Source organism: Microcaecilia unicolor, chromosome 2 (genome assembly GCF_901765095.1).
Source record: "Microcaecilia unicolor chromosome 2, aMicUni1.1, whole genome shotgun sequence".
Lineage (NCBI taxonomy): Eukaryota > Metazoa > Chordata > Amphibia > Gymnophiona > Siphonopidae > Microcaecilia > Microcaecilia unicolor.
In genome coordinates this window covers 537,003,919-537,125,814 of record NC_044032.1, presented here as the reverse complement: position 1 = coordinate 537,125,814, position 121,896 = coordinate 537,003,919, and the positions used below count along the sequence as shown (strand labels likewise).

The window sequence follows — 121,896 nt, the reverse complement described above, 5'->3', positions numbered from 1 at the left end:
TCATTGCACTCCACCTCCTACCTATCTTATATGATGTTTTACTTTGAGTGTAATGGATCTACCCACTTCTGTGTGTAGTTCATTTGTATATTATGTGTATACTCCCACAATTATACAGCTGCTTATCTTATCCCACTGTCCAGAAATGCTCTCAGTCACTTCAAATAGTGCAGTGCTGTAAATCAAAAAAATTTTGGGAGTTCACTAAACCAGTTCCCGGTTGTCATCCGTTGTTAAACTCCGTGTTAAACTCATATACATTGCAGGAAAATACTATTCGAAATCATACAATTATATTTACATACACATTTCTTTATTTATTTCTAAACAAATCTTTTGCTTTTCATATCAAAATCACTTTTCTATGCAAAAGCACAGCAAAACTATAACAAAACTATCATGACCATCTAAAACATATCCTCACATTCATCCATTCATTCATTACCCATATATATATCAAATTTAAAAATCTCATCCAGGATTAGGAGTCAGTCCATGATAAAGGCTTTTCTTCTCAATAAATCACCAGTCCATCAGGCAAACCCACATCCAGTTCTAATTTTTAACCACAGAGATCTTCCCAAATTCCTCAATTTTCAACTGGTTTAAAGTCAAACACTCCTTTTCCTCAAAAAGATTGTCCAGCCCGACACAGAGTTTGTGTTTCGCTCAGTTGGCGTCTTCAGGAGCTGTCAGTCATACCTCAAATAATACAAGTATATTTAGCACACCGTAGCTGGAAAGCTCAACCGGTCCAACTACAATCAGAACTCGAAGCATGCGTGGTTTGGGCAAGCCAACATATTCTCTGCGTATTTCCCATTTTACAATGGCAATACATGTATATTAAAAATTACTTCCTCATTGGCTTTTGCGCATCCTCTAAAGCAACCATAAGTTTCATAAAGGCTTGTTTCAGCTATGTCTTAAAACAAGGGATTGAGGGGTGGGATTTGATACACTGCCTTTCTGTGGTTATAATCAAAGCAGTTTAACCATTAGGCTACTCCCATGCATGATGGTCTGTGGGTTACGAAGAGCATAATATTTGTAAGAGAACAAATGTAAGAATAAATCAGTTAAAAACCCTGAATCACAGGCTGATATAAAAGGTTTTCACATGCTTGCACAAGGATTCTTCATCAGAAATTGCTCATATAGTAGCTGAGAAGTGAGAACCTATTCCGAAGTTGGGGTGCAAATACCAAGAATGCTCTAGAGTGTGTGGTGCAGCCTTGCAGACACATCAGACAGAGGGAGCCATAAACAACTTATATAAACAAACCCATGCAGGGTGATCAGAAGAGTGTGGAACTAACATAGATCGCTCTATAGGGGCAGCTGATTTAAAACCATCACTAGAACTTTATACATCAGATGACAATGGGTAGGCACTAAAGTTCCACAACAACAGGTGCGTAATATAGTTAGAACAAGACATGCTCAACAAAGCATTGGCTACAGAATTCTGCACTATATGCTATGCTTTTAGAGTTGACCAGAATCAAATTGGCATAATTAAAACAGGGGTAAAAAACAACAACTTGTAGAATCATTCGAAAACCACTGGGGTCAAGAAAAGGACTTTTACATGTGCTGCTGTAATGTTAAGTGAGAATCTAAAACTACTTAATTTCCTCTATTTTACTTTTGCCTTCTAAATGGAAGGAAAAAATCTTTGGTGGGGGGGAGGGCGAAGGGGAGAGTAGGTTGACCAAAACCAATTTCTTCAGTGCCAGCCAAAACTGAATCTGTAGCTGATAGGCCCGGTCCCCACACAGAAGAAGCCCCCACTCCCTCCTCTCCTCCTCCCATGCATAGAATGAGCCTCCATTCTTCTCTCCCCCTCCCTCATGCGCAGAATGAGCCTCCCTCTTAGACCCACTCCAGGCCTACTGTATATCCCCTGGTGGTCTAGTGGCTAGTTATAGCAGAAGCTATCCCCAGTTGCTCCTGCCCATGTCCTCAGTGCTGCCAAAATAGGTGCTGTAATCTTTAGCGGCAGTCTTCTAAGACTGTTGCTGTAGGTCATGGCATCCATTTTAACATTGCTTCTGCCTATGCTGGATCTAATCTTCAGTCATTCCTGCCAGTGCTGGCTCCAATCTCAAAATGGTTGCTGCGATCTCCAGCGGCAGTGATGCAAGACTGATGCTAGAGATTGAAGCTGCCATTTTGGCAGCAGAGAGGACATGGACAGGAGTGACTGGGGATCGCTTCTGCCCCCAACTAGCCACTAGACCATCAGGGCATGTACAGTAGGCCCAGGGGGGCTAATCCAAGAAAGCAACAGGATAGGCGATCTGCAAACTCCAAGATGGCGGTGAACAGTACATCAGATCTGGAATATTGACTGGAAAACCTTTGTTACTGAAATGAAAACCAAGCAAGCATGAAACTGGCCATATTAAGCCCACACAAGGGCTGCGCCAGGGGCTAGAAAATAACAATAGCATATATAACACAAATAATGTTAGTCAATATAAAAACAATAATAAATTAATAAAAACTACTACTACTACTACTAATAGCATTTATATAGCGCTACCAGATGCACGTAGCACTGTACATTTGACATAGAGAGACAGTCCCTGCTCAAAGAGCTTACAATCTAGGTAACACACAAGCAGACAAGACATTACGGGCAAGGAAATTACAGGGTAAAGAGGAACAGGGGAGGAGGGCAAATGAGTAGCGGTTAGGAGCCAAAGGCAGTAGTGAAAAGGTGAGCTTTCAGCATAGATTTGAAGACAGGTAGAGATGGAGCTAGACGTATGGGTTCGGGAAGACGGTTCCAGGCATAAGGTGCCGCAAGATAAAAGGAACGAAGTCTGGAGTTAGCGGTGGAGGAGAAAGGGGATGACAAGAGAGATTTGTTCAGAGAGCGGAGTTCACGGGGAGGAATGTAGGGAGAGATGAGAGAGGAGAGGTAGTGAGGGGTCATAGAGTGGATGCATTTAAAGGTCAGTAAGAGGAGTTTGAACTGTATACGGAAGCGGACAGGGAGCCAGTGAAGTGACTTGAAGAGTGGGCTGGTGTGGGCATAACGATTCTGGCGGAAAATAAGTCGATCTGCAGAATTCTGGACAGATTGGAGAGGAGAAAGATGATTGAGCGGAAGACCAGTGAGAAGTAAATTGCAATAGTCCAAGCGAGAAGTAACAAGGGTGTGAATAAGGGTTTTGGTGGCATGTTTAGAAAGGAAGGGGCGAATTTTGCTAATGTTGAAGATGAAGAAGCGACAGGTTTTGGCGATTTGTTGAATATGAGCAGAGAAGGAGAGAGAGGAGTCGAAGATGACTCCAAGGTTGCTCAAATAACCAAACTTTTAACAATGACAAACTTTCTTAATGAAAATTCACTTCGTAGATTAAGGGCACAGAGTTCCATAATGATGGGGTAGTAAAAAGAAGGCACTATTATTTATTTATTAGGATTTATTTACCGCCTTTTTGAAGGAATTCACTCAATCAGAAACGACCCAAGTCTAGGGATGACCATCTCTAAGGATGACCAAATTTCAGGATTTGGGCGTCCCTGACTGTATTATCGAAATGAAAGATGGACGTCCATCTTGTTTCGAAAATACGGGTTTCCCCGCCCCTGGATGGGGACATTTTATGAGGATGTCCTCATCAAAACTTGGCAGTCCCTTTCGAAAATGTCCCTCTTTGTATGTAATTTATCTGTTACACCATCTCACCTGTTTTCTATGTCAAGTTATTACTTGAATGTATGGTTAAAAAATTCTACATAAATAAAAAGTTTTAAAAAAATCCAAATGAGAGCAGGTTCATGTTATTCAATTTGGGTCATGTCTTTGATAATCAGATTATACCTATGAATTTGGCAAGTAGTGAACAGGAGAAAGTAAATGTTGATGGGCGTATTAGCTACAAACAACAATTTTGGGGGCCGATGCTCAAAAGTCATCGTTAATAGCTGCATGCATTTATAGCTGTGTAGGACCGCAGAAAAAAAATGCAAAAGGGGATAGATGTATGGTAGACTAAGTCCTGTTCTCAGAGAACTGTGTTCATGAGGAGTTAGCTAAATTAAAAGTAGACAAAGCGATGGGGCCTGATGGGATACATCCAAGGGTGCTCAACAAACTCGAGAAGTTCTGGCGGCTCCGCTGACTGACCTCTTCAATGCTTCCTTAGAGTCTGGAGTAGTCCCGGAGGACTGGATAAGGGCGGATGTGGTTTCTTTGCACAAGAATGGAAGTAAGACAGAGGCTGGGAATTAAAGACCTGTCAGTCTGACCCCGGCGGTAAGTAAATTAATGGAAACACATCTAAAGTGGAGGCAGTGGCGATCCTAGCCGGCATGACACCTGGGGCGGAGCGCCGATGCGCCCCCCCCGGGTGCAGCGTGGCCCCCCTGGTGAAATGACACCCTCACTGGGTGCACGCCGCTGGGGGGGGGGGGGGGTGCCGCGGCACGTGCCTGTCAGCTGAGTTCGCTGACTTCGCTGCAGCTCCCTCTGCCCCGGCCGGAACAGGAAGTAACCTGTTCCGGGGCAGAGGGAGCTGCAGCGAAGTTAGCAAAGTCAGCGAACTCAGCTGACAGGCGCGCGCCGCAGCACCCCCCCGCGGCGTGCACCTGGGGCGGACCGCCCCCACCGCTCCCCCTTGGTACGCCACTGAGTGGAGGATTGTTAGGTGTCTTGAAATGAATGGAATGCAGGACTTGAGGCAGCATGGTTTCACTAGAGGCAGGTCATGTCAGACAAATCTGATTGATTTCTTCGACTGGGTGACCAAACAGTTGGATGTGGGAGGGGCACTAGATGTGATATACTTAGTTTTCAGCAAAGACGTTGACATTGTTCCGCACAGGCGACTCATAAATAAACTGAGTACCCTCGGTATAGGACCTAGAGTAACTGATTGGGTTAAAAATTGTTTGAACAGAAGGAGACAGAGGGTGTTGGTAAATGGAGCTTGCTCTGAAGATAGGGATGCTATCAGTGGAGTGCCGTAGGGATTGGTCCTGGGACCGACTCTTTTTAACATCTTTGTGAGCGATATTGCGGAAGGGCTGTCTGGTTAAGTTTGTCTCTAAGGATGATACCAAACTCTGCAACAGGGTGGACATCCCAGAGGGTGTGGATGACATGAGGAAGGACCTAGCAAAGCTTGAGGAATGGTCAATATTTGGCAACTAAGATTTAATGCTAAAAAATACAGGGTCATGCACTTGGGTCACATGAATCCAAGGGAACGGAGTGGAGTGGCCTAGTGGTTAGGGTGGTGGACTTTGGTCCTGGGGAACTGAGGAACTGAGTTTGATTCCCGGCACAGGCAGCTCCTTGTGACTCTGGGCAAGTCACTTAACCCTCCATTGCCCGCCACATTGAGCCTGCCATGAGTGGGAAAGCGTGGGGTACAAATGTAACAAAAAAAAAAATATAGGGGGTGAAGTGCTTCTGTGTACAAAGGAAGAGTGGGACATGGGGGGGGGGGGGTAATTGTGTCTGATGACCTTAAAGGTAGAAAAACAGGTAGAAGAAGTGACTGTCATAGCCAGAAGGATGCTTAGGTGTATAAGGAGAGGGATGACCAGCAGGAACAAAGAGGTGATAGTGCCCTTGTATAAGTCTCTGGTGAGACCCCATTGAGAGTACTGTGTGCAATTCTGGAGACTGCACCTATGGAAAGATATAAACAGGATGGAGTCAGTTCAGAGAGTGGCTACAAAATTGGTAAGAGGTCTTACAGATAAATCATATAGGGATAGGCTTATGAACCTCAACATGTATACGCTGGAAGAGAGGAGAGAGAGAGGAGATATGATAGAGATGTTTAATTATCTCAGAGGCATTAATGTACAGGAAATGAGCCTTTTTCAAATGAAGGAAAACTCTGGAATGAGGGGGCATATGATAAAGTTAAGAGGAAATAGGCTTAGGAGGAATCTAAGGAAGTATTTGTTCACAGAAAGGGCGGTGGAAGCATGGAATGGCCTCCCGGTGGAGGTTGTGGAGTCGAGGACTGTGTCAGAATTTAAGAAAGCATGGGACAAGCATGTGGGATCCCTTAGGAAAAGGAAGAGTTAGTGGTTACTGAGGATGGGCAGACTGGATGGGCCATTTGGCCTTTATCTGTCATCAGGTTTCTATGAGGAATAGCGATCGATGATCAAAGGAAATCACATGCAAATGAGATATATGGAAAGTGTACATGCAGTTTGGTAGGGAAAGCACCCAGCACATCACAGAATGGTCTTGTGGTAAGTATTGATGGTCTGCACATGCCCAGGCCAGAGGAATGAGAGGCAGAGGAAGGGGGACAAATGATTGCAATATATATGCTCCGTTACACAGGGAAAAAAGCAAAAATAAAATAAAATAAAATACAAAGCAAGACAAAATAAAATGAGAATCTAACTTGAAAAATGGCAACAACTGCTCTTTGGACCCTGCCATAAAGGAGCACGTCATAGATGGACGTCATATGCACAAGTTCATGGGTGATTCTTATTGGTTACTTTTTTTGTTGTTGTCTTTTTCTTTTCTTTTTTAAAGTTACACTACTGTTCCCGGCGGAACACACATGCATATGATACACATGAAATGTGCAGATACTATTAAAAAGCGCAGACCACCGAGAAGGCGCCCTTTCACATGAAATGCCACCTTGGACCTGCTGGAAAGTTTTAAACGTTACAAGTAGGTGATCCCTTCTGTGTATTGGATGGAACGCTCGTTGTAATACTAATTAGCTCGCATGTGCATCTAGGTTTCAGCCACTGCTTTCGCGAATGGTAAAAGCAGCGCCAAAACCCCAAAAGTGGCTAACACTGGTCAAAATGCAATGTTACAAGCCCAGTAAGCTTTGAGCATTGGCCCCTTGGAAAATATTACACTGACACCTCTCTCTCCCCCTCCCCCCCTGCTCTTCCACAATTAGAAAGCTTGCTGTGCTCTCCATTACTCCAAAGAACAGGGAACACAGGGGTACTACAAACCTCAGCTACAGGTTTGGACATCACAGTCCTGGCTTTACTGGCAGGTCACTGTAGTTTCTCACAGCATAAAGGTCTCCATAAGTTCAACTGAGATCTCAGTTCTGCAGGTGCAGAAATATATGTATTGGGGAAGGAGCTGTAAACATTTTTTATTAATTTAAACAGAATCGCGTTGCAAAAGGCATAAACAAATTCAGGTCTTATGACATCACAGAAGTTTTAACAGTTACTGGCTCAGATTGCTTTATTCTTTTGTTCGCCCCAGTTTCTTCTCCCACTCCATATTCTATTCCCTCCAACATAACAGTAGAGTTCTCTTCTTTTTTTTTTTTTTGACACATTTAATGTAACTCAACTATATTATGACATTAGAGAGAACAAGATCTGTGGATGCGCCCTCTGCCTAACTAATGACTTTGCCGGAGCGTGAAATTATACAGTCTACCGGGAGAGGGACTAGCACACTTTCCTTTAAGGTCCCAAACTGCTCTTTAGTTTAACCAGATCTGCACCGCCCGCCACCTTCCCTTTTGCTCGTCGAGAGAAATCAAAGAGCGAGGCCACTTATTATGAGTTATCGAGTAGCTGAGATCCCATCGTAGTCTAGAAACCATACTAAGAGTCAGTTAAACACAGCAAATATGGGAAGAGCTACTGTATAGGTACTGCCCGGGCGCAGCAAGGGTTCTGCCTGCGTTCCACTTCCTCTTCTACCAAAAGTGTGAGAGGGAAATTCCAGACTGCGGAGTTCAAGGATGAAGCCACAGTTAGATGCCTTCAGATTCTAAATCCATCTTACTGTCAGAGGCTTGGTTTCTTATTCTGTCTTGTAAGTATGAAATGAGCACAGTTTTTTTAACGTTTAAAAATTACTTTCCCAGTTTCGCCATGTTTAGTACTATTACTGTTCTGAAATCAGCAGTGTGGTCGATCATGTCTCTCAAAACAAACGTATGTTTTTAAGAATCTTGCGTTAGTACTGTTCAAGTTTTGTGATGATGCTGAGAAAAAAAAAGTTTAATTTTATAGTCTTTTGTTTAAAGGAAGTACTTTTGTTGTTTATAGGGTGCATGAACAGAAAGTAGAAAGAACAATCTCAGCCTTTCTCTTTTTCTGTTTATAATCGCTGGACGAAGCAGGTCACAAGGTAGGAGGGGATGTTTGAGACAGTGTTCACTCTTTTGGTTTTTTTGTGCTTGCATGCAGACTGACTTGAACGTGTGGTGTGCATGCCTGCTTTCGCTCGTTCTCCTACACTTCTCTCCAGTCCCCGGCGTGGTGCAAGAAAGATAGATCGCTTTGACAATTTTGTTTTTAATTCAAGGAACAGGTTGATTTTTGTTGCTATTACTGAAGGTCTCGCGTGAGTCGTATTTAAGTACTCAGCTCAGAAGCTTTGCGTCCTGCACAGAATGACCTTTTTCATCTGCAATGCCTTCCCCAGCTGTCAAGTCGAATCTAGTTGCAAATTTAAATTTTATTTGAAATACCACAAATCATTCAAGGAAATCTAAGGGGTTTACACATTTTTATGAACAGGGAAGGCAGGAGCAGAACAGCAGAACAAACAAAAACAAGGAAGGTTAAATAATAGTATTTAAGGTTACAATTCCAAATAGTTAGGGTTTTGCCACTGATGAGATGCTGTATGGGAAAGGGAAATGGGACTTGATATACAGTTTACATCTACTGTTCGGGAAGGCTAAAGGGGGCGGGGTTAGGGGTGGGGCCAGGGGTGGAGCTTAAATCCATAATTGTCTGATAACACACAGAAAAAAATAAATAAAAATAAAAGTCACAATTAATACCTTTTATTAAATTTAGATATTAGATACGTATCATATGTCAAAGAATAAAGTGGTTGCTCAAAGCATCTACTAACCATAATCGCTCAACTGCAAAACACTATGCACAACTTTGTGCAAAAACACACTCAGAACTTTACTGCAGTGGCGTAGCAAGGGTGGGGCGGTGGGGGCGGTCCGGCCCGGGTGTCATCGGGTGGGGGGGGGGGGGTGCTCCGCTCCCACTGCTCCGCCTTTAAAAAGTTTTTTTTTCGAAGCGCCAGAAAGTGGCAGGCAGCGCGCCTCGCGTCTGCCCTGCTAGTAAAGAAGATCTCGCTGACGTCGTCGTCGTCCTTCCCACACTGAGTCCCGCCCGCCCTCGCGGTAATAGGAAGTTGCCTCAGAGGGGGGCGGGACTCAATGTGGGAAGGGCGACGATGTCAGCGAGATCTTCTTTACTAGCAGGGCAGACGCGAGGCGCACTGCCTGCCACTTTCCGGCGCTTCGAAAAATTTATTTTTAAAGCAGGACAGGGTAGGAGCAACAGGAGAACGGATCTCAGCTGTCGGGGGGGACTCAGAGGGGAGAAGGGGATTGGGGAGGGGTGGGAGTGCTCAGAGGGGTGCTTAAAGGGGATTAGGGAGGGTGGGAGAGCATCAAGGAGGGGAGAAGGGGATTGGGGAGGGGTGGGGGACCTCAGAGGGGTGCTTAAAGGGGATTAGGGAGGGTGGGGGAGCTCAGGGGAGAAGGGGATTGGGAAAGGGTGGAGGAGCTCAGAGGGGTACTTAAAAGGGGTTAGGGAGGGTGGGGGAGCTCAGAGAGGGGAGAAGGGGATTGGGGAAGGGTGGGGGAGTTCAGAGGGGTGCTTAAAGGGGGTTAGGGAGGGTGGGGGAGCTCAGAGAGGGGAGAAGGAGATTGGGGAAGGGTGGGGGAGCTCAGAGAGGGGAGAAGGGGATTGGGGAAGGGTGGGGGACCTCAGAGGGGTGCTTAAAGGGGGTTAGGGAGGGTGGGGAGCTCAGAGAGGGGAGAAGGGGATTGGGGAGGGGTGGGGTGGGGGACCTCAGAGGGGTGCTTAAAGGGGGTTAGGGAGGGTGGGGAGCTCAGAGAGGGGAGAAGGGGATTGGGGAGGGGTGGGGAGCTCAGAGGGGTGCTTAAAGGGGATTAGGGAGGGTGGGAGAGCATCAAGGAGGGGAGAAGGGGATTGGGGAGGGGTGGGGGAGCTCAGAGGGGTGCTTAAAGGGGATTAGGGAGGGTGGGAGAGCATCAAGGAGGGGAGAAGGGGATTGGGGAGGGGTGGGGGAGCTCAGAGGGGTGCTTAAAGGGGATTAGGGAGGGTGGGGGAGCTCAGATGGGTACTCAGAGAGGGGAGAAGGGGATTGGGGGGGAGGGGAGTGCTCAGATGGGAGAAAGGGTCTGAAGCTGGAACTGGGGTCTGACAAGGGGGCAGGAGGGAAAATGGGTCCATGCCTGGGACAGGTGGGAGAATGGGTCTGGGGCTGAAAGGGGAGGATGCAAGGCTTGTGGTGGATGAAGGGGACTGGAACTGGGGGCTGAAAAGAGGGGGCAGAGAGAGAGGGGACAGATCCTGGATGGAAGGGGGGCACGTGAGGGAGGGCAGACCCTGGACGGATGGGAGAGGGAGGGCAGACGGATTGAAGGGGCAGAGAGAAAGGGCAGATGGTGGGTGGAAGGGGAGAGAGAAAGAGGGCAGACTGGGGAAAATGGTGGATGGAAGGGGCAGAGATAGAGGCCAGATGTTGATGGAAGGGGGAGAGAGAGATGGCAGACTGGGGCAGATGGTGCATGGAAGGGGCAGAAGTGGATGGAAGGGAGAGAGGGCAGACAGTGGATGGAAGGGGCAGAGAGAGAGGGCAGATGGTGCATGGAAGGGGCAGAAGTGGATGGAAGGGAGAGAGGGCAGACAGTGGATGGAAGGGGCAGAGAGAGAGGGCAGACACTGGATGGCAGAGAGAGAGCGAAGACAGATGCTGGATAGAAGGAAGACAGTGAAAAGATGAGGAAAGCAGAAACCAGAGACAACGAACTTTAAATATATATTTTTATTTTTTTGCTTTAGGATAAAGTAGTATTGTAGCTGTGTTAATAAATGTTTATAATAGAACATGTAAATAAGGTAATCTTTTTATTGGACTAATTTTAATTCATTTTACTTTCGGAGAACAAAACCCCCTTCCTCAGGTCAGGATAGGCCACTGTAACAGTACTATACTGAATTGACCTAAGGGAGGAGGTTTTGGCCTCTGAAAGCTAAACTTATTAGTCCAATAAAATTATATTATTTGTTTTATTTCTATTTGTTAATTTGTAAAGTGGTAATTGGTATTTGTTAGTTTTTTCAAATTTACATCTGCTGGCTTTATATTTTGCACAGTACTAGAGGACATTTTCGGTTTCTGTGGTGTTGCATTGTATGCAGAGTCTGGCATCGGGGGTTCAGTTTAATTTTTGTCTAAATAGAAAGTTTATGATTACTTATTCTATAGTGGATTAGGGTGTATCTATTTGTGAAAAAGACATGGCTTTTGGTTGGCATTGACTGTGCAGGATCGACGATCTGTACTAATCTGTCTGTTTTTGTTTTATAATAGGTGAATTGATGTTCTAGTGCTCACTGTAGTGTTTAAGATGCTTTCCTTTTCCTTGTGTGACTCGTACAAATTACTGCTTATGGTATGGTAGAATTGATCTATAGGTCCTGAGTGTTTTGTATTCTCGGTATGCCTAGTACTGGATTTCGGGGGGGGGGGGGGTGTTAAAAAATGACCGGCCCCGGGTGTCAACTACCCTAGCTACGCCACTGCTTTACTGTACCAAAAATATTACACTGGGCAGAACCTAATACACCATTAGGGGCTTATAGCCCATTTAGTTATGTTTAAACAAAAGAGATCTGCATTAAAAAAATATTTATTTTTATTTTGACCTATAAAACCACTTGTCCCTGAAACATGCCTAAAAACAGAATAATAATCAATATTGGAGCTATAGGCAGTCAAATCAATCAACAATCATATAAATATAGACTCCTACATAGAAATAAATAGCGTCAAATATATGTTTAATTTATAGGGGAAAAGCCTCAATCCCGGCGTAAGCTCCTTGTGTTGTGAAACAACGTAAGGGAGCACCGCCCGATCATCACTGGCTGAAAAACCCCTATTTAAGTAACCCACTTCTATTCTCCAATTTTAAAGAAATCTCAAATTAATGGTTACTTAGCTCACTGCTGAAAAAATTCTAAGCAGTTAACCGGAACACAGTCATCTGAACCCAATCCACGGCCCGACTCAGCCCAAGTTTCGCCTTCTTCCTCAGGGTCCGCGGGTCAATCAACTGTATCTATTAGAAAATATATATCATATATATCATATATTTGGCGCTTCTTAATATAAACAGTACCACCTCCAACCTTAACTTGATGTTCCTTACTTCAATCGGCTTTTCGCTTTCTTCAATGTGAAATTTTCAAGATGGCGTTGGTATTTATAATGGATGACATCAGATGCGTTGTTTCGAGCTCCACCTAACCTCCTACTGGGCGGGGCTAGCTTACGTTCATCCAATCCTTTATAGATCATGTATGTATAATGGTTGACGTCAGACGGAACTTAATTAAAAGAACTGGTTCCATTCAATTCTCATGTTTAAACCGTCCGGTTGTAGAGAATGTAAACGATAAATCCATCTTTGCTCTTGTTGTAATAAAATTAATTTTCTATCACCTCCTTGTATGTCCCATTTGATTTGTTGTAGAATGACACATTTTAGAGTATCAAAAGTATGATTTAATTCGATGCAATGCATGGCTAAAGGAGCAGTCTTCTTCTGTGTATTGATATTGCTCTTGTGTTCTGTGAGTCTGATAGTAAATTTACGTGATGTTTGTCCCACATAAACTTTCTGGCAAGGGCATATGATGGCATAAACCACCCATTCTGAACTGCAAGTGGTGTTCTGATGAAGGATGTAATGTTTCTTCGTCCTAGGATCTATAAACTCCTTCGTATTAATCATTGTTCCACACATACTGCATTGTCCACAGCTTCTATGTCCCATTAACTAGGAATCTGGTACATAAGGTCTTTTAAGAATAGCTGGTGCCAGAATCTCTTTAAGGGTCCTACCACGACTATACACCAGTCTTAGATTAGTATTTTGTAACTCCGGTAAAGTCTGAATTATATGCCAATTCTTCTTTAATATTTTAGAAACCTGGGTTGCTTCACTTGTGTATTTCAATACACAGGTGACATTGTCTTTTCCCTCATCTGTCTCTTTTTGTCTGGGAAGAAGTAAATACTCGCGATTGTTGTATTTCGCTCTTCTGTACGCATTCTTAATTACATTCATTGGATAGCCTCTCTCGTGTAATCGTTTTCTAAGAATTTTAGATTTCTCTTTAAATTCTGTCTCGCTCGAACATATGCGTCTATAGCGTAAAAACTGAGATATAGGTAAACTGTCTTTCAATTTCTGCGGATGACAGCTACTGTATTCCAAAAATGTGTTTCTATCAGTTGATTTACGAAAAACTGTGGTCTCCAATTTATTGTTATTCTTGGTGATTAATACATCCAAAAATGACATACTATGGAGATCTTGTTCACAAGTAAAGCGCAATGTTGGATGGCAGGTATTCAAATATTCAAGCGCCATTTTCAATTAATGTTCGGTGCCTGTCCAAATGCAGAATACATCGTCTATAAATCTTAACCAAATTTTCATTTTCTTGAACCATATAGACGTGTACACATACTTTTCTTCAAATCTGGCAACAAATAAATTGGCTACCGAGGGGGCGATTGTTACGCCCATGGCTACCCCTGTTTTTTGTTTAAATAACCGTCCCTCAAATTGAAAATAGTTATTTTTCAAGGCTATTTCTGCCAGTTCAGTTATAAATTCTGTAGGAACATGAATCATTTCACGTGTTTCCAGAGACTGAGTTATTACTTCTAAAGCTTCTTCCTGAGGGATGATGGTGTAAAGGCTTACTACATCCATTGTGACTAATCTCCAGTGGTCTTGTATATCTTCCAACATTTGCATCCGACTCAAAAAATCTGTGGTGTCTTTAATATAGGACCTAGTTTCCTGAACAAAGGGGCGTAAAAAGGTGTCTATATATACTACTACTACTACTACTTAACATTTCTAGAGCGCTACTAGGGTTACGCAGCGCTGTACAATTTAACAAAGAGAGACAGTCCCTGCTCAAAGAGCTTACAATCTAATAGACAAGTGAACGGTCGGTCCGATAGGGGCAGTCAAATTGGGGCAGTCTGGATTCACTGAACGGTAAGGGTTAGGTGCCGAACGCAGCATTGAAGAGGTGGGCTTTAAGCAAAGACTTGAAGATGGGCAGGGAGGGGGCTTGGCGTAAGGGTTCAGGAAGGTTGTTCCAAGCATAGGGTGAGGCGAGGCAGAATGAGCGGAGCCTGGAGTTGGCGGTGGTGGAGAAGGGTACTGAGAGGAGGGATTTATCCTGTGAACGGAGGTTACGGGCGGGAACGTAAGGGGAGATGAGGGTAGAGAGGTAGTGAGGGGCAGCAGACTGAGTGCATTTGTAGGTAAGAAGGAGAAGCTTGAATTGAATGCGGTATCTGATCGGAAGCCAGTGAAGTGACCTGAGGAGAGGGGTGATATGAGTATATCGGTTCTGGCGGAATATGAGACGTGCAGCAGAGTTCTGAACAGACTGAAGGGGGGATAGATGGCTAAGTGGGAGGCCGGTGAGGAGTAAGTTGCAGTAGTCCAGGCGAGAGGTAATGAGAGCGTGGACGAGAGTTCGGGTGGTGTGTTCAGAGAGGAAAGGGCGAATTTTGCTGATGTTAAAGAGGAAGAAGCGACAGGTCTTGGCTATCTGCTGGATATGCGCAGAGAAGGAAAGAGAGGAGTCAAAGATGACTCCGAGGTTGCGGGCAGATGAGACGGGGAGGATGAGGGTGTTATCAACTGAGATAGAAAGTGGAGGAAGAGGAGAAGTGGGTTTTGGTGGAAAGACGATAAGCTCGGTCTTGGACATGTTCAGTTTCAGGTGGCGGTTGGACATCCAGGCAGCAATGTCGGATAAGCAGGCCGATACCTTTGCCTGGGTCTCCGCGGTGATGTCTGGTGTGGAGAGATACAGTTGGGTGTCATCAGCATAGAGATGATACTGGAAACCATGAGATGAGATCAGGGAGCCCAGGGAAGAGGTGTAGATTGAGAAGAGAAGGGGTCCAAGGACCGATCCCTGGGGAACACCAACAGATAAGGGGATGGGGGTGGAGGAAGATCCATGAGAGTGAACTTTGAAGGTGCGGTGGGAGAGATAGGAGGAGAACCAGGAGAGGACAGAGCCCTGGAACCCAAATGAGGACAGTGTGGCAAGAAGTAAGTCATGATTGACAGTGTCAAAAGCGGCGGATAGATCCAGGAGGATGAGGATGGAGTAGTGGCCTCTGGATTTGGCAAGGAACATTGATATTGATATATTGATATATATTGATATATTGATATATTGATATATTGATAGTGGCTCTAATATGGAGTTCCGACTGGAGACTATTGGTCTTCCGGGAGGGTTCTGTAGACTTTTGTGAATTTTAGGTAAAGTGTAAAAGACTGGAATGCGAGGGGCTTTTTTATTTAAAAATGCAAATTATTTTTGTGTTATGTAGCTTCGTGCAAAGCCCACCCCAGTTTTCGAAAAGATCTCTTGCTGTAACTTCTCTGTGGGATCCTCTTCTAGTTCTTCATAATCTAATGGGTTGTGAAGTTGTCTTAATGCCTCTGTAATGTAGTCTTGTTTATTCTGCAAAACTACCGCTCCCCCCTTGTCAGCTTTTCTAATTATAATTTCTGTATTATTCCTGAATGCTTCTATCGCTAGTCTTTCTTGTAAAGTGCAATTATAATGTTTTTTATTTTTACTATGTTCCAATTGCTCTAACTCTTTAGTGACTAATTGTTTGAAAATAGTAATAGCTGGTTCAGGGGGGGGGGGGGGGGGGGGTTGGGGGCACCCATTTCGACTTAAGTTTTACCCTGGAGGTTTCTGATCTAGTTTCTTCCCCAGCAAAAAATACTTTGATGTGCAGATTCCTCAAAAATCTTTCTAAATCAACCCGACTTTGAAATGAATCGTGAGTCACTGTTGGTACATAGGTTAGGCCTTTAGCTAGTCTCTTGTTCTACTATAGATAATCTATATCTTGATAAGTTCACTACAACCGATTCCTTCACTGTTGTGATCGTGTGTGGGGTCGATCCATGGGTTCTTGGGGATAACTCCGGTCCTGTCTGTTCCCCCGTTGGGGGCCTCTGCCTCTGCCCCTTCTCCGTCCTCTTTTGCCTCTCCCTTGTCCTAAAAAACGTGATTCACCTCCCGATACACTTGAGTCTGTATCTACTGAATCTGGTCCGCCTTCCTCGAAGGCAGATCTTTGTATATCATGTTCTCTATATAGCCAGGGATAAATCGCTTTATCTACTAAATCCTTCTCGTCTCTATGGAATTTTTTAATTTTTATTCTTTGTATTTCATATCTAAATTGATCCATCTTGATTTTTAATTCATCATGTTGTTTACTGAAAACCTCTGCTGTTTCTCTTTGTTTAAGTAAATGTATTGTGGCTTCTATGTCTGTCTTAATAAACAGAATAATCCAGTTGTGTATCTAAAATGCAAATTCCTACAAATGAGATGACATTAAAATGTGATTCCATGTGCCCCAATGAAAAGTGAGTTTAATTCTACTTCCATTTAATTTCAATATACAGTATTCTATCATCTTTATAACACCAGCTTCCCAAGGCAGAGTACAACAACAGTTAAGATAAACTCAGATAAACTCTCAAGAAACGGAAACAGGATGTATAAGCACAAACTACAGAGTTTATAATCGCTTTTTCTACCAGCTGCAATACCGTGCCTATTAACAGAAACAGCTTTAGCCTTGTTATGATCAACAATCAAGAACAACCTGGATGCAGCAGCTCAAAAGTTTGTTTGTTTTGTTTGGGCTGAAGGCAGTGAGAATGTCACCTGGGGAAACACATTAACCAAATTGGCTTCCTTGTTTACTTACTGGGCTAGAAAGGCTCACTTCCACTGGTCTTGGGAGTCTTGCATCTTTCTCCCTCTTTCTTCTGCTGCCGTCATTTTTACTGCCCTGAAGAGTTCTGCCTCAGCACCGGCGATTCAGAGTCAGTCAGCCTTCTGCCAGTGTCGGGGCTTCTCCTCAGGGGCGTCCTGGACTCTAAGGTAACTTCCTCTTTTCTGCAGAGCTGGGAGGGAGTGAGACATGCCTGAAGAGAATGCCCCGACACTGGCAGAAGGCTGACTCTGAATCGCCGGTGCCAAGGCAGAACTCTTCAGTGCAGTAAAAATTACAACGGAGACGGCGGGCAGCAGAAGAAACACAAGATGGTCAGGGTTGGGCTGGGGAGGCTTAGCCTCCCCAAGCCTCTTATACGGGGTGCCTATGATTCAGGTATTTATTTTGTACCAGGGACAATGGAGGGTTAAGTGACTTGCCCAGAGTCACAAGGAACTGCAGTGGGAATCAAACTCAGTTCCCCAGGATCAAGGTCCACTCCACTGCACTAACCACTAGGCTACACCTTCACTCCATAACTGTTTTGGCCACTACTGGAAATAGGATACTGGGCTAGATAGACCATTGGTCTGACCCAGCATGGCTATTCTTATGTTCTAAAGCAGCAGGCCCAGCACACACCCCTGGGAAACCCCACTATCTACGTTTAAAAGCAACATCAGAAAATACTTTTTCATAGAAAGGGTAATGGATACTTCGAACACTTTTCCAGTGGAGGTGGTTTGGACAAAAACGGTGACACAATTCAAAAAGGCACGGGATAAACAGAGGATTCCTATCTAGCGAGAGGATGGGATCAAAGCAAAATAAATAACAGATGGGTAACCGCATACTAATCAAACATGAGGGAATGCCTAACAGAAATAATAGGATTTAAGGAAGATTCTATTCTGGTGTTATGAGGCAGTCAGTTTTTAGGGTCAGTGTCATAGCACCAAAGCAAGAAGACCCTGTACAGTCTAACCCAGGGGTTCTAAACCCAGTTCAGATGACACATCCAGATAGTCAGGTTTTCAGGTTATCTACAATGAATACATAAGAGTGCCAAGTGGACATAAAAACAATGGCAACAAATCAACTTTTATTAAAATAAAACTTAGTAACAGATGGCAGATAAAGACTGGAAGTCTGCTCAGCAAGATGGCTAGAGTTGTACTGCTGCTTTGTGCAAAACATGCTGCTCATCTCCTCCGTGCCTTTGTTCAGGATTGTACCTGCTGCTCCATGCAGGTTACACCCATCTGTTATTTATTTTGCTTTGATCCCATCCTCTCGCTAGATAGGAATCCTCTGTTTATCCCGCACCATTTTGAATTGTGTCACCGTTTTTGTCCAAACCACCTCCACTGAAAAAGCGTTCCAAGTATCCATTACCCTTTCTATGAAAAAGCACTTTCTGATGTTGCTTTTAAACGTAGATATTGGGGTTTCCCAGGGGTGTGTGCTGGGCCTGCTGCTTTAGAACATAAGAGTAGCCATGCTGGGTCAGACCAATGTTCTATCTAGCCCAGTATCATGTTTCCAGTAGTGGCCAAGCCAGGTCACAAGCACTTGGCAGAAATCCAAACCATGGCAACATTCCATGCTACAAATCCCAGGGCAAGCAGTTGCTTCCCCATGTCTGTCTCAATAGCAGACTATGGACTTTTCCTCCAGGAACTTGTCCAAACCTTTTTCAAACCCAGATATGCTAATCGCTGTTACCACATCCTCCAGCAAAGAGATCCAGAGTTTAACTATTCATTGTTTTAAAGGTATTTCCATGTAACTTCCTCAGGATTTTGTTAACCTCATTCATAACTCCCCTCATACATCTCTTTTCAAGCTGAAGAGCCCTAACCTCTTTAGCCTTAGCATAAACGAGAGGAGTTCCATCCCTTTTATCATTTTGGTCATTCTTCTTTGAACTTTTTCTAAATCCGCTATATCTTTTTTTAAATACGGCAATCAGAACTTGAATGCAATACTCTTGCTGAAGTCGCACAATAGAGTGATACAGAGGTATTATAGTATTTTCGGTCTTATTCACCATTCCTTTCCTAATTATTCCTAGCATCCTGTTTTCTTTTTTGGCTGCCGCCGCACACTGGGCAGAAGATTTCAGCGTATTATCTACAACGATACCTAGATCTTTTTTTTAATGCTGATCCCCCCCCCTAAGGTGGACCCTAGCATCAGATAACTATGATTCAAATTCTTTCCAGTGTGCGTCACCTTGCATTTGTCCACATTAAATTTCATTTCAGTGTCACATTGGCCACCTTCCAATCTTTAGGTACTATGGACAATTTTAACGACAGGTTACATATTACTAACAGCAGATCAGCAATTTCATGCTTTAGTTCTTTGAGTACCCTTGGATGTACTACTCTTTAATTTGTCAGTTTGGCTCAGTACATCTTCCAGGTTCATCGAGATTTCTTTGAGTTCCTCTTCATCATCACCCTTGAAAACCATTTCTGGTACAGGCAGATCTCTTACATCTTCTTCCATAAAGACCGTAGCAAAGAATTAATTCAGTTTCTCTGCTATGGCCTTATTCTCCCTGAGCGCCCCTTTAGCTTCTTTGTGATCTAACAGTCCCATGGATTCCCTCACAGTCTTTCTGCTTCTGATGTATCTGAAAAAGTTGTGACAAGAACAAGAGGTGCTAATCTGCCCACTGAGAAATCAACAGTATAAAAGCAGATCACATATAAACCACAGAAACGAGTGAATAAAAAAGGAGAAGAGGTTTATTAAAACCGTTACCCGACGTGGCCATGTTTCGCCCTCAGGCTGCCTCAGGGGTAAAAGGACTACAAAATGAAAACATACAAATTGAGTCTACAGCATCATTACAAATCAAAACTTTCAAACAATAGCTCAAAAATATAAATCATAATAATTAAAATCATATTAAAACTGTGAAATGGTAAAACAATTAAAAACAGAGAGCTGTAATTTAAAAGAACATTAAATAAAACATTAAATGTAACATCAATCAAAGTTTAAAAAGAATATATACTCACAAACAGGCAACAGGAGAACACAGTGTGATAGTGTGTGTGAAGGCAGAACAAATAAGTCAATGTGATGTTCATTATGACATGCTATTCAATAAGACATATAATTTCATGTGACTTAGGTGTTAAAGTGCTCATATTAAAAATCTGAATTTACAAAAAGTGTTTTTCTACATACCTAAAAGCGGTGAGTAACAGGGTCTACCCCTAATAGCAAAAAATCATATTACCTGAAATGCGGAACATATGCTTGGTGTTGATGAAGTAATGGGTATGTTTACTAAAACCAATAATATCATATGGGTCTTAATCATTTCAAAATTAACATATATTGTAGGTACTTTGATTGGATATACTATAAAATTAACCTTAGATGTGTATTTGGAAAACCACGAATGAATGGATAATTGGTAACGGAGGATTTGTAATATGTTGAATGTTTACTAAAAACTACTACTACTACTTATAATTTCTATAGCGCTACTAGACGTACGCAGTGCTGTACACTTGAACATGAAGAGACAGTCCCTGCTTGACAGAGCTTACAATCTAATTAGGACAAACAGGTCAAACAAGAGATAAGGGAATATTAAGGTGAGGATGATAAAATAAGGGTTCTGAACAAGTGAATAGGGTTAGGAGTTAAAAGCAGCATAAAAAAGGTGGGCTTTTAGCTTAGATTTGAAGACGGCCAGAGATGGAGCTTGACGTACCGGCTCAGGAAGTCTATTCCAGGCATATGGTGCAGCAAGATAAAAGGAACGGAGTCTGGAGAGATGAGAGTGGAGAGGTGCTGAGGAGCTGCAGAGTGAATGCACTTATAGGTCAATAAGAGGAGTTTGAACTATATGTGGAAACGGATAGGAAGCCAGTGAAGTGACTTGAGGACAGGGCTAATATGAACATAACGACCCTGGCGGAATATTAGTCGTGCAGCAGAATTTTGAACAGATTGAAGAGGAGAGAGATGGCTAAGTGGGAGTCCTGTGAGAAGCAAGTTGCAATAGTCTAAGCGAGAGGTGATAAGAGCGTGGATGAGGGTTATAAAAATGACATCATTGTATCAACAAAAGGAGGATCAAAATCACAAAGCACATCTATATATCTATCCTTATGTATTGCAAATTGTCATGTTTATAGTATTTAGAATCAACAACTTAAACTTCTAAACAATGGCGTTCAAATGTGCCGATGACAACATAGTAGTTGGCAACATAGGAGCTTATCAGCGACATGATGCCTTCATGTATTCTTGCACATCTACATTTTATTTATGACGATTAAATGCTATAGTGTTCAGATATCAAGTCTTCATTTACTTAGTCTACTTACGTACCATAACCATATTCATTCATTTAAATAGTACTATTTAAAAACATCCGCATGATGTATACAGTATTTGAAGTTAACAACTTAAACTTTTAAACAATGGTGTTCAAATGTGCCATTGACAACATAGTAGATAGCAACATAAAAGCCTATCAGCGACATGATGCCTTTATGCATTCTTGCACATCTATACTTTCATTTGTGATGATTAAACAATGTTTCTTAAGAACCATGGTATACAAGTATCAAGTTTTCACCTACATAGTCTACTTTGTACCATATCCATATTCATTCATTATACAAAAACATCTCCATAGCGGTTTTTAAAAAAACGTCTACATGAATTACTAAGTGGCAGCGTCTTAAGCATGTCAAGTAACCAGTCTTCACTAACTTAGTCTACTTCGTGCCATAACCATATTCATTCGTTATACCAAATTGTCTAAATAGCGATATTTAAAAACATCCACATGAAGTACTAAGCGGCAGCGTCTTAAGCACGTCACTATTGAATGGCGGCGTTAAAAAGTATATATTTTACAAAATAACCATCTAATTCCTTGAGAAATGAGGTACAAAAGTAACAGCTCTTTACTTTTCCACTTCTCACTACGCTCTGACTCACTCAATTCATTAAACTGACAGCATAGTAACATGCTCTGTGATTGGTCCCTTAAATACATGCACTGTGATTGGTTTTAGGTTCAAAGGTCAATCGATCCAGAAACATTTTAATGACTAAAATTCAATGTAAATAGTTTGGCCATAAATCATATCCGTGCAAAAATGTACAAATCCCCCCAAAATGCATTTTTCATAAAAAATCATTATTGCCTCAAACCACAAGACATTTCCATATATCTGTAGTTACAATCACAATATGCCTCAATATGAGCAAGATGTCATCAAACCTATCCAAGCTTGAGAAAATGTCAAATATATACTAGAATTGGTGTAGTTTCACATACAAAAAATACTTTACAGAAACACAGAGATCACTTTCCTGATTTAGACCATGAAGCTTAACAGTTTTAAACTTAAAAATAAACCTCTGTTCTGCCTGTATAATAGTAATTTATTCACATCTCCACTTCTCCAATGTGAATCAATTCTTAACTACAAATTTTAGTTGTTTGAAATCATGTTTCAATTCGAGCATATGTGCCGCTAATTAATCTGAAATTTTAGATTTGTATCCTTTGTGTTGAGCCATTTATAAAACTCCATCAACTAGATCTTACTACCTGTCCATATCATAAGTATGTCATCAATAAACCTTAGCCATAACACAATATTTCCTTTATATAGATTGTCCTGCAAAAATTTCTTTTCAAAACATGCCATATAGAGGTTAGCTAATGATGGTGCTATCGTCGCACCCATGGCAGTGCCTTTAATAGACACCCTCAAGCTGGCAAAGAAACAAGCTGTGACTCAGTGTTCAGTTAGTGTTTTAAAAGGGAATTCAATTATGGTTTTAAAGCACTAACTGAACACTGGGTCACGGCTTGTTTCTTTGCCAGCAGCAGCACATGACAGAGCACAGGACCAGATCCAACCCGTTTTCTAGATAAGTGACTTTGTTTGAATAAACAGTTAACGTTCATTCAAGACTGATCATTTGAAAATCAAGCTGAATCAAATCAGCCAGTTAGGAAGGTTAGGCAAGTCCAGTGCTATGATAGTATAAGGATTGTTGTGCTTTATGCTGGTACCGTGAAAAATGGTAGTTTGGCACATCAATATACACTGAGCACTGCATATATTAAAAAATAAAAAATAATTTTTTTTGAAATTTTGGTTTAGAGCTGATAAAACAATGTACTGGTGTTAACTGTATAAGTCTTTTGAATTAAAATTTAATGCCAAGAAGTGTAGAGTGATGCACTTGGGGTGCAGAAACCCAAAAGAGAGATACCGAATAGGAGGGGAGAGATTAGTAAGCTCAACTCAGGAGAGAGACCTTGGGGTGTTGGTGTCAGAGGATATGAAGGTGAAGAAACAATGTGACAAGGCGACGGCCATGGCCAGAAGGATGCTAGGCTGCAGAGAGAGGGGTATAACCAGCCATTGGAGCCGACTCTGTGGGTGCTGTGGGTGCTTGAGCACCCCCAAAATTGAGAAAATTCCTTGTATGTGTCCAGGGACGGGTTATTTCCATTGGGCTTAGTACCCCCAATAATTTTGAAAAGTTGGCTTCTATGTAGCCAGCAGAAGAAAGGAGGTGTTGATGCCCCTCTACAAGTCGTTGGTGAGGCCCCACTTGGAGTATTGTGTTCAGTTTTGGAGGCCGTATCTTGCTAAAGATGTAAAAAGACTGGAAGTCATGCAAAGAAAAGCTACAAAAATGCTATGGGATTTGCATTGCAAACCGTACGAGGAGAAACTTGCTGACCTGAACATGTATACTTTGGAGGAAAGGAGAAACAGGGGTGATGTGATACAGACGTTCAAATATTTGAAAGGTATTAATTTGCAAATAAACCTTTTCCGGAGACTAGAAGGTGGTAGAACTAGAGGACATGAATTGAGGTTGAAGGGGGGCAGACTCAGGAGTAATGTCAGGAAGCATTTTTTCACGGAAAGGGTGGTAGATACATGAAATGCCTCCCGTGGGAGGTGGTGAAGATGAAAACGGTAATGAAATTCAAACATGCGTGGGATAAACACAAAGGAATCCTGTTTAGAAGTAATGGATCTACAGAATCTTAGCAGAGATTGGGTAGCAACGCCAGTAATTGGGAAGCAAAACCAGTGCTGGGCAGACTTCTGGCAGACTTCTATGATCTGTGCCCTGATTTTGACTGAATAGATATGGATGGGCCGGAGTGTAAATTTTAAGGGGCTATGACATTAGCATCAGAACTTTTAGTACAAGAACAGTGCTGGGCAGACTTCTATGGTCTATGCCCAGAGAATGGCAAGGACAAATCAAATTCGGGTATACATATAAAGTATTGCATACCATGTAAAATGAATTTATCTTGTTGGGCAGACTAGATGGACTGTTTAGGTCTTTGCCATCATTTACTATGTTACTATTTTACATTTAAATACCTATGTGGCATAAATGCAGAGGAGGTGAATCTCTTTCAATTGAAAGGAAGTTCTGGAATAAGGAGGCATAGGATGAAGGTAACCTGAAGAAATATTTCTTCACAGAAAGGGTGGAAAATTCGTGGAGTGGCCTCCCAGTGGAAGTAGGTGGAGACTAAAACATTATCTGAATTTAAGAGAGCTTGGGACAAGTACATAGGATGTCTAAAGGAGTGATAGGGAGAGTAGATGGCATGGATGGGCAGTCTGGGTAGGCCATATGGTCTTTATCTGTCTAAATGTTTCTATGTTTCTATGAAAGGAGAAGGTTTAGATAGCCAAGAAGTTTTTATTCTGTTGAAAAAAGCCTGTCTGCTGTGTATTTATTTATTGTAGGTATTTAAGGGGGAAGTTATCAATGTTGGCTATCAATATGATGGGTTATTTTACCATTAATTCATTCTATTTGAAATTTTACTAATAATCCAGGTTAAAAGTAATCTTAATGGTGGCCCAGTTTGATAACTTCTCTTCTAAATGTCTCTGTCCTACTGTAGCTTCCCTGTCTCTTCTTTCCTTTAAGTTATACAGGTTTATATCTTTAATTCTGTGCCCATGTGGCTCACGATGTAGTGTTGACCATTTTAACAGCTGCTTTCTGGACTGACTCCATTTTGTTTATATATGTTTGAAGGTGTGGTCTCAAAATGAGGTTTCATCAGAGATTTATATTCCTCTTCCTATGCGACTACCAGCCATGAAATTGAGTAGATTAATTTGACAAGAACTCTCTGGTAAAACTGTTGCCTTGGACCATTGCTTCTGTTGTCTTCCAGAACAACAATACAACAAATTTACTAACCTGCTTACACCTCTCACGCAACACACCTAGACAAGAGCCTGGGGGAATGGAGAGTTGGCTTGCTGTAAAGGTTCTAAGCCATGCACAGGAGTGAAAGGAAGCCCGGCCACTTTCATCTCTGAGCCTCCTTCCCAAGATGGCTGCCATACAGCTGCCTCCTCACAGCTCCATATACATGGCAAAGCCTAGCCAGGAAACCACCACTTCTCATACTGCACTTGATGCAAAATGGGGGAAGGAGGGCAAGGCATTTCCTGGCCATTGTTACCCACTGTCTTCCAATCCTTCCTGACTTTTGCAGCTTTTACTGTTGCTACTCAAGGGCTTGATGCAAAGGTCCAGTGAGGCAGAGCTCACAGGCCAGATGAAAAGGTGTCAGGGTACTGATGTGCCATAGTTTGTCAACACATGTTATAGAGTCAAAGTACAAGTAAAACATATTGCAGAACAGAAAAATCTCTATGGATAGAAATTTGATGATTACACAAGAAGAGTAACTGCCAACCTGACCCATGATAGTATTTTTAGATTGTCTTTTTCTTAGGGCATGAACCAGACTTCTGCTTTTTCATGGTGAAAGCATAAATTAAATGCATGGCTTAAGACTGTGCTGTCCATCTGCCACTTTCTAAGTTAACCACTATATATCTGTACTGCTGACTTGGTGTTTGCACTGTAAAAGTGAGATGGACAAGGCGGAAGAAGGTTGAGGCAGCCAAGAAGCTTTTATTCCAAAACAAGAAGTTCAGTCATCTCTAGCGGGGTCATTTGTGTGAAAGCAAGGTCATGAGTGACCCATAGCAGCAGCAGCAGCAGTGATGAGGAAGGCTGATAGTTGGAATGATTTGGTGTGGAGGCTGGGCACAGCCCAATAGGGGATCAAGTGTGCTGCTGGATACTTAGCAGGTCTTTTACTAAGGCACGCTCACGTTATTAGTGCGCGCTAAACGTTGGAGATGCCCATAGGAATGCATTGGCGTCTCTAATGTTTAGCGTGCGACCAATTTTAGCGCGTGCTAAAAATGTGAGCGCGCCTTAGTAAAAGGGGGTCTCGATGACCTGACCATTAAAATAATCATAGGCCTCAAGCACAGGCGACTTATAGGTGCATAGGACTGCAGGCAAAAATGCCATGCATTATCTGAGTGTTCCTCCACTGCTAGCGTGTAGTCTCCAGTTGTGCCCGTGCAAGTAGGTCATGGGGCATTCTGGGAAGATGGTGAAAAAGGTGCCAGTACTGGCACATATCACCTGAAAAAAAGCCATGAGCTACACTGTTTAGAAACAATTTTAACTTTAAAAAAGGGGGAGCAACAGAAAAACAAGTAAGCAGAGTGGAAGTAAATCAAAAGTTACAACCAGGAAGGCAGAATGCTTGCAGGTAGCAAGGAATTTGCTTAAAAAAACATCCTCAAGGCTCTGAATAAATACAATATACATAAGCTGTCATACAGAAAGGAGGAGGAGTAGCTTAGTGGTTAGTGCAGTGGACTTTGATCCTGGGGAACTGAGTTCAATTCCCACTGCAGCTCCTTGTGACTCTGGGCAAGTCACTTAACCCTCCATTACCCTGGTACAAAATAAGTACCTGAATATATGTAAACTGCTTTCAATGTAGTTGCAAAAACCTCAGAAAGGCTGTATATCAAGTCATATTTCCCTTTCCCTATTTGAGATTCTAGATGGAATGTTGCTATTCCACTAGCAACATTCCATGTAGAAGCCTGCCCTTGCAGATCAGCAACGTGTTCTGTTTCTGTGAGTCTGACACACTGCTGATCTGCAAGGGCAGGCTGCTACATGGACTGTTGCTAGTGGAGGAGTAGCCTAGTGGTTAATGCAGTGGACTTTGATCCTGGGGAACTGAGTTCAATTCCCACTACAGCTCCTTGTGACTCTGGGCAAGTCACTTAACTCTCCATTGCCCCTGGTACAAAATAAGTACCTGAATATATGTAAACCGCTTTGAATGTAGTTGCAAAAACTTCAGAAAGGTGGTATATCAAGTCCCATTTCCCTTTAATAATTGGAGCAAAGGAGGCTAGTAGAAGCATAGAGACATTATTCAGAGAAAAATAGACTTTTTTTTTTAGTACACAAGAAGCTAAACATTTGCTGGAGTCAGTGGGGCCATGGGGGAGGTAAGGGGGGAGGGGGAGATGTCAACCAAAAAATATAGTTTATTTATAGTACAAGTCCAAAAATCCAGACTGCTCGGGGATTGGGTCTGTCTGGATTTTTGGATTTTGTTGATTCTCGGGCATTACTTTTAAAATTCAGATTTATTCATTAACAAATACAGAAACCAGGAAAAACATACTGTAAAAGCTCAAATAAAAAAGTAAGTGTATAAATACTGTATGCTGTACCATTTCCAGCATCTCTCTTCCTCATCCAGTGTCTGTGTGTTTGTGTGCTTCTCTCTCTCTCTCTCTCTCTCTCTCTTCCCCATCCAGCATCTCTCTGCTTCTCTTTTCCCCATCCAGAATATCTCTGTTTCTCTCTTTCCCATCCAGTGTCTCTCTTCCCAAAGGCCACACAAGGACCCCCCCCCCCCCGTGACTACACTTTCCCTCCTCTCTCCCACACTGCCAAGCGTCTCTCCTTCCCCTCCTTTTCAGACGTCTTTGGTGCTGCAGCACCAGCGGCAGCCTTACTCACAGGCTGCCTCTGGCCTACACCCGTGCCTTTCCCTCTGACCCATCTCACCCCTTCTGATGCAACTTGCTGTTTTCAGAGGGGCGGGCGAGACGGGTCAGAGGGAATGGCAAAGTGCAGGCTGGAGGCAGCCTGTGAGTAAAGCTGCCACTGATGCTGCAGCACCGAAGACGTCTGAAAAGGTCTGTACACTAGGGGAGCCGGGGTCAGGGCTGGGAGGGGAGGTTGAGATGCTGGACTGTGCCGGGGCAGGGGGGCAGGAGGGAGGGAGCCTGGATTCTCAGGCGGTTTGGAAAACGCAAATTTAAAGGGTCCGGATTCTCGGGTGGTCCAGATTTACAGCGTCTGGATTTTTGGACTTCTACTGTATAGACTTTTATCAGTTGCCCTATCATTAGCATTAATGCCCAAGATGAGGAACAATGCCATCAGTGGGAGAGATGTAGTTAAGGCTGGGGTGGCTTGCATCCAGTAGGAGAGCATTGAAGTAAAAAGCCTGGAACCTTTTTCACCTGAAGGGAGAAAGATGACAACATTTCCCACAGACGACAACTCCAGCAGATCATCTTCCCTTCCTTGCCAGTGCACGCCTCCCTTTTTTGATGGACCATGCTATTAAAACCAAACAGAGAGAGATGCCCCTGCGTAATTAACAAGTAAGGAAAAACATGATGCAGGGTAAAGAAACAGCAGCACCAGCATACATAATTAAACCTTTAATCATGAAACAAATACTATCAATTAGTATATCCATAAATAATTAGTGTTTGATGTGCTATTTTTTCATGAAATGTGAGTTTACATATTTTAATATACTGGTGAATTTAATCATGTACCCTGCTGGTATTTCTGTTTCCTTCTTTGACTTCATGTTATTTACATAAGAATAGTCATACTGGGTCAGACCAATGGTCCATCATCTTGTTTCCAACAGTGGCCAATCCAGGTCACAAGTACCTGGCAGAAACCCAAATAGTAGCAACATTCCATGCTACCAATCCCAAGGCAAGCAGTGGCTTCCTCATGTCTGTTTCAATAGCAGACTATGGACTTTTCCTCCAGGAAATTGTCCAAATCTTTTTTTTAAGCCCAGACATGCTAACCACTATTACCACATCCTCTGGCAATGAGTTCCAGAGCTTAACTATTCGATGAGTGAAAAAATATTTCCTTCTATTTATTTTATGTTTCAACTATTTTTTATTGACAGTACAGCGTAATGAACATCGCAACAGTTTCAATAATGTATAGCAAGTAACACACAATACATTGCTTTAACCGAGCAACCATTAGTCTTTTTCTAACCAGTTTTCCCACCCCCCTCCACTACCTTCCCCCCACCCCACCCCCTCCTATTTATTTTAAAAGTATTCACTTGTAACTTCATTGAGTGTCCCCCTAGTCTTTGTTCTTTTTGAAATAGTGAAAAACCAATTCAACATGACAATGTCATCAGGAGTGTCAGGGCCAGGCAGTGTCCAAGCAGCAGGCCTAGCACCATCACCTCCACGGGGGAGAAAGATGTCCAGTGACTCCCTCATTCCCCTTCCATCTGATCACACCTAACTTACTCCAGCCATTTCTTTCTCTGAATCCCACCAGTTGATCTGTATTCACCCTCTCAGCCACTCTTATCCCTGCTGCTGCCACTAATCAGATCTAACAGCGGGAGGAAAGCGAAGGACTATAAAATTCAAAGTGTAGCACTCTGAGCAACAGAGGACAACATCACATGAGGATGATATGTAGTCTTCTGTCAATCTGACCTGTCCTCACAACTGTAGGTGAGTGAGAATGGGGCTGGGGGGTGGTGTAGAGGAGGAAATGAGAGAGGACAGGTGAGCGGCAGCAGCATTTTCTCTGGACCCAGATCGGCAGCAAAGCCTATCATCAGGTCAGGCTAAGGCCAGTGGTGGCATTCTTGACACACACACACCCAAATCCATCCATCCACCCACCCATACCCATCAATTCCTCACTCCAAGATTATGATCATCAAACTCATGATCATCATACAACAATTCTATAAAAACACATAATTAGCCATCATACTTTTAAATATTAATCTTGTAGGAAAAAGTAGTCACTGATGGTTCTTTGAGTGTGTGTGGCTGTCAGGACTTACTATTTTGCTCAGACTACAGCTGCTTTTTGCTGCTCCCCCTAGAAGCTTCTACCCTAGGCGACCGCTTAGTCATGTCTAATGATTGGGATGGCCCTGTCAGTACCTGTGTCTCTATCATCACCATGCAATCTTTGCCTCGCTTATAGAATCTGATGACAAATAAACATCATGTAGTCCATTTCGTCTACTCGGTTTCCTTCCTCTTGCAGTGCCATGCATCTGTTCCTTCTCTGTCTGATTCTTTAGCACATACCCAGCTCTGCTGGTTCCTGCCTGAACAGGAAGTTGTATCATAGGGGGTGGGACCAGCAGAGCTGTCAGCGACGTGTAGAGCTCTATGGCCCAACGCATAGTCTTTGTTTATTGATGGCCACTGAATCGGGAAGGTGGCGGGTCAGGCAGAAAGGGGACGGGGAGAGTAATCTCCAGTTTGTATTTCATGCTGCCACCAGATTGGGAAGCAGTGGTCCAAAAAGGGAGGGGAAGTTTGCGGTTGGTTTACAAAGAGGGGCATAATTGAACGAAAACGCCTATCTCCATGGGCGTTTATCTCCGAGAACGGGTCCGTGAAGGGGCGGACCGAACCGTATTTTGGGAAAAAATAGACGCCCATGTTTTATTCAACAATGTGTGAGCTGGGCGTTTTTGTTTTTCAGCGATAATGGAAAATGAAAGCGCCCAGCTCAAAAACGAATAAATCCAAGGCATTTGTTCGTGGGAGGGGCCAGGATTCGTAGTGCACTGGTCCCCCTCACATGCCAGGACATCAACCGGGCACCCTAGGGGGCACTTTTACAAAACCAAACAAAAAGGTAAAAGAGCTCCCAGGTGCATAGCACCCTTCCCTTGTGTGTTGAGCCCCCCAAATCCCCCTCAAAACCCACTGCCCACAAGTCTACACCATTACTATAGCCCTAAGGGGTGAAGGGGGGGCACCTACATGTGGGTACAGTGGGTTTGGGGGGGTTGGACGACTAATAAGCATTAAGCAGCACAATTGTAACAGGTAGGGGGGATGGGCCTGGGTCCACCTGCCTGAAGTCCACTGCACCCCCTAACAACTCCTCCAGTGACCTGCATACTGCTGCCAGGGAGGTGGGTATGACATTTGAGGGTGAAAATAAAAAGTTGAGAAACTTCATTTTTTGTGGTGGGAGGGGGTTAGTGACCACTGGGGGAGTCAGGGGAGGTCATCCCCGATTCCCTCCAGTGGTCATCTGGTCATTTAGGGCACTTTTTGGGGCCTTATTCGTGAAAAAACAGGGTCCAGGAAAAGTGTCCTAAATTCTAGCTAAAAACGCATACTTTTTTCCCATTATCGGTGAAATGCGCCCATCTCTGTTCGGCAGATAACCACGCCCCCAGTTCCGCCTTCGCCACACCTCTGACACGCCCCCATCAACTTTGTCCGCATCCGCGACGGATTACAGTTGAAAACGTCCAAAAATCGGCTTTCGATTATACCGCTTTATTCGTTTTTGTGAGATAAACGTCCATCTCCCGATTTAGGTCGGAACTTGGGCGTTTTTCTCATTCGATTATAAGCAGGAAAGGCTTTTAGCCTCCCCAACCCTCTTATACAGGGTGCCTATGGATAGGAAGTAAGGGGTTGTGGATGAGGGAGACAGGTCTAATGGGGTATGAGTTTGATGGGGGAGATAAGCTAGGAGTGTGTGTTTGGGAGGGGCTTAATTAATTAAATTAAATTTAATTTGGCATTTATGACCTGCTTTACCGACAGGTTCTAAGTGGTTTACATGATGATTGGGGAAAGACATGAGAGTGTTGAAGGGGGTTGCAGGGCCAATTTAGCCTATGGACTAGGTAAGGCACTGGCTCAGGATGCTAGTGATAAAAAGTGCCAAAATCACTATTCCCTCTAGGCCCCACATGGTCTGGCATCCCTCTTGCACCCTCTTGTTTTTCAGTGATAATGGAAAATGAAAGCGCCCAGCTCAAAAACGAATAAATCCAAGGCATTTGTTCATGGGAGGAGCCAGGATTCGTAGTGCACTGGTCTCCCTCACATGCCAGGACACCAACCGGGCACCCTAGGGGGCACTTTTACAAAACCAAACAAAAAGGTAAAAGAGCTCCCAGGTGCATAGCACCCTTCCCTTGTGTGTTGAGCCCCCCAAATCCCCCTCAAAACCCACTGCCCACAAGTCTACACCATTACTATAGCCCTAAGGGGTGAAGGGGGGGCACCTACATGTGGGTACAGTGGGTTTGGGGGGGGGGGGGGGTTGGACGACTAAGCATTAAGCAGCACAATTGTAACAGGTAGGGGGGGATGGGCCTGGGTCCACCTGCCTGAAGTCCACTGCACCCCCTAACAAATGCTCCAGGGACCTGCATACTGCTGCCAGGGAGGTGGGTATGACATTTGAGGGTGAAAATAAAAAGTTGTGAAACATCATTTTTTGTGGTGGGAGGGGGTTAGTGACCACTGGGGGAGTCAGGGGAGGTCATCCCCGATTCCCTCTGGGGGTAATCTGGTCATTTAGGGCACTTTTTGGGGCCTTATTCGCGGAAAAAACAGGGTCCAGGAAAAGTGCCCTAAATTCTAGCTACAAACGCATACTTTTTTTCCATTATCGGCGAAAGGCGTCCATCTCTCCTCGGCCGATAACCACGCCCCAATTCCACCTTCACCACGCCTCCGACACGCCCCTGTCAACTTTGTACGCTTCCGCGATGGAGTGCAGTTGAAAACGTCCAAAATCGGCTTTCCATTATACTGATTTATTTGTTTTTGTGAGATAAACGTCTATCTCCCGATTTGGGTCGAAATCTAGGCGTTTTTCTCTTTCAATTATAAGGTGGATGGTCTTTATCTGCCTGCATTTTGCTGTGTTTCTATTTTTCTGTTATCCCAATGAGCCAAGATGCAGTGTTAAAACAAAAATACAATGAAAAGTCCAATTGTGTGAACAGCTCCTGGCTGGTTAAATGGCACTTAAAACACAAGAATAATCATACTGGGTCAGACCAATGGCCCATCTAGCCCAGTATCCTGCTTCCAGCAGTGGCCAATCCAGGTCACAAGTACCTGGCAGAAACCCAAATAGTATTACCATTCCATGCTACCAATCCCAGGGCAAGCAGTGGCTTCCCCCATGTCCATCTCAATAACATCGGCAATATTCAGCAGGAGATAGCTGGTTATCTCCCATTGAATATTGCCAGTTAACGCTTAGCAGATAGCCGGTTATATTGCATGAAATAACCAGCTATCCGCTAATATTCAGCACATGGCTGGCTAAGTTTGACACCATGAATTAGACTGGTTGATAGCATTACCAGGTCAAATTTTGGCGAAGTCTCCAGAAGCAGCTACCTGTGAAAGGGTCCCTGTCGGGACCTTAGCCAATTTTTTGAAGACGATGAAGTACTACATAATGAGAGTATAACGGGTATAACCAATTGAAGATTGGATGGTGTCATAAGTCCCATATAAAGTGAACTCAGTGTCCAAAGTTAAGTGTACCTTTCAGTTTTGATACACTAGATCTTTGGTAGTCTCTACAGATGAAAATTAAAGTTTGCATTTTTTGGGGGGGGGGGAGCTATGAAACTATTTTGGGAGGTTTTTGATCTATGATTATGTTTTGACCAAGTACAATGCTTAGTGACTACGTTCAACCTTGAACCTCAAAATCATTGACAACAGTCTTTATGTGGTCTTTTCCTCCCTTTTTTGATATGATTTTGTATACTCCTGTATTTTTCCACTAACACACCAGTGCATATTTTGGCTAAGTTTCACAGCCAACTCAGGCCACCGAAATAGCAGGCATATCTTTGGCCAGTTTAAACTTAACTGGCCGGTGCTGAATATCAGCTTGGCCAGTTAAGTTTAAACAAGCCAAAATTAAACCAATGCCAGTCACCGGAAACGGCTCGGCGTTGAATAGCCGGGCTCAGTGCCTACCTCTGAAGGTAGCCCGGCTAACTCCTGCGTTCTGAATATCAGGTCCACAATTTAATAATTAGCTACTAATTGGTATTAATAACCAATTATTGGCTATAAATGCTGTTAATTGGCCCTAATTAGTAGTTACACGCATAAATGCCCTTAGTTGGGATTCTGTAAATTGCATGCGCAAATTTCGCAAGGGGGCATGAGCGTGGACCTGAGAGGAGCATGGGCAGGTCAGGGGCATGCCTTGCATTTATGCGAACATCACATGCCTAGCTGCCTACATTTAGGTGCACTCATTTATACCAGCACATGCAAGTTCCTATATAGAATTTGCACTTAGCATACATTATCCGAGCACCTGACTTTTTAGGCGATCTATAGAGAATTATCCCCTGTATGTAACAGCTGCCGTTGTGTTGTGATTTGTGTTTAATAATATTAATAATAAAAATTCTTCGTCATAGAAATAAAAAAATACAAATCTTTGGATTTTTTTCCTGTCATTTCAAATGAATGTACTCTATAAATTTACAAGTAAAACTCTGGCAAAATTTCACACTTCAAGTCTCAACTCAAAGCTGAAGAAACATATGTTCCAACAACTTCCATATACAGGATAATGAATCGTTATATCAATAAAAATGATAATAAGGAGGGAAAAGATCTCAAATGTCCCAACAGTGGCAGCAAGCAAAATATTGCCTATCATGATTTTAAATATTAATCTTGCAGGAAAAAGTAGCCGCTGATGGTTCTGTGAGTGTGTGTGGCTGTCAGGACTTACTGTTTTGCTCAGACTACAGCTGCTTTTTGCTGCCTCCCATGAAGCTTCTGCCCTAGGCGACCGCTTAGTCATGTCCAATAATTGGGATGGCCCTGTCAGTATCTGTGTCTTTTTCATCACCTTGCAATCTCTGCCTCGCTCATAGAATCTGATGACAAATAAACATCATGTGGTCCATTTGGTCTATTCGGTTTCCTTCCTCTTGCACTGCCATGCACCTGTTCCCTCTCTGTTTGATTCTTTACTTCCTTTCAATTACATTTCCTCTGTGCTTATTATTGTTAGTATCAGCATTTGTATAGCACATACCCAGAGCTGGTGTAAGGGGATTAGATGCCCTACCAGAACTTGAAAACTGGTGTTTCACAATTAGCTTTCAGGCCCCTAGGCACCCACTTAGATTTTGATAATTAAAAAGTCATCATGATCATCCCTCCCCCATCCGTCCTAGAATAGCCATGTAAAAACGCAGAACTGGACTTAAGACTTTTAAATGTTAAACTTTGTTTTTCTACATGAGTAATGAGGGCAATTTCAAAACGGGGATGTTTGTGTAGAAGGCCTTAGTATTTTTCTATTGTATCACAGCAGCTTCATGCTTGTTTCTTATTTTAGCACATTAAGTTTTTACTTTCTTTTACTCAGTATCCCGGCTCCATAGGATTGGGATCAACATAAATCCATATACATGAGTTCATTTACATTTATGACTTTCATAGCTACGTCATCCTTTTACCGTTTATTTTGGCACCTTTTGTAACCACTTATTCATGCTGAACTGACGACTTGCTATGCCAGCAGAAGCGTACTCTTTCATTTAAGGTATGTTTTTATTCTATCAAACCACACAATAACGGTTTGTTACACTTTGTGTGAGTTTTCTCATGCTTGTCACGGTAGCACCATTAATTTGGTTATTTGTTTATTTCATATCTACGTTTACTCTACTGTTACTCTCCGTGAGATCACATTTTATTGTCATGTGACTCTTCCTTGTCAAGTCAATGTGCACCATTTTGGGTTTTATTTTATGCCGTGAGAGTAGGCATGGCACTTGAAGCTTTCACTCCTGTTTTTGCTTTTTCAGTCTTGCACATAGACTTTTTAGTTTCTTCACCATCTTAAATAGTACCTCATTCAGATGTACTAATACCGAGTGAAGTACCACCTTTTCTTTTTAGGTTTAACGCATAGGTTCATGACCATGGAGATGATACACAGCCATAAGATTTCGGATGACACTGATTCTTTCTTTTCTTTTTTTTTCATTTTTAATCTCCATACATCTCCTTTTACATCAATACTTTTCTTTTTTTCTGATCATGTTTACACCTGGCTCTACCTCTTTTCACTTCCTTTTACTCAGTATTATTGTTGCACAGGATAGGGATTAATATTATCCATATGCATGAAATCCAGGGGCGTCGCTGCAGTGGGGCCATGGGGGCCCGAGCCCCTGTAGATTTGGCCCTCGACCCCCCCTACCGTCGACCCCCCCCGCCTGCTCGCCTGCCCGATCGCTCGCCATTGCCTACCTGGGCTGGCGGGGACCCCATCCCCCGCTAGCCGAAGTCTTCTTCATTCCTTTCAGGTTTCTGAGTCTGACGTCCTGCACGTACAATGTGCAGGATGTCAGACTCAGAAACCTGAAAGGAAGAGTCTGATGTCCTGCATGTACAACGTGCAGAACGTCAGACTCAGAAACCTGAAAGGAAAGAAGAAGACTTCGGCTGGCGGGGGATGGGGTCCCCGCCAGCCCAGGTAGGCGAGGGCGAGCGAGCGGGGGGGTCGAGAGGGGCGGCGGGGGGGGGGGTGTCGGCGATGCTGATGGTGATGATGGCGGCGGGGGGGGGTGGGTGGGCGATGATGGTGGTGGTGGCGGCGCCGCGGGGGGGAGGGCTAAAATGTGCCCCCCCACCTCGGCTCTGGCCCTCCCTACTGCTGAAGGTCAGATAAGCCCCCGATTGAACTCATTTACATATTATGACGTCTATAGCCATGTCATTCTCTTTACCGTTCATTCTGGTGCATTTTTTGTATTCACTCACCTATGCTGACCCGACAGCTTTTCTATGCCTGTAGAAGTGCACTTTTTCAGTTAACATATACTTTCATCATTTTTTCATGTAACATCACATGGTGTATAACATCGGTGTTGTCACACTTTGCATTAGTTTTTATTCTGGACGTGGTAGCGTAACAAATTTGTTACTCCACTTTTTCCATACTGTTACACTCCAAAAGACTACATTGCTTTCTTTTCTTTGATATAGCTCAGCCGACGTGCACTGTTCCATCTTGTGATTTTACACCGGGAGAGAGGGCACGGCACTTTATGTTCTATAGCCTGTTCTCGTAGTTTTGAGTCTTGATCCAGTACTTTCGTAAAGCTTCTTTAATCTCCCTATTATTTTCAGCAGCACCTCTATTAGTTGAACAAACACTGGGTGTAGTATCACCTTTTTATGTTTATATGTTTTTATGCATAGATTGATGATACACAGCCATTAGACTGAGGCTGATTTTTTATTGCCCACAAAAATATGGTATCACTTTTTTCCATCAGATGGGTTCCATTCCACATGTTATAGAGATATTTGAGGTTACATTAGCCATATATATTTGAAAAGGCCCTTTAGTATATCAGTATCTGTATTGTGTATTTTCTCTTTAGTGACATCATCTCTTCAAGAGTTCAATTGTTCCACATATCTTATGATTTTGTGAATTTGATTGATTTAAACTATTACGGTATATGTTTTACATGATCATTTTTTTGTATCTGTGTTTTATATTTCTTCTCCTATGTGTTGTGCCTACTTTTAGTTTTTTACATTTTTTGTTGTTGTCTCTCTCTCTCTCTCTATATATATATATTTATTATGCTGTGTTTTTGTATTTATATTTTTATGTTGTAGACCCCTGAAGAAGGCTTTTCAGCTAAAACATTGCCCATGTTGGGTCTTTTCTTTGGGTCAGTTTACCTTTGGCAAATAAACTTTTGGATGCTCTTACTCAGTTGTTTGTCTCGGTGATTTGGTGCATTCCCACTTCCACCCTTGCTGTTTGTTCTTGATTCTTTTTGTGGAAGGAGTGTGGACTCCCTCTCCTTTCATCCCTATACACCACCATTAAGGTAGAATTAGAGGAATGCCATTGCTTATCCCTGGGGTTGGCAGCATGGAATTTTGCTACTTTTGGGGATTCTGCCACGTACTTGTGACCTCTTGGAAACAGGATAGAGGGCCCGAGGGACCTTTTATCTGACCCAATTTGACAGTTATTTTCTTATGCATTCTTATGGCCAGGGAGGATGGGCAATTTTTAAACAGCCAATTTACCTTAGTAAATGCCTTTTTGAAATTACCCTCTTTACTCATATAGAAAAACAAAGTTTAACATATAAATGTCTTAATTCCAGTTCTGCATTTTTATGGGATTATTCTGGGATGGATGGGGGGGGGGGGGGAGGATGATCATGATGTATTTTTAATTATGAAAATCTAAGAGGGTGCCAAAGAGCCTGAAAGCTAATTGAGGAGAAGCTTTCATTTAGGCCCGTGACGCTCGTCCCCCCTCCGCTGATATCACTTCCTGTTTCTGTATGGGCAGAACAAGTCAGAGAGAAAGCATGTATGTACAATGCTGCTGCTGTCGGGAACCAACAGAAGATCACCTTTAAGGTAGACCGATTCGGGAAGAAAGATGATGGATCGCACCAAGGACAGGGGTTTTTAAGGAGACAGGAGATGCTGCAAGGTGATTCATTTTTTAAATCGCAATTAATAATGAATACATTAATCGCAGAGCTAACTGTGATTAACTTGCAGCCCTAAACCAGCATTTTTCAAAGTACTACATCAAAGTACTAAGTAAAAGTAAATTCACACTTTAATATTAAAGTAAATGTACAATGAAGAACACATTAAAAATTATACTTACATAAAAATAAAAAGGAAATTGCCTATTATAATACTTTTTGAGTAAAAATACCAAGACTACAACGAATGCAACTGTTAATGTTTGTATTCCAGCAACTTTATTGCTCTAAAATTCATTCCACTTTATTTTTAGTAAAACTAAATTTTGAAAATGACTGTCATGGGGGCAATTCCTCCAAATGGGTTAGTTTTGCACATACAATGGCAGGAATGAACCTCATTCCTCAGTACTTGTAAGTCATTATTAAATCTGCCCAACTAAAAAGGTGTTCAACAGCTGCACTGGCTGGAAGTAGAGAGTTCAGTCTGATAGAAAGTGCCTTCAAATCAGGCCAGGCTGCAATACTACTGATGTCTTATGACTGGGTCTGCATTTATTAATCCAGGGAATGTTTGGCTGAAACACTTGACTTCCTTATAGCAAAGAATGCTTTATTGTCCATCCAGTGTGAAACTTGAGTTTCATTCTGTAATTGCATCAGAGCAGTGTTTCTCAACCCTGTCCTTGGGGCACACCCAGCCAGACTGATATTCAGGATCTCCATAGTGATATGCATGATACAGATTTGCATATAATTAAGGCAATGAATGCAAATCTGTCTCATGCATATTTATTGAGGGTATCTTGAAAACCTGACTGGCTGGTTATGTCCCAAGGACTGAGTTGAGAAGCCCTATTTCAGTGTCATCAAATAGATCAGAGGAGCATTGTTGGATTGCATTTATGAGGGCAGTCACAAGAGGTTTATAAATTATTGATGTTTTCTTGTTAATGAGAGTCTCATGAAGCCTGGTAATGGTTGGCAGCAAATAAGCCATGTTTCATTAGAGAAACATCATTGATGATTGATTATTATTTATTTAAAACATTTTATACTGCTTGGCAACCAGTGATCACAGCAGTTTAAAGTCTAAATATATAATTTAAAATATAACATGGAAGGGAACTCCATGACAGATTAAAAAAAATACCTAGTCATGCATACAATAATATATAGTAAAGGAAAAGATAAAAAATAAACCACAGATACCATGCTATTCCCCTGAAATATCAGGAAGACTGAATGTCTGGGTAAAGAAATATGTCTTCAGTCTTTTTCTAAATTTAGATAAAGATTCTAGTTTGCAGATATCAGAGGGCAGGTGCTAACTAAAAAAATGCACTTTTGCTGGTGGATACCCATTATTCCTGGGTAGTGGCAGGAATAACCAACCTGTGCTAATGATCTCAATGCAGTGGTGTAGCAAGAGGGGGCGGGAGGGGCGGTCCGCCCCGGGTGTCAGCTCGGGGGGGAGGGGTGCTCCCTGCCAGCTCCCCTCCCCCCGGGTGCAGCACGATGACACCCCCCCGACCCAGTGCCTACCCTCCTCAGCTCCCTCCAACCAGTTGAGCACCCTACCTTTAAAGAAATTTCAGAAGCCGTGGAGAGGCGAGGCACAGCGCTCGCGCCTGCAAGTAAAAGAAGCGTGGATTGTCATCGGGCCTTCCCTCACGCTGTCTGTCCCGCCCTCCGCTGATGCAACTTCCTATTTCCGCAAGGGCGGGACAGACAGCGTGAGGGAAGGCCCGATGATGATCCTCGCTTCTTTTACTTGCAGGCGCGAGGCGCTGTGCCTCGCCTCTCCACGGCTTCCGAAATTTCTTTAAAGGTAGGGTGCTCAGCTGGTTGGAGGGAGCTGAGGAGGGTAGGCACTGGGTCGGGGGGGGGGGGGTGTTGATGCGCTGAGGGGGGGTGTCATTGTGCTGCACCCGGGGGGGGGGGTGCAACGGCGAACCGGCCAGGGTGGCAGCCCTCCTTGCTACGTCACTGTCTCAATGTTCTACCTGGAACATAATGGATAGTTAGTGATCCTAGATCAGGAGGTGTATTAGTGAAAAGTGCTCTATGTCAATACCAGAATATTATATTTAATAATCAACCAAGAAAGTCACTTTACCTGCAGTCAGTCTGGGAATTTCCAATTTAGTGCAAACGGCATTGAATCAGTCTTCACTATGCTATGATAGGGATTAGGGATGAGAGAAGAGAGCTGATACTGGAAGATGCAGGGAATGGCACTGAGAAAAGAAAGCTGATGCTGAGTACATAAATATTGCCATACTGGGACAGGCCTAAGGCCCATCAAGCCCAGCATCCTGTTTCCAACAGTGGGCAATCCAGGTCATGAGTACCTGACAAGATCCCAAAACAGTACAATACATTTTATGCCGCTTATCTGAGAAATAAGTAGTGGATTTTCCCCAAGTCATTTTAATAATGGCTTATGGACTTTTCTTTTAGGAAGCTATCCAAACCTTTTTTATACTTCACTAAGCTAGCTGCATTTACTACATTCTTTGGCAACGAATTGCAGAGTTTAATTACACGTTGTGTGAAGAAATATTTTCTCCAATTCATTTTAAATTTACTACTTTGTAGCTTTGTTGCATGCCCCTTAGTCCTAGTATTTTTGGAAAGAGTAAACAAGCTATTCACATCTACCCATTCCATTCCACCCATTATTTTATAGACCTCTATCATATCTCCCTTCAGTTGTCTCTTCTCCAAGCTGAAGAGCCCTTGCTGCTTTAGCCTTTCCTCTTAGGGAAGTCATCCCATCCTCTTTATCATTTTCGTCACCCTTCTCTGTACCTTTTCTAATTCCACTATATCATTTTTGAGATTCGGTAACCAGAATTGCACACAATATTTGAGATGCGGTCGCACCATGGAGCGATACTAAGGTATTTTAACATCCTCATTTTTGCTTTCCATTCCTTTCCTAATAATACCTAACATTCTATTTGCTTACTTAGCTGCAGCCGCACACTGAGCAGAGGCTTCAATGTATCATCAACAGTGACACCTAGATCCCTTTCCTGGTCGGTGGCTCCTAATGTGGAACCTTCCATCACATAGCTATAGTTTGGGTTCCTCTTTCCCACATGCATCACTCTGCACTTGCTCACATTAAATGTCATCAGCCATTTGGATGCCCAGTCTCCCAGTCTCGTAAGGTCCTCTTGTAACTTTTCACAATCCTCTTGCGATGAGAAAATTATTGTTGTGTGCCTCATTGAATGGAAATCTGAAAAGGAAGTCGACAGGCCTACACACACAGGGGTGGCCTAAGGCAAGATGCCATCCTCCTCCCTGGGCTGAGATGCCACTTTCTCCCCGGGATGAGATGCTTCTCCCCTTCCTTCCTCTACCCCGTTTGCGGCATTTACCTTGTTGTTTTGTCATGCTCCAAAATCCAGCGGTGGCAGCGATTCCCATACACTGCCCTGCTGCCAGCGCTCGCCTCTTCCCTTTACTGCAGCCACCTCTATGATGTCACTTCCTGTTTTGTCAGAGGCGGCCGCAGTAAAGGGAAGAGGCAGGTGCCAGTGGCAGGGCAGTGTATGGGAATTGCTGCTGCTGCCGGCTTTTGGAACATGATGAAAGAACAAGGTAAACACCACAAATGGGGTGGAGGAAGGAAGGGGGAGATACACATGTGCTGTGGACAGTTCGAAAACTATGCACGCTATTCAAAGCTGGGCTTGACAAATTTGTTAGTGCAATTTTAATATTACTTGTATGTGCAAGAATCATTATGTAACTAAGTGACAGTACTAAAAAGTAGTTAAAATATGACTTTGTTACAAGTACAAGTATTTAGGAGTAATTCTATTATTTAATGCCAAGATGTAGGTGTCACAATGGGGCATGCTTAGTTTCAATTCTATAATTACTACATGGGGTTCTTAAGGCATTATAGGATACTAACACAAAGCTGCATTGGTGCACCAAAATTTTGGGGCACTCACTTACGACATATCAATGGCTGGCATAAATTGGCATGCCTAAGAACACCATGCAAGTCATACAGCTGCTAGTAATTTATAAGTTGTGAACATTGCTTGGTGACATGCCCATGGCCTGCCTGTACTCTGTCCATCTGTGTGTCCCTCTCACAATTACAGGCTAAGCAAGTTGTGCATGTAGGTTATAGAATAGCACCTAGCCAATTATTGGCGCCTCTGATGTAAAAAAGTGCCATTATTCTCAGGGCCACCGAGAGACTGAGCCAGGCCCGGGGCAGGGCCGCTGCTGCCCTCCTTAAATTATCATCCGCTTCCGCCCCCCCTCCAGTCGCTGTTGCTGACGCCCCCCATCACTGCCACTTCTGCCCCCCCCCCCGATCGCTGCTGCTGCTGCCCCCCCCCCTCCCGTTCACTGCCGCTACTGAAATACCTTGGCTGATGGGGATCCCAGGCCCAGTCAGCAGAAGACGTCTTCTTCCAGCACTGACTGCCTGCCCTTGCGACTGCTTTTCCTCTCAGGGTATGCTCGGTTTGAAAACCGAGCATGCGCACCTGAGAGGAAAAGCAGTGGCTCATTAATGGGCAGAAGAGCAGTGCTGGAGGAAGCTCTGGGTCTTCCCCAGCCTCCAAGGGGTGCCCAGCGCTGGAGTTTTCTCTCGTCTGCTCCTGTCGGGATGCGATCACTCAGGTCCCGTCAGGTGCAGGAGAGAGAGAGAGACCCCGGCACCGGGCCCCCCTTGGAGGCCTGGGCCTGGGGAATTTTGCCCCCCTGCCCCCCCTCTCAGCGGGCCTGATTATTCTCTAACATACGTGTGCACTTGGTGCCTAACATTATGCGCCAAGTTATAGAACCAGGGGATTAATGTAGTAAATTGATGGCATGCAAATTAATGGGGCATTAAAAAATGTATGCAGACAGAAAAACCTGTACATACCGCCGTGGTAACATGCTGCAGCTTTCTGCATTGGTCAGAATACTTCCTTTCTTTCTACTTGCCTGTCAGTAAATGAGCCAATACTGAATGGGGATTGGCTCAAATTTTTGAGAAAGTTGAAACAAACAAACAAACAAACAAAAAATCCTTAAAAAGAGGGTAGAAGGGAGTCTTTTGTGTGTGTGTGTGTGTGTTTCAGCTTTCTCAAAACATGAGGCGATCCCTGCATCCTTAGAGTATTAGGGCACCTTTGACCCAGGCATCCAGCACAGAGAGGCCATTGAATACAGAGGTATACACCCAGTCCCATAGAAATGTACCATGGCATCCCTTCTTCTGCAGCCATCTTGGAAAATGGCAGTGCCTGACCCCTAACACATATTGTTAAGGGTCAGTCTGACAAATAAGGCAGCACTCTATTATTTGGCAGGCTGAGGCCTGCAATACATTTTGACATGCCGCTAAGGATCAGGTGCCACCATTTTCCAAGATGGTGGCACTGGAGGCAAGAGCAAATGGGCATTGTTCCTGCCTCACAACTTAAAGGTGGATTTGGGGGCTTTGAGGCTACTTGAGTTACTAAAGAATTCTTTTTTGGGGGGCGGGGTTTTCAGGATCTCCTGGGCGGCTTTTTGGGTCATCTGAAGTGCACTAAAATTGTGCCAAAATTGTGCATTTTTTTTTCAAATATTGGGAGTAATGAATCACTCTTCCAGTTTGTATGCTGACTGTCCTACCGTTTAGTGTACTAGATTTACTGCAGATTCTTCCGTGCTACAAACGTTACTACATGTTAGCTTGAGAAAATCCTGAGAAAACCACCGTGCCAAAGGATGGCACAGCTTATTACACCAGACTCCCAATGTGTACAGATTTTAGCTCCTAAATGAACTTGTCATACTTTTGCCTCAGTGGTGCTGGGTGATGACAGTACACATATAAGATGCCCTCAATAATTAAACTGATGGAGGTTCTTTCTTTTTAAATCCTGTTTTAGGCACTTTTTATTTTAAAACCCATTTTTTTCTGCATGCACATTTCACATTAAAAAAAAGAACTGCCACCAACTGAGACCAAACGGATATGTCGTGGAAGGCTACTACTACTACTACTACTATTTAGCATTTCTATAGCGCTACAAGGCATACGCAGCACTGCACAAACATAGAAGAAAGACAGTCCCTGCTCAAAGAGCTTACAATCTAATAGACAAAAAATAAATAAAGTAAGCAAATCAAATCAATTAATGTGAACGGGAAGGAAGAGAGGAGGGTAGGTGGAGGCGAGTGGTTACAAGTGGTTACGAGTCAAAAGCAATGTTAAAGAGGTGGGCTTTCAGTCTAGATTTAAAGGTGGCCAAGGATGGGGCAAGACATAGGGGCTCAGGAAGTTTATTCCAGGCGTAGGGTGCAGCGAGACAGAAGGCGCGAAGTCTGGAGTTGGCAGTAGTGGAGAAGGGAACAGATAAGAAGGATTTATCCATGGAGCGGAGTGCACGGGAAGGGGTGTAGGGAAGGACGAGTATGGAGAGATACTGGGGAGCAGCAGAGTGAATACATTTATAGGTTAGTAGAAGAAGTTTGAACAGGATGTGAAAACGGATAGGGAGCCAGTGAAGGGTCTTGAGGAGAGGGGTAGTATGAGTAAAGCGACCCTGGCGGAAGATGAGACGGGCAGCAGAGTTTTGAACCGACTGGAGAGGGGAGAGGTGACTAAGTGGGAGGCCAGCAAGAAGCAGATTGCAGTAGTCTAAACGAGAGGTGACAAGGGTGTGGATGAGGGTTTTGGTAGAGTGCTCGGAAAGAAAGGGGCGGATTTTACGGATGTTGTAAAGAAAGAAACGACAGGTCTTGGCGATCTGCTGGATATGAGCAGAGAAGGAGAGAGAAGAGTCAAAGATGACCCCAAGGTTTCGAGCTGAGGAGACAGGGAGAATGAGAGAGCCATCAACAGAAATAGAAAACGGGGGGAGCGGGGAGGTGGGTTTGGGGGGGGAAATGAGAAGCTCGGTTTTGGTCATATTTAATTTCAGGTGGCGTTGAGACATCCAGGCAGCAATGTCAGACAAGCACGCTGAAACTTTGGTTTGGATGCAAGGTGAGATATCAGGGGTAGAAAGGTAGATTTGGGAGTCATCAGCATAGAGATGGTAGGAAAAGCCATGGGATGAGATTAATGAACCAAGGGAAGAAGTGTAGATAGAAAAGAGGAGGGGACCAAGAACAGAACCCTGAGGTATGCCGACAGGCAGAGGGATAGAAGTAGAAGAGGATCCACCAGAGTGAACACTAAAGGTGCGGAGGGAGAGGTAGGAAGAGAACCAGGAAAGGAAAGAGCCCTGGAATCCAAGTGAGGACAGGGTATCGAGAAGTATGCTGTGATCGACAGTGTCAAAAGCAGCGGAAAGATCAAGAAGAATGAGGATGGAATATTGACCTCTGGATTTAGCCAGTAATAGGTCATTGGAGACTTTAGTAAGCGCAGTTTCGGTTGAGTGGAGAGGGCGAAAACCAGATTGTAATGGGTCAAGAATAGCATGTGAGGAGAGAAAATCAAGGCAGCGGCGGTGAACAGCACGCTCAAGTAATTTGGAGAGAAAAGGAAGGAGGGAGATGGGTCGGTAATTAGAGGGACAAGTAGGGTCAAGTGAAGGCTTCTTAAGGAGAGGTGTGACCACAGCATGTTTAAAGGCAGCAGGGACAGTCGCAGTGGAAAGTGAGAGGTTGAGAATGTGACAGATAAAAGGAATAAGAGTAGGAGAGATGGCATTAAGAAGGTGGGTGGGAATGGGATCAGAGGAACAGGTGGTATATTTTGAGGAAGAAAGGAGAAGTGTAGTTTCCTCAATAGTAACTTCAGGAAAGGAGGAAAGGGAATGAGGGGAAGGAGAGAGAGGGGAACGGACTAGTGGAGGGAGAGCTGGTGAGGTAGAGAAAGCAAGGTTTATCTTTTGAACCTTGTTGTGAAAGAATTCAGCAAGGGTCTGAGGAGATAATGAAGGGGGAGTTGGGGGAGGGGGCACCTTGAGGAGAGAGTTCAATGTGGTGAAGAGAAGTCGAGGATTAGAGCCAAGAGAGTTGGTCAGTTGGATATAATAATCCTGTTTGGCACGTAAAAGAGCAGATTGGAAGGAGGTCAGCATGAACTTAAAGTGTAAGAAATCAGCAAGGGCCCGAGATTTCCGCCAGAGGCGTTCGGCGGAGCGGGTACAGGAACGTAGGTAGCGGATATTAGAAGTCAGCCAAGGTTGGGGTTTTGTACGCCTTACAGGGCGGGTCATCAAAGGTGCAAGAGTGTCTAAGGCAGAGGATAGAGTATTGTTGTAAGAAGAAACAGCCTCGTTGACAGACGTGGATGGTGCCACAGTAGAGAGGAGGTTTGAAACATGGGAGAATAGAGATGAAGGGTCAATATCGTGAAGATTCCTAGATAAATTAGATAGGATAGGACGGGACTGGGAGGGAGGAGATTTAAGTGTGAAAGTTATAAGATGGTGATCAGAGGAGGGATGATCAGAGGCAAGGAAATTAGAAGGTGAACAGTTGGAGGAGAAGATGAGATCAAGACAGTGACCATTTTGATGAGTGGGGGAGATGGAGCATAGTTGGAGATTAAAGGACGACGTTAAAGCGAGTAACTTGGAAATATAAGAGTTGGAAGGATCATTAGCAGGAATATTAAAGTCACCAAGGATGAGAGAGGGGGAGGAAGGATCATGGAAGAAGGCAAGCCAGGTGTCAAAGTCACTGAGAAAGGATGAAAGGGACTTATCAGGGGGACGATAAATGACCGCTATTCGAAGAGGCAGAGAAGAGAAAAGGCGGATAGAGTGGACTTCAAAGGAGGAAAAACAGTGAGATTGAGGTGGAAGAAGGGGTTGAAATCTGGAGGAGGGAGAGAGAAGTAGTCCAACACCGCCCCCACGGCCAACAGGGCGAGGAGTATGTGAAAATAGATAACCGCCATGGCACAGGGCTGCGATTGAAGCAGAGTCATCAGGGCAGAGCCAGGTTTCTGTTATGGCGAGCAGAAGGAGGTGACGCGAGATAAAGAGGTCCTGGATATAGGGGAGTTTGTTACAGATAGAGCGGGCATTCCATAGGGCGCAAGAGAAGGGCAGAGAAGAGGAGGGGAGTAAAGGAATAGAGATGAGGTTAGAGAGGTCACGGTGAGATCTGTAGAGTTTGGATAATAGTTGGTGAGGAGGGCCAGGATTGGGATTGATGTCACCAGCTGAGAGTAAGAGAAGGAGTAAAAGAGAGCGGAGGAGAGTAGGAGAGGTGTGGCCACGAAGGCGTCGAAGGCGAGAGGTATTTAGGTGGAATGGGGAAGGCAAAATGGAGGGAAGAAAGAGACGGAGATTAAAAGCCAAGAGGGTGGAAGAGGGTAGGAGAGAAGGTGAGGTGATGAAGTCAATGGATGGGAAGTGAGTTCCTGTAGCGGAGAGAGGTAGGGGGTGAGGGAAAAGATTAGGAAGGGACAGAGCTAGGAAGAGAATGTGAATAGGGGCCATAAATGATTAAGGTACTTTAGGAACTGGAAAAAGATTAGATACAAAGAGAAAAATGCCCCGCGCGCCGTTAGGCACCTAGAGCGGAGGCCCTGAGTGGATCGGGGTGGACCTGGGTGTCACCCCGGAGAAGGCTGTAAGGATATGCAGATGAGCTGCAAGTCCTCCACAGCACCTGAAAGGCAGCCGGTGGTAGAGGTGGGCACCTCTCAGCTGAGGAAAGGCTTACCAGGGGTTAGGCCGAAGCCAGCATTTCTCCCCCTGAGGGTCGCGATCCTAGCCAAAAAGCACCTGGAAACTCTGTGCACTTGGAGAGAAGGCCCTGGGAAGATCGGGGTGGAACTGGAGTCACCCCGGATACAGCTGTGAGGAAATGCAGAAGGGCTGCAAGTCCTCCACAGCACCTGGTGGGAGCGCTGGGCACCTAGAGCGGAGGCCCTGAGTGGATCGGGGTGGACCTGGGTGTCACCCTGGAGAAGGCTGTAAGGATATGCAGATGAGCTGCAAGTCCTCCACAGCAGTGTGTTACTTTTAAATCTTTCTCTCGTCACTTCCTGCAGACAGTAAGGGGCCAATTCAATAACAAATCATTGACAAAATCTGAAGTTTCTAAGAAGACATTCTCATTAAATCTTGACCAAACTTTGGCACAATCTGTAGCCCCCCCTGGATGTAAATAATACTTTCTTAGATGGAATTGTATTATTCAGTTGTTTCCAGTATACACTAAATTGATACAGAAAATGGTCTGACCATGGGACCTCAGTCCACTGGCCCTCTGCATCTTCATCTGCTGTAAAATCAGATCACGCAATTAAATCTAATTGATGCCCCTTTATATGGTACGTACTTCCATAAAGTCCTTATATATAAAAGCCGTGCCCCTACCTCTTTTCTTTTCTCTACAAGTAACTTTAATTTTGTAACCTAATGGACAAACTTCTTTGATTTTTCAGTGATACAATTAGTAAACAAAATGGCATCATCTAAGCTGGAATATAATATGGTGTATGTTGTAGACCCGGTGGCAGCTTGGTAATCAATAAAACAAATGCAGCATAATAAGTGGATGTGGGACAGATGTTTTCCCTTTTACATGGTGTGAGACCCCGGGAAGGGTTATTGGGGAATAACCCACTGACCTGTGGGGTACCACAAGGATCGATACTGTCACCTATTCTGTTCAGTATCTTCCTCAAACCACTAGCTGAGCTGATTCGGTCAATAGACACTCAGTTCTGCATCTATGCGGATGATGTGCAGCTACTCATACCCATTGAACCTGGCTTACCTACAGCCTTGAATAAACTGATTACCTGTCTAACATCAATTCAAGAATGGGCTAAACACAATAAACTTTGCCTGAACCCAAGTAAAACCAAGCTTCTCAGGGTCCCTATCACAAGTGGATACATACCTGACATCAAAATCCCTTTTGGGAAGTATGAACTCCCCCTCAAATCACAGGTCAGGAACCTTGGAATACAGTTAGATTCAACACTTACACTGATTCCCCAAATCCAAGCAACCTTCAAGAGCTGCTTCTACTGTTTGTGACAACTATGCTGCCTCTCTCCTTACATCGAGAAGGTAAATCTTATCCCAGTTGTACATGCAACGATAACATCAAAACTGGATTACTGCAATGCACTATACAATGGTCTGACTACAAAGGGCCTGCACCAGCTCCAGTTGATACAGAAAGCAGCAGCAAGACTCATAGAAAGTTGCAAGTGATGTGACCATATCACACCATTTTTTCAAAAACTTCATTGGCTACCAGTACAATACAGGACTAAATTTAAAACTCTATGTCTGATCTTCAAGGCCCTGAAAGGAAATGGCCCTGAGTACCTGAAAAATAGGATGATCCTCCACATACTGCTAAGGACACTAAGGTCCTCCCAAGGACTTTCACTAACCACACCCTCTCCAAAAGACATTACACGATGTGATACTTGCAAGCAAGCCTTCTCCGGAGTAGCCCCCACACTCTAGAATGCACTGCCTGAAAGTGCGCTTAACACAAGACTATCTCTACGTCAGGAAGCAGGTGAAAGCTTGGCTCTTCAACCAGGCCTTTACTGGAAGAAGTAACTAACTCGTTAGTTTCACTCACACACACAAGGAGTGATTCAGGCTGCATATACTGCAGCAGGACATGTTTATCCACTCATACCCTAGCTGAGATAATATTTAACCATTTCTCTGACCTCATGGGCAACTTTCTTTAAATCAATCACCTTACTTTCTAACTCGTCCTACTTTCTTACCCTTCTATATGTCACATTTTTGCTTTACCCTTCACTATCAATTATAATGTTCTATTACATATTGTGTTGACATTGTTAGTATACCATGCCATACTTTGTATTGTTTTTGAATAATTTCACTGCTGTAATTGTCTGTTGCTCATGTTTGATCTATTCTTACTGTACACCGCCTTGAGTGAATTCCTTCAAAAAGGCGGTAAATAAATCCTAATAAATAAAAATAAATAATAATAACGCGGCCAGACAAGGTGTATAATTGTGAAAGTTAATGTTTTATTCACCTGAGCCCTGGGACCTGTTATCTCACAGGCCAGGAACCTCAGATGCAACAGTTTCTCTGGCTTAATAACAGTCTTGAGTAGGCACCTGGCTAGCAGGCCAAGTATTTAAATGTCTGTATCATATCTCCAGAATTTTCTTCCGTGAACACAGAGCAGCAGTTTTTGTTTAGCACATTTGCTTTTTTCTCATCATTATCCAGATAGTGGTTCACAGCATTTTTCAGTTTCATAATTCCAGTTTTAGTCTTCCTCCTTTCACTAATGTACTTGAAAAAAATTATTGCCCCTCTTTACATTTCTAGCTATTTACTTTTCCGTTTGCACTTATGCCATACATCTCTCTCTCTTGGCTTCTTTCAGTTTCATTCGGTATTCCTCTCCGTGTTCCTGTTCTTGAGTTTTTCTATGTTTCATAAACGCCAACTCTTTAGCCTTTATTTTCTCAGCCACTTGCTTGGAGAACCATATTGGTTTCCTTTTTCTCTTGCTTTTATTTACTCTCATTACATAAAGGTCAGTAGCCATATTTGTAGTTCCTTTCAGCCTAGACCAGTGCCTTTCCACTTCTTGTATGTCCTCCCGGCCCATCAGCTCTTTTTTCAGGTATTCCCCCATTTTACAAAAGTCAGCCTGTTTGAAATCCAGGAGTTTTGAGTGGCTGTCCTCCACTTTAGCTGTTCTATCAAACCAGACTGTTTCACTCAGACATTAGACACACTTCCCCCCATTTGTGAGCACCAGATTCAGTGTCACTTCTTCCCTTGTGGGTTCTGTCACCATTTGTCTGAGCAGAGCACTTTGAAAGGCATCAACGATCTCTCTACTTCTTTCCAATTCTGCAGATGGAACTTTCCAATACGCATCCGGCAAGTTGAATGTGGTCTCCAGGAACCCTCAGTCTGGGGCAGAATGACCATTTGGGCAACTGGGCAGTTGAATGTAGTCTCCAGGAACCTCAGCATCACCCTCAGTCTGAGGCAGAATGACCATTCAGGCAACTGGGCAGTGCCCAATGGTCCAGAATAGTAGGGGGTCACCACCTCTGCCCCATGTGACAGCAGCAGCAGTGGCAATGAAAAGAAAAAAAGCACTTCTCTATGTGCGACCCTGCCAGCGATGCTGGTTCTGCCTGATGACATCACTTCCTGTTTCAGAGGAATGGAACTGGAAGAGCAGCCAGGGAGTGCATAGAGAGCATGGCTCAGGGCGTGTTTCTTTTCATTGCTGTTCCCGATCCCAGGTAGGATCAGCAGCTGAGGTAGGTAGATGGAAAGCAGAAGAAGATGACAGGGGCTAGGGGAGTATATAGGGAAGAAGAAAGAAGAGATGCTGGATGTAAGGGAATGAGAAAAATTAGGGATTCTGGATTGGAGGGGGGTAGAGAGGGGAGATGCTGGATGGAAAGAGAAAGAAAGAAAGAGGAGAGATTCTGGATTGAAGGAGTGGTATGCTGGATAAAAGGGGGGAGGAGATTCTGGATGGATAGTAGTGTTATAAGAAATGATTTATCTTGGTGGAAAGAGCTCTAGAGCACTCGCTACTGTTTATAATTTAAGAGCAGGTGCTGTATTTATAAGTTTTAGGATATTAATTTCTCCACCAATCACCAAAGGTGATAATTGCAATAAATTAAATAAATTAAGTATATATAAAAGATACCATATACTCAGAACACAAAGAGACCGTATTTTTAGCTTCAAAAAGGTTGATTTAATATACAATTGCACACGAAAGGTAGGTTTTTAAAAGGATCTTAGAACAGAGAATTTGTGCATAAAATAGAACAAAGTAGCAGGTAGGTTAACTTACAAGTCCTTGTTACAAGCATGCTGTGGTCCAGCTGATTGATGAGCACATGTTCAGGAGCAAGGCATCAGGAGACCCCAAAGAGAGCAGCAGGTCCCAAGAGGAGGCAGGTTCCAAGAGAGCGAGCTGGGCTGTTTCCAGGCCTTTTATAATGTTAGCAGAGAAGCATGGTGTGTGCATGTCCTGGATATTTTGCAGGGCATTATGGTTAATGTAGTCTGTTCACATGACCACATTATAAGTCCTTCTTTCTGCAGATGTCTGAAAGCTGATGGGAGGGGCAGGTATACCTTTGACAAGCAAATGTCCTGTTTATGCTTTTCCTCTGAGTTCTTTGTCTTCAATGGCTTCTCCAGACTTTCTGTCTCTTGGGTCTTTGGTTTTCAGAGATGTCCTGATGAGCGTCCAGGTGATCAAGCTTTTGTTCAGTCTTTTTAGGTGGGAGGGCAGAGAGAGTTTTATTTCTCTTTGAAGCACAGTACCCTTTTGGTCTCTTAAATGTCTTTGTAATTAACTAGTCCTACTACCAGAAATTCCCAAGGAAAAGGGGAAAGAAGGTACATCTTTTAAAAGCTGTCTTTTTATATTGATAAAATAATTCTGACAATTGGCTTATACCATAACAGTAGCAGAATAGAGTGGGCCAGAGGGACTATGGCTCCATCAATATTTTGCTCAGCATAGTATCAGCAATTGGAGAGCTTGGGGGCAGGGCTGGAGATAGGTTGGTTTGGCTGGCATTAGTGAAAGAGATGGAAAGCTGTAGAGGGAAATTAGATAGTAAAAATGAATAAAATCTGGTCAGAGAGCCAGAAAAATAATTGGAAGAAAACTGAAAGAAAAGGATCAGTATGGGAGATGAATGCATTGGAGGAAGTGAATAAGACAGGAGGTAAAAGGAAAATGACAAACAGACAGGAAACCCTTTTGAGAGAGTTAAGAGAAGACAGAGGAAAGCAAAAACCAGAGACTGAGACCAATGCTATTAGAAAAATTAAATGCCCAGACAACAAAGGTAGAAAAAATAATTTTATTTTTTTTTATTTAGGATGAAGTAATGTGGTAAACATATTAGTCCACTCTAAAAGATAATAAATAAAAATAAAACAACAAATGGAAAATAAGATGATACAATTTATTGGACCGACAATATATTTTGACTAGCTTTTAGGGACCAAAACCTCCTTCCTCAGGTCAAGGTGGTATACCTTAACAGCCGTATACTACCCTTATCTGAGGAAAGAAGTTTTGGCCTCTGAAGGCTAATCAAAATGTTTTAAGTTAGACCAATATAATGTATCACCTTATTTTACATTTTTAAAAATTGCTAATTAGTAATATAATATTGGAATATATCAGTTTTTGAATTTTACATCTGTTGTCTCTATATTTTGCACAGTACAGGGGGACATGTATCACTGTTTCTCTGGTTTTGCATTGTATGTAGAGTCTGGCTTCTTGGGGGTTCAGTTTAATTTTTGTCTACATATTTCTGTTTTTGGTTTGTAGTTATTTATTCTATACTTGGTGAGGGTCTACCTGTCTTCTCTGTTTGTGAAAGAGACCGGGTATTCTGTTAGCATTGAATGTCTATATAGGATTGATCTGTACTAATCAAGCTTAGTTAGTTTCCAATAGGTTTATTGATGTTCTACTGCCCACTGCAGTTTGTGGTGCTGTCTTTTCCTAGGTAGGTCTTTGTTGTGTGACTTGTGGAAGTTAGTGCTATTACAGTATGGTAGATTTGCTCTATACGTAGGTCCTGATGACATTCGTAGGGTTTTGCATTACTTAAAAATATGCCTGATGCAACCACACATATATGCCAAAATGCCACCTTTTAGCTGGGGGGGGAGGGGGGGGAGTGGGGCCATGACCCATTGCCCGGGAGCCCAGATCACTATCAGTCCTCCCTTGCCCTCCGTCATCAAACTGCTGGGAACACCTATGGTATACTACTCATTCTCAGAGGCAGGAGTGGAGGGCTAGGGTTGATGATAAAGAGAAGTCCTTTCTGTGCAGCTCGACCTCTCAACAAGGGCGCCACATTGTGGCTCAGGGGTAGAGTTGCCATCAAGTGGGATAAAGCGCAGTTCAAAATGATTTTTCTTTTTGCCCAAACAACTCATGACTCTGTAAACATGATTCATTTCCCCTCCTAGTCATCACTTCTCCAAGCTGAAGAACCCTACGCTATCAAGACTTTCCCCTAAGGAAGCCATTCCATTCCATTCCTTCATGTTCCCCATTTCTAAGTACCAGGTCTAGTAATGGCCTTTTGCTTTTGGTTTCTGTTATTAAAAAGTCTTTTATCCATCCAGATAGGTTCCTAGTTCCCAATAAATCCCAGCTCCTCTTCTTTACACCCACTCTTCAGCCTCTCTTAAAATTCAGTGAAATATATATTTTTTTTAACTTGAAATATGATTTAGAGAAAGATGAAGAAATATAGCATTCATTACATTGCTTTCTCAGCTCTTAGGGGGTCTTTTACTAAGGCACGCTCACATTTTTAGCGCAGGCTAAACATTAGAGACACCAGTGCATTCCTATGGGCATCTCTAACATTTAGCGTGTGCCCAATTTTAGCGCACGCTAAAAACGTGAGCGTGCCTTAGTAAAAGACCCCCTTAGTGATTCATTAGATGTTAGCTGGGGCCATTTACAAGGTGATTTTGGCAAACCCAGTGTGGGTGGTAAGAGAACATTAAGTAAGGGAACTGTGTGAAAGAAACCCATAATATAAACACATTCACACAGAATTTTCATCACAGCAGATCATGGAGGAATCACAAGTTACTACTGTAGGCATTTAGCAGACTGGATACAGACTATTACTAGCTTTTCTTCAGTGCCTAAAGAATTGTTAATCGATGGAACAATAAATGATATTAACAGTTCCAGTGATTATTAGTTGCGTGGAAGAAAATAATAATTGAAGCATGTGATTTTTTTTATATCCCTCTAATTTTTGGTTTATTGTTCAGTGTCATTTTTCCCTGTTTTGATTCCTACAATAGTCTATTGATAGGGTTGCCTAAAAGTTATCTCAAAGTTTTACAAACTGCACAGAATGCTACAACCAGGGTTTTGACTGGAACTTCACGGTATGTTCATATTAACTCTATCTTAAAATCCTTTCATTGGTTGCCAGTTGAACAAAGAATAACATTAAAAGTTTTGTGCTTAGTTTTTAAGGCATTGAATAATGTCATTTCTCCCATAATTGTTGCTAATTTGAGGATTTATCAACCAGCTAGAGCTTTACGCTCAGCTGATAATATGTTGCTGCAAGTTCCTTCTTTTCATACAATTTGTCTGTAAGTTTATAGAATATTTATGTTTAAAGTGATAGGTCCTAAGCTGTGGAACAATTTACCCTTATATATTCATAAAATGACAGTCTTGAATTCATTTAAGAAAGAACTTAAAACAATCTTCTTGTGACAGTCATATGGTATGATGAAATGATGCCCAGTTTAGAGGATGATTTTGATTGCAGAAGGTTCTTGTTTATTTTTACTGACTTGTTATAAATTATTTTAATTTATTTTGTTTGTGATTGTGTTTATTGTGCATGTTAATTATATATATATTTTTTACTGTAACCCGCCAAGCCTTTTAGATTGAGCGGGATATAAATCTGGAAAATAAATAAATGTATGTATTTGTTTTTCTAGGTCAGAATTGGAAGGAACTGACATTAACCAAGAGATACTGGAAAACAACCACTGACCTCTTCACAGAGTCTGTATCTATTGTATGCAGAGATAATGGGAGGTCCTGTTATATATATCTTCATTTTGTGCTATGCTCTCAGCTTTGCACTTTGTAGCAATAACCAGCTGTTTGCAGCAAATGAACTTACAGCAAACTACTCGCACAAAAATCTGCTCAATGTACCAAAATCTCTTCCCTCACTGACAACTGTGTTGGATTTATCTTACAATGAGATATCTGTTCTGCTGACATCTGACTTTAGTCCTTTATCCAAACTAAAAGTTTTAAACATCTCTCACAATAACATCAGTGAGCTTGACACAGAAGTTCTTAAATTCAATAAGGATTTAGAATATTTGGATTTATCCAGAAATCACTTATGGAATATTGCTGGCACTTTTCCTGAAGGTCTTGGACATTTGGATCTCTCATTCAATTCTTTCAGAAATTTGTCTATGTGCAAAGAATTTGGCAATATGTTGCAGCTGCAGTTTTTGGGTCTGAGTGCTGAAGAGATAACGAAATTTGCTTTGAAGGAAATGGGGACTTTGCAGCTACACACTGTTGTCCTGACTGTAGAGAATCTTTCGTCGTATGAACCAGGCAGTCTGCAAATGTTAAATACAGAAAAGCTCCACATTGTTTTACCAATGAGACATAGAGAACATTATTATACGATTATGTATACAGACCCCCGTGTAGTTATGTATGATGCATTCAAAACGTCAAAAACATTAGGTCTATCAAATATTTTATTTTTACTAAATGATCCAATGTTTTGGAGATCCTTCTCAGGTGTTGTTGACAAGCATTCGATCGTGAGCACTCTAATTCTCGACAATGTGTTGTTGAGTTGGAATGACCTTGTTGCTGTAATTCAGGCTGTTTGGCATTCCTCAGTTGAGTATTTTATTGTGTCTGAACTCTTCCTCTGGTCTTTTATTCAAAAAGCCCAATTTGATTACTCAAATACATTAATGAAAGCGTTTACAGTAAACATGTTCATATAGAGATTTTTGAGTTTGACCCAAAATGATGTGTATTCTTTATTTTCTGAAATGATGATACCCAGAATGACAATTAATGATGCAAACATTGTGTTTATGCTTTGCCCTTCCAAAAACAGCAGCTTTACCTATTTAGATTTTTCAAGTAATGAGCTAACAGATGACATTTTTCAAGGATGTGGCACCTTGTTATCACTGGAAACCTTTGTGTTACAGCAGAATAAACTAGACAAACTTTCTAAAGTAGGTGCCATGACTGCTCAGATGAAGTCTTTGAGAAATTTGGATGTTAGTCAGAATCCTATACAGTATGAAGATGGAGATGGCTGCTACTGGTCTGAAAGTATTGTCACACTGAACCTATCCTCTGCTGAAGTGGATGAGTCTGTTTTTAAATGTTTACCTGTGAATGTTGAAACTCTTGATCTGCACAATAACCAGATATTAACCCTCCCTGCCGGAATAACCAAATTAAACGTTTTAAAAGAACTCAACCTTGCATCTAATAGGCTAACTAATCTTCCTGACTGTAGTTATTTTCCTAGCCTTGCAGTTCTGGGTGTAGAAATGAACACAATTCAGTCCCCATCTTCTGATTTCCTCCAAAAGTGTAAGAATGTTAGGGCAATTAATGCAGGAAACAATCCATTTCAGTGCGATTGTGATATTAGAGACTTCATTAGTCAGGAAAAACAGTCAGCTGGTGATATAACTGGTTGGCCAGAATCTTACAGATGTCAATATCCGGAAAGTGTTAAGGGAACCCAGCTCAAGGATTTCCATTTGACTGAGATATCGTGTAACACTAGTATCTTGCTTGTTGTAATTTTCATTATAATTGTAGCAGTTGTAATCAGTGTTTTTGGTTTATGTAAATTTTTGGATTTACCATGGTATTTGAAATGATGTGGCAATGGACAAAAACAAAAAATAGGATTAATGCGACAAACAGAAATCCTCCAGCACTGCATAAGAACTGGTCTATCATGCTTTCATCTCCTATAGCCAGCATGATGCATCTTGGGTAAAAAATGATCTAATACCCAACTTAGAAAAAGGAGATGGGTCTATACAGATCTGTCAGCATGAGAGGAACTTTGTTCCAGGAAGAAGCATCATTGAAAATATCATTAACTGCATTGAGAAAAGCTACAAATCCATCTTTGTTTTGTCTCCCAATTTCATCCAGAGTGAGTGGTGCCATTATGAACTTTACTTTGCCCATCACAGACTATTCACTGAAAACTCTGATAGCTTGATCCTCATTTTACTAGAACCCATCCCACAGTACCTCATTCCTTCTAAATATTATAAGCTGAAAGCTCTTATGGCAAAGAGAACGTACTTAGAGTGGCCAAAGGAGAAGAGTAAACATGGACTCTTCTGGGCTAACCTGCGGGCTGCAATAAATATCAACCTCTTTCCGCCTGAGGAAATATGCATTATCTGAACTGTTAGAAAACACAGCGGTGTATATTTATGGGACTGTGTTCTGTGATGAGGGTGTCTGGACCCTTCAGCTTCTTTCTGAATAAAGAAAACCCTTCTTCCTGCAAGCAGAATTTTATAAATCAAACATCAGTTTCTAGGATTAGTTGGTTAACTTCTTTTTGACTTCTAGGCTTCCTGTTAATTGGAATCTGATCCAGCTTTCTAGCAAACATGATTTCCAGAGATGATCTAAAGCTGAGATGCCATGGCTGGTCAATAATGGCTGGCTAGGCAATTCCACCCCCACCCCCCTCGTTCCCATCTACTGCTGTACAGAAGGATGACATGGAAGTGACAGGTCTAAACAAGGGGCACGGACTAGCATTCCTTCTGAAGTCTGGAACACATGTGCTTTTGTGTTAACTGTACGTTATTGTGTGTTCAGTGATGTCTGACTTTACTTCCTTCCTTTGGTCTGCAAGCCCTGCCTCTCGTCAGAACAATAGGCACTGAGCTCAGAAGTTTAAAATGTCTCTTGTCTGACGTAATACTCTTGCTCTGTCATTAAGCTGGTTCCTCTGTTTCCATTCTTCTTGATGCATTAAGTGGTAATAGGATAGGATGGTAATCCTAATCAGTATGTGCTCGAGATTCTGTAATGCAAAACTTCTGTGTGCCTTACTACTGTGAAACCAAGACCTAGCAAGATACTAAGATCTATGTATATATTATTTTTTCTAATATTACATAAACATCAATAATATTTCATGAACTAGTAAGGTTTGCCAACCTTAGGTCATTAATCTGTAAGACTTGGCACTTGATGAGGAAAGATTTAATTGAAAATCAATCTTGGAGCTATAATAGGTGACATAACCTGTAAGAGCATGATCTATCTGCAAAATAAATTTAAAAAAATAATAATTGTGACTAGTAATAAGCAGAATATACTGAAGAACCTGATTTTATCATAAGTGGGTAAACATTTGCAGCCAGCTGTGGGGCTATATCCTTCACAACAGAGTTTAGAATAACTGGACATATTGGTTTATCTACTGTTATTTGCTATGCTACAATGTTATTCATGTATGTTTATGATCACAAGGTTTTCCTATGTAAATGACCATTTTGTGAAAGGCAGATGTCACACAGAAGCGGCGACTTCAGGAAATACAAAATCAATATATTTTATTGCTTAGAATTCTACTGTATAAATTAATAAAATAACATAATACAACCTATACATAGACAAGCAAAAAAAGCCTGTTTCTCCAAAAATGAAATGGGCCCTAGGAAGGCTATCATCTAAGCGATTTCTCGTCTCTCCCCTCCGACCAGTGATTCTCCCCTTCCCTCCCCTCCAATCCATGTCCAGCGATTCTCCTCTGCCCTCCCCTCCAATCCATCCATGTCCAGTGACTCGCCCCAACCCCCACCTGCCCCCCTTTTAAGCACCCGAGTTCCAGTCCAACCCCAGCCCTCACCTGCCCATCCTCTTCTCCCACAACAGCCCTCCTTTCCTTCCTGCTACCCTTCCTTTAAAAGTTTTATTTTACCTGAAGTCGCAGCAGTGCCAGTGAAAGCGGCAGGCTCAGCTCGGCTCGCGTCCAGCATTCCCTTTCCTTCCCTCTCAGTACCCCGCCCTCCTCTGACGTAATTAATTCCGCAAGGGCGGGACACTGAGAGGGAAGGGAAGGCTGGAGGTGAGCCAGTTACGTAGTAGCTCATTTGCATGTGGTTACAAACCCAGCCAGCCATCCAGGGACACAAATTGACCAATTATTATATAGAGAGATGAAGCTTGCTAAGCAAAACACATGTGAAGGGAACAGACATGAGCACACAGGACTAGATTCTATAAATGGTGCCTAAAAATCAGCACGGAAAAAAACCGCACTTAGAACTTGGTGCATATCCACCTATGTATAATTGCCAGATTTACCCCACTCCACTTATTCTGTGCCTTTGGGAATGCCTATGTGTGGGGGCAGTTCTATGACTAGTGCCACAATTTAGATGCCTAGATGCAGCACGCTGAGCACTAATTCTACAATGGTATCTTGGTACCAGGATTCTGTTATTGAATACTAGTGTAAATTGGCATCAACATGCCTACATTTAGATATGCAAACTTACACCATGCCAATAGCGGGCATAAATGCATGCACCTAAATGTGTCACTTTGGCACACAATTTACAGCATTCTGTGAGTTATGCATATAAGTGATGGTTATACTCACACCCCTACCATGCTCCTCCCCTGTGAATACCCCCTTGCATTTATGCGCTAGGTTGCATGCATCATTTATAGAATAACACTGAGCATTTATACGCATGTGTATGCTTACCCGTGTAAGTGCTAGTATTCTAAAAATTTAAGTGCCAATTACAGAATGAGGGGAATATTGCATACATATGTGCTTATGATGTCTGTGTCTCTACATGCATACACATACTTGAGCATGCAAAACGGTTTACATGCTCAAGTCCTTTAAAACCCATGGTAGTGCAGACTGAGCTTTCTAAATTCTACAAAACAGGTGATCCCTAGGCTGGTAGTAGTGACTGAGAAATGCTGAGCTTTCTAAATTGTACTGAATAAGTGATCCCCAAGCTGGTGGTAGTTCTGTGCACCTCTGTGTGGGAGACCTAGCTCTGATATTTCAGTCAGGTTTCTGCTCAAAAAGGCAGCTCTCTCTGAATTTCAACTAAGACTGGCTTCTAGGTGTCATCCAATGTGACTGAGCCTCCTTCCCTCCCATGAGCATGAATGCTATCTCTGAAGCATCCCTACCTTGATGACACCTAGAAGCCAGTCTTAGTTGAAATTCAGAGAGACCTGCCTTTGTGATGCCTAGCTGGGCAAGTTGGGAAGGAAATAATCATGCTTAATCAGCTTTGAGGACCATCCAGGAGACCTCCAATACAGATCTACAAGAGTAAAAGGAGCTAAAGACCCTACAATTTGAGGATGCATTTTCCTGAGCACTCTCTCCCTCTTTGGTAAGGCTGGGGTTGCTGGTGTTGTGGGGGGGGGGGGGGGGGGGGGGGGGTCCTGGATGGCACTCTTGCATTGCTGTCTTATAGCTTTGTCACTATCACCTTTCCTATCCTAATAGAATTCTTAATGCTTTCCTAAATTGTATGTATGTGTAAACTACTCAGTCAGACTGATGGGCGGTATAGCAAATAATAAAGAAACTTGAAGCTGGAACGAAGGATGGGAACTACAATGGAGGAAACACCTGAATAAGCAATCTTCTGTCTCACATCTGGACAATTAGAAGATACAGCTGAATGATAACTAGTCTGACAGTCAAAAGGATCATGTTGCTTCTTTTCTGCATATATATATATACAATATGCTATTTCTGAGTTAGAAACAGTCTCTCAGTACAGATTTTTCTTCTATTGCTGTATTTTTTTAAGAATGTGTACATCATGAAAACTGTGTTTTGTAGTTTTATTATGCAATAACTGTAGAAAATAGCTGTTTCAATGTAATTCAAATTGAAGTCGCTATGATTCTTGTGAGGAATGTATGCTCCAGTTACAATGTCCATTAGTAACATACTACACAGCCCGATTGGGTCATGATGGGCTGGAAATAGGATTATGCAGCTGAACTCCAATTTGTGTAAAGCTCAAGTGTGCTGTCACAACCTAATGAACTTTAACTTGTTTCAAGAAGTTAAGTTCAAGAGCTTGTCTCGATGGACGAGCTTAACTTTGGTCTAGACAGTGGGTCGTGTGGCCACAGTCACAAGGGGACTTGGGAGAAGGAGAAACTTTGAGAGGCAAACACTAGAGGGAATAGGAGCAGGGTCGAGGACGTTAGAAGGTGGGGGCAGAGACCCTAGTGGGGGATTAGCCAGCAGCAATTCATTTTAAATATTCCCACAGGGATTGGGGGCTAGCTGAGAGGTGATCCTGGGGACTAGCTTAATCAGGCCACTTCCATGTAGCAAGGCTTTCTCCTGTACCTTGGAGGTGGCCTTAGAGCAGCTTTGAATAGCCTTCTGGTGACTCACCTTTAGGGGCCTGTGCCAGCAACTTTGGCGAAGAGGTGTCTGTGCAGGCCAGGGACTCCTTAGACAATGACCTCAGCCTGGATCAGGTTGGTATGGGGAGGGGGGTCTCCTCTTCCTATGTGCAGGTCCAAGGCTGTGGCCCTCTCAGCACTTGCTTTAGAAGCACCTGAGGTGCAGGAGGGTTAGTGGAGTAAAAAGGCCCATGGTGGGAAAGAGAAGGGACTGGTGACAACCCTATTGGCTCCTGTAATTGCTTCTTCATGGGGCCATTTGGCGTTTCCTTCATGTGTGTGCGTTCCTGCTGGGGGAGGAGTTTGATAGATGGCCCAGCGGTAACATCATTTAGGCCTGAGTCCCCTGCCATTAAGAACACAGGCAGCCCATCCCTGCGGGTCGAAGGTGTGTGCTAGGCCCCTACTGTTGGGCCTGAGGTGGGACTGTGGACTGCGGCGTCAGATGGTGCTTTCCCATGGGGTTTTCTGGACTAGGTTTAGGGGATTGAGGTGTGATGCCTTCTGGGCTGTGCGGCTGGATCATGGGGTTCTGAGTAGGGGCTGGGTTGGTGGCAGCAGTGCATGAGTTTCTCTCCTTGTTAGAGTGTTGCATGGCCTTATGGCCTGTTTTCCCTGTTTCTGCTGTGGGTGTAAGGAGTGATGCTTATCCAAATACAGATTGCATGCATTCTGGGCCCTTGCTTGAGACTTCAGGTCTGGTTGCTGCTGGCTTTTCTCTTCTTTCTCTACAGGACCCAGCAGATGGAGGACGGGCCTAGGGGCAGATTGGATCAAAGGCCATCAATAAGTGGGGAGGCCAGAACACCTGCACCAGTAGACACTGTGCAACCACCATTAGCCCGTACAAGCGGCTTAGAGGCTGCACTGGACTCAGGCTTGGAGGAGACTATGGTTCCAATGGCTGCAGGATCAAGAGTGGCAGCTGCTGGTGATGGCACTGCTTCTTTGGCAGGAGCCGGAGCATCTGGTGGTGGAGTGTCAGCTTCTGGTAATGATGTAACAGGGTTCCAAGTCTACAGGAGCAGTGAAGAAAAAGAAAAGGGAAGAACAGCTGACATAGGGATTCTTCCTCCCTCCTTTTCTTCATCTTCTAGTTCATCTTCTTTCTATTCCTCTGGTGATGGGTGTTCTGCTCCTAAGAAGGTTCAGGGTATAGATGAGGGAGGGGTAGGGGAGTCAATATTAGTGGCCCTTTTGGAGTTGTGGGAAAAAGTATAACACGCGCTGTATAGAAGGATTGGGAGATGTACCTGTCTTGACATATTTAAGCTTAAGAAGAAGGATAAGAAAAGGTCTAAGCATGAGGGTACCTTGGATAAGACTAGAAAGGTTCCATGGAACATTATCAACTGGGTGCGCTCCTTCTGGTTTGACTAGTGTTGGGTAACAAGACAGGAGACCAGTATGGTCTTTTGCTAGCTTATGCAAACAGTGTTAGATGCTTACCAACATTTCTGGAGCTGGGTTTGGTTAAATTATGATGAAGCCATTCATGACAAAATGGAGGAAAATCTTCATATGCTTGGGCACACAAGATATACATCTGGGGTTTACCCATATTGCACCTAGGCCTGCTTCCACTGCGGTGGCCGTGGGTGGAAAAGGCGCATCGGGAGTGAGTACTAGCTTTTTACGCTACTGCCACCATGGGAGCTCCTGCGGAGGAACAGACATCTGCTGGAGGTTCCATAAGGCCTGTCCACTTCCTGACTGTAAATTATGTCATGCCTGTGCTCAATGTGGCACGGGACAGCTATAGTCAAGTGCCTCAAGAAGGGAACCAGCGGCCCAATGCCACCCGGAAAATAGCTTGTTTTTTTTCTAAGTCTCCTACTCCAGTGTGGACTGATGCTATAAGACCTTGGTTGAGATTGTACAGAGACGGTGTAGTGGCAGAGCAGCTGGAACAGGGTTTTCAAGAGGGTTTTATCATTCCTTTTAAAAGCAAGGTTCAGAACACATCTTGTGGAGTGGAGGAGTAGCCTAATGGTCATTGCAGTGGGCTAAGATCCTGGGATACTGCATTCAATTCCCACTGCAGCTCCTTGTGACTCTGAGCAAATCGCTTAACCTTCCATTGCCTTGGTACAAAATTTAAATTGTATAGAATATGTACACTGCTTTGGTTGTACCACAGAAAGGCGGTATATCAAGTCCATGACCCCTTTGTATTAATTTGCCTTCCGTTTAAGGAAATAGTACATAGGAAGCTGCAGGAGGAGATTATCATGGGGCAGATTAGTAGCTGACAGCAGATAAAGACCTGTACGATCCATCCAGTCTGCCCAACAATATAAACTCATTTTGCATCATAAGAGATACTTTATATGTATACCCGAGTTTGATTTGTCCTTGCCATTCTCTGGGCACAGACCATAGAAGTCTGCCCAGCACTGTTCTTGTACTAAAAGTTCTGAAGCTAACGTCGAAGCCCCTTAAAATTTACACTCCGGCCCATCCATATCTATTCAGTCACGATCAGGGCACAGACCACAGAAGTCTGCCCAGCATTAGTTTTGCTTCCCAATTACTGGTGTTGCCACCCAATCTCTACTAAGATTCTGTGGATCCATTCCTTCTAAACAGGATTCCTTTGTGTTTATCCCACGCATGTTTGAATTCCATTACCGTTTTCATCTCCACCACCTCCCGCAGGAGGGCATTCTATGTACCCAGCACCCTCTCCATGAAAAAATACTTCCTGAGTCTGCCCCCCCCCCCCCAACCTCAATTCATGTTCTCTAGTTCTGCCTTCCCGTTTCTGGAAAAGGTTAATACCTTTCAAATACTTGAACATCTGTATCATGTCACCCCTGTTTCTCCTTTCCTCCAAGGTATACATGTTCAGGTCAGCAAGTCTCTCGTATGATTTGCAATGCAAATCCCATACCATTTTTGTAGCTTTTCTTTGCATCGCTTCCAGTCTTTTTACATCTTTAGCAAGATACGGCCTCCAAAACTGAACACAATATTCCAAGTGGGGCCTCACCAACAACTTGTAGAGGGGCATCAACACGTCCTTTCTTCTGCTGGTTATACCCCTCTCTATGCAGTCCAGCATCCTTCTGGCCATGGCTGCCGCCTTGTCACATTGTTTCTTAACCTTCAGATCCTCGGACACCACCACCCCAAGGTCTTTCTCCTGAGTTGAGCTTACTAATCTCTCCCCTCCTATCTGGTATCACTCTGCACTTCTTGGTATAAAATTTCAATTGTCAGACCCTCGACCAGTCTTCTAACATTTGGAGATCCCTTCTCATTGTTTCTACTTCCTCAAGTGTATCCACTCTAGTAGCTATCTTCATGCCATCCGCAAAAAGGCAAACTTTTCCTTTCAACCTTTCAGCAATATCTCTCACAAATATATTAAACAGAATCAGTCCCAGCGCCGACTCCTGAGGAACTCCACTGCTCACCTTCCTTTCCTCTGAGCAGATTCCATTTACCACCAACCTCTGCCACCTGTCGGTCAACCAATTTTCTATCCAGTTCACCACTTTTGGTCCTAAGTTCAGCCCTCTCAGCTTATTCATGAGTCTTATGTGGGGGACCGTATCAAAGGCTTTGCTGAAATCCAAGTAGATTACATCTAGCACATGTCCTTCATCCAGTTCTTTGGTCACCCAGTCAAAGAAGTCAATAAGATTTGTTTGGCAGGATTTTCTTTTGGTAAAGCCAAAGATTTTGGGACCTTTTCAGACATTAAAGTTGTCCCCTTTGGTGATAACACCTAAGAAAGAGCCAGTAAAATACTGCTTGACTCATAATTTTTCTTACTCAGCTGGATCTTTGTTTAATGATGGCATTCCACAGGAACTGTGCATGGTGTGGTACGCTTCTTTTGATTGTGAACTGTGCCAAGTGCTCAGGTTCAGCAGGGGTGCTCTCATGGCAAAGGTGGACAAAGAATCATTCTTCCACCTTTTGCCTATACATCTGAGCTGCTTTTCATTAGTTTTCAGTTTAACCGGGAGGGGTGGGTTATTTTGATGTGTTTACCTATAGGTTGCACAATCTCTTGTGCTTATTTTGAGTTGTTTTGCACCTTCCTGCACTGGGTTACGGCCTAGTGCAGTGGAAAAGATAATTTGATCCACCATTATATGACTTCCTTTTTGTGGCCCACCTGACCGTAGTGACTGCGGTGACCTTTTGGATTCTTTCATGGACGTTTCACGGTTATTTGGAGTTCCACTTGCAGAAGGTAAGACGGAGAGCCTGACTTCAGTGCTTACATTTCTGGCTATCAAAATTGATTCCATTGCCATGGTGACAAGGTTGTCCAAGGAAAAGTAGATCAGCTTATGGATTTGAATACTCTGGTGCTGAAGGCCAAGAAGGCTACCCTTCATACCATTCATCATTAATTGGTAGTTTGCTTGCAGGGTGACCCCGATGGGTAGGGCTTTTTCCAGGCTGTTGACAGTTGGCTGGTGTGTGGAAGCACATCATTTTATTAGGGAGCTGACTGGTGTGCGACATAAGTGGCTGGGTTTTCTGCAAGTTTCTAATGGGAGGTTGCCCATTCAAGGGGAGGAGATATCTAACATGGATGTTGAACTATATACGGATGCAGCGGGAGGGATTGGATTCGAGATCTATTGCCAGGAATCATGGTTTGCAGCTGCCTGGCATGATGATTGGGTTCAGAGAGGACTTACAAAAATATCACTTTTCTGGATATGTTTCCTTTTCTGGTGGCCTGTGAGGTTTGGCCCAATATTTATTTATTTTATTTATTTATTGCATTTGTATCCCACATTTTCCACCTTTTTGCGGGCTCAGTGTGGCTTACAATACATTATGAGTGATGGAAGTGCAATTTGTTACAATTCGGTTATGGATTACATTGTGAAGAGTTATACGAGACAAAATCAAAGTATCTTTAAGGAATATAGCAATGGAAAAGAACAGTGAAACATTGGAAGGAAACAACGGGAAGCTAAAGGGCAATATATAATAGTAAAAAAACAAAAACAACATATGATATACATTTTTCTGTGAGTAAAGGTATGAGTGTGGTAAGATTTCGGGGGGTGAGAATTCATAAGTGGATGTATTGATGTATTACTGAACAGTGAGTGTGGACTTTATGTGTTTTGGTTCTTTCCGTAGATTTTATTAAAAAGATGTGTCTTCAATAATTTGCAGAAGGTGGTTTGTTCGTAGGTAGTTTTCAGGTTGCGTGGCAGTGTGTTCCAGAACTGCGTGCTCATGTAAGAAAAGGTTGACGCGTGCAGCGCCTTGTATTTCAGGCCCTTGCAGTTAGGGAAGTGGAGGTTGAGGAAAGTTCGGGATGATCTTTTAGCGTTTCTGGGTGGTAAGTCGATTAAATCAGACATGTAGGCTGGGGCTTTGCCATGAATAATTTTGTGGACTAATGTGCATACTTTAAAAGTAATGCGTTCCTTGAGTGGGAGCCAGTGTAGCTTCTCTCGTAAGGGTTTTGCACTTTCATATTTTGGTTTTCCGAAGATGAGTCTGGCTGCTGTGTTCTGGGCTGTTTGAAGTTTCCTCAGGATTTGCTCTTTGCAGCCTGCGTACAGTGAGTTGCAGTAATCCAGATGGCTGAATACGAGGGATTGCACTAGGCTGCGAAAGACGGATCTTGGGAAGAATGGTCTTATTCTTTTCAGTTTCCACATGCAGTAGAACATCTTTTTGGTTGTGTTGTTTGCATGGGTTTCGAGTGTTAGGTGGCGGTCGATAGTAACTCCAAGGATTTTTAACGTTTCTGAGACTGGAAGGTTTAGTTTTGGTGTATTTATAGCGGTAAATTCATTCGTTTTGTATTGGGAGGTAAGTATCAGGCACTGAGTTTTTTCTGCATTTAGTTTCAGACGAAATGCATCTGCCCAGGTATTCATGATGTGTAGACTTTGGTTGATGTCGTTGAAGATTTCTTTGATGTCTTGTTTGAAAGGGATGTACATTGTTACGTCATCGACGTATATATATGGGTTGAGGTTATGGTTTGATAGGTGTTTTGCCAAGGGGATCATCATTAGGTTGAAGATGGTTGGTGAGAGAGGTGATCCTTGTGGTACTCCACATTCAGGTGTCCATGCGGCAGACGTGGCTGAATTTGATGTGACTTGGTATGAACGCTGGGTTAGGAACCCCTTGAACCAGTTTAGGACATTTCCTCCAATGCCAAAATATTCAAGTATGTGTAATAGGATTCCATGGTCAACCATGTCGAAGGCACTTGACATGTCGAATTGTAGGAGGAGTATATTGTTGCCGGTTGCAATCATTTGTTTAAATTTAGTCATGAGGGTAATTAATACTGTTTCTGTACTGTGGTTCGATCGGAATCCTGATTGGGCATCGTGCAGTATTGAGTATTTGTCTAGATAGTTTGTGAGCTGTTTAGTTACCATTCCTTCGGTTATTTTGGTTATTAGTGGTATGGATGCTACTGGTCTGTAATTGGTTATTTCCCTTGCGCTTTTCTTTGTGTCTTTGGGTATTGGGGTGAGTAGAATTTTTCCTTTTTCTTTTGGGAAAAGTCCGTTTTGTAGCATGAAGTTTACGTGGTTCGTTAGGTCTATTATGAATTGTTGAGGAGCTGATTTCATGAGGTTATTTGGGCATATGCCAAGTTTGCAGTGGACTTTGGCATATCTTTTAAGTGTTTCAGAGATGAGGTCTTCTGATAGTAGTTCGAATTCGGTCCAGGTTCTGTCTGCTGGGTATATTCCGTCTTCTGGGTCTAGATAATCTAGGAGTGTTGCGTATTCAATAGGGCTGGCAGGTATTTGAGTCGTAATTGTATAATTTTCTCCTTGAAGTATTTCGCAAGGTTGTCAACGTCTGGTATATCTTTGCTGTTGTTTGTAACTGGTGTGGTGTCTAACAGTTTGTTCACAAGGTAGAACAGTTTATGTGTGTCTTTGTAGTTTGGTCCTATTATTGTCTTGTAGTGTAGTCTTTTAGTCTGTTTTATGGTATATTTGTATTTCTTCCGAAGTAGTTTCCAGGCATTTAGTGTTTGTTCATCTCGTTTTTTGTTCCATGCGCGTTCTAGTTTCCTGACTTGTGTTTTAAGCTTTTTCAGCTCTTTGGTGAACCATGGGTTGGATTTTTTTCTGTGTGATGTTCTGGTTTGGATTGGGGCGATTTTGTCTAATGTTTTTGTACATGAATCATCCCATTCTTGGAGGAATTGGATGGTGTTAGCATTGGTTGACCATTCATTCTGGTATATCTGTTGCCAGAATGTTGTGGGGTCTATTTTTCCTCTCGTGGTGTATGTTGTTCGCTCATGTTTATTGATTGTGTTTGTGTGTGTTTTTTGCCAGTGAAGAGAGACATTTGCTTTGTGGTGGTCTGACCATAATGTAGGTGTCCATCTTGTGTCAGTGAGTATGATAGCTGAATCCGGGTCAAATTTGTGTGTTATGATGTCTAGTGTGTGTCCTTTCTCGTGTGTTGGTTGCGTGTTGGGTGCGTGCAAATCCCAGAGTTTTAAGAATTCTTTGCATTCTTGTGTGCCTGTTGAGGTGTCGTCTTCAAGGTGTAGGTTGATGTCTCCTATTATAATGATGTTTGTGGCAGATACACACGTGTTCGAGATGAAGTCCATAAGTTGTGTTTGGGAGTCTTGCCATTTTCCTGGTGGTCTGTAGAATAGGATTGCGTTAAGGTGTCCTATTAGGTTTGGGTGATTAATTCTTGTCGATGCAATTTCCAGTTGTGGTGAGGTAGATTCACCCGTGGTTGTGATGGTGAATTCGGTTTTGTAAATTATGGCTATTCCGCCTCCTCTTTTTCCACTTCTTGTCCAGTGGGTGATTTTGTATTCTGGTGGGCATGTTTCTAAGATGGCGGGGTCTGTGGGGTTATGGAACCAGGTTTCTGTAATAAATAGAAGGTCTAAATTATCTGTGGTGATCCAGTCTAGTATATCTAAGGAGTTGCTTACTGCTGATCTTGCATTGATGTATCCTAGTTGGATTGAGCGATATGGGTCTGTGGGGGGGGGGTTCGATGTGTTTATTTGTATTAGATGTCTGTTTCTTCGGTGGTTGACTTTGTTGTTGTTGTTGTTTTCCTCTTTTTGTTGGTGGTGGTCATGTTCGGAGATTTTTCCTTTTGGTTGGTTGTTGTGTCTTTGGTTTGGTGACTTGTTGGTAGGTTGCGCGTAAGGTTGGTGTATTGTGGGTATGTTATTATGGATGTTCTTTAGGGTGGGCATTGTGTGTATGTGAATGCTGTGTGATTTGTGAGTTATGGGGTTGTTGTTATCTGGGTTGTGGGTTGTGTTTGCGTGTAAGAGTAGGGTGAGACAATGAATGGTTAGGAGTGTTTTACTGATATTCATATCTGTGTTTAGGCACTGTGGCATACATTCAGCTGGTTAGCATTCAAGTGAGTAGAGCATAGTATAAACTTTTAAATCCAAATTGAAAGCGGTTCATGCACTTAAAGCCTTATATTTAAAACAAGTAATGCAGAGTATAAACTTTTAAATCGAGCTAAAAGCAATTAAATTAAATTAAAGCCTTCTATTTAAAGCAAGCAGTGCAGAGTATAAACTTTTAGATCGAGCTGAAAGCATTTAAATTAGAGCCTTCTATTTAAAGCAAGCAATGCAGGGTATAAACTTTTAAATCAGGCTAAAAGCAGTATATGCAGTTAAAGCAAAGCGAAGCAAGCCTCTGCCTTGCCGACCACGCTCGTCTGCCCTCCAGGCTCCACCCATGTCCCGCAACGCGAGTCTCCTCATTCCCCTGCTGCTCCCCCTCCCTCCAGCCACCTGAGACATCTCCCGTCTGACCCCCCCCCTCCCTGACCTGCCAAATGACCCTCTTCTGTCGCCCACACCTCACCTGATCCGACCCAGCATTTAAAAAAAACCTCCAAGCGGCGGTGCCGGTGCCTCGCGTCTGAGAGAAGAAAACTCGCTTCGTCGTTGGCCGGCCTTCCCTCAAGTCCCGCCCTCTGATGTAACTTCGAAGCGAGTTTTCAGTAATATACAACCATCATAGGTCTAAAGAAAAACTCCACTTCATTACAGAAAATCAAACAGAATGAAAAACTGCATTAGCGGCAACAGGAAAGCAAACAAAAGGACAAGCAGTATGGCCTGGTACAGCTTGTATATGTATGAGTATAGTAACATATTCATATTCACTGTATGTTCATTACTTATCTAGAAATGTCACCAAAAATCAAAAAGTGCTCATCTTGTCCAACAACACCCGACAGGGAATCTCAGTTTCGCTTGTAGCTGCTTCAGGGGAAAACAATCCTGTATGCTGGCCACTGCACATCTATAATAGGCCCCTTCTGCCCTAAACGTTTGGATCCAGTGTATCAAGGCCCTTAAAGGAAATGCCCCTGAGTACCTGAAGAACAGGATGATCCTCTACACACCTCCAAGGACACTAAGATCCTCTCAAGTACTACCACTAACCACACCCTCTCCAAAAGACATTGAACAATGTGATACCTGCAAGCGAGCCTTCTCTGGAGTAGCCCCCACACTCTGGAATACACTGCCTGAAAGACTGCGCTTAACACAAGACTATCTCTAGTTCAGGAAACAGGTGAAAGCTTGGTTCTTCAACCAGGCTTTTAATGGAAGAAGTAACTAACTTGTTAGTCTCACACACACAAGGAGTGGCATGGGCTGCACATACTGCTGCAGGACATGTTTATCCACTCCTACTCTAGCTGAGATAATATTTAACCTTTCTTTATATTAGTTACCTTACCTTCTAACTTCTCTTACTCTCTTTCCTATCTATATGTTAACCATCTCTCTGACCTCATGTGCAACTTTCTTTAAATTAGTGAGAGTCCAATATTTATAATTCTTGTTGGGCCATAAGAGATGATCATGTGGGGTGTATTAACCCAATCAAAACTCAGGGATAGTTGAAAACTGGTTCTATCTGGTTTTGGAGATGGAGGCCTGGAAATCTTGGTTTAGCTGGTCACATGCTTCCTGGATGACCATGTGCTGTGGTACACACGCCAGAATGTACTTGACAAGATTAAAAAGGACATTGCGAGTTTCAGATAGATGGTCTTTCTTTTGTTATATCCAGCCTCTTTGATTGCTATCAATATACAGATCCTGTTCTTGGAGAATGGTGGTGATTTATTCTCCTGTATCCACCCAGCCTGCTTTTGTTACACACTGGTTGACCATTTTACAATTCTTTTGTTCCAGGCTTTCATGGTCTGAAGGAGGAGGATGGAGGCCAGATCTCCTTTCTGATTCTGAGCAAGTTATATTCAAAGTTTTTGCAAAACACTTTTATATATTCAAATTCAAATCAATTCTTGTATACTGCTGATATCCCCTTTCCAGGATTCCTCAGTGCAGTTTACATTCTAGGTGAGACAAAAGCAAATAGTTTTAGTGTGAGGTTTGAGAAACAGAGACCATTGGATTAATGCATAAGACTAAAAACATTAAGGAAAGGATAATGGATGATATTAGGAGGTAGAGTCATTATGGATTGTTAAGAAGCAGTCTTTTGGGAGAGAAAGGTTTTAAGGCTTTTATCTATCTATCTATCTATCTATCTATCTATCTATCTATCTATCTATCTATCTATCTCCAGCAAAATCAACTCTGAAAATTCATCATATCATGCTACAAGTCCAGTAGTAAAATTAGAGAGCATGGTCCAGGCCATAGAGCTTCGAACCATTCCCCTATGTCAATGGGAACAATCCAAACCTGCCACTATTATATCAAAAGACTTATAAGGCAGGAAACGTCATAAGAGTGTCAGGTAAGATGCTGGGTCATGTGGAGGGGCATAATTGAACGGGGCGTCCAAGTTTTCCTGAGGGGGCCCTCGCAGGACGTCCCCGCGAAGGGGCGTGGAAACCCGTATTATCGAAACAAGATGGGCGGCCATCTTTTGTTTTGATAATACGGTCGGGGACGCCCAAATCTCAACATTTAGGTCGACCTTAGAGATGGTTGTCCCCCATTTTTGGTGATAATGGAAACCGAGGACGCCCATCTCAGAAACAACCAAATCCAAGCCATTTGGTCGTGGGAGGAGCCAGCATTTGTAGTGCACTGGTCCCCCTCACATGCCAGGACACTAACCGGGCACCCTAGAGGGCACTGCAGTGGACTTCAGAAAAAGCTCCCAGGTGCCTAGCTCCCTTACCTTGTGTGCTGAGCCCCCCACCCCCCCCAAAAAACCCACTCCCCACAACTGTACACCACTACCATAGCCCTTAGGGATGAAGGGGGGCCCCTAGATGTGGGTACAGTGGGTTTGTGGTGGGTTTTTGGAGGGCTCACATTTACCACCACAAGTATAACAGGTAGGGAGGGATGGGCCTGGGTCCGCCTGCCTGAAGTGCACTACAGTACCCACTAAAACTGCTCCAGGGACCTGCATACTGCTGTCATGGAGCTGGGTATGATATTTGAGGTTGGCATAGAAGCTGGAAAAAATATTTAAACATTTTGTTTAGGGTGGGAGGAGGTTAGTAACCACTGGGGAAGTAGGGGGAGGTCATCCCCGATTCCCTCCGGTGGTCATCTGGTTATTTAGTGCACATTTCTGTGGTTCGGTCATAAAAAAAAAGGACCAAGTAAAGTCGGCCAAGTGTTCGTCAGGGACGCCCTTCTTTTTTCCATTAACGGCCGAGGACGCCCATGTGTTAAGCGCTCCCCAGTCCCGCCTTCACTATGCTTCCGACACCCCCCCGTGAACTTTGGTCATTCCTGCGATGGAAAGCAGTTGAGGATGCCCAAAATCGGCTTTCGGTTATGCCGATTTGGGCAACCCTGGGAGGACGCCCATCTCCCGATTTGTATCGAAAGATGGGCGCCCTTCTCTTTCGAAAATAAGCCTGATAGGGTAGGAGTATATACTACTAGCAAATAAAATTCACGACCTTGTATTCAAAGCTTCAGGAAGAGATAGCGACCTTGAATATCCTGAAAAATAAGCGTAGAAGTATAGTGCAAAGCTTTGTTAAGTAAAACAGCCACTCTTCTATGCCTCCCTCCAGAAGGCTACGGCTTTTGTGTCAGCAGCAAGCTCACTATGGAATGCACTTCCTGACCAACTTCGCCTTTGTGGCAGCTTGATGCAGTTTAAGAAATCCCTAAAGACTTGTTTATTTGTGACAGCATATTTATGAAGCAGCTATAGTAGTCATGTGATGTAATGCAGAGGTCAATATTTTTTAGTTCGTATGTTAAGTTTGTAATTTCTTTGTTATTTTGATGGTATTTTAATTATGCATGTTCATATTTGGAAACCACCTAGTTTATAGGTGGTCTATAAATTTTTTAAATAAAATAAATAAATAGATAAATAAGAATAATACACATTGGCCACCCACTGACGCTGGGGTTTCTGATGCTCCAGGTCAGTAAGATGATTCTCATGAAGGCATTCAATGTCCACCCTATATCTCTTTAAAGCTGACAGGATTTTATAGACAGAGCTTTGGGAATCTCAGGGCACCCAGCCTTCGCCCTGAGTAGAAAAGGTAACAGGTGGGGAGAACAGGTGGCAATAATAAGTACCTTGAACAAGAATACCTAAACAACCCAAGAAAAACCAGCTGTGTCAGGAACATAGCCCACACTCTCTTTCCACCTTCCCCACTCCTCCAACATCTATTCTCTATCCCAGCTCCCAACCCCCCATCCTATGGCACACCAGCCCCCCCACCCCCTCCCAACACCCCTCCCCTCTTCCCTCCCCTATGAACCCCATCATTTTATGTCTCATTTAGTTACCACTTACATAACCAAGTCTCTTTTCTAATTCTCTCTTATTCATATAATAGGAGCCTCTACGTAAGACCACTTTGACCTTCACACTTTTCTTTATTTTCAGGAATAGAGGGTAAGGCTAAAATTCTCCGTCCCATAACACCAATGTAAAGACCCCTAAGGTTCTATCATGTTTGATGGGTACAAACCTCTAGTGGTTCTTCTAATTATTGCATATTTGACCTTTTTATACCACCTAATACTTTCCAGATTGCGAGTGTTCTTCTTACCAGTAAGGCAAATGGTTGGAGGAGACCGAAAACTGAATGGTATAAATATCAAGCCCAATGACTGTGGCCACTTGCTAATCAAAATGAACTTCAATTTAAGTACCATTGCTTATAGATCCTAATCTCACTTTATTACCCTATTCTTACAGAAGCAGGTCTGAATCGCATTCACACTTTTTCTGCTGCAGCATTCACCCTCTTCATTCCTGCTCCCATAACATTCTATTAGAGTCCCCACTACTTTTCCAATGCACAGACACAGCAGCTCTGGTGTAACCTTTAAATACACCTGAGACCAGATTTAGGTCTATACAGTTAATTCCCTACCAATTTACATTCAATCCCTCCCATTATGCTTATTCTGTCACCCCTCAGACATGCAGAACTTAATATTCCTAATTCTCAATCTAAACAAAAATAATAACCCCAAACCCTCAAAGAACTGGAACTCACACTCTCACCACAACCCCTTTTGCTCACTCCAAATTCCTCCTACTGTCAATTAGTGACTTAAACACTCCTACAAGGGCCAGTCAGTCTCAGCCACACTGCAGCACACAACCTCTCCCTCTTCTGCTTCAACTGCTTCTCCTGCTCAACCCTCAACTGACCGCAAGCTGTTGCCAAGGCAACCAGGTCTCAGCTTGCTCAACTGTTGTCCCATAGTGATGTCACTATAGAACCCTTATTTTTTCCTCTTGAGGAGCCCAGTTAAGATTATTTTAACCCCTTATGGTTACATTCGCCCCGGCCAAGTAAAAAAAATGTATGCAGTAAACATTTTTTCCCATCACTCCACCAACTTCATATTCTCCCAATATCTCTGTATACAATAACATTTTTTTAACCATGCCACTATAGTGACATTTACAATTCAAGTAATGATACATTCTCATAAGTTTTACATATAACTATTTTTTTCACCTCCTTTAGAGTTTTCTTGTAAGGCTATGCCCAGGCAATCCCCAGATCCTCCCTTAGAATCAATGCTCTCACCTGGGCCAGCAAATACTTTTTCCTCTTCTTAAAGTCATAATAGATCTTTTTATTCTGTTCTTTCATTCTCATCTCTATCTCACCTTCCCATGATGTCCACCTTAGAGGCAACATGGGAAGCAGTTTTTGGCTTTGAAATCCAAGGTTATCACCTTAGAGGCAACTTTTTTTCTACATTTCCCATGTAGGTGACTAGTGCACTATAATGGGAAGCAGTATATATTTTTTTCATCCAACACAACTGGAGAAGTTTGTTATGGAACGGGAAATCTTAGTTAATAGGGTTCTTAGGGTCATGTATAGTATTTGGGCTTATAGGTGTAGATTTTAATTACTCTTTAATATCTTAAAGTTTTTTTTTCCTTTTTTAGAAGAATCAGCCTCTCCTCTTGCTGTGGACTTTAGGTTTGTGCACTTGTTTTTGTTTTTTTTTTTTAATTTTGTTGTATAATTTCCTTAGTGTAACTCTTTTCTTGATTATATGGTTTATGTACATATATAATTGTAAGCTCTAACAAACAAAATTCAGCAAAGCAGCACAGATAAATTGAAAACAGATTTCTAGGACAGTTCTAAAAATTCATAACACTATTTCAGATATAGATACCTAGAATAGTAAAATGAACAGGAATCAAAACACACACTCCGTATTGGCAAAAGCCACCTGACAATCCAGCTGTAATTGTGATCATAGAACTTAAAATATACAACCTTTATTTGTTGGTAGAGTTTTCTTCCTCATGATAACATATAAGGGTCGGGGAATGGGATTCGATATACTGCCTTTCTGTGGTTACAATCGGAGCATATTTATACAGGTACTTCAGATGGAACAGCAGGTGGTGGCAATGCAGGAGGTGATGCCTCAAGGTGAGGATAAGGTGGTTCCCTCACCTTTGATCTTCTGACCTTCTCGACTTCTCCTTCTTATTCTTGTTGAAAATATTAATGATGAGTGATAATCCCCTCTACCTTTGCATGTGCACATTTATGTGGTTTGTTAACAGTAATGTTTGTCACTTCTTGATAGCACCATATCAGGTGATTGACTAGTGCCCTTTTGTTGAGGCTAAACCCAGCCACAGAAATGTTTCTCAGGTCATCTCTAGATATCCCCAAAACCTAGGGCTCAAAGGGGCCTGGGGCTACATAAACAATAGTCCTTATCCAATACTGTATGCATTCTTACAGACTGGGTCACTGGATAGACAGTTTCATCAGGGTCACAGCCATTACCCTTATTTAATGCGAGGTAGGGTAAAAGCATTTTATCACAGAGTTTCCATGTGACATCACAAGCCAGCATCATAAGCTTGGTCAAATTAAGTTCTGTGAAACACAGGTTACATTGTGGCAGGGGGCTTTCTTTATCTCCTACAGATAGGGCTGTCCCTGGACATCATTGAAGGTAAGTGGGTTAAAAAAAAAAACAGCAGCTGAAGTGGTGGAGAGAAGATGCACATGAAGAAACTGGCCTGTATGAATTTTGGTATTTTAAAAAAGCGTTACTAATTTGTTTCCCATTGATGCTGATCATGTGAGCTGTTCTAGCTCTTAAGGAGACCCATGCTGTAAATCACTTGATCTTCTCCTCCATTAGGAGGGTCATGCATGCATATAACTTCCAGTTTCATAGATCTTGAAAGGAAAAGGGCAATGGGTGAGCCCACTGTCTCAGAAATATTAGACAGTCAAATAATATTTTCTTTTTTTTCTTTAAACATAATTTTAAAGTACATAGATAAGATAAACTTGCTTTAAGTAAAACTGTCATAACAGTCTAAACAAGAAAAACAATATACGCATCAAGAAATATAATTACAGACAATAAAAAGTTAAGAAGGTAAAAAAAAAAAGAGGGGAAAAAAAGCCAATAAGAAAAAAAAAGGCAAAAAAACAAACAAACCAAAACTATAGCAAAACCTCACATATTAAATCAAAAATTATGCCTGAAACAGTCAACTGGAAATATTCCTAAAGCATTCCTTTAGGCTGAGGGTTCAAGAACTTGTAATCACAGTGACCTAAGAACCTGAAGTAGAAACAGGACATATAGGTAAAGAGATCTGAGCCATTCTGTTTTCCAAAAACTGTTTCAACTTAATGGAATCATAAAAAAGATATTTATGATTTTGATACTTAATCACACAGAGACATGGGAAATAAAAACGTTGTTCCTTTAGATAATAACATAGTAGATGACAGCAGAAAAAGACCTGCACGGTCCATCCAGTCTGCCCAACAAGATAAACTCATATGTGCTACTTTTTGTGTATACCTTACCTTGATTTGTATCTGTCATTTTCAAAGCACAGACCGTATAAGTCTGCCCAGCACTATCCCTGCCTCCCAACCACCGGCTCTGGCACAGACCGTATAAGTCTGCCCAGCACTATCTTTCACAGCAAGACTCTACACCTTTCCTGCAATGTTCTAGAAATATCAGGAAAATAGAAATCAATGATCCCAAAAAAAGAAACTGTTGTAAATTTAAAGAAAAGATTCTGAGTCCAAATTTTATCCAGTTCTAAAACGTAAGTAACCAAAAGTGTCCCATGAGCATGTGGTCCCAAGTGAGAATCTTCTAACAAAGCTGTAACAATCAAACTGTCCTCAGACACCATTTCCAATCTCTGTTCATCTTTATGTTTATCCAAGTAAAATGCCCTTGTGATAGGTGGAATCTTCTCTATTGGGACCTTGAGAATCTCCCTGTAATAGCGTCACTACATATCCAAAAGAGGGACATGAACACTTTAGGCATTTCATATGTTCTTATGAGCCTAAATCCTTTCTTTATGAGGCCCATAGTATTAACATCATCATATCATTGTGTTTTAATGTTCTAACTATGCTACAATACAGTTTGCTGGCATGTTGTATTTACTATTTAGTTCAAGCTAACAGTGTCAGGCTCATAGACCTTTTCTTGGTTGGTGTTAAAGACCTTTTTATTTTCTTGTTTATGTTCAGGAAGTTGTACATTAATAGATTGTCTGAGGTTGGCCCAGAAGAGTCCATGTTTACTTTTCTCCTTTGGCCACTCTAAGTACGTTCTTTTTGCCATAAGAGCTTTCAGCTTATAATATTTAGAAGGAATGAGGTACTGTGGGATGGGTTCTAGTAAAATGAGGATCAAGCTATCAGAGTTTTCAGTGAATAGTCTGTGATGGGCAAAATAAAGTTCATAATGGCACCACTCACTCTGGATGAAATTGGGAGACAAAACAAAGATGGATTTGTAGCTTTTCTCAATGCAGTTAATGATATTTTCAATGATGCTTCTTCCTGGAACAAAGTTCCTCTCATGCTGACAGATCTGTATAGACCCATCTCCTTTTTCTAAGTTGGGTATCAGGTAATCTTTTACCCAAGATGCATCATGCTGGCTATAGGAGATAAAAGCATGATAGGTCAAATTCTGGGGAAGATCTTTTGGATTTGTGTTCCTATTTCTGTGCTTTGTCTGTGTCCAATTCCATGTCATCTTAACATACCAAGGCAAATCAAAATAAAGACACAGAAACAATATGCAAAGTATGAGGGCTGCCATGGTGCCCAGAACTATACCAAGCAAGGCTGCTGTATTACAGGATACTTCAGAGAGATGGACATCCTTTAGCAGGGTTCCTTTAAGATGTTCTGGATATTGACATTTATAAGATTCTGGCCATCCTAGTATATCTCCAGCTGTTTGCGTCCTCCAGTTAATAAAATCTCTTAATTCACAATCACACTGAAATGGATTGTTTCCAGCATTGATTGCTCTGACATTCTGACAGCTTTGGAGAGAATGAAAAGAGAGAGAGTGCAGAAAATTCATTCCTATATTTAGGACTGCGAGGCTATTAAAATGACTACAGTCCGGAAGATCAGCTAGCCAGTTGGATGCAAGGTTTAGTTCTTCCAAAGATTTCAGTGCCATAATGCCTTTGTGAATATTAGAGATTTGGTTATTGTGGAGATCCAGTATTTTTACATTGATTGGTAAGCAACCAAAGGCAGCGCTGGTCAGCTGGTTTGCTGACAGGTTCAGTTTGAGCAGTGTTTCTGACCAGTGGCAGTCTTCCCCATTCTCATACTGCAATTTATTATTACTGACATCCAGATACTGCAGAGATTTCATACTGCTAGTCATACTACTCACCAAAGACAGCATTTCAAGTCTATTACTTCTTAAGATAAGTGTTTCCAAATGAGGTAAAGTGTTGCAGTTTTGAAAAAGCTTATCTGTCAATTTATTTCTTGTAAGTTTCAAGATGTGGAACATACTGGGTTTAGAAGGGCACATAAAATGTATCATACCAGTATCCACAAATGTAAGGTTCTCAATCATCAGATCTGAGAATGTCTGTAAAGGGTGAGGGCTGCCTGTGTGATAAAATACCTTAGAAATTGAATGTTGCATTGAAAGTGCTTTTAAAGAGGTGTTAGAAGAGTTGAATGGTATAAAATATGAATACTGACCTACTTGTGTCAATTGGTAAATATTAAAATATTCAACTGATGAATACAACACAGCTTTAATCATTTGATTGAGGTACTCCCATGATACTGTAATGTTACTAATGATCAGAGTTGATACCTTTGAAGTTTTGCTGATTGTTGATAAAGGTTCAATTACATTATCACAAGCCTTCTCACATGTGACTTGGGAAAGTTCTAATGTTCTTGAAGTGTTCATAGCATCATACAAAATGAAAGGGTCTTCGAGATAGACTGGGAGTACAATGTGGAGTTTGTTTGTATTTAAGACTTGTAGACTGCCTGGTTCATAAGAGGAGAGATTTTGTAAACCCAAGAAGATGACGTGTAATGTTCCCAATTGTGCAATTTCTTTCAGAGAAGACCTTTGTATCCTTGTAGCACTGAGTCCCAGATATTGCAGATGGAGAAAGTAGCTGAATTCTTTACAGTGCAATATATTCTCAAATTTATTAGAGGAAAGGTCTAAATGTCGAAGACCTTTAATTACCTGCAGAGAGCCGCAGGTAATGTTCCTGAGGTTGTTGTGGGATAAATCTAAGTGCTCTAATTCTGCATTGAATCTGAAAACAATAGCATCAAATTCTCTGATGTGATTGTAGGACAAATTTAAAAGCTTCAGGTTAGTCAAATAAGTAAAATCGGAGGTATGAAGCAGAGCGATATTGTTTTCTGATAAATCCAAGATTGTTGTTTTTGGTGGCAGAATTTTTGGAACACTATCAAGAAATGTATTTGAATATTTAACAATAAAGTCATTGATTGCCTGTAGCTGTCTGATATTACATAATACAAGCATGGATGTATATAGAAGAATAAAGACAAATGAGGTGGACATGCTGGGCTCTTGGATCTTCATCATCATTGGTTGTTTCCACAATGCCAAGTATTTGATCAATGCAAAACCCTGCAAAGAAATGCATAAATTATTGTACATATTTCACACAATGATAGCTGATAGCTAGAAGCTGCTTCCAGTAAGTGGGAGTTAATCATACATAGGTACTCACTACAAAACACTGGATAGTCCCCATCTCGCTACTGGACTGCTGTCCGCATCTTGGTATGAGTGTGTTGCAGGGGATAGTCAGAAGTCTATTTTGGGGTGGAGCAAAGGTGAACTGAGGGGCCAGGAATTCTCCCCTCCCCTTCCCCCCACCTCCACCACTGTAGCGACAGCCACATTAAACCATACCTTTGCTGGTGGGGATGCCAAGCCCCGCCAGCTGAAGAGGTCTCTTGCACGAGTCCTGCCTGTGCTTCCAGAGCAGTGCTCAAGTTGGTGGCGCACTTCAGCCACCGACATTGGCACTCCCTCGCACGCTCAGTTCAGTTGCACGACTTAGTAAACAGGGCTCTATATGTTCCATCTTTGCTTATACCCTACATTGTCAATTAAAATGCTTTATTGTGTTGACATTGTAAGTACTATACTATGCCATACATTGTATTGCTATTTGAATATTTTTACTTATTATGTTTGATTTATTCTTACTGTACACTGCCTTGAGTGAATTCTTTCAAAAAGGTGGTAAATAAATCCTAATAAATAAATACATCTGCAAATTTTACTTCTTTGAAATGGCATTTAAATGTCTGGACTTCTCCAAATGTTTAAAGATTGCTAATTAGATGTGTGGAAGCAGTGGTGTGCTGGAGCGGGCTTTCACGGGCTCACGAGAGCCATTTGTTAAGTTTTTAAGAATTTTGGGAGCCGGTTGTTAAAGTAGACCTCCCCATGGCTATTCTAACAACTGACTCCCAAAATGTAGGCTTGGGCCCCTTCCTGAATTCTCTTTTTCTTTGCTGGCAGTGACGCTGGCCCCACCAGCCAAGTAAATAGACTGCTGCTGCTCCTGCTCCTTGTTTCTGACTCTGAGCATCAGGCTGGGACTTTTCATGCAAGCGCAAGAAGGTTCCATCATGCTGCTCAGAGCCAGAAACAAGCAGCAGAGAACGGTGGCAGTCCATTTATTGGCTGGTAGGGCTCGGCAAAGGTATGCCTAGCGTGCCCGCACAAGGGAGGGGAGAGAGAGGCATGCCTCCCCCCAAATTTCAGGGCCGGCTATGCCCGGAGAGAGAGCCCTTCTCTCCCATTCACACTGCCAGTGCCTGCACAACTCTCCACTCTCTCCTTCAAGACAACATTTTCTCCCTCCAGTCCCCAGTCCAAATCCTGTTCAGCCCACTGCCAATCTCCGAATCTCACTCACTCTTCTCTCCTCTGGTCTCCCTTTCTCCCTCCAATCGCTGTTCTGCCATCCCCAGCTAAGGCCACTTTTTCTCCCTTCCATTCTCCTCCTCAGGCCTGTAGTCCCTGAGTCCCTGCTGATCTGCTCACCCTCAGGTTTCTCCTCTCCCTGTCAATTCCTAGTGCCCATTCCATTTCCCCTCACCCTCACCCTCAATCCTTGGTTCCTTTTTTCTCTCCCGCCATCACATTTTTCTCCCCCACCCCTTCACAATTCCCTTTTTACCTCTTTACCAATCACCTGACCTGCCAACCCAAAGGTCCATGATTACATCAGGTCTTTTTCTCCTCAAGCCCCAGCCATCTCCACTCTCCCTTTACTGCCTGCCTCTTGCCCTCTTCTTTCTAATATCCCAATCCCATCATCACAAAAATCAATCTCAAGTCGCCTACCAGCACTCCAGGCGCAGCAGCAGTCAGAGAGGCAGCAGCCTTCTTCACACACTCCGGCAGCAGCAGCAGTCAGAGGCAGCAGCTTTCTTCACACACTCCGGCAGCAGCAGCAGTCAAAGGCAGGCAGGCAGCAGCCAAGTTCTTCTTCACACAGCACGTAGAGACGGGCGGCGTCAGGACAGCGATGATGGCTCACCTCACCACCTGCAGCTTTTCCCGCTCAGTGACTCCCACCCTCGTGGTCCGGAAACAGGAAATACGTCATCAGAACTTCAGAAGGCGGGACATTGTGCGGGAAGTTGGAGCCTGAGGTGAGCCATCTGTCTGTCCTAGTCGTCGTCACTGTCGGGGGGGGCCGTCGCTGCCTGGGCTGGGCCTGGCTCGCTACTAGCATCGGATTCGCTGCAGTGCAGTTAGTCGGGGGTCGGGAGGCGGGGACTCAGTCTCTGGAGCTGACGGCGATGAATGATGATTATGCGGATGCCGGGATCCAGATGCGGTCGTGAGGCGAGCAGCGGCAGTCCAGCGACGGAGGTCGGAGGTGCGAGGCGAGGCAGAGTTGAGGCGCGCCGCGCAGGGCCCCTTTAGGCGCGGGGCCCTATGCGGCCGCCTCTGCCTAAGACCAGCCCTGGTCCAGTGGTATATTCAAGACAGGAGTGATTCCAGTTGCTTTTGTTCATGTCAGCTCTACTCTCAAAATGGCTGCTGTGACCTCTTGCAGCAGTCTTGCGAGATTGCTACTAGAAGTCATGGCAGCCATTTTGAGAACAGAGCCAGCCTGGGCAGGAGCAACTGGGGATCACTTCTGTCCTGAGTACACCCCTAGTAGGCCACCAGGGATTATAAGATAGACCTTAAAGGGGACACCTACAGGTGGGCGGGTGGGAGAGGCAACTCCTGTTCAGAAGGGAAGGGGACAAACAGGATAAAGCACAAATTTTTGACTTCCACCAAAAACACACAGTCAGTTTTGGCTGAAACTGAATCCATAGCCATAGCCTTTCGGCCAAAACCAAAATCTGGCAGAAAAAGGATTTTAGTCCAGTTTCAGTACCATAACCGAAACTGAAATTTGGTTGGCCTCTATTTGAAATTAAAATGAACATCTACTCTCTTACTATCCTATGGGACTTTTCATAGGTCCAAAGATTTATTGAGCAGACCTGCAGGGACCACCAGAACCTCTCTGATCTCTCCTGATATCTCCCATAGCTTTGCCCACTTTCACTTTTGCTAGCTGTACACAATGCTTTCTTGTGTAAGTGATGTATCATCTACCTTACTACACATACCTTTGCCGGCAACTGGCTATTCTCCAAACCCTTCCTCAGTGAACGCTAAACAAAAGTATTGTTCTGCATTTCCATTTCATCCTTGTCATTCTCCACACTATCCATTTTTCTCCTCTCTGTCTTACAGTCCTCCTTTGCATTTTCCCCTCTCAATGACATACTTAAAAAAAAGTCTTGTCAGCTGGCTCTAACATCTTAGCTATCTTTTCTTCTGTACTCTTCCTATACACTTTATCAGATATTCTTTTGTCTAAGACAGGAGAGTGGGCAGACACAGGAGAAGCATAATATATATATATTATATATATTTGTTTTTTTCACAGAAATATTGGTGGATGTGTGTGTGTGTGAAACTGCCTCCCAGTTGAGGGAATGGAAAGAAAACAGTAACAGTTAAATAAGGTACCAGTATGGGATAAACTTAGAGGCTGGTAGCAGAGAAGAGAGAGAAAAGTTGTTTTTTTTTCAGTTAGAACCTATAGGATGATGAAGTGATTTGAGCATGCTTAATGAGCTTTAAGATGCTTGTCGGCTGTCTGATTCTTCTGTGTGACAAATATTTTGCACTAACCTGAAGTAAGGCACATAGCTTTGGAGAGCTCGTCATAAAAGTTATTACCAGCTGCAAAGTGCTCTTGACGTGACTTGGGTCGGACTCGGAGCAGATCTGACTTTTTCATCTAAACACAGTTCACAGCAGGATGATGATGACAATGACTTTGGGCTTCTTTCTCTGCCAGAGAGCTGCGGGGCGAGGAGGAAACGGAAGCCAGTGGAACAGTAATGGAGGAAAGTGGGAAGTATTAAGCCTAGAAACTGAAACTGAAACACACACTGCAACATATAACAAAGCAGGTTATTTTTTTTTCTAACGATAGCATAAAAGTAGCCTTAAAATGAAATAAAAAGGCAGCATTCCACAAATTTACTCTGCTGCAGTGTTCACAGATGACTAGCGCAGTGGATTACAGAGCGAAAGTTTCAGCCAACTCTGTTGGTCAAATTAATTTTCCTCTGTGTCAGGAACCATTTTTGTGTTTCTCCAGGAGTTTGGGTGTGTCTAGATGTGTCATAAATAATTACCTCTGACTGTGTTCCTCTCTTTTTATAACTACTTGTCATATGTACATTTCTGTTCCTTTTTCTAATATTTAATGAAAACTTAGGTATTATCGCTGCAGATAAAGGATTCAAGTGTCCTTTCCTTCCCTGGAAGTCACTTCCAACTCAATTGCAACTATGGCTCAGATTTAAATGAATTTAGCAACATATATTCTGCCTTCTTATTCTACAGGGACAAGGGTTTAGCTCATGCCTTTTTTCGGGTCTGGGGAAACGGCAAATTCAGATCTCATGGATCCTGCTGCTTTCGGTATGCGAGGAGCAAGAGGTTAGAGATTAAGAACAGAACAGGAGACAGTAGGAGGCACGTAGCCCATTAGGTGGAGTCCCTAGTTCACCCAAAACAGTTGCAAACGAAAACGCTATTGAAAGCAATAGAAAAAGACTAGTAAAAAAGGCCCGTTTCTGAGAGGAATGAAACGGGCGCTAGCAAGGTTTTCATGGAAGTGTGTATGTTTGACAGTGAGTGTGTGAGAGACAGAGTGAATTTGCGACTGTGTGTGTGTGTGAGAGAGAGTGAGACTGTGTGAGAGTGTGTGTTCGAGACAGAGAGTGTGCCACAGGCAGGGTTGCCAGGTGGAAAATTTTTTTCTAGCCCAATCCAGCCCAAAAACCAGCCCAAAACCCGCCCAAACACAAACCCCGCCCCTGACACCCCCACCCCCGCGTCATCACCCCCGCCCCCGCCGTCACCGGCCCCGCCCCCGCCGTCACCGGCCCCGCCTCCCATGTCACCGGCCCCGCCTCCCCCGTCATCGGCCCCGCCTCCCCGTCATCAGCCCCGCCTCCCCGTCATCGGCCCCGCCTCCCACGTCATCGGCCCCGCCTCCTACGTCATCGGCCCCGCCTCCCACGTCATCGGCCCGCCCAAAAGTCACACCCCGCCCAAAAACCGTCACTAACCCCGCCCCCCCGCGGCCGAAAAAGGCAAAAAGCCGCCCGAAAAACCGCACAGAAACCCAAAAAGCCGCCCAAAAAACCGCAACCCGCCGCGGGCAAAAATTTCCTGCGGCGGGTCGCGGAAAACCGCCCAATTGGGCGGTAAAACCGCCCACCTGGCAACACTGGCCACAGGGGTCCCCCCCTGCATGTGTTGGCATCCTTCCTGCTCCCCCCCTGTGTTTCCTTTTCCCATATCCATCTCGTCCCCCTCCCCCCTCCCAGCCTCAGGGTCGTGGCGCCCCCCCCCCCCCCGGCCTGCAGGATCGTGGGCCCTATGGCGGCGTTTTTCTGTATCGTAGTGTGTGTTTGAGAGAGTGTGTGTGAGAGAGAGTGAATGTGTGAGTGTGACAGAGTGAGAGTGTGTGTGGCGTGTTTGTGCGAGAATGTGAGTGTGTGTGTGTGAGAGGGAATCCCAGCTTCAGGGTGTTGGCCCCGCCTCCCTTGGGCTTTCAGGATGGTAGTCCCTCCGTCTGCCGGCGTTTTTCCCCCTTCCCTCCTCGCAGGTTGAGGTTCGAGTGACCCCCTTCCCTCCTCGCAGGTTGAGGTTCGAGTGCCCCCCCTTCCAGTGCCTTTCAGGGTCGTGGCGCTCCCTCCGACTGAAGCTGTCTCCCTTCCTGGCACGTTCAGGCAGGCAGGCTGGCTCCCTGCGTGTGTCCAATGTTCAGGCTGCCTGCCTGCGTTGCTCCCTCCGTGTCTCCGAGTTTGTGCGGGCCCGGGGTGATGGGAGTCCTGCGAAGTTGGGAAATGGCTGCCGAGGGGCAAGGGGAGTGAGATCGCGTGTCGCCGATGCTTACGTCCCCGCCTGCCTCTCTCCGACGTTGTGCGGGCAATGTTAGTCCTCCGGAGGTGGGAAATATCCACCGAGGGTCAGGGAGATGGCGTTTGGCCGATTGTCATAGCGCCGCCCTCGACGTCATGACGTTATGATGCGAGGGCAGGCCAGACACTCAGGGCAAACCGGATATCTCTGGCGCCTCAATTTCCGGCTTGAGGCTTCAGAACGTTGGAGGTGCCTTTTATTATATAGAGATTATTAGAAATAAAGGAGAGCCTATTCTGGTCCCTCTGTAAAAAGTAAAAAGCTGTTTCATCCAGTTGGATAGGCAATGTCTTAAAAGGTGGAGGACAAAAGATTTTTTTTAACTTGTTTGACAGCATTTTAATTTATTTTAAATGTTCCCAATGTAGATATAAATATCATGAAATATATCACTAAAACAGCTTCAAAAATTATTGTAGCTGATGGAAACAGCACTGAAAGGCAGTTTTTTTGTGCTCATTTTTCTACATTGTTCTTAACTTTGGGATCGAGGACTAATCCTGCTCCCTCTTCCCCCTCCTCCACCAACTCCATTCCCCCTCTTCCACAACTCCATTCCCCCTCCCCCATTTCCCTTATAACATTGCACAAAGAACAGACTTAGACAAAGTTTTTGGTATAAACGCATAGGCCGCAGCTTGTTTATTAACAAACACATAAATACATAAGTATTGCCATACTTTGACAGACCAAAGGTCCATCAAGCCCAGCATCCTGTTTCCAACAGTGGCCAATCCAGATCACAAATACTTGGCAAGATCCCCAAAAAAGTACAAAACATTTTATGCTGCTTATCCCAGAAATATTTTCCCCAAGTCCAATTTAATAAGGGGCTATGGACTTTTCCTTTAGGAAGCCAGCCAAATCTTTGTTAAACTCTGCTAAGCTAACCGCCTTTACCACATTTTTTGGCAACAAGTTCCAGAGTTGAATTACACATTGAGTGAAGAAACATTTTCTCCAATTCATTTTAAATTTACTACTTTGTAGCTTCATCGCATGCCTCCTAGTCCTAGTATTTTTGGAAAGCGTGAACAGACACTTCATGTCTACCCGCTGCACTTCACTCATTATTTTATAGACCTCTATCATATCTCTCCTCAGATGTCTTTTCTCCAAGCTGAAGAGCCCTAGCTGCTTTAGCCTTTCCTCATAGGGAAGTCATCCCATCCCCTTTATCATTTTCATCGCCTTTCTCTGCATCTTTTCTAATTCCACGGTGACCAGAATTGAACACAATATTCGAGACGCGGTCACACTGAACCATAAACAATTATAACCATATTCAAACCTGAGCTACATTAACAATTCCAATATCATAGACTTTCGTAGCCCCCAATACTACCACTCCGCCATTTCAGCTACAGCGGCCCTTCGATGTGGACCTCCACGCCTGTCTGCAGTGGGTCACTTGACCCAACAACCTGCTAGCTCCAAAAGCCTCTCGTTAGCTCATCCCTTGATGAGCTTCCCCCTGTAGCTCAGGTACCCGCTTGCTGCTACAACTCTAGCCACAGTCCCAACCCCTCCTAAGGAGCACTCAATCACTGCACCGTGGTCCTCCTGGGTGGTTGGGCAGGTAAACTGCCTCCAAGGAGCAGGAAAAGCTTCTGCACCTTGGAGGCATCCTTTTTTAATTCCTCCTTGCCCCGCTTAACCCCCTATCACCACCCTCCAATCGGGACACATTACAGTGGTGGAAAAGATCGCTTTCTGTCAAACCTGCCAATCCCTTGGCTTCATCCCCTGCCTTTCTCTTACCTCTGCTCTATCCCATTCTGTCCCAGTGGTGCCATGAAGTCTGCGGGAGTGGGGAGCCCATCCCCCAGTATCCTCGCTCCTGCGAGACTGGGCTCTTGGGCTCAACTATACAAAACAGTAATATATGGCCAAATTTCAGTGAGGATATTCTGTTTACTGATAGGTTAATCTTGTAATCTGCCTTGGGAAGCCTGGTGTTATAAAGATTGGAAGTAAAATTAAACTCTCCTTTCATTGGGGCACATGGAATCACATGTTCAGCTCATCTCTTTTGTACAAATGGATTATTCTTTTTTGAGCATGTTTCAGGGACAAGTACATAAGAACATAAGAGTAGCCATACTGGGTAAGACCAATGGTCCATCTAGCCCAGTATCCTGTTTCCAAACAGTGGCCAAGCCAGGTCACAAGTACCTGGCAGAAATCCAAATTGCGGCAACACTCCATGCTACATTTCCCAGGGCAAGCAGTTGCTTCTCCATGTCTGTCTCAATAGCAGACTATCAACTTTTCTTCCAGGAACTTGTCCAAACTTTTTTTAACCCAGATATGCTAACTGCTGTTACCACATCCTCCGGCAAAGAGTTCCAGAGCCTAACTATTTGTTGAGTGAAAAAATATTTCCTCCTATTTGTTTTAAAAGTATTTCCATGCAACTTCCTTGAGTGTCCCTTAGCCTTTGTACTTTTGGAACAAGTAAAAAATTGATTTACTTCTACTCGTTCTACACCACTCAGGATTTTGTAGTCCTCAATCATATCTGCACTCATCTGTCTCTTTTCCAAGCTGAATAGTCCTAACCTCTTTAGCCTTTCCTCATACGAGAGAAGTTCCATCCTCTTTATCATTTTGGTCTCTCTTCTTTGAACCTTTTCTAATTCCGCTATATCTTTTATTGAGGTATGGCGAACAGAACAATGTAATACTCAAGGTACGGTCACACCATGGAGCAATATTACAGAGGCATTATAGTATTTTCCGTCTTATTCACCATCCCTTTCCTAATAATGCCTAGCATCCTGTTTGCTTTTTTGGCTGCTGCCACACACTGAGCAGAAGATTTCAGTGTATTATCTACAACGACACCTAGATTGTTTTCTTGAGTGCTGACCCCCAAGATGGACACTAGCATTGGGTAATTATGATTCGGATTATTCTTTCCAATGTGCATCACCTTGCAATTGTTCTCATTAACTTTCATCTGCCATTTGGATGCCCAGTTTTGCAATTTCCTAAGGTCTTTCTGCAATATTTCACAGTCCGCACTTGTTTTAACAACCTTGAATAGTTTTGTGTCAGCTGCAAATTTAATCACCTCACTCATCACTCTGATTTCCATATCATTTATATATATATATATATATATATATATATATATAAAGGCACCACCAACGTTCTATGAAGCCTCCAGCCGGAAGTGTGAAGGGGGAGAGATATCCGGTTTCCCCATGAGTGTCTGCCCCGCCCTCGCTCTCTCTGTAACACAAACAGTGAAGGAAAACACAGCAAAGCAGCAAATCAAATCGCTCTCTCTGTAACAGTGAAGGACTCAGAGGGGGGAAGGGAGAGAGGGCAGAGGGCAGGGACACAGACACTCCCACATGCACACAGAAGAAAACCTTGCTAGCCCCTGTTTCATTTGCATCAGAAACGGGGCTTTTTTACTAATATATATATATATATATATATATATATATATATATATATATATATATATATATATATATATATTAAATAGCACTGGTCCCAGTACTGATCCCTGTGGCACTCCACTGTTCACCCTCCTTCATTGAGAGAAATGACCATTTAACTCTATCCTCTGTTTTCTGTGCAATAACCGATTCCTAATCCACACCAGAATTAGTTTTCATAAGTCAAAATAATAAAATATTTTCTTTCATGCAGATCTCTCATTTGTTTAAACATAACTAAATGGGCTATAAGCCCCTAATGCAGACCATTGGTTTTCTTATATTTTGCCCTTGTGATGACTTATACTGTGCCAAAACTGGAAATACAATCAGACAGAATAATAGAATTCAGTAACATCCAAAATGTATTAATTAACATTGTAATTGTGTTTGCATTTGGGTAGTAACTGAGAAAATGCTCTTGAAAAATGACTTAAGGAAGAAATAAATATATATCATAGAACTGGAAAATGTTGGCTCTGGACTTCTGGCTCTTAGACTGGCTCTGGACTTCTGCATGAAGGTAGCTTTGCCCTCATTATTGAATATCTCTCTTTTAAATAGTAAGTGCATTTTTATAATAAACTACTGCATTCCATAAAACAAAAGGAGCAAACTCCCACAACCCATCTTTCTCTTTTGATCTAGACACAGGAAAAAAAAGATTTTAAATGCTCCCAGGTTTCAACCTAATTTGTGTTTAATCTGGGATATAAATGCCATAAATAAATAAATAGATAGAAACTCTGAATATTCAGCACCCGATTCTGATAATATGATGTCTGTTTTAGTGGCCCTTCATCAGGAGAAAAAAATTCTCTGCACGAATATAAAACATGCTAGGGTGTCATTATAACCAGCCCCTCCAAATGACACACTGATTATGATTTATAACAAATTACTACTCTACCTATGAAAAGTTATTCCGTTAAGTACGCACAGGAAATCCAATACGTTAGCATTTAGCTTTCAAAAAGGAGACTATGATAAAATGAGAAGAACAATGAAAAATAAACTTAGAAGAGCAGCTTCGAAGGTCAAAAGTTTACACCAGGCAAGGATGCTTTTCAAAAGTACCATCCTGGAAGCCCAGGCCAAATATATTCCATGTGTATATATAGGGAAGAATGACATGATGCTAGGATCCACATTTGGAGTTACTGCACATGAATAGGATCTAGGTGTCATTGCAGACAACTTTGAAATAGTAACATAGTAACATAGTAGATGACGGCAGAAAAAGACCTGCATGGTCCATCCAGTCTGCCCAACAAGATAAACTCATATGTGTATACCTTACCTTGATTTGTACCTGCCTTTTTCAGGGCACAGACCGTACAAGTCTGCCCAGCAGTATTTCCCGCCTCCCAACCACCAGTCTCACCTCCCATCACCGGCTCTGGCACAGACCGTATAAGTCTGCCCTCCACTATCCTCACCTCCCAACCACCAACCTCTCTTCCCCCACCTGCTCCGCCACCCAATTTCGGCTAAGCTTCTGAGGATCCATTCCTACTGCACAGGATTCCTTTATGCATATCCCACGCATGTTTGAATTCCGTTACTGTTTTCATCTTCACCACCTCCCGCGGGAGGGCATTCCAAGCATCCACCACCCTCTCCGTGAAAAAATACTTCCTGACATCTTTTTTGAGTCTTCTGCTCATTGTGTAGCAATGGCCAGAAAAGCAAATAAACTATTTGACACTGTCGATCACAGCATACTTCTTGATACCCTGTCCTCACTTGGATTCCAGGGCTCTGTCCTTTCCTGGTTCTCTTCCTACCTCTCCCTCCGCACCTCTAGTGTTCACTCTGGTGGATCCTCTTCTACTTCTATCCCTCTACCTGTCGGCATACCTCAGGGTTCTGTTCTTGGTCCCCTCCTCTTTTCTATCTACACTTCTTCCCTTGGTTCATTAATCTCATCCCATGGCTTTTCCTACCATCTCTATGCCGATGACTCCCAAATCTACCTTTCTACCCCTGATATATCACCTTGCATCCAAACCAAAGTTTCAGCGTGCTTGTCTGACATTGCTGCCTGGATGTCTCAACGCCACCTGAAATTAAATATGACCAAAACCGAGCTTCTCATTTTCCCCCCCAAACCCACCTCCCCACTCCCCCCGTTTTCTATTTCTGTTGATGGCTCTCTCATTCTCCCTGTCTCCTCAGCTCGAAACCTTGGGGTCATCTTTGACTCTTCTCTCTCCTTCTCTGCTCATATCCAGCAGACTGCCAAGACCTGTCGTTTCTTTCTTTACAACATCCGTAAAATCCGCCCCTTTCTTTCCGAGCACTCTACCAAAACCCTCATCCACACCCTTGTCACCTCTCGTTTAGACTACTGCAATCTGCTTCTTGCTGGCCTCCCACTTAGTCACCTCTCCCCTCTCCAGTCGGTTCAAAACTCTGCTGCCAGTCTCATCTTCCGCCAGGGTCGCTTTACTCATACTACCCCTCTCCTCAAGACCCTTCACTGGCTCCCTATCCGTTTTCACATCCTGTTCAAACTTCTTCTACTAACCTATAAATGTATTCACTCTGCTGCTCCCCAGTATCTCTCCACACTCGTCCTTCCCTACACCCCTTCCCGTGCACTCCGCTCCATGGATAAATCCTTCTCATCTGTTCCCTTCTCCACTACTGCCAACTCCAGACTTCGCGCCTTCTGTCTCGCTGCACCGTACGCCTGGAATAAACTTCCTGAGCCCCTACGTCTTGCCCCATCCTTGGCCACCTTTAAATCTAGACTGAAAGCCCACCTCTTTAACATTGCTTTTGACTCGTAACCACTTGTAACCACTCGCCTCCACCTACCCTCCTCTCTTCCTTCCCGTTCACATTAATTGATTTGATTTGCTTACTTTATTTATTTTTTGTCTATTAGATTGTAAGCTCTTTCAGCAGGGACTGTCTTTCTTCTATGTTTGTGCAGTGCTGCGTATGCCTTGTAGCGCTATAGAAATGCTAAATAGTAGTAGTAGTAGTAGTAGAAATAGCAAATAAAACTGAAAATACATAGTAACATAGTAGATGATGGCAGAAAAAGACCTGCACGGTCCATCCAGTCTGCCCAACAAGACAAACATATGTGTAAACCTTACCTTGATTTGTACCTGCCTTATTCAGGGCACAGACCGTACAAGTCTGCGCAGCAGTACTTCCCGCCTCCCAACCACCAGTCCCACCTCCCATCTCCCATCACCGGCTTTGGCACAGACCGTATAAGTCTGCCCTCCACTATCCTCGCCTCCCAACCACCAACCCCTCTTCCCCCCACCTGCTCCGCCTCATTATGCCTCTTTATCGCTCCTTGGTAGACTGCATGTTGAGTATTGCATAACACTCTGGTCGCAGCATCTCTAGAAAGATACAGCAGAAGTATTGATGGTATAGAAAAGGTGAACAAAATGATTAAGGGGATGGAATAACTCTCATGTGAGGAAAAGGTAGAGAGGGTAGAGAGGTCAGGGCTCTTCACCTTGGAGAAGAGACTGGGTACATATGGTAGTAATCTATAAAATTCTGAGTAGAATGAAATGGGTAAATGCAAATCAATTGTTTACTCCTTCAAAAAGCACAAACAAATCAAAGAAAGTATTTTTTCATTCAACACATAGCTATGCTCTATAATCCCAAAGGATATGGTATAAGCAGCAATGGTTTGGAAAAATCCTCAACGAAAATCCATAAAGCATTATTAAGGTAGACCTGGGGACAACCACTGCTTATCCCTGGGATTAGTAGCATGGAATTCTGCTACTTTTTGGGATCCTGCCAGGATATTGTGACCTGAATTGGCCACTGTTGAAAGCAGGATACTGGACTAGATGGAGCTAGTTTGGTCTGACCCCAGTATGGCATTTCATATGTTCCTATCAGCCGAAATCCTTTCTTTAGGAGGCCCATAGTATTAACATCATCATATCATTGTGTTTTAATGTTCTAACTATGTTACAATACAGTTTGCTGGTATGTTGTATTTACTATTTAGTTCAAGCTAACAGTGTCAGGCTCGTAGTCCTTTTCTTGGCTGGTGTTAAAGACCTTTTTATTTTCTTGTTTATGTTCAGGAAGTTGTACATTAATAGATTGTCTGAGGTTGGCCCAGAAGAGCCCATGTTTACTTTTCTCCTTTGGCCACTCTAAGTACGTTCTTTTTGCCATAAGAGCTTTCAGCTTATAATATTTAGAAGGAATGAGGTACTGTGGGATGGGTTCTAGTAAAATGAGGATCAAGCTATCAGAATTTTCAGTGAATAGTCTGTGATGGGCAAAGTAAAGTTCATAATGGCACCACCCACTCTGGATGAAATTGGGAGACAAAACAAAGATGGATTTGTAGCTTTTCTCAATGCAGTTAATGATATTTTCAATGATGCTTCTTCCTGGAACAAAGTTCCTCTCATGCTGACAGATATGTATAGACCCATCTCCTTTTTCTAAGTTGGGTATCAGGTAATCTTTTACCCAAGATGCATCATGCTGGCTATAGGAGATAAAAGCATGATAGGTCAAATTCTGGGGAAGATCTTTTGGATTTGTGTTCCTAATTCTGCGCTTTGTCTGTGTCCAGTTCCATGTCATCTTAACATACCAAGGCAAATCAAAATAAAGACACAGAAACAATATGCAAATTATGAGGGCTGCCATGGTGCCCAGAACTATACCAAGCAAGACTGCTGTGTTACAGGATACTTCAGAGAGATGGACATCCTTTAGCAGGGTTCCTTTAAGATGTTCTGGATATTGACACTTATAAGATTCTGGCCATCCTAGTATATCTCCAGCTGTTTGCGTCCTCCAGTTAATAAAGTCTCTTAATTCACAATCACACTGAAATGGATTGTTTCCAGCATTGATTGCTCTGACATTCTGACAACTTTGGAGAGAATGAAAAGAGAGAGAGTGCAGAAAATTCATTCCTACATTTAGGACTGCGAGGCTATTAAAATGACTACAGTCTCGAAGATCAGCTAGCCAGTTGGATGCAAGGTTTAGTTCTTCCAAAGATTTCAGTGCCATAATGCCTTTGTGAATATTAGAGATTTGGTTATTGTGGAGATCCAATATTTTTACATTGATTGGTAAGCAACCAAAGGCAGCGCTGGTCAGCTGGTTTGCTGACAGGTTCAGTTTGAGCAGTGTTTCTGACCAGTGGCAGTCTTCCCCATTCTCATACTGCAATTTATTATTACTGACATCTAGGTACTGCAGAGATTTCATACTGGTAGTCATACTACTCACCAAAGACAGCATTTCAAGTCTATTACTTCTTAAGATAAGTGTTTCCAAATGAGGCAAGGTGTTGCAGTTTTGGAAAAGCTTATCTGTCAATCTGTTTCTTGTAAAATTCAAGAAGTGAAATATACTAGATTTGGAAGGGCACATAAAATGTATCATACCAATATCCACAAATGTAAAGCTCTCAATCATCATCTCTGAGTACGTCTGTACTGGATGAGGAGGGCCCCTGTAATAAACTGACTTAGAAATCCAGTGTTGTATTGAGAGTGCTTTTAAAGAAGTCTTAGAAAAGTTAAATGGTACAAAGTATGGAAACTCACCTAACTCTATCAAGTGGTGAACATTTAAATACTCAACTGATGAACACCAGACAGCCTCAATCATTTGATTGAGGTACTTCCATGACACTGTAATGTTACTAATGATCAGAGTTGATACCTTTGAATTTTTGCTGATTGTTGATAAAGGTTCAATTACATTATCACAAGCCTTCTCACATGTGACTTGGGAAAGTTCTAATGTTCTTGAAGTGTTCATAGCATCATACAAAATGAAAGGGTCTTTGAGATAGACTGGGAGTACAATGTGGAGTTTGTTTGTATTTAAGACTTGTAGACTGCCTGGTTCATAAGAGGAGAGATTTTGTAAACCCAAGAAGATGACATGTAATGTTCCCAATTGTGCAATTTCTTTCAGAGAAGACCTTTGTATCCTTGTAGCACTGAGTCCCAGATATTGCAGATGGAGAAAGTAGCTGAATTCTTTACAGTGCAATATATTCTCAAATTTATTAGAGGAAAGGTCTAAATGTCGAAGACCTTTAATTATCTGCAGAGAGCCGCAGGTAATGTTCCTGAGGTTGTTGTGGGATAAATCTAAGTGCTCTAATTCTGCATTGAATCTGAAAACAATAGCATCAAATTCTCTGATGTGATTGTAGGACAAATTTAAAAGTGTCAGTTTAGACAAAGAAGTAAAATCAGAGCTAAGAAGTACAGCAATATTGTTTTCTGATAAATCCAAGATTGTTGTTTTTGGTGGCAGATTTTCTGGAACGCTGTTTAGAGATTTCTTTGAATACCTGATGGTAAAGCCATTGTTTGTAGGAAATTGTGTATTGTTACAGAACATGGACATGCATGTACAAAGAATAATAAAGACATATGAGATGAATGTGATGGATTCTAGGATCTTCATCATCAGTTGTTTCTCCCAAACTTCTGATTATTTCATCAAGTCTCACTTCTATGTCTAAAGCCCTGTAAAAAAAAAAAAAAAGTACTCTAATTATTGCACATGTATCATACAATTAAAAAATATTTAAGAGCATGAAAGTAGAATATATATTGTAGGGGACTAAAACTAGTTTGCCAATGCTCTAAAAATGATAAGGTGCTTTGCTGTTTTCTCATGTTCCCCAGGCAATATATACTGTCTTAACTTTTCCCTAAAATCTATGGCGGTCATTTTAGAAGCCTATATGCTGTTTTCACTTTCAAGTAGCAGATTTATATGTGTGCTGAGACATATATGTGTAAGTCATAATTTTAGAAAACTCAATATCTGGCACCGAAATGACCTCTTAAAGGAGGGGGTAAAATATACATCAATGTTTTTCTTTACAGTTCATTTATATTATTGTAACCAATTCCCAAATAAATATGTGTAAAAATTACTTAGCTTCATATATTTTTCTTTAAGGACACATATCATGCCTGCTTATGGAGTATATTATTGGAAAACTCCTAATGAAAACTCCTAAATAAAAATATATGAAGCTAAGTAATTTTTACACATATTTATTTGGGAATTGGTTACAATAATATAAATGATCTGTAAAGAAAAAAATCATACAAAAAATATCAAATGTAATATCGGATCAATGACGATTACATGCCCACCCTGATCAATGTTTTGGCTTAAGTGAATTGCCAATGTGGTGGTAGCATGAGCATCTGATAGATCCAATAGTTTTACTTTATTAGAGATTTCTGAAAAGAAGAGATGAAGATGGGAGCTGGGTATTTCTATTGATGTATATTTTACAAAAGGCACTGCTTACATATATCTATAGTGTAGTGCTTTGTTTTAGACAACCATGGAGGGGGTGTATTTGGAATGTTCCTTGTGAATATACTTGGATTATGATTTATCATTTTTATTCAAAACCAGTATCCTGTACATATATCACTATACAACTTTATCACTTGCATTCACAATAACAATTCTTCATTATTACAGGTAATGTGAGTTTGCTGAAATTTACAGAAACAAATTGTTTTCGTTTTTTTTTTTATTATAATCCCTCCCTTCCCAACAACCCCCCCCAACCTTCCCCCCAATAATCCCCTCCCTCTCCCTCCCTTCCCTCTCTCCTATGTGAACAAAACTTAATACTAGAAGTTCAACAGTCTACTTCTCGCAACCGGGGTCATTGTATTTAATAGCGGGCTCCATATATTCTGGAACCGCAACCCTGTCCTGGAGCTAAAGTCAACCACTCCCGTCCTCTCCATCCGCATCATCAAAATCATTCGTGTCCGCCACTGAGAGTATGACGGGTATTGACTGGTCACCCATTCAGACAAAATCACCTGCATGGCAGTCACAGTAGCCCTGTATACAAAGGCTGTGAATCCTTTTGGTATTGGGTGAATAAACACCGGGTGTCCCAGCAACAATCCCGAATTGCATGTCCATCTGGTTCGCCAGATAGTAGAGACATATTGTGTAAGCTGTTTCCAAAATTTAGCTATGCCTCTGCATGTCCAAAGCATATGCCCCAAGGTAGCTCCAGCCTCCTTGCATTTAGGACACTCCCCCCACGGGGAGACCCCCATATGGAAAGCCCTCCTGGGGGGGATATAAAGTCTAAGTGCCACTTTATATTGAGTCTCCCAATGCGACATCATGATGGTACGTCTCTTCATAGTCAAAATGTAAGCTTTAAATTGCGCTACTGTAAGGTCCAACTGAATATCCTCTTTCCACTGAGTTAACAGCTTTACAAAATCAGGTTCCGGAACAGTATCTCTGATATGTCTATGATGAAATTTTAGTGGCACCCGTTGCTGCGCTGCTAGAGAAAATGCCGAAGCCAGCTCTTCTTGAACATCTTCAGCTAAATCCTCCCAGGGCAAAGACTGTATGTAGTGTTGTAGCTGACCATAATGAAACTCATCTGAGGGGAGCAGATCAAATTCTTCCCGGAGCTCTTGGAACGGCTTTATCCTTCCTTCAAGGGTAACTGCATGTAATAGGTATACCATCCCTTTACGCTTCCATCTGTGAAAAGCTGGGTATAAAGTTCCAGGTGGAAAGGCGGGATTCCCGCAAATCGGCAGAAATGGGGTAGTTTTTGATGAAAATTTGTGCAATTTACAAACCCATTGCCACACCGCTTTCGCCGACCTCACTATTCCTGTCCGCTGTAGTATATACGGTAGGGAAGGCCCTGCCGTATGTAAGAAGGCACTGAAGTGCGTCTCAGGATATAGTTGTAACTCTATATGAGTATCCGAGTAATCCTGGGTTCCACGAAACCAGTCATTTACATGACGCATTCCACTTGCCACCGTCATATACTTAATGTTCAGCAAGCCCAGGCCTCCATACTCCACCGGGACAGTTAATGTTGTGTAAGACAGTCGTGGCTTTTTCTTTCTCCAAAGGAAAGTTTGCACCAGTTTTATCAACTTCTGTTCATCCACCTTTTTTAGGAATAGTGGGAGTGATTGGAATGTGTATAACCACCTGGGGGCTATCACCATGTTAAATAGTGCAATTCTTCCCATGAGTGAGAGTGGTAGGTTCCCCCAGACCTCCAACTGTTTGGTAGTGTCCTGCAACAATCTCTGCACATTCTGCCCATAAAGTTTTGTTAGATCCCTGGTAATTGTGACTCCCAAATATTTCAAAGAGTTCTGTGTCCACTGTAATGGGAAAGTCCCTAGCCAATTTATCTGCTCTTCTGGCAACACCGGCAAGGCCATAGATTTATGTAGATTTAGACAAAAACCTGAGTGATTCCCATACTGTTCAATTTGTTGCAACAATCTTGGTAAGGTCCGTGGGGGCTCTCGTAGAATTACTAACAAATCATCTGCATAAGCTAATATTCTGATATCCTGCCCTGCTAACTTAACCCCTTGAAGATCTGGAGCCAAAGAGACCATACGCAGTAAGGGTTCCAGGGTCATGATAAACAACAAAGGGGATAGGGGACAACCTTGTCTAGTACCACGCTGTATTGTAAACTCTGGTTCCCGGACACCATTAACGAACACTCCCGCTTTGGGTTGACAATAGAGCGTTTGGACTGCGTACATGAACCAGCCTTCTATACCCATGGCCGCCAGTGTCTGGTACATGAACGTCCACCCCACCTGGTCAAACGCCTTTTCAGCGTCTAAACTTAATACCAGGGTGGGCGCCCCCTGTTGTTGACTGATCGCCATGGCCATCAAAGTTTTCCTAATATTATGTACGGACTGACGGCCTTTCACAAACCCCACCTGCTCGGGGCCTATCAATGATGGTAGATATTCCGCCAACCTCACAGCCATCAGTTTTGCCAAAATTTTTGTATCAACGTTTAACAGCGAAATTGGTCGATAGGATTTGACATTGTCTAATGGCTTCCCTGGCTTGGGTATCAAAGTTATGAGCGCTGAATTTGCATACTGTGGAAATTCCCTTTTTTCTATTACCTCCCGATAGTATTCCAGTAGAGATGCTAGGGCCTTCCCTGATAGTATTTTATAGTACTCTCCTGAAAATCCATCTGGCCCTGGAGCTGACCAGAGCTTCAATGTTTTAATCACAGCTTGTACTTCTATCATTGTCAAAGGTTTATTCAAGTTCCCCAGCTGTTCCCCTGTTATTTTTGGGAGCTTTGCCTGTGCTATATATTGTTGTATCTCTCGTTCCGAGGGAGCTTGTCTTAATTTATATAGGGCTGAGAAATAATCTGTGAATGCTTGCCCAATCTTTCGACGGTCCGTAATTAAGTTCCCTTTTTTATCTTTCAATGCTGCCACTGTCCTCGGGGCTCCTGAATTTTTTATTAAGCGCCCTAACATTCTGCCTGCCCGATTGCCATGTTTTTGTAATTTGTATTTGTAAAAAAGGGCCGATCTCAATTCCCCTTCATGTAATAGACTATTAAGGGCCACCTGTGTAGCCTTCAAATTTTCCAAATTAGCTATTGTGGGGTGATGAAGGTGAATTCTCTTAGCCCTCTGCAACTGGCGCTCTAAGTTCAATATGCCCACAGCCCTCTTCTTGTTCTTAGCACTGCAATAAGCTATAATGGTTCCCCGGATGACCGCCTTAGAGGCCATCCAGAACAACTCGGGCTGATGGGTGGCATGCCACTTATTATGTTCTATATATTGATCCCAGTTCCGCTGCACATGTGACCGCAACCGTGTATCATGATATAAGCCCGCCGGATATCTCCACCCTCTCTGTCCAGTTGTATCTGTGGTAACTTTAATATCTATCCATATCATAGCATGATCTGCCACTTCTTCTGGGCCTATATGTGCTGTGTCTACTAGGTGAAATATGTTGCGGGCTAGTAATATATAGTCTATCCTGGCAAACGTGCCATGCGCCCTTGACCTGTGCGTGTAATCTTTCTCTCCTGGGTGATAAATCCTCCACGGATCTACCAGATCAAGGGTCTTGGAGAATGTCTGAAATTCTCTAGCCCGCACTCCTCTATACTGAGAATCCTTTGTGCTAGAACAATCCTGCCGGGGATCCAGGACTGCATTGAAATCCCCAACCACTATCAACTCTCCACCATGACTTTGCAGGCACTTCCCTGCTAGGTTGGTGAGGAAGGATGCATCATGATTATTAGGCCCATATAAAACCAAAAGCAACAAAATTCTCCCCGCTAACCAAACCTTCAACATTATATGGTCCCCCCGAGCCCCCCTTTCCAATACTGTCGCTTTATATGGGAGCCCCTTTCTAAATAGCACCGCCACCCCCCCCCCTACGACTCTGTGTTGACGCTGCAAATACTTCTCCGACCCAATGCTTTTGTAGTTTAGAATGTTCCAGATCAGTTAACCGCGTCTCTTGTAAACACGCAATATCCGCTCTGTGTCTCTTAAGTGCAGAGAGTATCTTAGATCTTTTAATTGGGGAACTAATCCCACCCACGTTCCATGATATTAGTCTAGTGGTCATCTTTTAAACCACCCCATTTCCAGTGTCCTGCTATGCCCCAGGTTTTACAGGTCTCCTCAGCTCCAAGACCCCACTCTCTAGAACAAACTCTAAAAGTACCTCCCAATTCCATTATACACTTCTCCCGGTTCCCATGTAATAAGTTTCGCTTCTCTTTAACGTCTAGTACTTGTCTTTGTAATATTAACCTTTCTCCCTGAGTCCCCTCATTCCCCCCCAACCGTTCTAACCCTATAGCCAGATTCCCAGGCCTAGCCCCGGAATTAGCAAGAAAGCACCTAGCGTGTCGAGAGCCCCCAACTCCTATATATGACACATGTTTATAACTATAATTACTGCAACATTTAGTATCTGGTCTCCTTTATATTACCAACATCTTTAGACTCCGTCCAGCATGCCTTGATCTCGGAGGCTTGTTTTTGCTTCTTCCAATGATTTAAAAGTCTGCCATTGTCCTTGGACTTGCACTTTCAGGGAGGCTGGGTACTGCAGAACAAATCGAACTTGTTTTTGGGCCAGCGATGAGCATATAGGGTGGAATTTACGCCGTCTCTCCTGCACTCCAGTTGAGTAATCCTGAAAAATCAGGATTTGCCGTCCTTCATGTTTTAGTTCACCTCTACGTATCTTAAATCCTTGTAGGACTTCCATTTTATGACGATAATTGAGCAACCGCGCAACCACCACTCTTGGTCGCTCTTGATTTTCTCTGTTTCGGCCAATTCGATGTGCCCTTTAAATAACCAACTGCCCAAATGAGTCCGTCAAGGCCAATTCCTTAGATAACCATCCCGTGAGCCAGTCCACCAGGTTCTTGTCAGGTATTTTCTCGGAAAGGCCCACTATCCGCACATTGTTCCTGCGGGAGCGATTTTCTAGATCTTCCAGCTTATCCATGTGCTCTTGAAGCTGCCGTTTTACCTCCCGCAAATCTGTGCTGTAGCCTTGCGAATCGTCCTCCAAGGCGGACACCCTGGTCTCTGCATCCTCCATTCGGGTTTCCAAACCTTCCATTTTCGTATTGAAAGCGTCCAATTTTAAATCTAAAGCGTCCCATTTTGGCTGCCAAGCATTTGCAACTGCAAGCGTTAACTGTTCAAGTTGCGACGCTGTAAAATTTTGTTGCGCCGGAAGCGGGTCCTCCGCCATTTTCGGGTCTGGCGCTGACACTTTACTTTTCTCCTTATCTTTTTTCCCCGTTCGTAGCGCCATTCCGGGTGGAGACTGTTTAAGATATTTGTCCATTAAGGTACGCCAGCTTTAAATTTTCCTGTTTAATCTCTCGTGTTGCAATATTCAAGCGGTTTCTGGAGCGAGGGCCCAAGAGCTAAAGCAGCACACGTCCACTCAGCTCATCACGTCACGTGCTTCCGTGAATATACTTGGATTATGTATTTTGTAAGGCCCGCACTTGTGGATATTCTCTCAATTCAATACAGCATTTATACTGTGTGGAAAAATGCACAAGCCCTCTTGAACTTTTTATGAGCTGCTGTTTGGAGAGGTGATTGTTGATGGAGATTTGCTAGCACTTTGTGTCTTGCAGTTCTCAATCCACTTAATCTTTTGTCCCATCTCACCCTTTACCCTCTTCTTATAATCATTCCTTCTCTATCCTCTGTTCATTTTTTTCTCTCTGTTCCCTGTTTTTCTGCCTGTTCCTGATCTTTGCTTGTCTGGCTGTTTTTTCCTGTTTGAGTATTTTTTCTGTGGCTGTGTGATTGGGCATCTGTGTTACTGTATGTTGCTTTGGTTGTGGATTCTGGGTGTACAGATGGTCAGAAATCAGGACATAATCAGTGACATAAGTGAGTGGTTTAAATGGGTACTGGATAACAGAAGACAGGGGCCATACAAGAGGATCAGGAGGCGAAGGCATCTTTACCATTGGATTTACAAGTCAAAAACCAAGTTGCTGGAGCTCTCAGATGATTTATGCATGAGGAGGTTCAAGGTCAACCAGCAGACCATTCTCCACCTCAGCCAGGGACAGACAATTCCAGTGCACCTCAAGGTAACTACAGCCTTCACCTTTGTGGCCATAGAGAGCTTCAAAACTACTCTGGTGGCCACAGCTGGCATCAAAGAGTCAGCCACTCCTCTCTGCATTACTCAGTTTCTGGGATCTTTGCTCAGAAGACCACTGAATATATTGCCATCCCTCAGCACGTGCTGCAGATGCAGAAACCAATTTTTATGAGTTGGCTAATTGTCTTGGGGCAATTGATTGCATACATAAAGAACAAAAGAACAGCTATACTGGGTCAGACCAATGTTCCATCTAGCCCAGTCCCCTGTTTCTAATAGTAGTGGCCAAGCCAAGTCACAAGTACCTGACAGAAACCCAAATCGTGGCAACCTTCCATGCTACCAATTCCAGGGCAAACAGTACGCTTATCCATGTCTGTCTCAATAGCAGACTGTGGACTTTTCCTCCAGGAACTTGTCAAAACCCTTTTATAAACCCAGATACGCTAACCGCTGTTACTACATCCTGTTGCAATGAGTTACAGAGCGTAACTATTCATTGAGTAAAAAATATTTCCTCCTATTTGTTTTAAAAGTATTTCCATGCAACTTCCTTGAGCACCCCCTAGTCTTTGTATTTTCAGAACGAGTAAAAAATTGATTCACCTCTACTTGTTCTACACCACTCAGGATTTTGTAGACCTCAATCATATTTCCCCCTCATCTGTCTCTTTTCCAAGCTGAAGAGTCCTAACCTCTTTAGCCTTTCCTCATATGGGAGGAGTTCCATCTCCTTTGTCATTTTGGTCACTTTTCTTTGAACCTTTTCTAATTCTGCTATATGTTTTTTGAGATATGGCAACCAAAACTGAAGACAATACTCAAGGTGTGGTCGTACCATGGAGCAATACAGAGGCATTATACTATTTCTGGTCTTATTTACCATCCCTTTCTTAATAATTCCTAGCATCCTGTTCGCTTTTTTGGCCACTGCCACACTCTGGCCACTTGAAGGGAGTGATACCAGCTAGCACAAACAAATGGCCTTTCACTCTCTCAACATGCAGGTGATCTGAAAAGCCAAAGATGTCATCACTGATGTTGTCATCTGCTTCTTCAGGCATAAACAGCAGAAGAAAGGAGGTGTTGATGCCCCTGTACAAGTTGTTGGTGAGGCCCACTTGGAGTACTGTGCTCATTTTGGAGGCTGTATCTCTTCGAGGAAATAAAAAGACTTGAGGCAGTTTAGAGGAAGGTGACAAAATTGGTACAGGGTTTGTGCCATAAGACATATGAGAAGAGACTGGAGGACTTGAATATGTATACACTGGAGAAAAATAAAAAGACAGGTGAAATGATGTAGATCTTTAAGTACTTGAAAGGTATTAATATTCAAACCAACCTCTTCCAGAGACGTAGGGGCTGGAGAACTAGAGGACATGAATGGAGGTTGCAGGGCGGTAGACTTAGGAGTAACATTAGGAAAAACGTTTTCACAGAAAGAGTAGTAGACATCTGGAATGCCCTTCCAGGAGAGGTGGTAGTATCAAAAATGGTGAGTGAATTTAAGAATATGTGGGATAGACACAGTGGATGCTTAAATAGAAAGAGGACAGAAATACGACATGACCGTTGAGGTGTAATCTTGGGCAAGAATAGTAGGAACTGAGGCCAGTGCCGGACAGACTTCTACGGTCTGCATCCCACAAATGGCAAAAGACAGGGGAAGCATCGGCAACTCCAGTATTGTAGATCACTTTATTGTCACATGCTGCCAGTGATGGTGCTGTTTTCTCTCCACAGAAGCCTCTCACTTCTGTGTCATAATACCTGACAAACTAGTGGGGCCTATTCAATCCTTTTCTCTCCCTTTCTTCCCCAACAAATGATAGTCTCCAGCAGTGCTTATTTTTTGTAGGAAAAAAGGTACTGGTACTCATACAGCGCAACTGTAGGGGCGGAGTCACTATCTATAACCATGCCCCTAAATAAGCCACACCCCTTTTATCAGGCATGGAACATAAAAAAGGGCATCACAGAAAATATTACACCAGTAACTAGAATACCAACACTGGGTAAACATAACAAACAACAAGATTTTCTACACAGAAAATATATATCAGCAGAATACTGCATCTCAGTCTATATACACAGTACAAGGATAGAGCCTCACCAAATACAAAATAAGTGACCACAAATTACTTTATGCTGCTGTTGCCATTATGGATACATAGCTCAATGCATCCCATCACTTATCAGAAAGAATAGGGCAGGTATAAAAGGGGAGGCATGGAACTAAAATGACTACATATAAATCCGAAGTAATTTTGAATATATGTACCTCTGGCCAGTGGCATCTCTAGACAGAAATATTTTGGTTGGCACTGAGGGGGGGGGGGGGGGGGGGGAGGAGCAAGTCAAAGTGACAAGTTCGCACATCATACCTATCTCACCCATCTTCTTTTAAATTAGTATGGTAATTGATAATATCATTCATAAAGTCTTCTGTATTCTCTACAGGTTTGGTCAGAATCTTTGTATAAATCCTGAAGGTCCAGATTATATTACAAACTTCCTATTCCCCAACAATGGAGCTATCCTTCTTAGAACATGCCATACAAAACAATATTCAAATTTTGATTATCACCTCATGAACAGCACAAGCTCCTTCCACTGCCAGACACTTTGTATAAAACAGATGGATTTTAGTTTGTTTGGTGACACTATAGGATGCTGAGTCCACCTTTGGCAGCCTTTGCTCCAGAGTCTGGTTTCAAACAGGCCAGACACTTTGCAAAATAACACAAAACCCTGCAAAAAGACACTCAAAACTTACACAGGAAAAACTTACCAAACCATAACAGCCCTGACCCACCTATGAAAAGACAGTGTTATAAATATTAGACTGGGCCATAGAGCCTGTATGTCCTCCTTCCCCACAGGCTCTACAAACTTACAGAGTTTGCCGACATTGTCGGCAGTGATTATAACAGACACCCTCCAGTGGCTCCAAGGCTTTCCCTCTGCCGCGTCCTTCTCATGTGGCAATAGGAAGTTTCAACAGGGGGAAGAGACCTGTGGCTGGCCGGAGAGAGCCTGTTGTAATCGCAGCTGGGCTGGCAGTACCAGTGAACTCTGTAAGTTTGTAGGGCCCGCGGGGAGGGAGGCTAAGTTTCATAAGAAGCTCCAAATCTAAGTAATACCATGAGTTGGTTCTGGTTCAGTGTCTGAATTTTGCTTGTCTGGTTTGTACATAAGTATTGCCATGAGATAGGAAGTAGTGTTCTATTGTGAATTAAAAACTGGTTAAAGGATAGAAAACAGAGAGTAGGGTTAAATGGGTCAATATTCTCAATGGAGAAGTGAAGATAGTGGGGTTCCCCTGGAGTCTGTGATGGAACTGCTGCTTTTTAACATATTTAGAAATGATCTAAAGATGGGAGTAACTAGTAAAGTAATTAAATTTGCTGATGACACAAAGTTATTCAAAGCTGTTTAATCTCAAGAGGATTGTGAAAAACTGCAAGAGGACCTTACCAGACAGGGAGACTGGACATCTAAATGGCAGATGATGTTTAATGTGAGCAAGTGCAAAGTGTGGCATGTGGGAAAGAGAAACCTGAACTATAGTTACATGATGCATGGTTCCATGTTAGGAGTCATTGACCAGGAAATTAATCTAGATGTCATCGTTGATACTTTGAAACCCTCTGCTTAGTGTGCGGCGGCAGCTAAGAAAGCAAATGGAATGTTAGGTAGTAATAAGAAAGGAATGGAAAATAAAAATGAGGATGTTATAATGCTTTTGTATTGCTCCATGGTGTGACCACACCTTGAATACTGTCTGCAATTCTCGTCACCGCATCTCAAAAAAGATATAGTGGAATTAGAAAGGGTGACAAAAATTATAAACGGGATAGGACGACTTCCCTATGAGGAAAGGCTAAAGTGGCTATGGCTCTTCAGCTTGGAGAAAAGACGGCTGAGGGGAGATATGATAGAGGTCTATAAAATAATGAGTGGAGTTGAATGGGTAGACATGAATCTCTTGTTTACTCTTTCCAAAAATACTAGGACTAGGGGGCTTCATTAAGCTAAAAGTAGTACATTTAAAACAAATCAGAGAAATTGTTTCTTCACTCAACATGTAATTAAACTCTGGAATTCGTCGCCAGAGAATGTGGTAAAAGCAGTTAACTTAGAAGGTATTAAAAATGTTTGGATAACTTTCTAAAAGAAAATACATATGTCATTATTAAGATGGACTTGGGGAAAATCCACTGTGTATTTCTAGGATAAGAAGCATGAAATGAATTGTACTGTTTTGAGATCTTGCCAGGTACTTATAAGCTGGATTGGTCACTGTTAGATACCGTAGGATGCTAGGCTTGATGGACTTTCAGTCTGTCCCAGCATGGCAATACTTATGTTCTTATGTTTTTATGCATTGATTTTTGGAAGGTGAACTCTGTCTTTAAACTAGAGGCCTATCCAATGCTGAGAGTAGATGAAATCATTGAGCGACTGGGAGGAGCCCAATTCTTCTTGACCCTGGATCTGACCAAGGGATATTGGCAGGTACCCCTCACTTTGGCTGCTAAGGAAAAAATAGCCTTTTCAATGCCCCGGGGTTTGTTCCAGGTCATGGTGTTGCCATTTGATCTTCATGGAACTCCAACTACCTTTTTGTGCCTCACTGACTGCCTACTTAAACCATATGGTGACTACCTGGCTATCTACTTAGACGACACTGTCATCTACAGTAAGGATTGGAGGACCCATCTCATCTAAGTAGAAGCAGTACAGGATAACCTATGGACCTCTGGGCTAACAGCGCATCCTAAAAAGTGCTTCTTGGGAGGACAAGTGAGACCCCAGATCTGGAAGGAAAATTACCAGCTACATGGATGAAGAAAAAGGCACGAGCCTTCTTCAGGCTTGTTGGTTATTACTGCTGGTTTATTTCGGGGTTTTCTGAAAAAGCAGAACCACTAACCCAGATCCTGCAGAAGAAGGCTCCGGAAAAGATATACTTGACTGAAGAGCTTGATGCTGACTTTCAAACCCTGAAGAGAGACATTTGCTCAGAGCCAGTACTACTCAGCTGGACTTCAACCGGCCCTTTATTGTGCAGAACAATGTATAAGAAATTGGACTTTCTTTTCAATTACTGGATAAGTCTTCTCTCTTGGGAATAGTTTCCTGCTAGCTAATATAGGCCACCACCCCGGGAAAGAAGAATTATGTGGTATTTGAAAAGGAAGCCCTACCCTTAAATGGGTCCCTGAAGATATTCCAATATTATTTATTGGGGCAACACTTCCTATTGGTCACTGACTGTCAACCCCTTCAGTGAATGGCTCGCCATAACGACTCAAACACATGAGCTGTGTGCTGGTTCCTCAGCTTCCAGCTCTTTAGCTTTTGGGTGAGATATTGGGTGGGCTGAGAACATGTTAATACTGGTGAGCTAAGGGGGAGGGCATTTGAGAGGGTATATAAAAGTGAGATGAAAGGGTTGGAGCTGAAAGGACAGGAACCAGGAACTATAAAAGGCAGATCCAGAATGGGGTAAGGAAGCCCTGGGAGAAGAGAAGCTGCCCTGCAGTGTAGGTCTCCCTTGCAGGGCTATGCCAACACAGTAAGCGGGGTAACCTGTTCCGGGGCAGAGGGAGCATGGCACGAACGTGACGGACAGGCGCGCGGCACCCCGTCAGCGGCGTGCACCTGGGGCGGACCGCTCCCACCGCCCCCCCTAGGAACGCCACTGATTACAGCATGTCTAGTGTAAATTGCTACGTTTTATCTTCTGATGTACTTTGTGTATCCTCTGACATTTGCATGAAGCATGTCTTATTGCATATCCTCCTTCCCCCCCCCCCCCCTCTTCTCTTGATTCTCAAATTATTTTGTGTAATGAATCTTGTTAGCTCCTGTTATGTCTTTGCATTGAAAATCAATTTAAAACATTTTTTGATATACTGCCCATCAAGTCATCTGAGTGGTTCACAGTATCACATTAAAATGTATAAATAGGAAGAAAAAAAAGAGAAATGGATATATAAAGCTACATTAAAACAGTAGCAAAACCTAATACTAAGCAATGTGTGTCTCAATGCAACAGATAGAAAATGAGAAATAAGGCAGAATTCTGTAGCAATGAAAAGATTGAGAGAAGGTTTACCTCAGTTCTGGTACTGTAGAGTTTACCTCCTGCTTGATTCACATCTGTATTTCTATTTGTGTCCGCATTATGTGTCACCCATTAGAGATGTCCAGCTGAACTCATTGTCTGCATTGATTTAGAGAAGCAAAAACTGCTTCAACCTGTTTGATGAGCTACTGTACACTTCCTTTCTTTCTATTTTTTATTTTGTAATTTGGTTACATTTCCTCTGTCAGACATATTATGACATAACATTTCCTTCCTCCTTGCTTGATTGGCCTCATTTACTGATTTTTTCCTTATATTCTGAGTCTATGAAAATAAAGATTAGTAAATCAGGCTCCTGGGGGTAATACTATAAGGAGCCAAGTAGATTTAGGTGGCAAGCACACATGGTGCTGGGGAGGTCTTGCAGTCCATCTGCATAGACCTCCCAGCATTCTCTAGTGTCACCCCCAGGCTCACCACGATCCATTCAGGCCTCTGCTCCTGCTACCCAATGCTCCCTTCTTCCACCTGTCAGTTCTAGCTCTGAATGGAAACTTAAATTTGATCTAGAAGAAGTAGGCAGCCAATGTTTATGAATAAGTAGGGGTGTAATGTGATTGGATTTGTGAGAGTTGGTTTACAACTTAACAGTTATGATCTGAAAAAATTGGAGCTATTTGAGATCAGCAGCTCTGAGTCCACAATAGACAGTTTTGCTGAAATCAAGCCTAGTTGTGACAACACATGGATCAAGGATCATAGTGCCTTACAAAACAAACGGCGGCAGAAACCTGATTTTTAAACAATACCTTAGATCAAAAATTACACCCAAGTATTCTGGAAGCCAAATTTAGGCTCTTAGGTAGAAAGCTGAAATCCAGAACCTCCAGGGCAGCATTTTCAGAAGTGCTCCCCATTCCACACGCAGGACCCAAGAGATAGGCAGAGCTCTGGTCGGGGGGGGGGGGGGGGGGGGGGGGGTCTTTTACTAAACCTTAGCTTAGGAATAAAATGGATCCTGATGCAGATAACTCGAGCTAAACTTTAGTAAACGACCCCCTCAATGAGTAGATGAGGCAATGGTGCAGGGAGGAGATTTTCAGATTTGTTCTCCAGCTACTGAAGCTGAATCTGTCCAGCCATGCCTATCCAAATCTCTCTAGAATGATCTAGGCACAGACCATAGAAGTCTGCCCAGCACTGGCTTTGCTTCTCAATTACTGTTGTTGCCATCTAATCACCACTAAGCTTGTTTGGCTCCTTGCCTTGCATACAGGATTCCTTTGTGTTTATCCTATGCATTTTTGAAGTCTGTTACTGTTACCATCTCCACCACCTCCCATAGGAGGGCATTCCAGGCATCTACCACTCTCTCTGTGAAAAGTGCTTCCTGATGTTATTCCTCAGTTACCCCCCCCCCCCCCCCCGGCAATCTAAATTCATGTCCTCTAGTTCTACTACCTTCCTTCCTCTGGAAAAGGTTTGTTTGTATATTAATACACTTCGAATATTTGAATGTCTGTATCATATCACCCCTGTCTCTCCTTTCCTCCGGGGTGTACATCTTCAGTCATGAAGTCTCTCCTCATATGTCTTGTGGTGCAAACCTACCATTTTTTGTCACTTTTCACTGAACCGGTTCAAGTCTTTTTATGTCCTTAGCAAGATATGGCCTCCAAAACTGAACATAATACTCCAAGTGGGGCCTCATCAACAACTTATACAGTGGCATCAACATCTCCTTTCTTCTGCTAGTTATACCCCTATCTCTATGCAGCCTAGCATCCTTCTGGCTGTGGCTTCCACCTTGTTGCATGCATTGTTTCCTCACCTTGAGATCTTCAGTCATCATCACCCCAAGGTCCCTCTCCTGAGCTGTTCTTATTAATCTCTGTCTTCTTATCTTGTACATCTCCTTTGGATTCCTGCATCCTAAGTGCATCACTTTGCACTTCTTCCATTAAATGTTAAGTGCCAGAAATTTGACCGTTCTTCTAAATTTTAGAGATCTCTTCTCATGGTTTCTACTCCCTCCACTCTATTGGCTACCTTTGTGTTATCCACAAATGCAAATTTTCCTTTTAACCCTTCAGCAATATCTATAACAGATATAGTAAACAGAAACAGCCCCAGTACCGACCCCTGAGGCACTCTGCTACTCACCTTCCTTTCCTCTGAGTGAATTCCATTTACCACCACCCTCTGTTGGTCAACCAGTTTCTAATCCATTTCACTACTTTGGGTCCTAAGTTCAGTCCTCTCAGTTTATTCAAGAGTCTTCTATGAGGAACTGTATCAAAGGCTTTGCTGAAATCCCATTAGATTACATCTAGTGCATGTCATTTATCCAGTTCTTTGGTCATCCAATCAAAGAAATCAATCAATCAATCAATCAATCAGATTCGTTTGGCAAGATTTTCCTTTGGTAAATCCATGTTGCCTTGGATCCTGCAGCCTATTGGATTCTAGAAAGTTAATTATCTTTTCCTTCAGCAGTGACTCCATTATTTTTCCTACTATTGGCATGAGGCTTACCAGCCTATAGTTTCCTACCTCTTCCCTGTCCCTGCTTTTGTGAAGATGGACCACATTCGCTCGTCTCCAATCCCATGGAACCTCCCTCGTCTCTAAAGATCTATTAAACAAATTCTTTCAAAAGATATCTTTCTGAAGTATTAAAAATTACTGAACAATTGTTTCCACCTGTAGCAAGGATTTATTATTTGGCTCCCTATGTTAAGAAACCAAGTGAGCGCATAATACCATCTATGGAAACCCCATTTGAGGAGCTAAACTTGAATTTATCACAAACAATTGAAGATGAACTATGTGGAGTACAACCTGCTACATTAATTATAGACTTTGTTCTACAGCCGGATCGGGACTGGATCTTGAAAACTTTCTTTAAACATAGACATGAAGTCTTTCTGAATTGCAAGTCAAAGTATTTCCTGATATTGCTAGACAAACTCAGAAAAGACGTCAGTCTTTTTTGAAACTTCGTGATCGTGTATTGTCACAGGGGGGAATTTTCTGGCTTAATTTTTCTTGTAAATGTGTTGTTAAATTTCAATCTATTAAATATGTTTTCTTTGAGAGTGATCAGTTAGCAAAATTCCTGGACTCCAGACAAGAACCAGCCGTAAACTCTCTGGTGCTCCCTCCATTAGTATCTACTCCGTGATAGGATAAGTGGGAATATGTTCTATTCATTTTTTCCTATGTTAACCAATTTTTGAATAGTGCCTTGCCTATAATTGTGGACTTTAGCAGTAATTATCATTTAATAGATTTTCTTTATAAAATATTTTCTTGTATGGTATGATAATACTCCTTTTCTGTACAAATGTTTCTTGTAAAATTCATTAAAATTACAAAAAAAAAAAAATTCTTAAGAGGTTCTACCAGGATTTCTTTAAGCTCCCTCAGTATCCTGGGATGTATCCTAGCCAACCCTATAGCTTTGTGCAGCTTCAGATTTTCAAGTTGTATAAATGTTTTCTTCTGTGAATGGTGCAATATCTACTCCATTCCAAGATATACCTTCAGCAGCCGACTGTGGTAATTCTCCAGGAATTTCATCTGTGAACACTGAAGAGAAGTATTTGTTTAGCACATTCACTTTATCCTCATCACTCTTCACATAGCTGTTCTCAGCATCTTTCAGTCTTACAAGTTCATTTCTAGCTCTTCTCTTTTCCCCAATATATCTGAAAAAGGTTGCCACATCTTTTTACATCTTTAGCCATTTTTTCTTCTAACTGTGCTTTCTCTAGTTGTATTTCCCTCTTTGCTTCTTTGAATTTAATCCAGCATTCTTTTCAATTATCCTCTTATTGCGTTCTTCTGTGTTTCTTGAACACAGCCTCTTTTGACCTTATTTTTTGGCCACTTGTTTGGAGAACCATATAGGCTTCCTGCTTCTCTTGTTTTTTTGTTTACTTTCCTTGTATAAAGATTTGTTTCCATATTTATAGCAGCTTCCAGCTTGGACCACTGCCCTTCCACTTCTCCTATGCCCAGGGCCGTGCCTAGGGTCTCTGGTGCCCCCTGCAGACTATCAGTTGGCGCCCCCCCCCCCCATGAAAATGATCACTCACCCCCCCATGAAAATGATCGCTCACCACTTGCCACACTGAAAGGAATTGTCAGCAATATTCTTAGAAACAAATTGCTATACATTGCAAAATAAGATAGCAGATGTAAATTCTCAAAGTGGACATATTCCAACGCTAAAACGAAAATAAATAATTTTTTTTCTACCTTTGTTGTCTGGTGACTTTCTTTTTTCAATCATGCTGGTCCAGTATCTGATTCTGCTGCTATCTGTCCTCTTAACTCCATTTCCAGGGCTTCCTTTCCATTTATTTCTTTACTTTTCTCCTTTCTTCTTCATTTCTTGCTCTATATTCATTTCCAGCAATTTCTCCTCTCTCCCTGGGTCCTGCCCTCCTATCCATGTCCATTCTTGTCCCTCTCTGCCCTTCCCTCCTCCATCCATAGCCAGCAATCCTTGCCTCCTCTCTCCCCTCCCCTCCATTCCAGCAATTTGTCCTCTCCCTTAGCCCCATGTCCATCCTTGTCCCTCTCTGCCCTTCCCTCCTCCATCCATAGCCAGCAATCCTCTCTCCCCTCCCCTTCCAGCAATTTGTCCTCTCCCTGGGCCCTGCCCTCCCATCCATGCCTCTCTGCCCTCCCATCCATGCCTCTCTGCCTTCACTCCGCACCCTGGGGCCTTTAAATCTTTTACTTCCGGTCGCAGCAGCGTCAGTGAAAGCGGAGTGCTGCCGACGTCTCCCTTCCCTTTGCGCTCTTGGTTCCCTCAGTGTCCGCCTTCTTCTGACGTCAGAAGAAGGCGGGAGACTGAGGGAACCAACGAGTGCAAGGGAAGGGAGACGTCGGCAGCAGTGGCGTAGCTAGGGTAGTTGACACCCGGGGCCGGTCATTATTTAACACCCCCCCCCCAAATCCAGTACTAGGCATACCGAGAATACAAAACACTCACGACCTATAGAGCAATTTTACCATACCATAAGCAGTCGTTTCTATGAGTCACACAAGGAAAAGGAAAGCATCTTAAGCACTACAGTGAGCACTAGAACATCAATTCACCTATTGTAAAACGAAACCAGACAGAATAGTACAGATCGTCAATCCTGCACAGTCAATGCCAACTGAAAGCCATGTCTTTTTCACAAACACAGATACACCCTAATCCACTATAGAATAAGTAATCATAAACTTTCTATTTAGACAAAAATTAAACTGAACCCCCGATGCCAGACTCTGCATACATTGCAACACCACAGAAGCAGAAAATGTCTCCTAGTACTGTGCAAAATATAAAGACAGCAGATGTAAATTTGAAAAAACTAACAAATACCAATCACCACTTTACAAATTAACAAATAGAAATAAAACAAATACAGAAAATAAAATAATACCATTTTATTGGACTAATACATTTAGCTTCCAGAGGACAAAATCTCCTTCCTCAGGTCAATACAGTATAGTGCTGTTACAGTATCCTATCCTGATCTGAGGAAGGGGGTTTTGTTCTCTGAAAGTTAAGTCAAAATGTATTAAAATTAGTCCAATAAAAGATTACCTTATTTACATGTTCTATTTATAAACATTTATTAACACAGCTAAAATACTATATCCTAAAGCAAAATAATAAAAATATATATTTACAGTTTGTTGTCTTTGGTTTCTGCTTTCCTCATCTTCTTTTCACCGTCTTCCTTCCATCCAGCATCTGTCTTCGCTCTCTCTCTGCCATCCAGTGTCTGCCCTCTCTAATGTCCCTTCCATCCACATCTGCCCTCTATTTCTGCCGCTTCCATCCACCATCTGCCCCAGTCTGCCATCTCTCCCCCCCTTCCATCCACCATCTGCCCTCTCTCTCTCCTTTCCCTCTAGCATTTGCCCTCTATCTCTGCCCCCTTCCATCCACTGTCTGCTCTTTCACTCCCTTCTATCCACTGTCTGCCCTTTCTCTCTGCTCCTTCGATTCACCATTTGCCTTCTCTCTTTCCCCCTCCCATCCATTCAGGGTCTGCCCTCCCTCTCACTCCCCATTCCATCCAGGATCTATCCCCCCTCTCTCACTGCCCCCTCTTTTCGGCTCCCAGTTCCCACCTGCGGCTGCCCCTAGTTCCAGATCCATTGATTCTCCCATCCATCCCTGCCCCAGGCATGACCCCATTCTCCCTCCTGCTCACTTCTCAGACCCCAGTTCCAGCTCCATGCCCCTTCTCCCATCTGTCTCCCACCCAGTCCCTTCTGCCCATCCGAGTCCCCCTCACCCCATCTGTCTCCCACCGAGTCCCTTCTGCTATCCAAGTGCCCCCCACCCTCACCCCATCTGTCTCCCACCCAGTCCCTTCTGCCCATCCGAGTCCCCCTCACCCCATCTGTCTCCCACCCAGTCCCTTCTGCTATCCAAGTGTCCCCCACCCTCACCCCATCTGTCTCCCACCCAGTCCCTTCTGCCCATCCGAGTCCCCCTCACCCCATCTGGCTCCCACCCAGTCCCTTCTGCTATCCAAGTGCCCCCCACCCTCACCCCATCTGTCTCCCACCCAGTACCTTCTGCCCATCCGAGTCCCCCTCACTCCATCTGTCTCCCACCCAGTCCCTTCTGCTATCCAAGTGCCCCCCACCCTCACCCCATCTGTCTCCCACCCAGTACCTTCTGCCCATCCGAGTCCCCCTCACCCCATCTGTCTCCCACCCAGTCCCTTCTGCTATCTGAGTCCCCCCACCTTCACCCCATCTGCCCCTCACCCTCACCCTGCCTCGTCTTCTCCCTGCCACCCGGTCTTTAAAAAGAAATTGCCGACACAATAGCGAGCGCAGCACCTCGTGTGCAAGTAAAAGAAGCGAATCCGATCATCTCATTGGGCCTTCCTTCACTGTCCCGCCCTAGAGGAAATAGGAAGTTGCATCAGAGGAGGGCAGGACAGTGAGGGAAGGCCCAATGAGATGATCAGATCCGCTTTTTTTACTTGCACACGAGGTGCTGCGCTCGCTATCGCGTCGGCAAATAAATTTAAATGGCTGGTGTGGGGGGGGGGGGTGCCAGGATGAAGAGCAGCGGGAGCGGCGGCGGCGGCACCCCCCTCTCTGGTGACACCCGGGGCGGACCGCCCCACCGCCCCGCCCCGCCCTTGCTATGCCAAAAGATTTAAAGGCCTCGGCGGCGCGGGGCGAGGGTAAGCACCGTGGCGGCGCCCTCCAGAGGTGGGCGCCCCCCTGCGGCGCTTACCTCGCTTACCGCATTGGCACGGCCCTGCCTATGCCTACTCATGTTGTCAACTCCTTCTTCAGGTATTCCCCATTTTACCAAAATCAGCATGTCTGAAATCTAGAACTTTGAGTCTGAGTTTTGTGCCAGAAATGGTATTCAATGCTGATGAGTCGAGAAATTGAAACAAATCTTTGTAAACCTGGTAGATGTAATAGCACAATTTGACAAATTGAAGAATAGCAAATTGACTGGACCAGAAGGTATACAACGGGTACTGACAGAATTTAAAAAATGAACTTGCAGAGCTATTGTTAGGAATATGTAATTTATCTTTAAAATCAAACATGGTACTGGAAGATTGGAAGGTGGCCAATGTAGCACCAATTATTAAAAAGGGTTCCAGGGGTGATCCTGGAAATTATAGAGCCTGATGTCAGTGCCGGCAAAATGGTAGAGACTATTATAAAGAAGAAAATTACAGAGCATATACATAAGTATGGATTAATGAGACAAAGCCAACATGGATTTAGTCAAGGGAAATCTTGCCTCACTACTTTCCTACATTTCTTTGAAGTGGTGAATAAACATGTGGATAAAGGTGAGCCAGTCAATATTGTGTATCTGGATTTTCAAAAGGCATTTGACAAAGTACCTCATGAAAACCTCCTGAGGAAATTAAAAAGTCATAGGATAGAAGATAATATTCTATTGCAGATTAAAGATGCAAAAAACAAAGTGGGAAGTGGATCAATGACTTCAGGACATAGAGACTAAGATGGTATATAAAGGAGTAAACTTTATTGTAGATTCACTAAGATGGTATATAAAACCCCCTATTGCAGATTTAAAACTGGATAAAAGATAGAAAACAGGGAGTAGGGTTAAATGGTCAGTATTTTCAATGGAGAAGGGTAGACAGTGGGGTTTCCCAGGGGTCTGTGCTGGAACCACTGCTTTTTCACATATTTATAAATGATCTAGAGATGGGAATAACTAGTGAGGTAATTAGATTTGCTGATGACACAAATATTCAAAGTTGTTAAATCGCAAGAGGATTCTGAAAAATTGCAAGAGAACCTTATCAGACTGGGAGACTGGGCATCCAAGTGGCAGATGACATTTGATGTGAACAAGTGCAAAGTGATGCATGTGGGAAAGAGGAATCCAAATTATAGATACATGATACAAGGTTCCACAATAGAAGTTACTGCCCAGGGAAAGGATCTAGGTGTTGTCTTTGATAATATTTTGAAACCCTCTGCTCAGTGTGCAGCTACAGCTAAGAAAGGAAATAGAATGTTAGGAATTATTAGGAAAAGAATGGACCTCATTTTGTGGATTTTAAATTTGAGGCATGATAATATTTTATATAAAATGTTTTCCTATTGTACGTGGAGGGGCATAATCGAATGAAAACGTCTATCTCCATGGGCGTTTATCTCCGAGAACGGGTCCATGAAGGGGCGGACCGAACCGTATTTTGGGAAAAAATAGACGTCCATGTTTTATTCGACAGTTTGTGAGCTGGGCGTTTTTGGTTTTCAGCGATAATGGAAAATGAAAGTGCCCAGCTCAAAAACGAATAAATCCAAGGCATTTGTTCATGGGAGGGGCCAGGAGTCGTAGTGCACTGGTCCCCCTCACATGCCAGGACACCAACCGGGCACCCTAGGGGGCACTTTTACAAAAACAAAAAAAAAGGTAAAAGAGCTCCCAGGTGCATAGCATCTTTCCCTTGTGTGTTGAGCCCCCCAAATCCCCCTCAAAACCCACTGCCCACAAGTCTACACCATTACTACAGCCCTAAGGGGTGAAGGGGGGCACCTACATGTGGGTACAGTGGGTTTGGGGGGCGGTGTGGAGGGCTCCCATTTACCAGCACAAGTGTAACAGGTGGGGGGGGGGATGGGCCTGGGTCTACCTGCCTGACGTCCACTGCACCCCCTAATAACTGCTCCAGTGACCTGCATACTGCTGCCAGGGAGGTGGGTATGACATTTGAGGGTGAACATAAAAAGTTGTGAAACAGCATATTTTTGTGGTGGGAGGGGGTTTGTGACCACTGGGGGAGTCAGGGGAGGTCATCCCCGACTCCCTCCAGTGGTCATCTGGTCATTTAGGGCACATTTTGGGGCCCTATTCGTGGAAAAACAGGGTCCAGGAAAAGTGCCCTAAATTCTCGCTAAAAACGCATATTTTTTTTCCATTATCGGCGAAAGGCGCCTATCTCTGATCGGCCGATAACCACGCCCCAGTTCTGCCTTCACCATGCCTTTGACACGCCATCAACTTTGTCCGCATCCGCGATGGAGTGCAGTTGAAACCGTCCAAATTCGGCTTTCGATTATACCGCTTTATTCGTTTTTGTGAGATAAACGTCTATCTCCCGATTTGGGTCGCAATATAGGCGTTTTTCATTTTCAATTATAAGCTGGATAGTCTATTTATAGTTCATAAATATAATGTGATTGTCTTCAAAGTTTTTCTGTATTAAGAGTATTCTTGGAATTTATTTTGAAAATGTTGATATATATATATATATATATATATATATATATATATATATATATATATATATATATATATATATACTAGTAAAACCGGCCCGTTTCTGATACAAATGAAACGGGCGCTAGCAAGGCTTTCCTCGGAGTGTGTATGTGAGAGAGAAAGTGTGTGTGAGAGATGAGTGTGTGTGTGAGAGAGAGAATGAGTGAGAGAGAGACAGACAGACAGTATATGTGTGTGTGAGAGAGAGAGACAGAGTGTATATGTGTGTGAGAGAGAGAGTGAGTGTGAGAGAGAGAGAGAGAGAGTGTGTGTGTGTGTGTGTGTGAGAGTGTATGTGAGAGACAGAGAGTGAGTGTGTGTGTGTGTAGGGCTCCGAGTTCCATGACCCCTCCTTCCCTCCCTCCCTCCCTCCCTCTCCTCCCCTCCGAGTTCCAGGCCTCCCTCTCTCTCCTCCGAGTTCCAGGCCTCCCTCCCTCTCTCTCCTCCGAGTTCTTCGCCCCCCTTCCTTCCGAGTTCCATGCCCCCCTTTCCTCGGAGTGTGTATGTTTGAGAGAGAGTGTGTGGGTGAGAGATGGAGTGTGTATGTGATAGAGAATGAGTGAGAGAGAGAGAGACAGACAGACAGACAGACAGACAGACAGACAGAGAGTGTGTGTGTTTGTGTCAGAGAGAGAGAGAGAGAGTGTGTGAGAGAGACAGAGTCTGTGTGTGAGAGAGTGTGTGAGAGAGTGTGTGTGTGTGTGAGAAAGTGAAGCCTTCAAGCCTTGAAGCATTTGTGTGCTCTGTAAGGCTCCATCTCCTCAATTGACGTCACGTAGTTCCGGGAACGTTGCAGGAATGCTTCAAGGCTTGAAGGCTTCACTTTCTCGGCTTCAGAATGTTGGAGGTGCGTTTTATTATATAGGATATATATATATATATATATATATATATATATATATATATATATATATTGTTTTTTTTTTTTTAAGGAGAAGAATGGAAAACATTCATGATGTGACCACACCTCAAATACTGTGTGCAATTCTGGTCACCGCATCTCAAAAAAGGTATAGTGGAATTAGAGAAGGTACAGAGAAAGGAGACAAAAATGATAAAAGGGGTGGATCGACTTCCCTCTGAGGAAAGGCTAAAGCGGCTAGAGCTCTAGCTTGGAGAAGAAACGGCTGAGGGGACATATGATAGTGGTCCATAAAATACTAAGTGGAGTGGAACGGGTAGAGGTGAATCGCTTGTTTACTTTTTCCAAAAATACTAGGACTAGGGAGCACACAATGATGCTATTAATAAATTTAAAACAAACTGGAGAAAATAGGTCACTCAATATGTAATTAAACTCTGTAAATTGTTGCCAAAGAATGTGGTAAAAGCTGTTAGCCTAGCAGAGTTTTAAAAAGGTTTGGATAATTTCCTAAAAGTCTATAAGCCATTATTAAGATGGACTTGGGAAAATC

At 43.0% G+C, this 121,896-nt stretch overlaps 3 protein-coding genes across 4 annotated transcripts; 1 reads left to right on the top strand and 2 right to left on the bottom strand.

Moving 5' to 3' along the window:
* The first annotated feature begins 7,503 nt into the window (after positions 1-7,503).
* LOC115461472 (toll-like receptor 1) lies at positions 7,504-58,422 on the top strand. The gene is given in 4 exon segments (XM_030191295.1): positions 7,504-7,801; positions 55,820-57,761; positions 57,764-57,841; positions 57,844-58,422. Coding segments are annotated over 3 exon segments (2,400 nt in total). The 5' UTR covers positions 7,504-7,801; positions 55,820-55,912; the 3' UTR covers positions 58,317-58,422.
* Positions 58,423-78,715: 20,293 nt separating this feature from the next.
* LOC115461471 (toll-like receptor 1) lies at positions 78,716-85,507 on the bottom strand. Of its 2 annotated transcripts, none has more exons than XM_030191293.1 (2): positions 85,336-85,507; positions 78,716-81,735 (listed from the first exon to the last, which is right to left on the bottom strand). In XM_030191293.1, exons 1-2 carry the CDS (start codon positions 85,369-85,371, stop codon positions 79,234-79,236), a joined length of 2,538 nt encoding a protein of 845 aa, XP_030047153.1. In that variant the 5' UTR covers positions 85,372-85,507; the 3' UTR covers positions 78,716-79,233. The 2 variants fall into 2 exon arrangements, with proteins under 2 accessions (XP_030047153.1, XP_030047154.1); XM_030191294.1 differs by having other exon boundaries at positions 85,384-85,507.
* A 9,589-nt stretch (positions 85,508-95,096) lies between these two features.
* On the bottom strand, positions 95,097-97,553 carry LOC115461470 (toll-like receptor 1). The gene has a single exon (XM_030191292.1). The coding sequence runs from the start codon at positions 97,551-97,553 to the stop codon at positions 95,097-95,099; it is 2,457 nt and encodes an 818-aa protein (XP_030047152.1).
* Between the last annotated feature and the right edge of the window lie 24,343 nt (positions 97,554-121,896).

Excerpts from the sequence above, each read along its gene's own strand:
- LOC115461471 (XM_030191293.1), bottom strand. The coding sequence starts at position 85,371 with ATGACGAGCTCTCCAAAGCTATGTGCCTTACTTCAG. Across the intron at positions 81,736-85,335 it reads AGCTATGTGCCTTACTTCAG|GGTTTTGCATTGATCAAATA; the intron begins GTTAGTGCAAAA and ends ATTTCTTTGCAG.
- LOC115461470 (XM_030191292.1), bottom strand. The coding sequence starts at position 97,553 with ATGATGAAGATCCTAGAATCCATCACATTCATCTCATATGTCTTTATT.